The 144,179-nt window shown below is 40.2% G+C and overlaps 2 protein-coding genes across 6 annotated transcripts; both read right to left on the bottom strand.

Moving 5' to 3' along the window:
• Window positions 1-25,539: 25,539 nt before the first annotated feature.
• On the bottom strand, window positions 25,540-73,070 carry klhl4 (kelch-like family member 4). 4 transcript variants are annotated; one of them, XM_010906043.4, is made up of 13 exons: window positions 72,855-73,070; window positions 60,610-60,859; window positions 60,005-60,477; window positions 52,057-52,224; window positions 48,930-49,066; window positions 48,050-48,246; window positions 45,645-45,857; window positions 45,290-45,476; window positions 41,401-41,625; window positions 36,851-37,013; window positions 35,655-35,867; window positions 34,863-35,034; window positions 25,540-30,599 (listed from the first exon to the last, which is right to left on the bottom strand). In XM_010906043.4, exons 3-13 carry the CDS (start codon window positions 60,466-60,468, stop codon window positions 30,540-30,542), a joined length of 2,199 nt encoding a protein of 732 aa, XP_010904345.1. In that variant the 5' UTR covers window positions 60,469-60,477; window positions 60,610-60,859; window positions 72,855-73,070; the 3' UTR covers window positions 25,540-30,539. The 4 variants fall into 4 exon arrangements, with proteins under 4 accessions (XP_010904345.1, XP_019900786.1, XP_019900787.1 ...); XM_020045227.3 differs by having other exon boundaries at window positions 60,005-60,859; XM_020045228.3 differs by lacking the exon at window positions 72,855-73,070 and adding an exon at window positions 61,009-61,366 and having other exon boundaries at window positions 60,005-60,859.
• A 5,372-nt stretch (window positions 73,071-78,442) lies between these two features.
• ahnak (AHNAK nucleoprotein) lies at window positions 78,443-121,464 on the bottom strand. Of its 2 annotated transcripts, none has more exons than XM_029119304.2 (6): window positions 121,150-121,464; window positions 110,653-110,716; window positions 101,631-101,696; window positions 101,224-101,381; window positions 100,769-100,998; window positions 78,443-100,414 (listed from the first exon to the last, which is right to left on the bottom strand). In XM_029119304.2, exons 4-6 carry the CDS (start codon window positions 101,378-101,380, stop codon window positions 79,640-79,642), a joined length of 21,162 nt encoding a protein of 7,053 aa, XP_028975137.2. In that variant the 5' UTR covers window position 101,381; window positions 101,631-101,696; window positions 110,653-110,716; window positions 121,150-121,464; the 3' UTR covers window positions 78,443-79,639. The 2 variants fall into 2 exon arrangements, with proteins under 2 accessions (XP_028975137.2, XP_028975136.2); XM_029119303.2 differs by having other exon boundaries at window positions 110,657-110,716.
• Window positions 121,465-144,179: the final 22,715 nt, after the last annotated feature.

Here is a 144,179-nt window from a genome sequence, read left to right as displayed (position 1 = left end):
ACTTTCCAGCACCCCTCCCAGAGACTCCAAGAAGGTTGGGTACTCTGCACTGCCGTTCGGCCCGTAGGCACAAACAACAGTGAGAGACCTATCCCCGACCCGTAGGCGCAGGGAAACTACCCTCTCGTTCACCGGGGTAAACTCCAACACATGGCGGCAGAGCTGGGGGGCTATAAGCAAACCCACACCAGCCCGCCGCCTCTCACCATGGGCAACTCCAGAGTGTGAAGAGTCCATCCTCTCTCAAGGAGTGTCGTTCCAGAGCCCAAGCCATGCGTAGAGGTGATCCCGACTAGAGATATCTCTAGTCGGAACCTCTCAACCTCACGCACAATCTCAGGCTCCTTCCCCGCCAGCGAGGTGACATTCCACGTCCCTAGAACTAGTTTCCGTGTCCAGGGATCAGGTTGTCGAGGCCCCCGCCTTCGACTGCCGCCCAATCCTCTACGCACCAACATCTTATGGTCTCTCCTGCAGGTGGTGAGCCCACGGGAATGCGGCCCCACGTCGCTCCTTCAGGCTGAGCCCGGCCGGACCCCGTGGGGAAAGGCGCTCCACCAGGCGCTCGCATACGAGCATAAGAAAATAGCCATCAATCTAAACACTATACCCCATAGTGACAAAGCAAAAACCATTTTTTAATTAAATATTGTCCATTTATTAATATATATATATATATATATATATATATATATAATGGCTGTAAGTATTCAGACCCTTTGACATGACAATCAGTATTGAGTTCAGATGCATTCTGTGTCCTTTGATCATCCATGAGATGTCTCTAGAATTTGAATGGAGTCCACCTGTTAGATATTCAATGGATTGGACTTGATTTTTGAAAGGCACACACGTCTACATGATTTAGAAAGGCACACACCCGTCTCTGAGATAGAATTGTGTAGAGGCATAAAACTAAATAGTTAAAGCATGTATAGTTACCAGGAGTTCAGTGGGATCCATCAATGTGAAATTCTACATCTGGAAACACAACGACTCCTCCTGTCACATCCTGAATCTTCGGTGTGATCCAACACCCTCTCCCTCATTTGGAGCATGGGCACCTGTTTGTTTTTATTACCCTCACCTGTGGCCCATATCTCCGTACCTATTTAACCCTATTTAAATCCCTAATTTCCTCATCTGTCTTGTTTGTCATATAGATTCCATTCCTTTGTAACGGCTCACAACGTGGTTTCTTTTTTTTTTCTTCAGTTCAGTTCCGTTTTAGTATTTTTAAAGTCCTCTGTGTCCTGCCACCTGCTTTTATGGAAGTTGCTCCTGAGTAAAAGACAAATGACATGCTACCTGAAGGACTTGAAAACATGCCGAAAAATAACCTGACACCAAATTCGAACAATTAGGCCTGGTGTCCTGCAAAAATAAGGTACCAGATATCATCTTGTTTACACCAACCCTATAGTGAGAAAGCATGTTATGGGCATGCTTTTCGGGCAGCAGGGACTAGGAGACTGGTCATTATTGAGGGAGGGATGAATTTAACCAAATACAGAGGGCTCTTATGAAAAAACAAAGTACATTTTAAGTTTAGTCTATAGTAAACCAAAACAGGCAGAAAGTGTTAGGGGTCTAAATACTTTCAGAAGACAATGTAAGTTAGTTTTGGAAGCAGATCTGCCCTGACAATGGTAATTTTGTGATTGGTTGAATTAACAAATTGTGGTGAGGCTTCAGTAAAAAGTACTTTGTGCTTTTGGGATACGGGAATCTAATATATGGCCATATACATTAAAAGGCTTAACATATATTTTAAAATACATGCTCATATATGTTAATTACATATTTCAATCTGACATATTAAAACGGGCAATACTTGTATATTTTGACATATATGTACATATATGTACTCTACATATGTGTTCATTTAACCAAATATATGTTTACAACATGTATGCTCATGTAAGACATAAGATACATATATATTGTCATATATTACATTTCCATATGGGTATTTACTCATATTAACAAAATGTGTCAATATATTTGTTATTTTGTCTGAAAAGTAAAACGAGTCATACTTTCTTTCATTCCATATTACCATGTTTTGCAGGTAAGTTCTATAGTGCTGGCTTATTGAAAAATGTAGATGGGTAACTTTAGAATAAGCGTCTCTTCTGTTTTGAATTGCAAAAGGGTAAGAGACATTCATTTGTCTACATGATGTGCATAATTTCTGGTTGTCGCTTACGATTATTATTATACGATTATTTGCGGATAAGTTATAAAATAATTAATTATAGACACTGTATCCTTACTGCAAAAACAATGAATAAAAGGGAAAGAGCATATTTCCAGGTTCATGGTCATTTTACCAGTGACATGATTTCTTTAGCAGGTGATCTGATAGTTAGGCCGGGTGAAAATGTCCCTATTTGAACGTGAAAATCACGATCTGACATAACACTTGTATATCTGGAGATTTAAAAATGTTTCATGGTTCCTTGTTACTTAATGTTTAATATTTAACAGAGACGTTTAGGACCCAAATGAGACATTTTGTTTACGTGAACAGAGCCACATGAGCCATCACTAGTGAAAAACAGAAGTTCTACCTAGTAATATGAATATTGATTATTCCTCTGGTCATTTCCTGCAGATTTCCTAGTGTCCACGTACCCAAGTTTAAAACCACGGACCTCACCTATTTAAACTGGAACAATGTAAATGGTGTAAAAGTTCTGTCAAATTTTTGTACATTTTATAGTATAATATAAATCAATCAGTGTGGATGATGAAACAGTTAATATACTTTAACATTTCTACCTGCAGAAAAGCCTGCTCTGATTATAATCATGAGGCCTCCTCCCAGATATTTTCCAATCGGGGAAATATCTGAAAGGAACTCAAATGTCCTCTCAACAGAAAAATAACGATGGGAAAGTACTGTAAACACACTTGTGTTAAACAGATGTTGTCCTGATTGGAAACTGCCTGGAGAAAGCTTCTAATTATATTTTGTATTCTAAATGTCTTAGTGTAAGATATTACATTCATTGCAATATCAAAATGCCTGATGTTTACATTTCAAACACCTCACGTTTAAGTAATAAACATGCCCCTTGATTTGTCGTTTGAGTGCACCATCCGTTTCCACTGTATCTCTGCCTACACTCCCCTATAACGTCTTTTCAAAATCTACAAGATTGACATTATAATTCCGGGGGTGGCAAGTTGCTCTCATAGGATCTTCCACTCCTAAACCAACCTGTTTTCCCGCAGTTTTTCATTCACAGCTTTCTAAAGTCTCTCTTGGAGAATACTGTTGAACACCTTCCCTCATGTTGAAAGCAACATTGTTCCTCTATAGTTTTTATACTCCCCGAGGTCTCCTTTCCTGGGTATTTTCACAATGTACCCGTCTCTCCAATCAGACGGAACATATTCTTCCTTTCATATTTCTTGCATATTGCATAGCATGATAGTGGAGGATTCATTTTCTTTCCTGCTTTTGCTGGTATCTGCCTTGCCTACTCAAGGCCTTTATTATTTAGGTTTTGGTGTGTGTGTGGGGGTGGGGGGTGTTGCAGATGACCTCCAGCTTGTTTGGAGTTGGTGGGATTTATGCAATCTAGTTTCCTGAGCAACTCAAAAGTGTCCATCTCAATTGCTGTTCTTTTTTTGGTAGTAAGAACTGTGCCTTTGTTTGTGCTTGTTTGAATTTGCCCTTGATCATCTTTGTAGTTAAAAAAAAGTTCTGTCAGATAGTTATTTCCTGTTGTTTCTTCTGCTTGATGTTCTTCACTTCACTTCCTTGTTCACTGCGTCATGTGCATTCTGGGGCTGTTGCCTTTTTACGTGGCTCCAGCTTCACATCTGTTTAGTGCTTCATTTATATTCCTCCTCTCACTCACTTTCCTGAGTGTTTCCTTACATAGTCAGAGTTTATTGTTTGTTTTCCTCCTCTTGGCACTGTCCTTCCAGATTATTTTAACATTTGTCCACCACTGTCCTGGTGATGATATTGATGTTATTTCTTGATCTGCTTGGATCCTGTTGTGTGATGTGGTTTTGTGTATATATATTTTCTCTATAATTCGAATAGCTGCAGTTTCGTTAGTATCCATGCTGTTAGTAGGGAATGGTTCACGCAGCGTCCACTCCTCCTTTCACTTGAATGACCAGCAGTGGGTGCCTATAAGTTCAGACAGATGGCTTCTCTTAGGTGCCATGCATGTGGATTTGTGTAACACTGTGTAGGGAAAATAATCTTACTAGTGCCAAGTTGTCATATTCATATTCGAATTCATGCTTCCAAGCTCTTCTTTTCACGTAATTATTTTATTGACATCCATAGTTGTTTTGTCCTGTTTCCAATTTATATCATCCATTTCAATTATGACATCTTTCACTATTTTGGACTTGATTTTATGCTGTATTGTTTGTCGAAGTACTTTATTCTTCCTTGTTGTTGGTGGGGGCGTAGCATTGTATTACGTATTTATTTTGTTATGAGGATGGTTGCTGTTATGAACCTTGAGTTAAAAATAGTTATTTTTTCAAGCATGTATACAGTACGGATGGTGGAAAAGACAGGAAAAAGTTTTTGCTGAGAGAGCTGTGGGCCACCAAGTTATACAGATGATAGGCTCTCATTTCATGAGGGCACTGTGCTTCTTTGAATAAAAGGAAATTGTCTCCCTCTGTATGTGCCACTTGGTTGTCTGGATGTCAAGAGCACAATATCAACTCTCTTTAGGACAGTTTAACGTCCTTTGCCTGGAGCCTTCTTGTTTTACTCAGCCTGAGAATAGATATCTGGTACCTCCTCTAGCACAGGTATCTTTTTCCCTGAATACATGGACCTGACATTCTATGTTGCTGTGCTGGGGGATCGCCTACAGGTAAGAGGATTGGAGTCATCTCCTTGGTTTTTTTCTGGGTACATTTTTCTTTTGTCTGAAAGACTGAAAAATATTTTTTTCCAAACATCGAAGGGTTTTGGGGGATTTCATCTGTGTCTGTAGCATTAGATTTTTGTTTAGAGAATGAGGTTGCTAGCCCCATGCTTAACCTTCTGCCATTTTGGAGTTCTGGAGTTTTTGTTTTTTAGGCTCCTCCCCTAGCTTTTTTCCTTAATGGTAATGGATTCCAGCAGGGCAGTTTTACTCTGTTTTTACAAGACTATATTTGAAAAAAGGTAATTTACACTACAAGGGAGTCAGACGTGTTCTACATTGAATTGCTCCACCTTAAAACCACAACAAAAAAATCACCAACACAATTATAATCTTCCATTGGCGAATGAGTGTGAATTTCTTTCCCTCAGCATTAGATCTCTGCTGTCTTTTACTAGATTATTTCAATGAATGTTAAGAATTTATTAGTGAGGCCATTGTAAATGAATAAACATACCTGATCTGGTAAAAGGGCTGCCAGTTGAATTGCCCTGGATTACAGCATCATGGCCCAGATTGGCATTGGGTTGGTTACAAGCTTTACCAGCCCCCCAATTTTACATGTTTAAGAGGGGCTGTTGTGTTGTTGTTTTTTAACCCCATTGGCTTGAATAAAATGTTTTTGGTTTTACCGTTGCTTATGAATATTCAAAGCTATCAACACAAACTGGAACGGGTACTCGAACAAGAGATTCTTACAATCTTTATACCTTTCTGTATATAATAGAAAAATCCCTATTTACTTCTAAAAATTGCATCCCTAAAATAGCTCCCTAAAATATTATTGCTGGATCCTTGTACACACCTAGCTTACAAGAATTGAATTGGATAAACAGTGCACACTGTTTATGACATTGCATTTAGCAGTGTGTACAATGCATGCTTCATTTAACGTATGAAGTTAAGCCGTGACCAAGTCCTTTCTCAAACATTGCTCTCTTACAATTAAGGTTTCACAAGGGGAACCTTCTTACCTTCCATCCATGGCAGAACGCATTAAACTGAGGGAACACATTTCTTGTTTCTTAAAACCTTCCATCCATGCACGGAGCACATTATCGTTTGATTTCGGTCCAGAAAATTTCCGTCTCAATTAAAATTGTACAGGGGTTGCGTTTCATTACCTGCGCTTGGGGCAATGTACGAGCCATTAAGCCTCTACCTGCATTAGTATCAGTGGAGACGATGTAGAGGTGAACATCCAGAGGTTAGGAGAAGGAGCATGAAATGAAGTGCCTCTGGCTCCCTTGGCTGGCTTTTGTCTGAAAGGCCAAGGGTAATGAAACACTGTGCATAGAAAAGGGGATGTAAACAGGGATCTGCAACAAATTGACTTCCTATCATAGTCGTACTGAATCAAAAAGAACTATGTGTATCCCAAATGGCAGCCCTGTTTCCCATACAGGGCACTGCTTTTGTACTGTTCCAAATATGAAACGGGGTGTAATTTGGAACTGGTGTCAAAGTATAGATTTGAATACATGTACCACTGATGGCAATTTGGCTTCCCCATAACAGTGGAAGATTATTGTAGATATTAAACCAGGCTGGTGGGGGGGAATGGAATTGTAAAATCATGAGTTTTTAAAGAGTTGTTGCTTTACTCCAGGTCTGTATTGTGTGGTGATGAGTATTTAGTGATTCAATATGTTTTCCTTCTCAATATGATTCTTCCATTTCCTGATGAAATCTGGAAACATGCTGCTATTTGTTTAAATTATTTGTGTTCATTTACTGTATGCCTAAATGTTCCTCTCCTCTAGATTCCACTGACCCAGTTCAAAGCTAGCCTCAGGCTCAGTTTGTTCATCAATATAGGTTTTTAAGGGCCACTTTATATTTTAGGAACTGAGAATTTACAGCTGAAACTGAAAACACTTGAGGCCAAAAAATTCAATAAATACAATTTAATGGGGTCGATCTTCAAATGTTGCTGGCTTCTCTCTTTCTTGAAAGATAAAAAAAGAACCATATAGTTTAATATCTCTCCCAGAACATAGACAAGTGATAGAAGTAAAACACACATTGTGTGAATGACTCCAGCCAGCAATGTTGTTCTTCATTGCTGAGGGTTACAGGTTCTTGATTCAAGGTATTCCAAATTTGTTTTGCTTTTGACAGACTGAATTAGTTTTCAGTTTGTTAAATAACTATTAGAGTGTTTGGGTATTACTGCTAGCACAAATTATCAGTGATAACTTGAAGAGCTACTGTGAGTCCGTTAACAACTTCATAAACCAGCTCTTCATTCTGTTATCTTGCTCAAACAATATTTTGAATCTCATTGGAGTTTTGTGTGGTACTTGTATTTTGGATGATATGCAGTAATCGCCCCCTTTGAGCCTCCTCTTCCTGGTCTCGCCTAAGCTGGAAAGCAACTTGCTGTGTCTTCCTGTTACATCACTCTCCACATCGCACAATATTAAGCTTTGGGGATTCTGGAAAAAGCTGAGCCTTCAAATTTGTCATTCCAAAGAGCTGCATTGTAGCGAGAGGCACATGAATTGACGCGCCTACGACACAAATCAACATAAGCTGGAGGGAAATAATTGATGTGGCGTTTTTGAAGTACAGAGCACGTTCCTACATAGCATTGACAAGACTCTCACTAGCTGTGATCTGGTCCCTTGGTGAACAATGTGTATTACACATGTTTATTTTGTTGGAGGGCATGGTCTGACTCCAACCTTAACAGAAAAGAGATGGGAAACATGAATGGTTGTTTCCACAAAGGTTTCACCACAGACAACTGAATGAACACATAGCATACTACTTCTGACCATTAACCAACAGTCACCTCTATTGACCGTGCTTAAAAGTAGTACACTATGTAGGGGATAGGGTGCCGTTTGGGACGGAGTCAGTTGTGGTGAAACCTTCAAAGCAACAAGCATTCCTGTCTGCCTCCTCTTGTCTTTTTTGTTGTGCTGTGTTTTGTTATTTGATGTGTTTTGTTTCGGTGGACCCCAGGAAGAGTAGATTCTGTTAAGGCATAGGGATGCGTCCCCACGTCTAGACCATATGATATTCCAAGGGTCTCCAACAGGTCGATTGTGAGCTACCAGTAGCTAGGCACCCATTTGTGAGTAGCTTGCCAAGTAATTCTAAAGCAATGTGCACATTTTAAATGTTCTTTCCGGAAACTACTATCTTAAACACATTTCAAAATTCAGATGCCACAGGCTTGCATCAAATATCTAATCAATGCTACATTAATAATAGCCTATCCCTGTTCAGCCATTACAAGCTAACATAATGTGGGAATTCATTTTTAGGAATGTTCCCCCCGTCTGGCCATGTAGTGTGTTCATCAATCTATTTGTACAGAGTTGCTCGCTAATGATAACTGACCAGTTCAGAAACAAAAGAAATCCTACAAGAAAATATAAAAATGCATTGTTGTACTTCTTCTTGTACACTAAGGACCTAGGTAAAAGTTGCAGGGGAAAAAAGAGAAGAACGTGCCTCTTTGAAAGCTAAAAATAAATAAATGAGTAGCTCCCTATATTTCTTTTTTTATAGAAGCTCTCATGCCCAAAGGGTTGAGACCCTTGTAAGATATTATATTCAGGTGCGATGCCATAGTGATACTTAGTTATTTTTTTGTCTACATTGCAACAGAGAGATTACCATTGCTTTACAGCAGATGCTGCATAGGATACTTAAAGAGGCAATAACACAGCACTGGGCATGGGGTGAATAGATTGTGATGTTCTGACTGGGAAAGAAGCACTCTAAACATGCTTTCACTCTGAGGCATTAGACAGTCATGGAAAAGTTGTCGGTTCGAATCCTCAAGGTGACAATGTGAGAATTATTGTTGTTGTGCCCTTACATAAGGCATTTAACTCTGATTGCTCCGCTTACTCAATCTGGACTGTCTGATAAAGTACTAACATGTAAATGTAAGGAGATTCTAAATGCAGAGGGATGCTGCTTCCAACCATGATTCAGTCACTATTGCTTATAGTGTCATCCATATACCGATTGGACAATGTTGCCTGACTGCCGATGGGTTTAAATCAAGGTATCCCATATTCAAACAAAAGTCATTTGAATTTGCTGCACGCCTAGCTGGAGCTTGTGAGTGAAATTATTCGCAGCCCACTAGCTACATCTTTCAAAATGCATATGCTTCTTAAATGATGTAAAGTTTATGTAAGCCAAAACGGAGCCTGCAGCCTCAAGGATGAATTTGAAGGGAAACCGCTTCCCCCAAGCTGAAGGCTATGCGATATGCAGGAGATACACCACCATGTAGAAGCGTGGCTAGTCATTCACCTGCAAAACATGTAGTAACATCAAAATTATACTTTGAAGTTGCTAACAACCGAGGTTATGCTTTCTACCAGACTCAGACAGAAGCTGTCAGGATAGGGAGGAGGGTTCAGGTTTACTCTGCCGTGGGCAGGCCTTCTGGCGCCCACCAACTCTTCGTCCCAAATGGCACCCTATTCCCTACATACCGCATTATGTACTCGAAAGTGATGCACTACAAAGGGCAGAGGCTGCCGTTTGGGACCAGTGCCACGTCTGCAGTGTGGGTTCTGTCCGTGAGGTGCAGTTAGCCCGAGGTGTACCAAGAAACAAAATGATCCCAAAAAAATTGATTAAGTCAATCCGGTGTGCTGCTGTTCAGATCCTGTCTCTGTACTGTAGGTAGTTTTACACAAATAGCCTGAAGCCAGAACACTGTAACTGAGCTCTGTTCAGTTTTGCGTCACTACACCGCTTCACATTCTTGTGGTTGTAGCTCTGGAATATGCGTCTTTTCTCATTTTGAATACAATCCTTCCTGCATCAGATTGTGACTGGCTGAAAACTATTTCTGAGCGAAGTGACTCTCCTGCTTTGATAGCTTTGATATTTATAACGTGATCATTACCGGGGCACTCTAGTGTATATTTTAAAATATCTTAAATCTTGTATACGAGTACACCATGTGTTGAAAACATACTGTTGAACTTCCAGAATGTTCTTTAGCAGGGCCTATCAAGGCCTTATTTGAACTTTACACAGTAACTATCCTTGCTGCAGAGTTTTAAGTGTTTCACCCATCAATTGTAAGCCTGTCTATTATGATATGGACAACTAATCCATCTAGATGGCGTTGTCCTGTAGAGCTTTTCTTTTCTTCGGCTGTTGAGACATGAGGCCTAACCTTCCGTTCAGGGGAAGTAATGGCTCCCAGATTTATTTGCCATGACTCGTTCATCTTCACTAACAAAAGCAGTACATTGTATCCCAAATGGCATGCTTCATACAGTCTATCAAGACCCACAGTGTAGCCTGGTCCTAATGCCCAAAGAGATGCCCTATAAAGAAAACGGGGTCCCATTTGGGACTCAGTGGTAAGCAATGGGTCTGAAAAGAAAGCCAACCACTCTGACAAAGGAAGTGATTAAGTTCTTGGCATTTCTGTAACAGATTTGTTGCAGAGTTGGGCCACAGATAGATACTGTAGTGTGAGGGAAAGGGGCACATATGAGTAAGGAACCACACCTATAAAACACAATTGTGTTAGAAACTAACAATGGTCTTTCTTAGTCAACGCTCAAAGGAGAGAAATAGATAGAATATTGGATAATTTGTCCCTGGAAGGAATGAAAACGTATTCAAACAGAAATATGTATTATGTGATTTGTATGGGGGATGTTATTGAGCGGTAAGATAAGGCCTCTGTACGAGGAAGTTGGTGAACAAACTAATAGAAACAGAATCTTTGTAAATCAATGTATGGAATAAACAACACAATTTCATTACTACAGTAGTATATTTCCTTCAAACTTGATTTTCAAGTAGGAAAAAGAAGCCCAGTTTTCAGCCCAGTTTTCAAAGAGACTAGACATTTCCTTTAGACAAAATGTATCATTGATGTCTTGGTGGTTTACTGTTGGAATTAGACACATAAAACAGCAAAGCGCCATGTAGCCACCAAATTACTGAATGTCCCTCAGGAAAGTTGAGGCCCATTAAAATGATAGATTGCACTGCGTCATGGTTTATGCAAAGGGACGTTTTATACCCACAAAGCAGTCTAATTGCATTCATTCCTGTGAGAAGTCCACAAATGTTGAATTTAAAGGTTCTCAGGCGTATTGGCAGCAAGCTGCTTGACAGAGGCTGACTTGAGGCTTCAAGGGAAAAGGAAGGGAAATGTAAATCTTGACAAACAGAGAGCCAGTGTCCATATTATCATCTATTGCCCTCACAGGCCTCTTCCCATGCATAAATTCAAACCCTCCCAGAATGGTTGCATGATAAAACGGGCATTCATTCTCATTTGACATCCATCATGTGGATCAAGGCTGTAGTTTCAGTGTAGATAAGCTTGCTAGCCTGCCATAGCTACCATTGTTTGGCAATCAGCCCTGACAGACAATAATATTGTAAAGATCCAATCCAAAACCACTAGACTGTATGATTTGTAGCAGAAGAGGGGCGAATAAAATATGACATGATATGCAGAAGAAGAGAACAGAACAGAAGACTATAGTATGCTTTGAAAACAGTGTGTTAATGTTCAAAGGTATATATTGTATACATACAGTGGATATAAAAAGTCTACACACCCCTGTTAAAATGCCAGGTTCTTGTGTTATAAAAGAATGAGACAAAAATAAATAATGTCAGAACTTTTTCCACCTTTAATGTGACCTAAAACATGAACAATTAAATGTAAATAACCTGGTTGCATAAGTGTGCACACCCATAAACGAATACTTTGTTGAAACACCTTTGGATTTTATTACAGCACTCAGTATTTTGGGGTAGGAGTCTATTAGCATGGCACATCTTGACATAGCAATATTTGCCCACTCTTCTTTGCAAAAGCGCTCCAAATCTGTCAGATTGCTGTACACATCTCCTGTACACAGCCCTCTTCTGATCACCCCACAGATGTTCAGATTCAGGTCTGGGCTCTGGCTGGGCCATTCCAAAAAATTAATCTTCTTCTGGTGAAGCCATGATTTTGTGGATTTGGATGTGTGCTTCGGGTCGTTGTCGTGCTGAAAGGTGAACTTTCTCTTCATCTTCAGCTTTCTAACGAACGCCTGAAGGTTTTGTGCTTTTGTCCTGGAATTTGGAACTGTTCATAATTCCCTCTACCATGATTAAGGCCCCAGTTCCAATTGAAGAAAAACAGCCCCAAAGCATGATGCAGCCACCACCATGCTTCACTGTGGGTGATGTGCAGTGTTGTTTTTGCGCCAAACATACCTTTTGGAATTATGGGCAAAATTTTCAACCTTGGTTTCATCAGACCATAACACATTTTCCCACATGCTTTTTGCAAACTTTAGCTGGGCTAGGATGTTTTTCTATCCCATTTTTCTACACCCTACCCCATAGCCCATTAATATGAAGAATACGGGAGATTGTTGTCACATGTAGCACACAGCCAGTACTTGCCAGAAATTCCTGCAGTCCCTTTAATGTTGCTGTAGGCCTCTTGGAAGCCTCCCTGACCAGTTTTCTTCTCGTGTTTTCATAAATTTTTGATGGACGTCCAGTTCTTGGTAATGCCTCTTTTGTGCCATATTTTCTCCACTTGATGATGACTATCTACACTGTGTTCCATGGTATAACAAATGCTTTGGAAATTATTTTGTATCCTTTTCCTGACTGATATCTTTCAACAATGAGATCCCTCTGATGCTTTGGAAGCTCTCTGCAGACCATGGCTTTTGCTCTGAGATGCAACTAAGAAAATGTCAGGAAAATCCTTCAAGAACAGCTGGACTTTTTTGTGATTAATCAGAGTCACTTAAATGATGGCAGGTGTGTAATGATTTCTATTTAACATGAGTTTAAATGTGATTGGTTCATTCTGAACACAGCCACATCCCCAGTTATAAGAGGGTGTACCCAGTTATGCAACCAGGTTATTTTTCCCCCACGAAGATTTTCGTTTATTTTTCAATTGAATTGTTCACGTTATAGGTCTGAAAGCGGAAAACGTTCTGACATGATTTATTTTTGTCTCATTCTTTTACATCACGAAAACCTGGCAACCTGGGTGTGTAGACTTTTTATATCCACTGGACATAACATTCACAGAGGCTTGTGGACTAAGATGTTCCAGTGTTCTGGGCTGCTGCCGCCAGTGCAAATGTATTGCTGCTGCATTTATAAAATGTTTATATACTGAATAAGTACAGAGGCTTATTTGATTTTAACCATTGCTAATGAATGGTTCATATTTGTACTCACGAGTCATTGAGGGGTTCTCAGAGGAAGATTTCATTGTTCAAGTATAGAAACAGGTTTCTGAAATGAAGGCATGGCTTATATTATATAAATATTATTATATCAGTCCATGGTGCTGGTTTGAAACTTTTCTCAGATGTTTCATTTTGGTGGGGTTCCTTGAGAAGCCTTAATGAACTGGATAAATTCAGAGAGTGGGGTTAATTTCATAATCCCAAAAAGTCCTCATACTGAGCCCTAGTCAAAGGTAACATATTACATATATTGCATGGGGTATTCAACTTTTACCCTACAATGCCCGGATATAGCTGCTTCCCTGTATACCAAATAATTAATTACAACCACCTGGTGTCCTAGGCCTAAATTAATCTGCGATCAGAGGGTTACAACGAAAAGAAAATACAGTAGAACTGGCTTTTAAGGTCCTGAATTGAGTTTGAGCGAAATAGGAGATGGTTTACTATATTTTCTACACTACAGGATACAGAGTATGAAGTGTGTAAGATATTAACCAGATGAGTTGCAAATTATATTGTATCGTTCAGCCAGTCCAGGATAATGAGAGTGGAATGTACTCGGCCAATCTACCCGGCTCATTTTTATGGTGAGAGACATTGCTCCTATTTAGACTGGGAGATCCTTTTTTTTCTTTTCAAAGATAATGAGATGACAATGTATTCACCAACCGTAGAAAGAAAGAAGGGAGGGGGGGGGCATTCTACAGCACTTATCCACAGTCTTTGATCAGATATCCAGCTGTCTCTCTGGGCGTCTGTGGAGTGTGAAAGCTGCCTGTTTTATCACAACTGTTGTCATCAATATTGTTTTACTGTATGTCAACCTTGTCAATTTGTCAAGTTCTAACGGATAGGTTTTTGTTTGGTTCAAGAAAAGAAAATCGCATACAATGTAAGATGGTTGTTGATTAGGTAGTCATACTCACACCTTTGGGTAGGCTACTCGGTTACCCTTCATATTTAGCAGAGTATTTGAAAGTTGCCATATTTAGTGGAAGATACTAGATAAAATCCCCAAAAGATACCACAATCCCAGTTTACCAGTGTTATGTCTGGGAGTTATGTATTGCATTTTACTAGTTATGGCCATTTCATGTGTATTTCTATGTATACAACATTTCTGCTAATTGAATAAAATCAAAATGTAATTTGCAAATATTAGTGCATGAGATTGATTTGCTATATTCTGACCAATATTCAGTTAGATTTTATGCTGTGTTGGTATCTATTTAAGCTATGCAAATAACAGAATCCATGGTATCTAGACCTCTTCCAATCCTCTTCATCAGATGTGATTTTCTTCTAGCCCTTAGTCATGAATATGAAGATCTCCATCACATCACAGAGACCATGAATATAGATGGATCCTCCATCTGCTCCATCTGACGTGATGCCAACATGATCACCCAGCAAAAAAACTGTACTTACCCCTAATTTGGTCTTCTTCACACTCCCCTTTTCTTCGATAAGTGAACATGTGGTGTTAGATTGGATTTTTAACATGGTAATCTGACAGTATGTCAATATCAAAAGGGGTGGTAGAGTTATTGTACTAAGAAATCAGTCTGTGTGAATGTCAATGTGTCAGTGATTTCGAAGTGCAGCATTCACATGTTTTTCTACACATCAGACCACACTACTGAACAGCTTTTTGTACCAAGAAAACTAGATCTAGAACATCTTGTACATATTATTGATTTTTCCATAAAAAAAAAGATCACCTACTTCAAATAATTTTTGGTGAAGTTCTAGCAAAGCTAGAAACTGGAAACCTGCTCAAATTACCTCAATAAAAGCTTTACAGTGTCATATCTGTTTAGGATCTCAGCAATACAAAATGTGCGAGATCCTTCTAGTTCAAATTGAACTTGGCTTTGAGTTATACTTCTTATAACTCAGTAAGTGTCTCATTAAGAACATAAAAAAACGTAGCATCCAATTTCCAAATATTTCATCATCGTGCCTCAATAATTATGCATGGTTATTAGATACATTTTTTGTATTTGGTTTACTTAATTCAGGTTGACGTTTCTTGCTAACAGTGGTGGTATACTGGGGTCTGTAATTCACCCAGTCTCTGCTGGGTGGGTAAAAGCAAGTCCTCTGCAATACGACAGTGCCCTCTTTCGCTCACTTGTTGTATAGCACCAACATCTGCAGAACATTTGGAGCGCAAATGTAATGTGAACATTACAGAGAACCACTCAATATCACAGAAAAAGGCGTGTGTTTAAAGACAACAGAGGCATCAAAATAAACACTATCCCTCAAACCAAAAACAGTTTCTTTCAAAGAGAAGGAGCAGATAAATGGATGCCTCCCTGCCTGTTTAGAAGTGTCAGTTGGAGTGCAATGGATTGTTCAAAGGGATGAATACTTAAGGAATGTTTACTGAGGCTCTTTCATACGCAAAAATAAGTGAAGTGAAGTAGACAAATATTCTAGAACAAACCTTGCATACATAAATGTTGTCTGGATTCTCTGCCAAACACACAAAAAAGTGACATTCGCACAAATGCAATAGTCACACAAAAAGGACAATTGCTTCATATTCCAAATATTCTCATTCCGCTTTTTGGGATGGGCAGGTTCAAATAACAGCAAATGATGCAGCCAGGCATCCATTCATGAAGGTCATCCAGTGATCTAACAGTGCAGTGGAATTATGTACCCAAAACCTTCCTTTGGTTCCTTCAATTAATTGTGGTTGTCTTTCTCAGCCTTAACCACCAGGAAAACAATTGTGTCGGATAACAATCCAATAAAATTTGTTATAATATGATTTTATTGCTTCCCTGAATTAGCCATTTTGGATTGTGGTGATCAGATGCCTGTCTCCATTTCCTTAAAAGAAAAGTGAGGTGTCGCCCTCTAGCATCTACAAAGGAAATAGCAGAAACAATGCATTTACAACTCCAGATAGCCTGAGCAGCTTAACAACTAATAACTGATTTCTATAGCCTATCCTGCCATTGATATAGTGAGCAAACAAATCATTTTTTGTACAGTAGCAATGTGTCCTAAGGTAGTGCCCCAGAAATAAACAGAGCTTCCTATGTTCAGCATATAGGGGCCAACTAAGTCCCATTGACATTGTATCTAACATTATACATTTCCCAATTCCCAAACCACACATTGTAAACTACAACTCAGTAAACTATAACTCATCTCTTTTTGTATACTTTACCCAGGCCAGAAATATATGGGTAGATTTTTACTAGGTAGTTAGCTTGTTAAATGGAGAGCTTACTTAGTGGAGAATTATGGCACAGACTGTATGAGACTGAATACACAGATAATAACAAACTATTTGTAAATTACTTCATTTCAAATAACATCTTCCCCCAATACCCTTTATAATATAATTATAATTTTTCTTTGCTTCTAAGGTGGTTGTCTAATGGTTAGAGACTCTGCCCAGTAATGACAATGTTGCCAGATGGAATCCCTGAGCCAGCAAGCCTTCTTAATGTTCTTGAGCAAGTTATTTAACCCTAATTGCTCCCAGGTTACTGTGGTAAACAGCAATGTCTTTTCAGTCAACTTGTCTGGTAAAAAGAGCAGTAAAAAAATTAAAAAGAATAGAGATTGCTAGAACATGTACACACTTAATGTTATGAGCATGTGATGCATGTAGAAAAATCTGGAATGACTGAAAATTGAAGGTGTATTGATTGTGTATAGTCTGTGATTGTTACGAAGTAGAAGATTTAAAGGCTTTCATCTCATCGCTAAAAAAATATTTTTTAGTCGCAGGAGTATGAGTCTGGTTGTGATTATGGATAGCTGACCACCTGTAAATTGTGAAAGAACATTTAATATTGGACTATAACATTGAAAATACAATGGGTTATGGGGTTTTCTAAGTCCTTAAATTGGACATCAACTGGACATGACCTACAGCAACCTTGTCCTTGTTCAAATGAATTCAGACCAAAAAGCAGGGGGGGATTTGCTTTATGAAGGGTAACATCAACTGGCCTTTATACATTTGCAAATAAAATGTTAATCACTATGTCGACTGATTCCTTTCAGTCAGTCATTTGAAATGAACTGGTCTAGGTTGCCTTGGCAGCATGTGTTGCACACCTGGTAGGTCAGGAGTGGAATGTTCACATTAGTTTTTTTGTTGTCTGTAGTCATCCAGAAAACCTTTTTCCAGGTATTACCTATATCTTTTCTGAGTCCTATAGTGGCAGAAGAGGAGAAAAAGTGGGAGGTTGATAAAATGTACAGGCCGTGCTGGGAGTCATAACACCTGTGTTGAATGGCAAATTAATAGCAAAACCTTTCTCCAGAGCAATTTACAGTTAGTGTATTCATCTTGAGAGGTGGGCAGGAAAACTATACAACCTAGTAATTATTACTAAACAACCCAGTGATTATTACTATACAACCTAGTAATTATTACTATACAACCCTGTGATTATTGATTCAATGTAGTTACTTCCATTTAAGTCACAATGTAAAGCAGTTGTATTGGTAAAATTCTAGACATTTTTGAAAAGTCCTAGCTTCAGGGGAAGCTAGATCCACCATCAGGGTGTCAGGGTGGACAAGAACTTTGACTGGACTAAAAGGTAGGACGGCCAAGAGACCAGAGGTGACAGCTTGAGTCGAGATGTAGCCTTTGAGCATTGCTTGAAGGTAGAGTTGGACCAGTTACCCTTGCTGCTCAGTAGGCAAGCACAATGTTTCTGTAGCGGACGAGAGCCTCAAGTGAAAGCCAGGGTAGTGTGTTGGGGAGTGAGGTGACATTGTAGGCCTTGGGAAGGTTAAACACCAGGTGGGCTGCTGTGCATCACAGCACAAGCAGTGAATTCTTTCAGCAGTGAGTTGCAGAGTTCTACTGATCTTTTTTTTTTTTTTTTTATACGAGATAATCTGCCTGAAATAGTAGCTAGGCCATGTCCTGGGTGAGGTAAGGGTGTTCACTATGAATGTTATACAGAAAGAACTCGCAGGTGGTGCTGACGGTTCACTGTGTCAAAGACACATATATCTAGGAGAATGAGAACAAAGTAGACAGTCAGCTTGAACACTGAAAAGAGCCTCTGTAATACAGATGAGAGGAGAGTTAGAGTGCCTAACACTCCTAATCTACCACAGCAGATTCGACAGGGCTATAAGCCATTCTAAAGTTCAACTTTTCAACATGGCTCCTCTTGCTTAACAACGACTGGTTTTGTAATATGAATCACTTCATCGTGGCAGACCCAAGTTAGTTCATGTTGAGTACATTCAGTTTTATTTACAAACATATAATGCAGATCCCACCCCTGTGTAAACAACAAAACTCTCTCCAGTGCAAAAACCGAGAAGTCCTTGCCATGTTTGCCCAGTTTGAGACATCAGGAAAAATATTTCATTCAGAATAATACAATGACTACGGCATTTGATTTATAGTCAAAAGTAGTAAAAGGTGCTTGACCCTCTGATCCATAAGCTTATTTTCCTGTATTGTATAGTGGACCCATGTTATGAATGTCTCTTTGTTGAATTTGAATGGTCAGATCTATTAAAACACTGATTTCTAGAGGGTCTGCTTTTTGAAAAGGCAGATTTTTGAAAGTTAACGCAACCCCTGCTCTTGGCTGCCTGTTCCTGATCTTTTGAGAATATTATTTGAGAAGTTGCCTGAGGCGTGAGATGAATAGGAACATATCAGTGCTGAGGAAGAGGGCTGGCATTGATGACAACTGGCTACTATTCTGAGGTTTGTGGTGAGCTTTGACACCCAGAGCTGCTGAGGCATCTCCCAAGTGGGAGCCACACAGAATCCGAAGTCCAGGAGCTATAAGACCATGTTTTCACAGACTTGCCCTCTAAAAGATCATCAGCAGACTTGATTATTTACAATCCTCTTACCACTTCTGTCCATTCAAACCATGGCTTGAACCTTTGCATCTTTGGATGGTGCAGCAGTGAAACACTTGGCCTATCATATTGTTTTTCACACTTATTAGACTGAAACAATACCAGTTAAAAGTATTCAAAGATAAAATATATTTTTGTATTACAAGTTTTATTTATTTAAAGAATAAAATATTCCAATAAGTCAAAACATCCTTAAATATCGACTATTTTGCATATTACAAGATTGCATTTTTCAGCACATTACTTAAGGGAGAATGTTCCTTTTTTTCTTTTGTGATGAGACACCCAATGGCCAGACATATACAGAACAGATTAACAAACTTTAGTTATTTCATTAATTAATTTAAAAAATATATATTCCTAGGTATGATGGATGCATATTTTGCCTATATTTATGGATGTGTATGGACTACTTAACGATATGCCTTGGAAAATAAGCTTTTCAATGATATATGAATCAACATGTAGCATAGCATCATCATCTTCCGCTTATCCGGGGCCGGGTCGCGGGGGCAGCAGTCTAAGCAGGGATGCCCAGACTTCCCTCTCCCCAGACACTTCCTCCAGCTCTTCCGGGGGGACACCGAGGCGTTCCCAGGCCAGCCGGGAGACATAGTCCCTCCAGCGTGTCCTAAGTCTTCCCCGGGGTCTCTTCCCGGTGGGACGGGACCGGAACACCTTCCCAGGAAGGCGTTCCGGAGGCATCCGAAACAGATGCCCAAGCCACCTCAGCTGACCCCTCTCGATGTGGAGGAGCAGCGGCTCTACTCTGAGCTCCTCCCGGGTGACCGAGCTTCTCACCCTATCTCTAAGGGATCGCCCAGCCACCCTGCGGAGAAAGCTCATTTCGGCCGCCTGTATCCGGGATCTTGTCCTTTCGGTCATGACCCAAAGCTCATGACCATAGGTGAGAGTAGGAACGTAGATTGACCGGTAAATCGAGAGCTTCGCCTTGCGGCTCAGCTCTTTCTTCACCACGACAGACCGATACATCGACCGCATTACTGCAGAAGCTGCACCGATCCGTCTGTCAATCTCCCGTTCCATCCTTCCCTCACTCGTGAACAGGACCCCTAGGTACTTAAACTCCTCCACTTGAGGCAGGCACTCTCCACCAACCTGAAGTGGGCAAGCCACCCTTTTCCGACTGAGGACCATGGCCTCGGATTTGGAGGTACTGATTTTCATCCCCACCGCTTCACACTCAAACCGTCCAAGTGCATGCTGAAGGTCCTGGCTTGAAGGGGCCAACACGACAACATCATCCGCAAAGAGCAGAGACGAAATCGTGTGGTCCCCAAACCTGACACCCTCCGGCCCCTGGCTGCGCCTAGAAATTCTGTCCATAAAAATTACGAACAGAACCGGTGACAAAGGGCAGCCCTGCCGGAGTCCAACATGCACAGGGAACAAGTCTGACTTACTGCCGGCAATGCGGACCAAGCTCCTGCTTCGGTCGTACAGGGACCTGACAGCCCTTAGCAAAGGACCCAGGACCCCATATTCCCGAAGCACTCTCCACAGGATGCCGCGTGGGACACAGTCGAATGCCTTCTCCAAATCCACAAAACACATGTGGACTGGTTGGGCAAACTCCCATGAACCCTCCATCACCCTGTAGAGGGTATAGAGCTGGTCCAGTGTTCCACGGCCTGGACGAAAACCACACTGTTCCTCCTGAATCCGAGGTTCTACTATCGGCCGTATTCTCCTCTCCAGAACCCTGGCATAGACTTTCCCGGGGAGGCTGAGAAGTGTGATCCCCCTATAGTTGGAACACACCCTCCGGTCCCCCTTCTTAAAAAGAGGGACCACCACCCCGGTCTGCCATCCCAGAGGCACTGTCCCCGACTGCCACGCGATGTTGCACAGGCGTGTCAACCAAGACAGCCCCACAACATCCAGAGACTTGAGGTACTCAGGGCGGATCTCATCCACCCCCGGTGCCTTGCCACCGAGGAGTTTCTTAACCACCTCGTTGACTTCAGCCCGGGTGATGGACGAGTCCACCTCTGAGCCCTCATCCTCTGCTTCCTCAATGGAAGACGTGACAGCGGGATTGAGGAGATCCTCGAAGTACTCCTTCCACCGCCCGACGACATCCCCAGTTGAGGTCAACAGCTGCCCACCTCTACTGTAAACAGCGTTGGTAGGGCACTGTTTCCCTCTCCTGAGGCGCCGGATGGTTTGCCAGAATCTCTTCGAGGCCAGCCGATAGTCCTTCTCCATGGCCTCACCGAACTCCTCCCAGGCCCGAGTTTTTGCCTCCACAACCACCCGGGCTGCAGTCCGCTTGGCCTGTCGGTACCCGTCAGCTGCCTCAGGAGTCCCACAAGCCAACCAGGCCTGATAGGACTCCTTCTTCAGCTTGACAGCATCCCTTACTTCCGGTGTCCACCACCGGGTTCGGGGATTGCCCACTCCACAGGCACCGGAGACCTTACGGCCACAGCTCCGAGCGGCCGCTTCGACAATGGCGGTGGAGAACATGGTCCACTCGGACTCAATATCTCCAGCCTCCCTCGGGATCCAGTCAAAGCTCTGCCGGAGGTGGGAGTTAAAGATCTCTCTGACAGGAGACTCGGCCAGACGTTCCCAGCAGACCCTTACAGTACGCTTGGGCCTGCCGAGTCTGTCCAGCTTCCTCCCCCGCCATCGGATCCAACTCACAACCAGGTGGTGATCAGTTGACAGTTCCGCCCCTCTCTTCACCCGAGTGTCCAAGACATGTGGCCGCAGGTCAGATGAAACGACAACAAAGTCGATCATCGACCTGCGGCCTAGGGTGTCCTGGTGCCACGTGCACTGATGGACACCCTTATGCTTGAACATGGTGTTCGTTATGGACAAACTGTGACTAGCACAGAAGTCCAATAACTGAACACCGCTCGGGTTCAGATCAGGGGGGCCGTTCCTCCCAATCACGCCCCTCCAGGTGTCACTGTCGTTGCCCACGTGGGCGTTGAAGTCCCCCAGTAGAACGATAGAGTCCCCAGTCGGAGCACTTTCCAACATGTAAAGTAATAAAAATTGTGGTTTAATTTCTACATGAAACATGCTAACAATAATGACATTTATGCTAGGTGTAGTTGATTGAGGTGGGATAAAATTATATAGATAGAAAGAATAATTTATATAAAATATTTTCCAGTTATTTGTACATTCTGTGATAGTATGGAAGTTATAGATTCAAAATATTCCAATATCAAAAAATTGGCTGGCCATAAGAAATAGTTCATGTGTGTTATGTTTATACATTTTTTATTTGTTTTCCAAAGGCATATATTGGCCCGAATGATTTAGACTAAATTATCTTCAATGCTAATATTCTGCTAATTTAGCAACTGCTAACTTAAAACTTTCTGTGTTTATTTTTGTCAAAATCCCCTTTAAGTAACATCAATTTAGTAATTATTTGTTTTAGTTGCAAGAAAAGTTTGTGTATTCTTTATCAGTGCATTAAATCATATTATTTGCACTGATAGCTTTGTTTTGGGTTCTCTGGAGGTTTACATTTGAAATTTGAATAGCAACACAGCAGTTGAATGATACTGTATGATTTTTCATAGTCACGGTAAAAGTTTTGATGTGCTGATAATGATTGACTGTATGGTGGTATTGAAAAGATGTCAAATGGATGGATGACGCATGCCCATCATCATGTCTCAACCAACCAGCAAATGGAGTTAGAATGCGCATCATTGGTGAACTGAAACTTACGGTGTATTTACACTACAAGAGAGAGAATGAACATTACATTTGTCTTCTCTGTGCAAGTCGACGAATCTGGATCCAGCAAAAGAGCCTAAGACCATAATGTCTCCTCCATGTTTGGCAGTTTGTCGCAGACACTGAGGAACCATCCTTTTGCCTACTCCACAGTGTGCAAAACCCATGTGTGATGACCTGAAGATTTCAGATTTATCTGTTCATAAGAACTTCCGTTATTCAGTAGTCCACTGGCGGTGCTTAATGGCCCAGACAAGCCTCTAGTTTTATATTGCCATTGAACAATGGCTTTCTTATAGCCACTCAACCTTTCAGACCTGCAGCTCGAAGTCTTCCACCAGTGTTGAGCTGTGCTTGAAGCTGTTGTCCTGTGGGCAGTCTATCATGCAAGCTGTTGACTCTCAGAAACTGGTCTTCTGATTCTGTTGTGGCTTTGGGTCTGACAGACCCCTTCCGGTCAGTTTTCAAAAGTGCCTTTTGATGGTGTAGGAAACTGTACTCACTAACACCTTGGCTTTCTTTGCAATTTCTCTTAATTTACTTACATTGAGGCAAAACAGCTGTAAGTTGTTTTACCTATTATGTGTTCCCTGAAAAAGGGAATAACCTTGGTACCATTTCAGGTTATACACTGGACATGATCTGCTTACATTTCAGTAAAAACTGGAAACATTTATGAGTTTTAAATGTTTTGACCAGTAGTGTACATAAGATATATAATGTCACTATGTCAACGAGGTTACCTGGATGTCAACATGCCTACAGGCAGTGAGTAGGCACAGTTAGTTAGCAATCTAGCAGTACACTATGAATACAGTAGATAGCTAATGTTTTTAATGTTAGCTATACAGTAATAGCAGAAAAAGGATCTGCTTTCTTATCCATATTAGCACATAAACAAACACTCACAAACCACCTGGGCTAAGCTCCCTGTCATCAAATAATCATTACATGTTTAGAACATACAGTGAGGAGAACAAGTATTTGATACACTGCCGACTTTTGCAGGTTCTCCTATTTACAAAGCATGTAGAGGTCTGTAATTATTTATGATAGGTACACTTCAACTGTGAGAGACCGAATCTAAAACAAAAATCCAGAAAATCACATTGTATGATTTTTTAATAATTAATTTGCATTTTATTGCATGACATAAGTATTTGATCACCTACCAACCAGTAAGAATTCCAGCTCTCAGACGTGTTAGTTCTTCTTTAAGAAGCCCTCCTGTTCTCCACTCATTACCTGTATTAACTGCACCTGTTTGAACTTGTTACCTGTATAAAAGACACCTGACCACACACACAATCAAACAGACTCCAACCTCTCCACAATGGCCAAGAACAGAGAGCTGTGTAAGGACATCAGGGATAAAATTGCAGACGTGCACAAGGCTGGAATGGGCTACAGGACAATAGGCAAGCAGCTTGGTGAGAAGGCAACAACTGTTGGCGCAATTATTAGAAAATGGAAGAAGTTCAAGATGATGGTCAATCTCCCTTGGTCTGGGGCTCCATGCAAGATCTCACCTCGTGGGGCATCAATGAAAATGAGGAAGGTGAGGGATCAGCCCAGAACTACATGGCAGGACCTGGTCAATGACCTGAAGAGAGCTGGGACCACAGTCTCAAAGAAAACCATTAGTAACACATTACGCCATCATGGATTAATATCCTGCAGCGCATGCAAGGTCCCCTGCTCAAGCCAGCGCATGTCCAGGCCCGTCTGAAGTTTGCCAATGACCATCTGGATGATCCAGAGGAGGAATGGAATAAGGTCATGTGGTCTAATGAGACAAAAATAGAGCTTTTTGGTCTAAACTCCACTCGTCGTGTTTGGAGGAAGAAGAAGGATGAGTACAACCCCAAGAATACCATCCCAACTGTGAAGCATGGAGGGGGAAACATCATTCTTTGGGGATGCTTTTCTGCAAAGGGGACAGGATGACTGCACCGTATTGAGGGGAGGATGGATGGGGCCATTTATCGTGAGATCTTGGTCAACAACCTCCTTCACTCAGTAAGAGCATTGAAGATGGGTGGTTGCTGGGTCTTCCAGCATGACAACGACCCGAAACACACCGCCAGGGCAACTAAGGAGTGGCTCCGTAAGAAGCATCTCAAGGTCCTGGAGTGGCCTAGTCAGTCTCCAGACCTGAACTCAATAGAAAATCTTTGGAGGGAGATGAAAGTCTGTATTGCCCAGCGACAGCCCCGAAACCTGAAGGATCTGGAGAAGGTCTGTATGGAGGAGTGGGCCAAAATCCCTGCTGCAGTGTGTGCAAACCTGGTCAAGAACTACAGGAAACGTATGATCTCTGTAATTACCAACAAAGGTTTCTGTACCAAATATTAAGTTCTGCTTTTCTGATGTATCAAAAATGTATGTCATGCAATAAAATGCTAATTAATTACTTATAAATCATACAATGTGATTTTCTGGATTTTTGTTTTAGATTCCGTCACTCACAGTTGAAGAGTAGTGTATGAAGTAGCTTGAAGAGCAGTGTATCAAATACTTGTTCTCCCCATTGTGCCCACAACAACATCTATATAAGTCTAAAATGCATAAATGCTACAGCGAAAATGGGTACTCATACAAATATATGTTTTCAGAACTACTGACCACACCCAAAATAGCATGGTCTTGCTCTTGTAATGTATGGCATTACTGGCGAGTCTAGGGTGCTTTTATACCTTTGTACCAGTTAACCACTAATTATGACTTCTAGGAAACAAGTTGCAAATACAAGTTGCAAGTTGCAAATATATAAAAGATACCACTGGGAGAGTGAAATTATTTTATTTTTTAGATCGGCATGCAGTAGAAAATCATAATAAAAAAATTGACATTTGGCCATACAGCATGTCAAAACAAATGGAGTATTCCATGGTTACAAGCTTAGTGGTCATCAGTGTAAGCTAAGCAATCCTACGCTGTCAAATTCCAGATTAATGTAGCACTACGACAAGCCACATTCAGAGATTTTACACCCGGTAATAACGTAGTAAGTTAAGTATTTATACTTTATCTATAAAGTATCTATAAAGTATTACATTCTTAAAGGGGCAATCAGTTGATAAAACATCCATATTTGGAATTTTGCTTATTGCTGTCTACCCATGGTTTCTTGAAGAATATATCTCATATTACTTAAAATGTCATACCCTTCAGAACCCAAAATATACAGTGAGTTAGTTTTACTCAACAAAGTACATTTAAACATACATTATATAGCTCAAAAACATGGATGTGATTAAAATAATCTGGGACAGGTGCTAGGGTCCCTATGTGCCTGTTTTGATGCCATTCGTTTCAGACCAGGGCTGTATTCTTGTGAGCCAAGTGTCCCTTTCAATTCACAGAGTCAAAGTTGGGTTGAAACAAAAGTAACACAAATTAACCTTGAATTAATAGGTAGTACAATGTGATTTCCCGTGTCAAAATGATTGCTATTGATGAACAATGTTGATCTTCCATCCCAATTAGAACAAGTTTGAAAATTCCAACATACAGACAATGCAGTATGCTGCCATGTTGACAACATGATGGACAACACTATTTGACAACATTGTCACCAGATGACCAGATGATGCATAGCCGTAAACATACTTATTGGAGCATAAGAATATAGAATAAGTTCAAATAACTTCATTGGAGACAGCCTACTTGGATGACCAAACAGAAAGATAAATTATATGAATTCAACAGCCAACAAGGTGAAACTTTTTTAATTGCTCCTGTAAGTGGTTCTGGATAAGAGCGCCTTCTGACTAAACAGTTATTGCCTACATTTTAATTTTGAACAATACAGATGATGAAAATGATAATTAAGTTAATATAGTTATACATTTTCAACATGGCGTCATGGGAGTGTTGTAAGAAACAAACACATTTTACAACAGTTATTTTGTTCTGGATTACATGAATTGGAAAAATATAAAAGGTGCATTCATAAAATATTTTTCTCATTAGAGCTGTCTTAGAAATTAGAAAATACATAATATTTCAATTGAACATGATGATTGTGATATATGTAATTTTGTCGTGATAACTCCAACTAGAGAGCAACAATCAACACTAAAATACATCTTTGACATCTGCATTAGAAACTGATAAATCACCACTTAACTGTGGGATGCAATTATGATCAGCTGTGGAGTAATTTTAGCATGTACAGATAATTTAAAGAGATGTCAGTTTAACCTAGTGGCCATCCATAGTTGCAATCATTTTGATAAAAGGTTGCTTTCATAACTCTATATATTTGAGATTTGACATTTCTCCATCTCCATCCCACAGCTTTTTAACAAAATACATTTTTATTTATTAGTATCTACTACTGATTGCCGCTTTAACATAAACTAAATAGCATACATATTCTCCAATAAAAACACTTTCAGTCCATGAATTTATCTAATCGGTGTGTGAAACTGTCCAAAAGAGTATGAAATCAACCATAAAGAATATTTGTAATTACAAATAACTTTCTGCTAACATGCCAATATAAAAAAGAACACTCTGGCAAAAAATTAACTGGTTTAAGATCGGTATGAAGTTATAAAGATGACATTTTGGCAAGCTTGCACTATTCTTTGCAGTAATGTGAAATATCAATATGATATATTTGTATTTTAACAACTGTGTAAACATATTTTCTTTAAACATTTAAAATATATTTAATAAACAAGTTAATGACTTTGGTGTAATTGAGCTACAGCTTTCATGGAGAAAAAATTATTTCTGTTTGAAAAGTTTGAAATGTATCTGTTCTATTTATTTCATTTCTAGAAATGATATATAGCCAGGAGTGTTTTTTCATGAGTGACTTTTAAATTGGGTTTAGCAAGGAATCTTGTCAAGCACTTAGCAAACTCATCATTTTCAGTATTATTTAGTGTTCCTTCTTTTAAAACCAAGAGTTGAATCTTAATAAGGAGTACCCCCATGGGTTAAACCATTTAGCAACAGAGACACGTTATTAAAGGAGAACAATGGAAAATGTTGTAAAACCTCTCTAACTCAGTGTTAGACTGTCTATCACTGTGCACCACTCTCACTCCAGGAGAGCGAGGCTGAGCTAGTGCTATTTCTCTTTACTGCACCGCTTTATATTATGTAGTGGAACAATGCAGATCTATGCAGATTATAGTGTTCTGTCACAGTGAACCTACATTGTTTGTGAAGCCCAATTGACTGGGAGATCCAGCATATACATCCTCAAATATATTGGTGACACACGTTCATAATCTAATATTTTTCTCTGGGATCTCTGCCAAGCAATGATAAGCATGGTGTCTAACTGTAAAAGCCACTAGACAGAAAATCATATTTAATTTACTGTACATACACAGTATATCTATTTAAAACACTGTGTATATGTTCCATCCCACATCTGCCTGGGCTTCCTGATATTCAATGCGACAAAAGGATATTTACTTCAAAGACCTGCGATTCCATATATTATATATTTTTTAAAGTAAAACATATCTATTCATAGTGTTGCAGTGAAGGGGAGGGAACCATAACGTTGTGACATACTAGCTCTATCCCTCCCTTGCTCTCTCTGAGTGACTGAGGTGACAACTATGACAGACAGTCCAACACTAAGTCACACAGGATTATGTATTTCAACAAATATTTGTCATTTTTTTGTTTCCCTATGTTTCCCTTTTCAAGAACATTTGATTTTCAATTGGCTTAAAGACAGGAATGCACTAGTATAAAACTTGAAAATATGAATGCTGTTGTGTTCATACAATACATACAATTCAGGGATTCTTGAAAGTCAGGACAATTCCTGTCAGGCAGGAAAACATTCGCTGATTTGGTTATTTTTACAATTACTTGAGTCCACATTTGAAAGTTAGAGGTATTGCATTTTAGCAAAGATTTGTTTTGGACATTTTTTGTAATACTTTCTATATTAAACATTTTAAAACATGCCGTTTTCTGAAGCAAATAATCCTAATATCCAAAGACCTTATGTTGTAAGGTCAACATTTCTCTGAAAACTGTGATTTCTAAAAAATTATTTGATAAACTGTCAAAAAGAATAAACACCTCTCTTTCCTGTTCTCATTAGGGACAGTGCAGCAAGATCCCTCAGGTTATTTAACATTCTTTTTGAAGGTTTTAAACCAACAATATTAAAATCACCATTGACATTCTACATTTGAGTTAGTGTAAGATGCATTAACTGTGCACTGACAGTGTTAATGCATTTAAAAATACAAGCTAGATGGAACAACCACACAATCCATTAATAGTAAGTACACCTTACTCAATGATTTACCTATCAGCAAAGTCAGTGCTTAAAAGGAAGAGGGAAAAACATGGTCAAAACTATAAACTCTTAACTCTGCCTGATAGCATACACATATTGGTTTAAATATATTCATTTTACTAGTGCTTAAAACCAAATTGTCCACTTTGTATACCATTAGAATGAGTAAGTAAATATATTTTTTTATTCAACTTTGTATAAAGCATTCATCAGAGTTTGTCTAATTTCATATCAATAAGATTTCCAAAGAATCAGATAGAATGGATACATTTCTTATAATTGTTAAGTATAGAAAAATATTGTTATTTGCTAATTTAAAATATGTTTATTTTCAGCCTTTGTAGTCATCTCAGTCAGTTGTTTGTGAATGCTGTCACTGATGGCTAAGACACATTTTGTTCAAATATTCTGGAAACAAATATTTTAATCTCTGCAAAATATTGGTAAACTACATTTTCTGTACTAGACTAAATTAATAGGGGTTGTTTCATGTCATTAATCTGGAAAAAATGTACATGCCAAAAGGCTAACTGAATTAGTCATGGAGCAACATGTAGCAACTTGACATCAAATAGATTTAATTTTAGATATTTGTATAACATCTTCCAATAAATGATTTGTGTAACATCTTCCAATAAAGTAAAGGAATAGCCTCTTGGACAGTAACAAATGGTTTAGTGATGGTAGAGATTGTCCGATCTTTCAAGAATCTCTAAATAAAATATAATGTTTTTACTTACTATCACATAGCGTATATTTTCAGACATTTCTCAAAGGGCATTTTATGCAACCATATAAACCAGGGAGGCAGAGTTTCCTACTTTCCTATAACTATGCAAATTCTTGATCTGCAGATCTTGTAAAGTACATTGATAATCAAAGAGAACCTCCTTTCAAGTGCTTATGAAAAGAAATATTAATAGAGATCATGGTTTTTAAGAATGCAGAATAGGTTTTTTTCCACTGTAGAAAAATGTAGGAAAGCAGAGGCCCGCGTTCGAGAAGATATAAACCGCAATGTATCGTGGTTAAATTGTGACTGACTGATCTATAAATAACAAAGGTAAACTTGTCGCCCCCCACAAATGATGCACTGCCTCCCTTGGCAAAAATGACTTCATGTCAAATTGGGTGACAGGCATTATATTGCAAAATTTGAATATACATTTGCTTGTTTTAGCACCATTGAAAATGTGCGTATCTCTGCAGTTTAATCTGATCGTATTGATTGATATATTTCTCATAATCTACACACAAATATACATATGCACAAACCAGACATGGACAAACATCAATCCATAGTCCCTTTCCCAATTGTATTGTGGGGGACAACAATGACCGGTTATTTAGGATGCATGTTTATTTGTAGATCAGTCATTTGACAGACGCCCGCAATTTAAGGGGCAGTGTCTAAGAGAACCATATCCTCAGTGAAATTAGTGGTGACATCATGACCTGAGTGTTTACTGTCTGACACAAGGGGTTTGAAGGAATTTGTAGTCCTCAAGCTATTCGAACAACTACAACACAGGCTCCAGCCCTTCCAATGTTTAGATTGACCTCCTGTTGAGAACAAAGACAGTTAAACAATGTTTACAGTCAAACTCACAATGTTTCTTATACTTCACAAATACTAAGCGTTTTGGGTGATCTGTCTAATTTCTCGCAAAAAGATGCACTTGCCATTGGTAAATATTCCAGCAGTACTTTATGCTCCCTAATGTCCCAAAAGTGTGTAAAACAGGTGAATGGTTAAACAATAAACATACTAGACAGGATGTTAAAGGAAATACTGTCTATAGAACCTCTACATGCTGGCAGTGATTCAGTCTATTTATATATTACATTATACATTACCCCTCCAAGAACTGCCACCTTAACGTGGTGGAGGGGTTTGAGTACCCGAGTGACCCTAGGAGCTATGTTGTCTGGGGCTATATGCCCCTGGTAGGGTCTCCCAAGGCAAACAGGTCTTAGGCGACGGGTCAGACTAAGAGCGGTTCAAACCCCCCTTAATGATGAATAAAATTATGAGTACCGTGACGTCGCCCGGTATGGCGCAGCCGGGGCCCCACCCTGGAGCCAGGCCCGGGGTTGGGGCTCGTATGCGAGTGCCTGGTGGCCGGGCCTTCCCCCATGGGGCCCGGCCGGGCTCAGCCCAAACGGGCGACGTGGGGCCGCCCTCCCGTGGGCTCACCACCCACAGGAGGGACCATAAGGGGCCGGTGCGAAGAGGATCGGGCGGCAGTTGAAGGCAGGGGCCTAGACAACCCGATCTCTGGACACGGAAACTAGCTCTAGGGACGTGGAATGTCACCTCGCTGGCGGGGAAGGAGCCTGAGTTAGTGCGTGAGGTTGAGAGGTTCCGATTAGAGGTAGTCGGGATCACCTCTACACACGGCTTGGGCTCTGGAACCACACTCCTTGAGAGAGGATGGACTCTTCACCACTCTGGAGTTGCCCATGGTGAGAGGCGGCGGGCTGGTGTGGGTTTGCTCATAGCTCCCCAGCTCTGCCGCCATGTGTTGGAGTTTACCCCGGTGAACGAGAGGGTCGTTTCCCTGCGCCTACGGGTCGGGGATAGGTCTCTCACTGTTGTTTGTGCCTACGGGCCGAACGGCAGTGCAGAGTACCCGACCTTCTTGGAGTCTCTGGGAGGGGTGCTGGAAAGTGCTCCAACTGGGGACTCTATTGTTCTACTGGGGGACTTCAACGCCCACGTGGGCAACGACAGTGACACCTGGAGGGGCGTGATTGGGAGGAACGGCCCCCCTGATCTGAACCCGAGTGGTGTTCAGTTATTGGACTTCTGTGCTAGTCACAGTTTGTCCATAACGAACACCATGTTCAAGCATAAGGGTGTCCATCAGTGCACGTGGCACCAGGACACCCTAGGCCGCAGGTCGATGATCGACTTTGTTGTCGTCTCATCTGACCTGCGGTCGTATGTCTTGGACACTCGGGTGAAGAGAGGGGCGGAGCTGTCAACTGATCACCACCTGGTGGTGAGTTGGATCCGATGGCGGGGGAGAAAGCTGGACAGACTCGGCAGGCCCAAGCGTACTGTAAGGGTCTGCTGGGAACGTCTGGCCGAGTCTCCTGTCAGAGAGATCTTTAACTCCCACCTCCGGCAGAGCTTCGACTGGATCCCGAGGGAGGCTGGAGATATTGAGTCCGAGTGGACCATGTTCTCCACCGCCATTGTCGAAGCAGCCGCTCGGAGCTGTGGCCGTAAGGTCTCCGGTGCCTGTCGAGGCGGCAATCCCCGAACCCGGTGGTGGACACCGGAAGTAAGGGATGCCGTCAAGCTGAAGAAGGAGTCCTATCAGGCCTGGTTGGCTTGTGGGACTCCTGACGCAGCTGACGGGTACCGACAGGCCAAGCGGGCTGCAGCCCGGGTGGTTGTGGAGGCAAAAACTCGGGCCTGGGAGGAGTTCGGTGAGGCCATGGAGAAGGACTATCGGCTGGCCTCGAAGAGATTCTGGCAAACCATCCGGCGCCTCAGGAGAGGGAAACAGTGCCCTACCAACGCTGTTTACAGTAGAGGTGGGCAGCTGTTGACCTCAACTGAGGATGTCGTCGGGCGGTGGAAGGAGTACTTTGAGGATCTCCTCAATCCCGCTGTCACTTCTTCCATTGAGGAAGCAGAGGATGAGGGCTCAGAGGTGGACTCGTCCATCACCCGGGCTGAAGTCACTGAGGTGGTCAAGAAACTCCTCAGTGGCAAGGCACCGGGGGTGGATGAGATCCGCCCTGAGTACCTCAAGTCTCTGGATGTTGTGGGGCTGTCTTGGTTGACACGCCTGTGCAACATCGCGTGGCGGTCGGGGACAGTGCCTCTGGGATGGCAGACCGGGGTGGTGGTCCCTCTTTTTAAGAAGGGGGACCGGAGGGTGTGTTCCAACTATAGGGGGATCACACTTCTCAGCCTCCCCGGGAAAGTCTATGCCAGGGTTCTGGAGAGGAGAATACGGCCGATAGTAGAACCTCGGATTCAGGAGGAACAGTGTGGTTTTCGTCCGGGCCGTGGAACACTGGACCAGCTCTATACCCTCTACGGGGTGTTGGAGGGTTCATGGGAGTTTGCCCAACCAATCCACATGTGTTTTGTGGATTTGGAGAAGGCATTCGACTGTGTCCCTCGCGGCATCTTGTGGAGGGTGCTTGGGGAATATGGGGTCCTGGGTCCTTTGCTAAGGGCTGTCAGGTCCCTGTACAACCGAAGCAGGAGCTTGGTCCGCATTGCCGGCAGTAAGTCAGACTTGTTCCCAGTGCATGTTGGACTCCGGCAGGGCTGCCCTTTGTCACCGGTTCTGTTCATAATTTTTTTGGACAGAATTTCTAGGCGCAGCCAGGGGCCGGAGGGTGTCAGGTTTGGGGACCACACAATTTCGTCTCTGCTCTTTGCAGATGATGTTGTCGTGTTGGCCCCTTCTAACCAGGACCTTCAGCATGCGCTGGGACGGTTTGCAGCCGAGTGTGAAGCGGTGGGGATGAAAATCAGTACCTCCAAATCCGAGGCCATGGTCCTCAGTCGGAAAAGGGTGGCTTGCCCACTTCAGGTTGGTGGAGAGTGCCTGCCTCAAGTGGAGGAGTTTAAGTATCTAGGGGTCTTGTTCACGAGTGAGGGAAGGATGGAACGGGAGATTGACAGATGGATCGGTGCAGCTTCTGCAGTAATGCAGTCGATGTATCGGTCTGTCGTGGTGAAGAAAGAGCTGAGCCGCAAGGCGAAGCTCTCGATTTACCAGTCAATCTACGTTCCTACTCTCACCTATGGTCATGAGCTTTGGGTCATGACCGAAAGGACAAGATCCCGGATACAGGCGGCCGAAATGAGCTTTCTCCGCAGGGTGGCCGGGCGATCCCTTAGAGATAGGGTGAGAAGCTCGGTCACCCGGGAGGAGCTCAGAGAATTCAACAGGCCTTAAAAGGTAGCTACTCATAAAATTAAATTAGATAGTTCATAAAAATAGTCTATTTTACTTGTTTTTACCCCGTAATCTAGGTTTTATGGACTGCTGTTATTCAGTTATAGACAGAGTGCAAACTGCATGATTTGTGTAAACCAGACAGACTAGGGGCAGTTTTTGATGGTAAATTATGGGGAGCATGGTTCCCATGTTTTTTGATGGTAAATTATGGGGAGCATGGTTCCCATGTTTTTTGATGGTAAATTATGGGGAGCATGGTTCCCATGTTTCAATTTTTGATGGTAAATTAAGGGGAGCATAGTTCCCATGTTTCAGTTTTTGATGGTAAATTATGGGGAGCATAGTTCCCATGTTTCAGTATTTGTCACTGATTATTTGGAAATATCAGCGTTCAGAAAGGTGGCTTTTATGACTCCTATAGTGGAATTAGTAGAAAGGGGATGGCGTGTATATCCTAAGACTTTCCTTTTATAGAGATAGAAACTGTAACTCCCAATATCACATCAATAACTTAATCACACAGCTTTACAAATTACACAATATTTGAGTTATGAGTTAATAGCAATAATACTACTTTAAGGTATGATTGCAATCCAAACTTTGTTGTTGGTTGATAAGTTACTGCCAAGTTATTTTACATTGTAGTGACAAATTCCACTATTAAAATAGTGTGACCACTTCGCAATTACCTGTTCAATATATATTTTCTCATCCTCTGGATCTGTCTCCTTACTGTTCACTGATATGGTCTACGTTGCATCTTGAGACTTTAAGGAGCTGTGATACTGTTTCATCAAAACTGCATTATGGGATTCATGTCTACCAATGTCACGTCCATGTTTTGTAAGAAATGTCAGACAAAAAAGTAATTGAAACGATAAGAATCAGTTACCTCAGTCCACTCATTTTTCTGTGCATCATAGGATTCAACACTGTTCAGGTAAGATGTCCCATCATATCCCCCGACAGCGTAGAGCCTGTCTCCTAGCAAACACACACCTACAGCATCCCTTGGGACGCTCAGAGGGGACACGGTGGTCCACGTGTCGGTCTTGGGATCATATCTGGAGCGAGATAATAAGAGGAAAAAATGAAAAACAAATGAAAAATGGATATACAACAATATAGTGAAGGAGTACAGGTGTTTAAGATATGCAGATAGTGCTTGTTAATTCACAGATTCAAGAATTTATTGTTTGCGCAAAATTTTTTATGTTTTAAATGAAACAGACAAAATAGTTTTTATGATCTGTCTTTATGGTATTGTGTTCATTGCATAGGCTATTCATGCAGTGTGTATCACATCCAGGTTGATGTTTACAGAATAACCAGGAGAGGGTGTCAGAAGACAGATAATCACACAGCAAAAGCCAGCGCCAATGGAAAAAATGACGTCTCTATTGAGTAACAGTTATGGGGTGTTGAGAAAATGCAGAAGAAAACTCTCAGCTCTCATTCTAGTTACAGCTATACATTTTCTTTTCATAAAATACATATCAAGACACTTGAATGTATTGCTGTAGTACATACAAATACTATTTTCCCTTCATTGTCCACATCCATACTCTGTTTTTAATGCAAAATGTGCGAATACCAACTATTAAAATAAAAAAAAATAAAAAGGTCTGGAATCAAGATACGGCCATACTGTAGTTACTGGTAGATCATGGTTAGGGTTGTTCACCTCTCTACGCAGTCCGAGAGCCTGGAACAGTGGTTGGACGCTGGGGCATCATGGCCACCAACAGCATAGAGGAAGCTGTTGTACGTGGCCACACCTACACCTCCTCTACGTTTCGACATGGGGGCGCACATACTCCACTTGTTGGTGTGTGGATCGAAGCATTCCATGGAACGCAGACATGAGCTCCCATCTCGACCGCCAACCGCAAACAATCTGCCAGGACAATAAAAATGTTACAGATGACTGTTTCGCTGCTTCTGCGTGATAGGACATGTTGGCCGAACGCTGCATCTGGGTTTTCTGAGAACATATGATATTGTCAGGGAGAGAGAATTCATTGCTTCCTTTACAGAGAAGGGAAGGTTGTAGACAGGGTTCCTTACTGGCTTTCTAGTTTTCAGAAAGAAAAAAAGTGAAAATGTTTTGCAAAAACCGTATTGTAAGGCAGTGTTATATAATGTGGAGCAGGGCTGTGGTTGCTATGGACCTCAGCCAACACACAAAAAGGCATTCACATTTTTATTGGAGATCAGGTGGTCAAATGCCAAAATATGTTACATAAAATGACAAAGGATTGTTATGATATTGTGGGGGTTAGATCATTGACTGATCTAACCCCATACCCTACGCTCAGTGGATACTTACACTGGGTGCTTACACTAGGCTTACACTAAGTATTCACATCCCTAGGACATCACCCTTGAATTGGGTTACAAAGGGGGATTGAAAGGGATTTAACTGGGATGTTTGTCATCTACATAGACTGTGTACAGGCACTGTACACAAATGGTTCTGAAACCTAACCTTGGGTATCCCCCCCAGCCATTCCATGTATTTGATCTAATCCAGGACCAGTGCACCTGATTCAACTGGTGAACTCATCATCAAGCCTATGAACAGTGGAATCAGATGAGCTAGGTCAGAGCCACATCAGCATTGTGAAACATCTGGGGTTCCCTTAAGGAGAGGTTTTATAACAACTGCTGTACTTAAAATAAGATGCAATTCCCAAAGAACAATGGATAGTCATCGTATACTGTTGTTTTTACACGCTGGTAGAGGTGAGTAAAACTTGAGCGTAAAACGTACGGACTTCTCTGACCGGGAGCAGCTTCAGGTGGCTAAATGGTGAGTCTAGATGAGTCTAGATGTTTCTGCATGCTGGCCGTATATAACACTGCATGCTAGCCACTCACTTTCCGTTGAGTGCGGTGACTCCCACAGTGCTTCGCGGTGTGGACATGCTGGCCACATAATTCCACTGTCGGGCCTGGGGGTCCCACCTCTCCACTGTGTTCAGGTAGCTCCACCCATCATGCCCTCCCACCGCGTACATGGGGCCTTCCAAAACAGCTATGCCTTATAAAAAAAAAAAAAGAAGAAAAACAATCCTGTAATCTCCTGCTGCGTACGTCAGGGTATTCCTGCAATGTTTAGAAGTCAAGAAAACCGCACAGAAGAAAGATATAGTATCTCCTAGTGCATACTTGGGGCATTCCGACATGCATACAACTACAGTCAAGTCAAGGAAACCACCCAAAAAAGACACTGTAATCTCCTACGGCATACTTGTGGCTGTACCTGCACTGTACCTGCACTGTTTGAAAGTAAAGAAAACCAGAAAACATAAACAATACTGTTATCTCGTACCGTGTGCATGGAGACTTCCAACATTGCATAGATATATCTGGGAAGAAACCACAAACTGGCCCCAGTCCCAAAACTACTATCAACACAGTGTTTTTGTGATAGACATCCAATGCTACATTTGCACAAGTAAGGAAGAGGACAACCAACCTACTGCAGACATAGTGCCTTTCAACACAGCGATGATCTCCACAGTTAAAATGGTTTCATCACACACAGGGCCTTCCAACACAGCGATGTCACCACACTTGAAAGGATTTTATCATACAGTGGGGAGAACAAGTATTTGATACACTGTCGATTATGCAGGTGTTCCCACTTACAAAGCATGTAGATGTCTGTAATTTTTTATCATAGGTACTCTTCAATTGTGAGTGACGGAATCTAAAACAAAAATCCAGAAAATCACATTGTATCATTTTTAAATAAATAATTTGCATTTTATTTATTGACATAAGAATTTGATACATCAGAAAAGCAGAACTTAATATTTGGTACAGAAACCTTTGTTTGCAATTACAGAGATCATACATTTCCTGTAGTTCTTGACCAGATATGCACACACTGCAGCAGGGATTTTAGCCCACTCCTCCATACAGACGTTCTCCAGATCCTTCAGGTTTCGGAGCTGTCGCGGGGCAATACAAACTTTCAGCTCCCTCCAAAGATTTTCTATTGAGTTCAGGTCTGGAGACTGGCTAGGCCACTCCAGGACCTTGAGATGCTTCTTACGGAGCCACTCCTTAGTTGCCCTGGCTGTGTGTTTAGGGTTGTTGTCATGCTGGAAAACCCAGCCACGACCCATCTTCAATGCTCTTACTGAGGGAAGGAGGTTGTTGGCCAAGATCTCGCCATACATGGCCCCATCCATCCTCCCCTCAATACGGTGCAGTCGTCCTGTCCCCTTTGCAGAAAAGCATCCCCAAAGAATGATGTTTCCACCTCCATGCTTAACAGGGTTGTACTCATGCTTCTTCTTCCTCCAAACACGACGAGTGGAGTTTAGACCAAAAAGCTCCTCTGGATCATCCAGATGGTCACTGGCAAACTTCAGACGGGCCTGGACATGCGCTGGCTTGAGCAGGGGGACCTTGCGTGCGCTGCAGGATTTTAGTCCATGATGGCATAGTGTGTTACTAATGGTTTTCATTGAGACAGTGGTCCCAGCCGTGTAGTTCTGGGCTGATCCCTCACCTTCCTCATGATCATTGATGCCCCACGAGGTGAGATCTTGCATGGAGCCCCAGACCGAGGGAGACTGACAGTCATCTTGAACTTCTTCCATTTTCTATTAATTGCGCCAATAGTTGTTGCCTTCTCACCAAGCTGTTTGCCTATTGTCCTGTAGCCCATCCCAGCCTTGTGCAGGTCTACAATTTTATCCCTGATGCTCTCTGGTGTAAGGACATCTCTTGGCCATTGTGGAGAGGTTGGAGTCTGTTTGTGTGTGTGGACAAGTGTCGTTTATACAGGTAACGAGTTCAAACAGGTGCAGTTAATACAGGTAATGAGCGGAGAACAGGAGGGCTTCTTAAAGAAAAACAGGTCTGTGAAAGCCGGAATTCTTACTGGTTGGTAGGTGATCAAATACTTATGTCATGCAATAAAATGCAAATTAATTATAAAAAATTATACAATGTGATTTTCTGGATTATTGTTTAAAAAGTAGGAAAACCTGCAAAAGTTGGCAGTGTATCAAATACTTGTTCTCCCCACTGTACATGGGTCCTTCCAAAAATATCATACCTCTACAGTTAAAGAGATTTTATTGTAAATGGGTCTTTCCCATATAGCTATAGCTCCACAGTCAAACTGATGTTATGATGCATGGGGCTTTCAAACAAAGCTAACTGTAGGTCTCCAATATGGCTATACCTTACAAATAACAGGGCCATCGAACCTGCACAGTTGAAACACATGGAAATAATCTGATGGTGAAGATGATCTTGTCAATCAGTAAGTATTACTAATAAATATGTATGTACTCATTTATTTAATTTAAACTTGTATAGGACTGGGTCATGGCACTGCGAGCGTTGCTGGACATATTTATTTTATTTGTTTGCCTTTGTAAAAAATATATTGTATGCGGGCTGGCTGTTTGCAGAGTGCTGTATCAAAGCATATTCATGGAAAGTTGAATGGAAGGGAAAAGTGTGGTAGGAGAAGGTGCAAAAGCAACAGGGATGATCGCAGCTTTGAGAGGATTGTCAAGCAAAGCCGATTCAAGAAATTGGAGGAGCTTAACAAGGAGTGGACTGAGGCTGGAGTCAGTGCATCAAGAGCCACCATGCACAGACGTGTCCAGGAAATGGACTACAAGTGTTGCATTCCTGGTGTCAAGCCACTTCTGAACCAGAGACAATGTCAGAAGCATCTTACCTAGGCGAAGATCCAAAGTCCTCTCTTCAGATGAAAATAAATGTTGCATTTCATTTGAAAATCAAGGTCCCAGAGTCTGGAGGAAGAGTGGAGAGGCACAGAATCCAAGTTGCTTGAAGTCCAGTGTGAGGTTTACACAGTCATTGATGATTTGGGGTGCCATGTCATCTGCTGGCGTTGGTTCACTATGTTTTATGAAGTCCAGAGTCAATGCAGCCGTCGACCAAGAGATTTAGAGCACGTCATGCTTCTATCTGATGACAAGCTTTATGGAGATGCTGGTTTCCTTGCCCACTTGTTTGCTGCCCATGGTATTACTGTGCTTGACTGGCCAGCCAACTCGCTAGACCTGAACCTTGTCAAGAGGAAAATGAGATACACCCAACAACACAAACGAGCGGAAGGCAGCTATCAAAGCAACCTGGGCTTCCATTACACCTCAGCAAAGCCACAGGCTGATTGTCTCCATGACACGCCGCATTGATGCAGTAATTTGTGCAAAAGAAGCCTTGACCAAGTATTGAGTGGGTAAATTAACATACTTATGAAACCTTTGCAGGTTTTTTGAGTTAATTAGCTGATTAGAGCTCTTCTCAGTTTGACATTTGTGCATTATAAATGTTTTGTTCTAATATTTTTGAGATACCAGATTTTTGATTTCCATAAGCTGTAAGCCGTAATCATCAAGATTGAAACAAAAAAGGCTTGAAATATTTCACTTCATGTGTAATTAACTTTTTGATGTGATTTTTTTTTTCTTTTCCACAATATTCTAATTATTTGAGAATCACCTGTACATGTGGAAATGATCAAAGGTAGGGAATTCTATTCTCCAAGCAGTCCTTTGTTTGAAAAACTATCCAAAATAAGTCAAACATTTGTCCTTGGTTGGTTTAAGTATTCTGGTTTATTTGACCAACAGAATAGTCCCAGTTTAGGTAATTCGCAATAGTTGTTAACCCAGGTTAAGTTCTCCAAACAGCATAGATATTAATAAACACAATGTTATTTCTACAGTTGCCTGGATAACAGAGGAAAGTGGTTTTTCCGACACCAACAAATTGGATGTTACTCTTCAACACAATAGATGTATTCATAGCCGCCTGGTCATATGTTCTGTATTAGAAGACTATAAAGTAAAATTGGAAAAACATTCCACTTTCTCTAAGTATTATCAATAAGACTCAACTTTAATAGCCATTTAAAGAATAACATTTTTAAAAATTGACATGATGAAAGTAGTTATTTCCCTTATTTCCCTGAATCCACACAGGGAGTGCATGCTGCTGTTTCCATCTTCAGCTCACCACAGGCAGTAGTAGGATAGAAGTAGGATAGATAGCTGCTGTGGCCTGGATTAAAGGCGAGTAGGTGATACTATTCACTGTAATCTCTGGGGCAAACATGTTCAGGATATCTGAGAGAAGCCATCTACATATCTCACCTAGGAGTAAAATGAATACTTGACTAGACCTCTGTTCTCGGGAAAGGCCTATTTCAACTGTAAATCAAAGTATAAAGTAATTCCTGATATGATTTTTTTGTAGAAAAAACAATGCAGGGGTTTAATAGCCTGCCATATATGAATATAAACAGGATGTATACACAGTGGGGAGATCAAATACATGTTCTCCCCACGGTACAGTTTACATATATTTAACTCACATATAATGTTATGACTATCAAATATGTTGTACACATAAAACAGGATACCTACCAAGTCCATGTCTGTGTGTTGACATCGGAGGCATAGTGGACCACACTTTGTTGAAGGGGTTGTAACACTCCACCATGTTTGATGTCTTCAGCCCATCCCGGCCCCCCACAACATACAGCTTGTTGTCAATCACAGCCACACCAAACTGTAGCCTCCTGCCATTCATCACCCCCACCTGGATCCATGTATTCGTTCGTAGGTCGTACTTCTCTATGGTTGTAGATCCTACAGACACATGGACACGACTGAAGAATTCAGGTGACTGTTTTAGAGATTTTACATAAAATATGTGTAGGTTCAAATAGTTTTTCTTATACACGCATTTAGTATGTTATCTATGGAATATTTGAGATTAATTAGAAATGGTGTCAATTTGGTATAGAATCAATTAATAGTGGAAGGGAATCCTTACTCTGCTGGGATAAGCTGAACAAGTATACTGCACAAATACTGCACAAGTAACTAGACCTTAAAACTGGTAACCTTACTGTTCTGTTGACAGACCCTAGCTGTGCTGAAGATGACGCAACGTTTGCAAAATGTCTAAGATTCAATCAATCAATCAATCAAATTTATTTATAAAGCCCTTTTTACAACAGCAGTTGTCACAAAGTGCTTTTACAGAGACACTTGCAGGGTCTGGTTCAGAATAGAGAGTACAATTCCTAGGGGGCACCTCGCAAGAAGTCTAAGGTCAATGGTCACAGACAGAATGACATTACTCGTTTTATATATGCTGTATCTTTGATTGCAGTGACCATATGAAGTGTAATGTCCCATCATATTTTCTAAATCTTCACTTCCTTTCTAAGGAGTCACCATGGATTACCTTGACAATGTACTGGCAAATCATTTTCAAAAGTGTCATATCAGGAGAAATTGGAGATAAAATGTCTCAGTGCTCATCTGCCAAAGGATGTAAACAGAATGCAACAATTTGGAGGAAGAAATATCAAATTAAATAACAGGTTTGGTATTCTGCTTCCCCTACCTTCTTTTCAGCAGTAAGTAGTAGCCTTATGTGTCCAACCCTAATAATTTGGTCCCTCTCTCCCAGAAGTCTACTGTTCTTTCTTGGTTAAATTGCTTCTTCCCGTTCCTGACAAGCACTCACCTATTAGGAAACTGACTGTGATAACTGGCAAATCCCAGTGGATAAATGAGTAATTTATAAAATCTTGTCAGAGAGGGATGGCGCTAAATGAATTGCAAATAAGTCTGGCTGCAAAGAAAAAAGGTGCTGTAACATGAAAAATCAAAAAATTTTACAGTAAGAAAACAGTACCACAAAAGTTTTAATTATATATGGAATAATCTGTCCCTGTAGTATCTTGATGCTTATTGAGGTGAAAAAATAGCATAAATGGACATTTCACCATGGGGAACTTTAGGTGGTTTGTATCAAGGTTGCGAGATGTCTAGGTCAGTGAGATTTGTTTCACAAATAAGAGTGCGGGAATGAGAATTATATGCTAACCAACACACTCTAGTATGTCAGAGCACGTATTAAAGGGTGCGTGACACCTTAAAAACAAATGTAGTCATGTTTTAATTTCACAAAGCCTCCATGTTACACACACTTCAAGTCAATTTATGTTAAGTCGCAGTTGTCCTGTTTTGATGGAGCCATGGACTTTTTTCAGTGTTGTTCCTATCAGCAGATTTATTGGTAAATGTACAAGTTTCCATATTTTTACCATAATCTAAAAGTCTACAATGATTCCTGCTTTACTGAATTTCTTTGTTTTACCATCGGCAGATCCCTAGCTAACTAACTTTATGCAACACAAAACTTCATGAAAACTGAAATCAGATGAATAATTTCTATTAATTAACCAAATATTTTTGAACCGGGTAGGCTAACAAAGAGGATTAGACTGACTTTTGGGTAGATTTAGAATCTACAGTAATTGTTGAGATCTGTGGCTAGCAATTAGTATGCTAACCTGCATTTACTACAACATTGGAGCCTCACAGTACTTGATCAGTTTGCCTTTGTACTGCATATTGTACATTAGCAGAAGTGTTTTATTTGGTCTTAAAACAGCTTAAACAAATGGAAATGAGGTAACTTTACTGTTATTATGGCTACTGAACATTTAGTATAATAAATAGTGTCATCGTACATAGAAGTAACAACCAGACTTATTCAAAAGTCAAAAGGAAACTATCACGAGAAAAAAAAAATCTACTGTTAATGTTTTTTTCCACTGTGTGTTAATATTATTGTTTGGTGGCATTGTATAAGCAAGATAAACACATTCATAGTATCCAGATTGTGCTGTTTACCTTTGATTTGGTGGTACAAATATGGGTACTTGTGTATTGGCAGCAGGCAAACAAAAAGCGAAATACCTTTTCGGTCTTTAATTTTGCTATTAACTTTAGGCTCTGTAGCGAGTCTTCTTACCATTCACATTGCTATGTTGACTTTTTGAACACTCGTAATGAACTTTGGTTAAATTCTTAATGACTGACAAGCCATGCCACCAGAACCTGATACTGCACAACTATGGATGTAACCGCTTACATTTTCAGAGCTGATGCTTTGCATTTAGTAAAACAAGATAATCAAATCAGAACTTTATACCATTATTGTACCAGGTAGGTATTAAATAAGACCGCATTCTTATTTACTGCAGCACCCTGGGAACAACAATGATTAACTTGTTCATGGACGGAAACATTGGTTCTTCACCTTGTCAGCTCAAGAATTAGAACCAGCATCCTTCTGTTTACAGGCCTGATCCTCTTGACCAGTAAAATACCCTGCCACCTCAAGGGAACTTAGGCCATCTCTCTAGATTATATCAGCTCGGTTGGTCCTGATTACAAAAAAAATATATATATTTGGGATAAATTGTTCGCTTGAGACTTTAAACATGTATTACTGAAAATGTGGTGATTAAGCAAGTCGAGGAGTCTAAACTGCTGTGTGTAGAACATTAACAGCAAACTGAGTGTCTGAAACCCAGGAAATGTAGCTACTGCCTCAGCAGTGCTAATGGGGACCTGAATTAAATGCAAAAATGTGAAGCAGATAGTTCAAGGGAAATGTGATCATTGAGTATTGTAAAAGCTTTCATTGTATGCTTCTATACAGGGAGACATTAATTCAGAATGGCTGTATTGTAAATGGTGTCGCTTTCTATTTCAAAATTGCTTAACAATTTGGCATATGGGTCCCCATTTCAGCTCACTCATATCTTAATGAAAATTATGACTCTTATCTGGGTCTTTCTCATCGTTTTAGACAGTGTTCGAATAATGCATAACATTTTTGGGGTATAATGTGTTTTTCTTTGTGGATAGGATACAATATATTATTGAAGTCCATGAGGAATAGGGAGCAATTTCTGTTACAGGGTAGAAATAACCTTGGACAGAGTCCATGCCTCTATAATGCATTACCTAATGGGGTCCATAGGGGACTTGTCAAATTGTGCACTTTGCCAAGTTTCCACCTCAGAACTACCCAGGTGTTACACCTAGAATGCTCAGATTTAACTTTACCCCTTTGTACTCACCCCAAGTATTTAGTGTTACACTCATAAATGTCAAAAGAGCTTACGTTAACACAAACATTAGCAACACATGGAGCTGTCTCAGGTACCATATGAACTTTATATAGAGAACTGGGTCTTGTGTCCCATATGACTCAGTTGCTACAGCATGGCTCTTGCAACGCCAGAGGTTGTAGGTTCAAATCCCACGGGGGAAATCTATTCACTCACTACTCTAAATCGCTCTGAATAAGGGCATCAGCTGAATTACTAAAATGTAAATTTTTCATCAATTTTTTTTAAATGTATTTGCTCTGTGTATACATCATTCTTTTAAATGGTATGCCAAATCTAGAAATCTATTGCAAATGTAGTATAGGCCTAACCTTTGGTAGCATCCATGCCTCCCACAGCATAGAGCGCTCCTACAGTGGATTTTCTGGGTTTAGTCCTGGGGCTCTGGAACATGGGCCGGCGTTCCGGCAATAGGTGGTACTTCATGGCTTCCATTAGAAGCTTCTGGCATTCCAGATCGTCTGAAAACATCTTGTTGTTCTCCAAGTCGGCAAGAAGCTGGAATTAAAAGAGAGTTCCTTTCAGCGCAAAGATTTTAGAGGATCAAATTGAATTGCAGTGTAAACTCACAACAACAAAAAACTGTGATAGTGTAGTCAAAGTCCTGAGTAGAACCCTTTTTTCCACGCAGCGTGCACTACAACAGACACCGTACTGACTTCTTACCTGTGGGGGTAGAAGAGGCAGGCGTATGTAAGCTAAAAGCACTCCTAAATCCTGCTGGCGATGCTGGACATCGTACCGCACCCACATCATCAGCGCCTGAAATATAGTCTCCTCGTCTGGTACGTTAATATCATCGCTGGCCAGGAGTTTGACGATTTCCGATGTAGGAAGCAGGAGAAACTCCTGGTTCTGAATCACCTCCAGGAAATGCTCCTTAAAAATAAATCACACGAATTGTGTAGGAGTTAATCGAAAAGGGAGAAATACTGCAACCTCCGATTACGCTGGATTGCAAAATAATTATTGTATATCCAATTGTCAAGTGCTGCCAGGGCAAAAGAGAAAATAAATAAAATAAATAATACATTACTATGTGCATGTAGGAGTATAGGTATTTCTTAATTTGGTAAATCAGCTAGGTTGATCTAGTGTGAACGTCTTGCAAGTAAGAAAGTTGAAGTTGTCTTTGACCAACATTAACTATATTTATACAAAAACACACCTGATAAATAACATGATGAAGAAATGGCCAGAGCTGTTATTCTTGTTAACTAAATATAAAAGATCTAAACATTTGAAAAGCAACACTGTTGATGGATTCTCAAAAAACGGCCTAAGAAATGCCTGAAATCTAATAAATAATACATTTGGAGACTGCAGAGCAAGTTATTCATTGTGGTCTAAAATACAAACAATACAGTAAAATGAAAAGTACACTAACAGTCACATTGGCGCTAACTGAAAAGAACAGAATGTTCTAAAGCTTGCCATACATCGTTATACAGATGAATCCTCAATTTGTTTTGGCTGTTATCAGAGGGAATATACTGTACATTGATTTACGTGATTGCCTCTTCAAGGACATAGTATCTGGATAGTATCATTAGAGATGATGCTATATAAAAGCCCTACTTTATACTGCTTTGTAATGTCCAACATAAATGAGATTTAAAGGAGTGCAAAAAAATACATTGACCTTTTGTCTCACTATAGGAACAGGTCCCTGAGGTGTTATTTATTGCACAGGCCAGAATAACTTTAACTTATTTAACCCTCCTTTAATGCGAGTGCCTAACAATTAAGAAAAACAAGCATGCTATTGAACATTAATCAATTATATAATATAGTCAGCTTCACAAAATCTGTCGTAAGGCTGGGGCTTTAGGAGGTTAGCAGAGACAAGCTTAATTGAATGAGCCTCCATTGATCTGTTCTGGTAATTCAGAGGGAGAGATACTACATCACACGGTAATTTGACATTGGTTTATATTCATTATTTGTAATTTCCAGCAGAATGCTGACAACAAATTTAACACATGATTCTGCACTGCAGACACTTCTGGTCACAACAATTTGAAGACGTGGGGCATCCAAAATAGCACCACATTCACTATATATAACTTTTAAAATGAGCCTGACACACTCTGAGTAAGGAATAGATAGGGTGCCTTTACACCCACACATCTGTGGTAAGAAGTAGTTTGTTACACAAGGGCACTGAAAAATAAAGGTTTTAAAAGGTTTGAACAGGAACATATGGATATTGTTTGTTGAGTTGATAAAGAAATTCTAGCAAGGAAATAAAATGGCACTGGTTTTTAGGAACTTGTTCATTTTAAAACAGGCCAATTGTGGAGAAATCGTACTGGAATATAACACAAGGACATCCAGGGCCAGGGTTCATTAAATGCAGGAAAAGGATACGATCCAGTGCGTTTTAGAGCACTCTGAAAAAATATCGACACTTCACGATAGAACAGGATGTCATGAAAAATCTGATATTCAGTAAAAACTAGTGACAAAAACATCCTTATCAAAATAAGAAACAGATGATTAGGAACCCAGAGGACAGTTGATTCAGGATGCTCTGAATGGTGATCTCTGAGATTGTCCAGCTCTTGTGTCCCAAAAAGCACCCTAATGCCTTACTCACAGTATACAATGCACCACTGACTCTTGCAAAAGTAGGCTAGTGCATTAGAAAAAAGGGTGCCATTTGGAACATTTGTTCATTTTTGGAGGGATTGAACAGGAAATGGTCGTGCAAGTGTTCTGAGATTAGATTAACCTCTGTCCTGGACAGAGCTCTATGGAAACAGACAGGAGCAGATGTCCTTCAGGAGATAACAGATAGAGCAGCATCTCCGCAAGTTGTTTCTTCCTGTGCAGCAAACAGCTGGGGGTAGGCATGGATAGACAGTACCCATCAAAAATGTGCACTGGGTCTTCGGAAAATGCATGTAATGAATATTCCAGTTGTGTTTTGACAAAACAACCAATGTTTTTAAACAACACTAATAATCAAAAAATGTGTTAAGTCTGATCTGAAAAGAAGATGGCCGCAGTCAAAAGGAATGCACCATGAAAGGGAGAACATTTGAAACACACTCTGTTTAAATGCCTACCATGGTGTAGTTGTGGGCCACGTTTAGCAGATCCATGCATCCCTGGGCATCAGCGAATGAACGTATCCCCAGGCAATTAGACGGATGGAGTTGTTTCATGAGAAAGTTACAGCAAACCTCAATGACTTGTGAGAGCTGCAATAGGCAGGCTGCCGCCAGTAAACTCTCTATTGTCTCCTCCTTCAGTTCCAGGACACCTGTAACATTGACAAAGATTTCAGAACAGGGTCAAAGTATCCATCAGAAAATAGAGGTTAGGTTTGACATATGATGCGCTCAATCTATTGCGGTTAAAGTGCAGATGGAAGTTCATTCATGTCAGATTTTTTTTTTAAATGGATTTCCTGCAACCAAGCAGTAAAGGCTAATTTTCTGTTATTTCAAATAAACATATGTGTATGCCTATATAGGTCTTGAAACTAAAAAGACACTTGCTAATTGGTTCATCAATTTCATATGTTAGATTAGTAGAAATCACAAATTAAGGGCAAAAATAGGTGCATTGAGTGAATGAGAATTATTAAAAGCTTTGTGCCAGTAACTGAAAAATCTGCTCAACAGCTGACTGACTTAGTGAGTGAGTGACTGACTTAGTGAATGAGTTAGTGACTTAGTGAATGAGTGAGTGACTGACTTAGTGAATGAGTGAGTGACTGACTTAGTGAATGAGTGAGTGAGTGACTGACTGACTTAGTGAATGAGTGAGTGAGTGACTGACTTACTGAATAAGTGAGTGACTGACTGACTTAATGAATAAGTGAGTCAGTGACTGACTTAGTGAATGAGTGAGTTACAGACTTAGTGAATGAGTTAGTGAATGACCTAGTGAATGAGTTAGTGAGTGACTTAGTGAATGAGTGAGTGGGTACAGAGCACTCACCAGTGTATGCAAAGTGAACCAACGAGCCCAAGGCTTCTGGATCTACACCCTCCATCTTGATCTCCTCCTGATTGGCCTCTCTAACATCACTGGTGAACATGGCAGCAAAGTAGTCTGACACTGCACTCAAGACCAGTCTGTATTAGAACAAAAACAACAACAAGGTAGGCTCAATGCAAAACAGTTGTAATTGCTGTTTCTCATCATAAAGATCTGTGTGTGTAAGCTACAAAACGTATTCCCTATTTAATGTCTTACTTTTGAAATTACCTTTACGATAGCGGTGGGTCCATTTGCAAATAAACCTCTCCATATTAACGGCAACTTTGGGTCAACGGCATAAACAGATAAAGCTCCTTGATTTGCATATTGTATTAAGCTCAAAAGTGATTATATGCGCATAAGTTACAAAATTATTCATTATTGATGGTTTTTATTCACTTCAGCAATATTAAATAGTAAATTCAATAACCACATCATTCTGCCCCACACAAATCTTTCCAGACAAAATAATGTTTTAATAGTTTAGGCCAAGCATAAGTGTTGCCTTTTTTAACATGAATTCCATGAGCTGACAAAATGTTAGCCTGCTTATGGGCTTTTGGTTTAGACACAGACATTTTTCTGTCATTTCTAAGCATTTTGATTGAAGAGAGGTTTGGGAGCCGCATTGAGAGTTTGGAAATTTGGTTGGTTTTTTTTGGTAGACAAAACAATATGAGCTAGCTCACTAAAAGTACAGAAATCCTTACTTTGGAAATTGGGTGGAATTTGGGATACGGATGTTTCGTTTGCAACCAGAACGCAACCAACCTCACAGTATTCATGAATGCCTTCATTGGCATTGATTATCCCTTACATAATGAAATGCTGATGGAGCTGTGAAACTTCTGTCGTATACAAACCTGCAGAATGCTATCTGCGACCAGATAAAATGCTTTTAATTTAAGTAGCAATTTTTATTGTTGTACTAGTACAGTCTGTATTTTTTCTCCAAAGGCTGCTGCGTGACAGACAGTGGTATTTCATATCAGTAACACAGACTGTGTGAGCAATTACTGTGCCATGTTTTGAAATATAGCCCTGTATCTCACTTTGATTTACGGGTAGAAATGGCTAGCTAGTTGGGAGTTTCAGATGATATTGGGATACTCAGCTCAGTGGTTCTCTAACAGCTTCCCCTTTTGTTCTAAGTGAGTACATCCAATTTGTTGAAGAAGCAAAAGAAAAGAAAAAAACAATTGAATGCAATGATCTCATAAACAACATTTTAAATGATTTCCAACAGATAAGACTCTGCCCTCTAATTGTGTTTATTCTTCATCCGGTTTGCTTCAGTTCCACTAATGTAAGAACCAATGTGGGGAGTGATCAAACGCTGCTGTCATAACTAAATTAGTTTGCTTTGAGATATGTGTAATAAAAAATGAGTAGATTATTGTCTACATAAAAAATACAACTTTGTGTGTTTAAAGATTGTGTCATTTTCTGGTTGTGCTAACTTATATACAGAGTTGTAGCAAAGGGTCTTAACAAGTTTTTAATTTCACCATGTACAGTGAATATAAAAAGTCTACACACCCCTGTGAAAATGCCAGGTTTTTTGTAAGATAAATCATGTCAGAACTTTTCCACTTTTAATGTGAACTATAATGTGAACAATTCAATTGAAAAACAAACTGAAATCTTCAAGAGGGAAAATGAAAAATAAAAACCTTACACGTGATTTATCTTTGTCTCATTCTTTTACATCACAAAAACCTGGCATTTTAACAGGGGTGTGTAGACTTTTTATATCCACTGTATGCCCTGCAACACCTTTCAATTTTAATATATGGGGGCCATACGGAAACCCCTGGACTAAGTGGATATATGGTAATATATTTTTGCATAATGCTTGACCTAAAGAAAATCAAGAGGGTTTTCCCAAAAAAAAAAAATTTTTTGCTCATCCATTTAACACACCTCCATGACCTTTAATCGAGCAAAAGTAGGAGGATTATGTAACATGAAACTTTCCTCAGCCAAGTCAAAGGCAATGACTCTTATAGGTGTTATGAATTAGCAATCAAAACCTACTGCTTCTAAACCTGGGATGTTGCAAGATACACTGCAGCACAGATGTCTGGAGCAATGCAATGTCCATGCAAACACAGGATAATATTAAAGCTCTAGTTTTTGACTTTGTGTTTTTAACATGAAGAATGTATAGAGCTAAAGGGTCTACAGCATGAAAGGATTTATTCAATTTGTGGAAACTGAATCATCGTATTTGGCCTTGTTAGTGTAGACTGTAGAAATAAATTGTCTTATCACCTAATTAAAATAATTTTTAATCTTAATTTTCAAGGTGATGAATGCTTCAGTTTCAACATGATATGACAATGAATGTCAAAGACCAAATGTCAAAGGAAAGATAATTATCCCACAGGGATGGAAGTTTACACCAGTGGTGTAAAGTGGTGAGAAAACATCAATGCTTCTTATTTTTAAAACTAATTATCCTTACATGTTTCTACTGGTGATTAAATAAATGTGATCAGAACACACTTCTGAACTTGTGGTAAGGATGCTTTAGTAAAAACAGTTGGATCACGTCCAACCACATCAATCATTTTAGTTGGCTGATAAGCATTAGCCTATGAGAATAGCTAGCAGCTAGTCATTTAAGACCAATCATTGAAATTAAAGGTTTTAGAAAAAGGAGTATTTGTGTTTTATACCTACACCCTCTCAGAAACAGTCAAGGCTCCTCTCTTTTATGGCTACTTCAATTGTATCAATATGTTATGCTGGCCTTCTTAAATGTATTCCAGCTAATAGCACTATTGACTGTAGAATCTAAGATGGAGACGAGTGGAAATACTCCCACAGGTGCCTATCTCAATCCTATTGATCCTGATTAATCATTTTATGCACCTCAAATGGCACCCAATTCCATACAAAGTGAATTACTTTTGATGATACATTATGGGCTGTAGACTGAAGTACTGTACTACATAGGGAATAAGCCCTGATTAAAAGTAGTGCTTTATAAAGGGAACAGGGTGAAACACATGGCACAGTCAAGTGTTTGCAGTATCTCCATAAAGCACAGTGCTGGTGCAAATCAATTAGTAGAACTGACCTGTGAGCTGGGATCTTGTGATCTCCTGCTATCAAAAGAACATCACACAGCTGCTTGTGCTGGAGATATGTCTCCATCTTGCGAAAGGTCTGTTCAGCATGGTTTGTGGCCTGGAAAAACTCATCCGAGCGGTTGGAGCTCATCCTGGAGCAGTTGCTCAGAGCCAACCTAGGAGGAGGAGGATGAAAACAATGAACAAGAAGAAGAACAGGAAGAAGAATCTGTGTAAGACTAAATAATCAGCTAGAGCTCTGATAAAGAGATTCCTGCTTTTTCAAGAGTGTATTTAAGCAAACTGGTCCTGTAGTTTTGTGGTTCTCTCCTCGAGCTGTTCTAGTTCTAATTATCTCTATTATGTTATGTTTTGTGTTTACAGTATCGTAGGAGGAGCATCAGCTGCAATTGCAACACCTAATGGGGATCATATTAATAAACTGAACGAGCCCTGTAAGGAACATTTTAAATACTTATAATGCTACAGATACCAAAAATGTTTAGGGCACAAATGGACCGTGAATAGTAAATGTTACTTAATAAAATATTACTAAAAGTTTGAATAATGCAATCAGCCCCATTTGCTAGATTTCCAACCACCACATGTACAAAAACTGACAATGTCAAATCACTTTTCTTTATCAAATATTATGATCTGGACACCTATCTGGTATCAAGCATACCTATCTTTTCGGTTGTATCACATGAAATAAATTAAGTTATACATGAACCAAATTAATATAATGAAACCTAAATTGCTTTGTGCCAGTCAAAACCATTTAACCAGAAGCCTTCTTCACCAGTCTAAGCCAAAACTAAGGCCGTAACTACTGAACTATATACATAAGAGGATAAAGAAAGCGATCTCTCTGATGGGACAGGGAGCATTCCAAACAAATTATTATTCTTATTTTTGATAGACATGGGCTAAACAAACAGGCTGGCTCCCCGTTCGCTGTAGTGTGTTGATGCTATACGCTGAGCACTTCTCCCCGAAGACTGGTAGATTACATGCTGTTTTACAGTCTAAATAATCCTTTAGACTCATGGCAGATAATTCAGGCCAGTTACTTTGGTGTCCTTCACGCAGGGAAATCCAGTTTCTGAAGCAGTTTGTTACACTGTACGAACATTCCCAGCTATCAGGGGGAATTAACTGGTTCTGAAGGCTTCGGAGGGGTAGATTAATAGTTTTAAAACTTTTTTGAAGCACACTGTACATAGAGAAGTAAAGAAATATCAACCTCCATAAGTCTGTGCTATTAGTCAACAGCAATATAATAATATTCTTATAAAATAATAATGAAAGCATTCTAAAGTACAGGAGAATGTGTGGCTTTTCTCCTTTCAGAAACAATCTTTAAAACTTTCTTAAAAGGATTTTTACATAAAGCAGACTTGGTTTACTAACAGCCTATAGAATAAACATGTTTTGGGATACTTAATGCTAAATACAACTGTAATTTATTGCCCTGTCACCGTTAACTTCATCTGACGCATGGAACCATGGGACCCGTCCCAAATGACATCATATAATTTCATGGTGCACTACCTTAGTCCAGGGCACATGAAGCTCTGGTCCGAAACAGTAGGGCACTACATCGACAATAAAGTAGAATTTGGGACGCAACACTAAACAAGACTGTATAAGGAATGGGGCTGTAAAATCTGGATGCATTACCTTTGTATGGGCTCTGAAGCACGTTGTAAGGATTTTTCATGCCTACCAATCTCCAGGACACTAATTGCCTTGGTATAGCATTCTTGGGAGCTGTAAATTTCTTTGAGGTGTTTATTTCCTTTTCAGAACCCGGGTTGTTCATTGGGTACACACTGAGCCATTAAATGGGTCTTTAAAACCAGAGCATCTTTTGGAAATTCTTAACAAGAGTCCTTTATGCAACATTGCCCAGGCATTTGTTCAAGGTTAAGTTAAGGTAACATACTGTGTAAAGGCAGATTCTGAGTTTGAGGGCTTAATGTGGAAGGCGAGCACACAGTGTGAAATGTGAGAGCTAAATGGGGGTACAGAAGGTGACTGAAAGGTAGGTGCGAATTGTGAGTTAGCGTATCTTTCTGAGTGTTTCATCTTTCAGTCCCACAGATCTGGTGTGTGCGGGTTACTTCGTAGTAAAAATACCAGTTGTTCCTTGTAACCCTAAAGCAGTTGTCAAGAGACTTTTGGGGGGCAGCACTGTAAGTTCAAAGGGTTGAAACATTGCATCTGTCAGCTAAAACACAAGTAGTCAGTGCTGTGTATTAATTAGAGCATTATTGAATTGTTATAAATGTTGAATGCCAAGCCCTTCATCCTCACACCGCAAGCAAAAGCTACGTTTCCTTCCAGAGAACGGTGAAATAAGGTTCCTCTTGTACAATTATGCCTCAGCCCCAGGTGGCATCCTATTCGCCAAACAGCACACTGTTCACAAGTAGGGTCATAGATCCAGCCTTCTCCCACTCTACTAAACACTGAGGTGATCGGCTTAAAGTTAACTCAAAATAAATACTTAATCACATTGATTCAACAATGTCAAATCTCGCAAGATAGCAAAGGGTGCGGCCGGAATTCAACCCGTAACAGCACCAGAATTTCTTTCTATTTCAAACCATGTTTTGTGTGCTTACCACTATTACCTGCGAAAGTAAATTTCTGAGTAAATTTGGCGTATATGCGTATATACACACGCATATACATTTAATGTCTGTCGCATGACTGTTTTGCAGGCCTATGCTACAGCATATCTTAGGATTGCTTATGTAAAGCCCTGATTTGATATTTGCACGTCTTCTGGGACTCATTCCACCGGAATGTAAAGGTCATGCTCTAAGGCCCAGTGTGATACATCTTATTATAACTAATGTCAACTCCATGCTTTTACAAAGAGGGGGGAGAAAACAGATTCAGATGGAAGTCAACTACTGTAGACTGCACGTTCAGAACGGATTAATGCAGTCCACTGCCCCTCAATGCATTGGATTGATAGAGAAAGTACTTACACAAAGACACACAAGGCATGCCAAGGCAGTCCACATAGTGCTTGGTCCATGAGATCCCACTGTCTCTCTGCCTTTTATATTCACTATCCAGTACGCAAGCATTCGGATTTGTACAGTCATATTCTTTCATTCACTGCTATCACTCAACCCAGCAGTGAGGCAGGAGACTAGCAGCTTGCGCTGTAGATAATTATTTCCTCCCACCATACTCACCACACAGAAAAATAGATAACGCTTTACATCTTGTGTTCCATTTGTTGTCACAAATGTACTTGAATATTGGCATGTTTTTGTAGCCTAAACGGTAGCAGTCTTTTTTAACAGCATGCCGTCTTTATATCTGAATCCCCAAAGGATATCTGGGGTTCGCTAAACGACCGCGGGTCTCTTTGTGTCTGGGAGCACACGGAGGAAAATTGCTACCGATATTAATGGAGACGAGTTATTGCACCAATATATCTCTCCCTGACTGCTGTTATGACCCCCCACACCCACACCTCTGGGTGAGTCCCGCACAGCATCCTATCCCATACAGTGCACCACACTTTTGACCAGGGTTCATACTGTCCCATACGGAACCCTATTCTTTGTTGTTTTTTTTAAACAGGTTACTACTGGTGTATTTGAGATTCTGTGTGTTGAAAATCGTATCAGTTGAGCTGTAACATCTTGTCGGAGCAATTTCTCCCCGGCCATAATGGATAGTGTAAGATATAGCCAGTAAGATATGTATTGATGTATTTTTTGTTAATAATGAATCATGTGTCACGGTAGGGAGGAAACCTCAGAAACTAGGAAACCTGAACAGACAGGCTTCAGTCTCACTGGCTTTACTGAACATTCAACCATTCACATTTACAGGGTGTGTGAGTATTTCTGGCTCATGTGTATTACATACGTTTGATATTGGGCGCACATTCTATATTTATTTATTTTCTGCTGAAAATGTATTACGTGCAGAAATGTAGTATTTGCAGTAGTAAGGACTACTATATTCAATTCCTTAGTGTGATTTGGTGTTCCGCTTCCATAGATTACCGTACCTGTAAGATTACTCTGCTGAGGCCTGGGGGATTTCAGGAGAGTGGAAATGTATATTTAAGTGAAAAATTTGCAGATGTTAGCGCTTACACTAGAATGCTGATGGCAGTTTAAGACATCATTACTATGTTCTCCACTATTTAAGGCCGCTCGTACAGATATATATTTGCCTATGTCCCTAGTTAGACATTTAAAGGATATTGAAAAGAATAATTAATTGCAAAGGGGGTTGTTAGAATGATTTCTATCTTGCATGTTACGTAGCAATTTATTTCCCAAAAGGTTATACATCCTCCTACTGTTCTCTTATTCCACATGTTTAATGGAACGTCAGTCTGGGTGTCAACCGCCAACTGAGACCCAATAAGCTGAATGGGTGGAGGAGACAGGATGCGACATCAAGGAAACAACTGAGTTACTGCCGGTGACAGGGAGAAGCTGGTGGTATTTCTCTTCCAAGGCGATTGAGGGGGAATTGAGGTATCATTCATGGGTTACAGCTGCTGACTCAAATCTCTGCTACTGTTTTATAAGCAGGGGTCAGGGTTTCTATTTCATTCAGGTTACACTGTGTGATATACTTAGAGGAAAGCCGGTTGAGGTGTTGTTTCTTGGGAAGCAATTAAAGGTTGCCTGGATGTCAGGGATGAACATGTAGGACATATTCAAGGTGGCTAGCTGCCCAATTATGTGAAATATTATGTTGGTATGGTGTGCATCCCAAAAAACTGTCAGGGTAATTTGAAGGAATCTGGCTGCAATAAATAAACATGACTGACATTTGCGGTTTGCAGGAGGCTGAAACGCAGGTTTTCCTAACCTTACAGATTCTGATTTGTTTAGATTAATGAGATTCTGAGAAATTGTGTCAACTAATTTAGAAAGCAAAAGGTAATTGATGACCACCCAGATGGTAGAGGGAATTACGGTGAATATCTTTTTCAAGTACTAAACACATCTGGTTAGCATACAGCTAATGATTTACAGTAATTTAGTAGGTAAATGCCAACCTGTAGAGACATAAATTCCCAACCAAATGTTTACCCCTCAATTCTGTCTCTATGCTGAGACTTTCTTCAATACAAACACAAAGATATTAATGAAAAGCTATTGCTATGCTATCTGATATCCTTCTTGGATAGTGAGTTCTTTTCTGAGAAGTTACACTACAGCCCCAGTATTTTGAGACACTGAAAGAGCTCATGGAATTGCATGACAGCCTTGAAACGAGAGGCTCATAATGACGGGGTCTAATGGTAAAAAGCAGCTAAAGATACACAAATCCACAGAGTTTGATCCTGCTTGCACTCTGACTCTGGGTCCAGATTATTGGCATAACAATGAGTTTGGTGAACAATAAGAGTTCAAGAGCATTGCCTACCCACCGTCTTCAAAACAAAGACCTTGTCATACTAGATATATTTCACTTAATATGAACTCTTACAACTCTCCATCCACCTTAACAGAATGTAAGGAATGTTCCCTCAGATCTTTCCGGTCTTGTTGAATCTTAGGAGGACCTTAGGACTACCTGGCCCGTCGACTTCTGGTTGTCTTTGTCCTTGTTCACCTAGTTTTGCATCTGATCTGGATTTTGCATAAAGACTCTGGACACCGCCTTCCTTATTGACCTGCTGGTCATCTGAACATGAAAAAACATAGAATTGGCCCAAAAAAGTCAGGTAGTCCCTTAATCATCATTCAGCCAGAAGAGGAAAGGTTGCTTTCTATGTATTTTCCTAGGTTAAAAACCTACTAGACAGATTTCCTTGCTGCTATGCATCAATTCCTTGTTGTTGCTCTTTTGAGTTTTAGGCTGGGTGACTGTAAAAGCACTTTGTGACAGCTGCTGATGTAAAAGGGCTTTATGAAATACATTGGAGTAATATGAACAGAAAATAAGCTGGTATTTTCTTGGTGATCATATTTTTACATAAAATACATGACTTTATGTTTACATCCAATTTAATTTAACATTTTCATTCAGTACAGCCTATCCTACAATAAACTCTTCCAATAAGTGCTGTGACGATGAATCATTACAAAATGTAACTCCCCCAATTCAATAATTATGGAAAGCAGATGCTGACAGAGTAATTAATAAATTTGTAAGGGAGGCGAAGAGGAGGTAGAATAGTGATTTAACCATCTGTCTTTGTACTGTGGGAACGATATCACAGCTCAAAGATACTGTAGGCATGCAGTGTAGTGTCAGCACTAGGAAACGTGTTTTGGCAATAGATGGCTATACTGTATATGATATGATTTAAGTAGCATGAGGTATGGGTATGTGATATGGTCTGTGTGCCGAATGGCACCCTATTCCCTAAACAGTGCTCTATTGACTAAGATCTATAGTGCTCTAGTCAAACGTCGAGCAAGAGAATAGTGTTTGATTTGGAACTCAGAGATTGGAGTCTTGTGAAATCTTCGGCCCCTGAACAGATCTTGCAATATTTTACACATTTACTTGAAAGCAGTATGTTTAATGAATGTAGAATGCACGTAATGTATTATTCATCCATAAAATGTTCCGTTGGCAATCCTCCCATAAGCAGAGCATGAACTATTTTAAAATGAGTTTGTATTCATTCCAAATAATTCATGTTTGTTCACCGATTTTCCAGAGCTGCAGGAGTGTCTGGGATGTATGTTGAAAACATTCCATATATCTGCTATATAGTAATACTGAAGATGTAACTTCTCATCTGTGAAAATAGGTTTGAAGTCTCTAAATAACAGAGGAACAGGATCCTATGATTTTTTTTAATTCATTGACATCTTCATGTTCATGAAGCGCTCATCATCACTTTGCCACAGAGGGGAATGAATGGAGATGGATTCGTTTCATCTCAGATTTGCTCCTAGACCTCCACCTTTCAACAACAACAGCAACAGCTGTTAAACTCTTGTAACAACACAACAAGAAAAAGATAGCTCCCTGGAATATCATATTCAAAAGACGTATTTGAATATGATATTTCTGAGGTTGCTTTATTAACATTCGCCAGATATAAACCAACCAATGAGCGGTCAAGTGGGTATACTATTAAAAGAAACATATGGGGGCATAAGTTTAAAGTTAGAATTGTAATCCGTCTCAAAAATCTTCCCTTTCGCCGGAACCAAAATGTCCTCTAGTGTGGATAATTCATATTCATGCGTTTGCCCTTTTTATAAGGCAAGTCTGTCTGCCTGTGTTCACACTCTCTATAGCTCTGTCTGTCTCTCTGTCTCTCTCTTTCTCAATGTTTCTCTCTTTCTCTGATATAATGGGTGTTCTTCCTCTAGCCACTTTTATCTCCTGGGAGGAATACATTAATGTGTGCCAACATCTCTGCTCTGTTGCTGTCTGAGCTGTGGACAACATGGTTCAGACTGAACATCCACCTCTTCTTTTTCAATGACCAAAACAAAGGATGTGTTATCTGCACAATGACAGAAAATTGTCTGGGATAACATGCCTAATGACTTTAAATGAATTTGACAAATATATTATGAAAGTAAAATACCCACCAGGTGAGCTATGAGGGCTGCTGCAACACTAGGAGTTATTTTAAAAACAGTAAGAGCAAATTTGCAGTCTATAGTCTAACAGTCTGTAGAACGCATAACATTACAAGTGAAAAAAAACACACTTGATGACTCCATTTCACTGACAAAAGTATAGTTTGGGCACAGACAAAATTGACACAAAATATTCCAGCTCAATTTAAGTGGAATATCTAAGGCATTCCCCCACTTAATATAATAGCATTTCAACATATTGAAATGTTTCTGCAAAACTGTGTTATCTGCTTGGGCATATAGTTTAAGAAACCAAGATGCTAAAGCGATTATCTTTTGGAATGGAAAACTGCTTCAGGCACCTTTTAATAAGACTGTGATCGTTTTGAGTCACTTCCATCCATACCTGTCTCTTGCTTCTGCCTCTAAGGACTCCTCTACACTCTTCTCATTCTCCAGGCTGCTCTTGAAGCCATCCTCCTTCCTGGTGTTGTTAGGTGAGCTGCTGTTTTTAGGCAGTTCCCCGTCGCTCTGCTGCTGCAGGTTCTGAATAATGTTTGGCTGGTGGCACGGTTGATTACTGGCTCTGACATAGACAGGTGTTGGTCCAGGTGGGGGCACCAGAATACTATGGACCGGACTGTTGCTGTTCTGCTTCCGGAGTCCCCCTCCACTGCCACCTCTGTCCCGAGAGTGACTCTTTAGTCTGGCCTGGACAGGCGTCCCTCTGTGATCGAAGCTCTCTTGAAGGTATCCTACGCCTCCACCTCCTCCTCCACCAGCAGAACTCTGGGAGGAATGGCTGAACCAGCGCCAACGAAGCCTTAGTATCTGTTTCACATCAAACTCCTTCTTCCCTGACACTGACATCCTTTCTTTCTATTCAGAAAAAAAAAAAAAAAGGCTGTCAAATGGACTAGTGTAGAATCCCCCTCCAAAACATGGAGGTGGATGAGGAAAGGGGAGTCTGGTATTCCGGTTCTAGTATGTTCAGTACTGCATGCCTCCCACCTCCTTTTGTTTTCCTTGTTCTTTTAGTGGAGGGCAAGAACCTTCTGCAGCTTTTGTCAGCCTGCGCCTGAGCTTATTTTTCTCCTCCCTCCAACTCCCTCTCTCTCAGCTGCTGCTGTTGCTCCTGCTTCTGCCGGGTAGCTGAGTTAATACACATGCATGATACACTGTCGCTCCCCTCTCTCAGTCTCTCCTCTTCTGTCTCGTTCACTCGTTCCGTGTCCTCACAGCACACACGCGCGCGCACACACTAGAGAACGAAATAGAAATGAGAAACCTTTCAGAAGCCCGGCCCAGTATCCTGTAAGCGGATGGTGTTGGACTAGGGACCACTTCGCCAAATGGAGCGAGCAAAGGAGAAAGGGGTAGGTATCATACACATGGAAGATGAGGTCACACCTTTTCGGAGGAAGTGAAGAAGGCGACAGTACTATCTCCCCAGTCTTCGTCGGTCTTTGTAGCAGGGTAGCGCTGCACCGCTGCACTCATGCTACGCTATCACACATGGCGCGCACACACTCAAACGCATGAACAAACGCACGGACGCTTTTACACAGACATGTATAAACACACACACACACACACTAAATTTGCCTCCACCGCTGTCCCCCCACGTCTCACGGCCTCCCAAGGGAAAATAGGCTCTATCTCTCAATGCAGGTAACCAACCATGCAGACGAATTATTCTCTCCTCTCTTCATCCCACTTACACCAGCGAAAACTCAACATTAGTAATGAGCCTTCAAGGTTGGTAAAATGCTGCTGCTGCTGATCAGTTTCTCAAAGACGTGAAATCGATTTGGTTTTAAATATAGGCTTTTTAAAATATAGGCTATATATATGCTCCTAGACCTCATATTTCAACTACAATATATATATATATATATATATATATATATATATATATATGTAATGTTTTGTATTTATATATAAAACACTACATCCTCTTCAGTTTCTTCTGCTTTTGCCGTACATCTGGTATGCAAATACCATAGGGTTTTCCCAGGGAAAACGTCTCATCCTGTAAATAGACTCTAGCTTTCGGATTAAGTGGATCGTTTGATAGGCTATAGTTAGTGTGGAAGGTAATCTGAGGACAATACAATCTAGGTTGACGGCATCCACAGTTTATTTTTTTTATTTTTTAAACGTGCTGGTTAGGAGCAAAGTCTGCTTTTGCATCTCTACTTTTCTACCCTCAAATTATCTTCATCCACTGAATAATTATTCAAGTTTCACTCATTGTTGAGCATGTTCACATATACAAATACATGTACTGTTAATCCACTGAAGCTCTGCTTCAAATCGTCACCAACATTTTGCTCACCTGCTTTATTTCCCCACCCCTTTTATATGTTATGGAGTTTGGAGATGCAACCTAAACAATTGATATTCTTGAAAAGAAGTATGCCTAAAGACGTATTGCATGTGACGATATGCATGACGATATGCATTTCAGTCGCAAAGTGTCAAAAAACTGTCAGCAGTAAAACCGGACTAAGATGGTCTAAAATGTGTAAAGATGTTTAACAGGGAGATAAGTTACCCCATAAACATTTTGTAAAATCAGAGTATGCTTTCCCAAATATATATTCTAGGTACCGCAAGTTTCCAAATGTTACCCTCAGTAATGTATTTTGGGTAATCACATGATTCTTTTTTTTTTTTTAACTTCAACAAGCATTATGATGGAGTGAGGTTTACTTCCTTATCTCATAACTAATTTGTTTTTTGACTCTGAACATTAGATAGCTGTTGGGTGCAATTTGGTAGCATGCCAAATAGAAGGCATATAAATAGTGTGAACATAGCAAGTAAATATTGTAAGCATAACATATTTTACAAAGGCTAGCCTACCTAAAATTACCTTGACATAGGCCTAATGTTCTTTTTCTCTTGCTTGCGGACGGAAGATTGCTGTCCGTATGCAGTTCTCTTTGGAGCCGGCGTTTTAGTATTGACAAAAGCATCGGGCTTCAAAACCCATTGTCTTGTTGATAAATCGATAGCTATCAGTTCGGTCTGTATATCCCTTTTGTAGTCTTCCACTGTGAAATGCTGAATACACTCACAGACATTCTGCTATTCCGGAAGTGTGTTCAAGTCGTAGTTGGGGTTTCTGTTGCCGCCAACAACATTTATTTTTATATTGTGCACCTGCTAAGATTGTTTTTGTTCTCGTACAGGCTAACAGCCTTCAATACTTCTATTCCAGCAATGATCAATACATGTTTGAACCGACACACATTGTTCATGAGTCTATGTAGAAGATTCCATATTCTCTTAAAAAAATTGTTTTTCATTAAGATGTCCAGGGAACATAAATGTAGCATCAATGTTGTAGCCTATCTGCTGGAGCTCCTCTGTTGGGGTATTAATCCGTGTAATTTTTTACCCAATAGCAGAGGTGACTTGACTCGAGTCTGACTCGAGTCACAATTTTAAGGACTTGTGACTTGCTTGATTAAAATATGAAAATTACTTGACTTGACTTTGACTTGAGGACAAGTTACTTGAGACTTGACTTGAAGTGGAAGACTCGACAATGATTTGAACTAATAATAAACAAACAGCAATACAATTATTTTATATGTTGTGACATCAGCACCACTAATCAGCGTATGTGCCTTTAACGCTGCACAATTCAAACCGCGCCAAACATGGCAGACACAAACGTTAGTCGAGCTCCACAAATAGTATCGTTTGGATACAAGGACTTTGAACTGGACCGTGTGAATAAAAAAAGATATGCCAGATGCAAAATATGCAACAACGTCAAATTTCATTCGTTATTTTAAGAACCACAAGGAAAGGTAAGAAAGTAATCTCTTTATATTCAGTTGAATATGAGCGGGCATGTATATTATTACACGTAGGCTATAATGTCTGTATTAAATGTGGGCATTTTCAAGTGTTTGTGGACTGCGTGTGGAAACTAAAAAGCATTGTGCTTACACCATAACAGTTCACTTTACTGCATGAAAGGCTAACATGGAGGCGCCGATGTACTAGCACCTAAACATTTCGAAGAGGGTTTTTTTTTTACTCATACAGTGTAATTACATATTAGGCAGTTTTTCAGTCACAATAATTAGTTTATAAGGTTGTTATTATTAGCCCTTATTACATGGATTGGCTGAATTCCAGTGCAGAATGCGTGTTATTTCTTGATAACAGACCGTTGCCATGAAAAACAGCGCGTTGCTATGGACGCAGCAGGATTCTAACCAGAGACGGAACGGACTATTTTCTTTAGAGGAAGCAATACAATCGTTTTTAAATCAATGAATTCCTTTTGAAATCAATCTTTTGTGTCAAATTATAGATTTATTTGGTAGGTAGCCATGTAATAAGCGGGATAAGGTATAGCGAGGCGGTTGTTATAGCGAATACAACCCCTTCAGGCTGATTCAAGATCCCTCCGCTTCGTCCCCCCAAAAAATTGTACCGCGGAGGAGAAAAATATTTGATTTTGAAATCGAGCTTCGCACCGAGCACATGTCAGAAACAGAGTACAGTGTTTGTGTGTGTTCATCTCTTTAGTACTGTGACTTGACTTGACTTGAAACTTATAAGGACTCGACTTGACTTGCTTAGTGTGAACCCTTGATTTGACTTGACTTGCTTGATTTATCTGAACTGTGACTTGAGACTTGACTCGAGACTTGATGGTTAAGACTTGAGACTTGCTTGGACTTGACCATGTGTGACTTGTCCCCATCTCTGCCCAATAGTATAACACTGAACCTTTAGAAGTAACACCCTACTGCCACTGAGAGGATAAAATAGCATGCCAACTAGTGAAAGTTGATTCAAATATGCTGCAGACGTGTAGCTCATCTGTCTCCTAGCGTCTTGATGTAAATAAGGTACAGTGGATATAAAAGAAATCTACATACCCCCGTTAAAATGCCAGGTTTTTTAATGTAAAAGAATGAGACAAAGATAAATCATGTCAGAACTTTTTCCACTTTTAATGTGACCTATAATGTGAACAATTAAATTGAAAAACAAACTGACATTTTCGAGGGGGAAAAATGAAAAAGAAAAACCTGTTGCATAAGTGTGCACACCCTCTTATAACTGGGGATGTGGCTGTGTTCAGAATTAACCAATCACATTCAAACTCATGTTAAATAGAAGTCATTACTCACCTACCATCATTTAAAGTGGTAGTGGTAGTGACTAAAGTGACTGATTAATCACAAATAAAGTTCAGCTGTTCTATTTTCCTGACCTTTTCTTAGTTGCATCTCAGAGCAAAAGCCGTGGTCCGCAGAGAGCTTCCAAAGCATCAGAGGGGTCTCATTGTTGAAAGATATTAGCCAGGAGAAGGGTACAAAATAATTGCCAAAGCATTAGATATACCATGGAACACAGTGGAGACAGTCATCATCAAGTGGAGAAAATATGGCAAAACAGAGACATTATCAAGAAGTGTACGTCCCTCCAAAATTGATGAAAAGACGAGAAGGAAACTGATCAGGGAGGCTTCTAAGAGACCTACAGCAACGTTAAAAGAATTGCAGAAATTTCTGGCAAGTACTGGCTGTGTGCTACATGTGACAACAATCTCCCGTGTTCTTCATATGAATGGGCTATGGGGTAGGGTGGCAAGACGGAAGCCTTTTCTTACAAAGAAAAACATCCAAGCACAAGTTTGCTAAAACGAACATCAAATCTCCCAAAAACACGTGGGAAAATGTGTCATGGTCTGATGAAACAAAGGTTGAACTTTTTGGCCATAATTCCAAAAGGTATGTTTGGCGCAAAAACAACACTGCACATCACCCAAAGAACACCATACCCACAGTGAAGCATGGTGGTGGCAGCATCATGCTTTGGGGCTGTTTTTCTTCAGCTGGAACCGGGGCCTTAGTCAGGGTGGAGGGAATTATGAACAGTTCCAAATACCAGGTAATTGTGGCACAAAATCTTCAGGCATCCATTAGAATGCTGAAGATGAAGTTCACCTTTTAACACGACAACGACCCGAAACACAAATCCAAATCCACAAAAGCAAATCCAAATCCACAAAAATCTGCTTCACCAGAAGAAGATTAATTTTTTGGAATGGCCCAGCCAGAACCCAGACCTGAACTCAATTGAACATCTGTGGGATGACCTGAAGAGGGCTGTGCACAGGAGATGTCCTCGCAACCTGACAGATTTGGAGCGGTTTTGCAAAGAAGAGTGGGCAAATATTGCCATGTCAAGATGTGCCATGCTAATAGACTCCTAACCAATAAGACTGAGTCCTGTAATAAAATCAAAAGGTTCTTCAACAAAGTATTAGTTTAAGGGTTGTGCACACTTGTGCAACATGTTATTGTGAGTTTTACATTTTTATTTTTCCCCCTCAAAGATTTCAGTTTGTTTTTCAATTGAATTTTTCACGTTATAGGTCACATTAAAGTTGGAAAAGGTTCTGACATGATTTATCTTTGTGTCATTCTTTTACATCACAAGAACCTGTCATTTTAACAGGTTAAAATGACAGTGGATATTTTTTATATCCACTGTAAATAAGGTGCGCAAATGGCACCCGACATAGTGCACTACCTTTGACTGCTATTGGCCTTTGTTAAAAATGTTGCATTAAATAGGGAATATAGTGCCATTTGGGACAGATAAGGGGAATGTTCCTGAACCAACTGCATTCAATTATTTATTCATAGGCTGTGTGCCTTTAGTTGGCTGTTATACTGTTGAGCCAAGAAAATATTTAACAGTTAGCTAACTGCTAAGATTCACATCCCTTTCTTTTCCTTGGTCTTGAAAAACAACAGAGAGTCCTCCACAACACATGTAGGCCTTTATTGACCACATTTCAATCCATTCATTGTCTTGGTAATGGTAGTTGCATAGATTTTGAGGGTTACGGGTAATTATTTTGGTGTGGATAATGATGCTGAGTTTTGATTGCACATGATTTGTGCAGATTAATTGTGAAAATGTTGTAAATTAAGTAAGACTTGAGTGGGGGTGTTGTATATCTAGGACATCCATGTTTATTAGTTTTTTACACCACCGTTCAAAAGTTTGGGTTCACTTGTTTTCAAAAGAAAAGCACATTTCTGTCAATTGAATTATCATCAAGTTGATCCGAAATACACAGCTGAAAACTGTTGTGCTGTTTAATAAAGCCATGAGACTGGCCTTCTTTAGACTTGTTCAGTATCTTCAGCATGAGAAATAATGGGTTTGATTACAGGCTCAAAATGTCTTCTGGAACTTGATTCTTGTTCTGAGAGGCTTTTCCTTGCGAGAAATTGCCAAGTAACTGAAGATCTCGTATAATGTTGTGTTCTTCTCCCTTCACTGAACAGTGCACACTGACTGAAGGCCAGCATCCCGGAATCACCTCTTCACTATTGACTTTGAGACTGGGGTTCTCCGGGTACTATTTAATGAAGCTGCCAGTTGAGAACCTATGAGTCATCTGTTTCCTCAAACTAGACACTAATGTATTTGTTGTCTTCCTCAGTTGTGCAACGGGGCCTTCCACTCCTCCTTTCTATTCTGTTTACAGCCAGTTTGCGCTAATCTGTGAAGGGAGTAGTACACATCGTTGAAATCTTCAGTTTCTTGACAATTTCTCACATAGAATAGCCTTCATTTCTCAGAACAAGAACAGACTGATGAGTTTCAGAAGAAAGTTCCTTGTTTCTGGCCATTTTGAGCCTGTAATCGAACCCACAATTGCTGAAGATACTAAACTAGTCTAAAGCAGGTCAGTTTTATTGCTTCTTTAATCAGCACAGCAGTTTTCAGCGGTGCTAACATAAGTGTTTTCTAATGATGAATCTGCCTTTTAAAATGATAAACTTGGAATAGCAAACACAACATGCAATTGGCACACAGGAGTGATGAGCCTCTGTACACCTATGTAGGTATTGCATTGCAAATCAGCCGTTTCCAGCTACAATAGTCATTTACCACATTAACTATGTCTACACAGTATTTCTGATCATTTTGATGTTATTTTAATGGACAGAAAATGAGCTTTTCTTTCGGAAACAAGGACATTTCTAAGCAACCCTAAACTTTGAACGGTAGTGTGACTTCCTTATTTAATGTGACTTCCTTATTTGTCAACAAACATTTTGTTTGATTTCTGAACAGCACTGTGTACCACCCTATTTAAATGTATTGGAAGTTGAAATTTAAACAGAGGGTTAATAACAACCGTGAAATCAGTCCTTATATTTCTGAAACATGCACTCTCTCTTACTTTCTGAGAAGAACAGAGACCGGCACAGTAAATGTATGCTGATTTATCAGCTTTATTGCACACTTTTAAGTCCAACACAGATCTTTGTCATTATTCTATCTTTTTCTCTTTACCAAAATGGTAATGAATCAAAGCTAAAGAACACATTATAACTCAGTCCAAGATGCAAGTATTTTATTAAAACAAAAATCAAATATAAAATACTACATAAAAGGGAGTATGTTTGTTATTTGACTGTTGAACATTTTGGGTGTTTCATGCCAGCAAATAGATTTGGGATTAGCTGCCCCAGATTTGATGCCACTATTAGTATGTCTATCACCAGGGCCATGCACAGACATTTCGAGGGGCATCGGCCAAAATTACAAAAAAAGTCTCTTTGGACATATGCAGGCAGCGCAACCCATGTTGGACAGCGTGTGCCCGTCAGCTTCCTCATGACTGGCAGCTTCAGCGGTTAGGCAGAGGGGCAACTCATGCCCGTCTACTTGAGTAGTGCATGTCACACAGATGGACATCGCATGCCCGTCTGAGGTAATGACGCAGATAAGAACGCGATGGGCAAAAAGGCACTTTGACTCTGAGGTCCCCCCAGTCTATCTATGCACTTGCCAGTCTATCACGCAGTACCAGAGGCAGAGCTTTAATCGCAGCCAATCACAGGGGCCCCCAATAACTTTGTCTTATTGAAAGAATTATAGCAAGCAGAATAAAATAATATGATTAATTTGCTAAATACTGTTTAATTGACAGTGAAGTGATAAAAATCTATATTTTTTATGATTCCATAATGCATTGTATGATCGACCAATCTGTGAATGTAGCCAGCGTTGCCAGATGGGCCAGTTTCCTGATTAATTGGGCTATTTTTAATGACAGTGTGTGGTTTTTATGTGGAGTCTGCGGGCGATTGGGCCTATATTGTCAGTGAATCTGGCAACTCTGGGGAATAGCGTTGGATTTTGTCGGTTCGTTTGCTAAGAATCTGAACAGTGGAAAATTAAGTAACAAAACATAAAAATGGAAGGTAGATTATGTCTGCCACTCAGAGGAAAGAAAAGCAATACATTATAAAAATATAAATTAATGATATGTGCCCTTGAGAAACGTCTAGTAAAGAACCACGAGAAAATGGATAGATCTGACGTTACAATAACATGAGCCATGCTTCATATCTGTGACCGGAGCAGCTTTGCAGCTTATAGCGAAAGGGGATTACAGTTATGATCCAGGTCCAAAAGCAGCTAGCAGTGAAGTTTAGTAACTACAGGTACGTTTTGTTGTAACCTAACAAGCTTCTGTTCATCATGGCACGTGAAACGTACATACATTTTTGGGAGTAGTATTCAATATTTATATTATCTGCCTATACTTTTGTTGGGAAATCAGGTAGCAAGACATTTGCGATGGGTTTGTGGTGGTATGGGGGGCCACCGCAGCTAAGGTTCGCACCCTTGGGAGAGAATGCTAAGCTCCGCCACTGCGCAATATGATTTCATGAACTGTTAATCACAAATTAAATAGTGGTGTTCTGTACTTAAAAGCTCTGAAAGATGTTTGGCATGTTTTCTCTATAAACTATTTATGTTAAACATATGGGAGCAGCAGCAGGGAATCCAAGTCACTAGTGGTGTGCATGGATAATCCTTTGTTTTCACGTGCACGTAATGCTTAGGAACTAATGAGAATTATGTTTCTGCATTATCCAAGCGAACATAGGGATTATATTACTAAACAGGAATTCTTCCTCTGTAAGATATACATTAATTTAATAATTGTACATCATAAGCTTCATGTTTAGAGGCACAGTACTGTAAATACAATAATCAAAATCAATAAGATAAAGGTTCCACTGACATAGCTTCCACTTCACGAAAGGTCATCCACTTAATAAATCAATAAATAACACATTTACATGGCTGTAGTGTAAATTAAAGGGTAGCTATAAAATATTTTTCATTACTCACCAAAGTAACAAAATGTGTGGTGAAAGAATGTATTTGTTTTTAGTCAAAATCTGGTTACATATAACAAAAAAAGTAAAAAGCAATGTTGTCATCATAAAGAGAACCCACTGAACTGAGCACTACTGTACAGTTGTGTGCTCAGTTTCAGATACCATGAGCCATCGTTGATTTTCGTCAATATATCATTTGGAATTTTCAGACATGTGACAGGCTTGTTAGCTGCAGTAGCTACCTGGATTCTACTCTCTCAAAGTTGGAGTTAACTTGCTTATTGAGTGTTTCCTTTGTCCTGCGGCCTTTACCATTGGCAACAGCATTGGACTTGGGACAGCAGAGTAGATGTTTTTGAAGAATTTGGAACTGTTCATAATTCCCTCCACCCTGACTAAGGCCCCGGTTCCAGCTGAAGAAAAACAGCCCCAAAGCATGATGCTGCCACCACCATGCTTTACTGTAGGTATGGTGTTCTTTGGGTGATGTGCAGTATTGATTTTGCGCCAAACATACCATTTGGAATTATGGCCAAAAAGTTCAACCTTGGTTTCATCAGTCCATTATACATTTTCCCACGTGCTTTTGGGGGACTTGATGTTTTGTTTTTTTCTTTGTAAGAAAAGGCTTCCGTCTTGCCACCCTACCCCATAGCCCATTCTAATGCTTTGGAAATTATTTTGCACCCTTCTCCTGACTGATATCTTTCAACATTGAGATCCCTCTGATGCTTTGGAAGCTCTCTGCAGACCATAGCTTTTTTCTGAGATGTAACTAAGAAAATATCAGGATAATCCTACTAGAACAGCTAAACTTTATTTGTGATTAATCAGAGTCACTTTAAATGATGAGTGTAATGGTGTGTAATGACTTCTATTTAATGAGTTTTAATGTGATTGGTTCATTCTGAACACAGCCACATCCCCAGTTATAAGAGGGTGTGCACACTTATGCAACCAGGTTATTGTAAGGTTTTTATTTTTCATTTCCCCCCCTCGAAAATCTCAGTTTGTTTTTCAATTGAATTGTTCACATTATAGGTCACATTAAAAGTGGAAAGAGTTCTGACATGATTTATCTTGTCTCATTCTTTTACATCACAAAAACCTGGCATTTTAACAGGGGTGTGTAGACTTTTTACATCCACTTTACATTCCTCCCAGTTATGTTTATGTTGCCATTACTTTAAGGGTCTACTTTTCTAATAAGAATGTTTTTAGTAAGTCATTAATCAGAGACCATAAAATGTAGTGACACATTCTTATTATTACCCCAGGTGGTCTTTTAACTGCAACACTAGTTCATAGACTGGGGTATCACAATTTAAACAGAACTAGACTACACATCTAGTCTCCCTGAAAATAAGTACGAATTGAACTATTCAAAAATTATGTTTTTGAAATGTTCTTTTCTGCACTGATTTGTATTTGTCCTTAGTTTCTGGTATGTCAGTAGAGACAATTTTTGATTATTTAAAATGAAAATCTGCTACTGTATTTAACATTAGGGACAAAACAGTACTATAGTCATCTATGACAATGTACTACATGTAGATGAAGCTAAATCAATTCCTAAATGTAGGTAGGAATAGACCCTACGCAGATGCAGATAGATCTGAAAACCTAAACTGTAAATACAATATGAGCCATTTGGTATATCTTCATTCAACATGGTACAATGCCAAATATAGGCAATCCAACTCTGAATCATATCATACGACATTATTAACTGTTAAACTGTCATTAAAGGTAAGCAATCCAAGTATTTTTACTACAATTAATTGAAACAACCTAGTGCATTCCTCATATCCCAATTATATTTCTCAAGAACACCATCAGCAGTAACTCCCCATGCAAGCAGTTAAAATTTGGGGAAGCTAACCAGATTAACATCTGGCTTGATGGGTGACAGACTGGCTAGTGTGTCCTCTAGTGTGCTCCCTCACCTGTGGTCATTTTTCCTGGCTACAATATGCACTAGAAATTACAATGTATGATAATAAAACACCTTATAATGTGTGTGTGAAAATTCAGGTTGGGATTTAATCCAATTAGCGGTAAATCTCCATTATGTTGTGTTTGACATTTAATCATTTAAAGATAATTTTGGATTATGCAGACATGCAGCATTACAGTGAATTCTTCTCTGCAAAAATTAGTATAATCGCCAAAGGATTTCAAATTTTCTTTACAGAAATTTTAAACTTAAAAGAAACACACTTTTGTTATTATAGTAGCCTAACTCATTATTTGAAACAAGGCAACATATGCATGGCCCAACATACAATGCTATGCTCACCAGTAACATTTGGAATGTAATTAAAATGCAACACTTTTATGTTTCACACACACATTCTCCCTATTTATCCCTACCTATATCTCTTATCCAATTAACAAAGCAAAAATGTGTTACATGGTGATCTAAAACAGCATAGTTTCAATACAAATGCAACAATCAGCGTATAGTCATTTGTTATCCAAAACAACTACTGAGTCTCAGTGAAGAATGGGAATTGTATACAAGCAATGTCCACACTCCTTAACTCTGAAACACTCCTTAACTTTGCTAAGACTTCTGACCTGCGTCCATGACCATGATGACATCAGGGAAAATTAAATGCAATGTCCCATATCTGTCTGAGGCTGCAGATTAAGTTACTTCATGACTCAATAGAGTGATATTTAGTACATTTTATGGATGTTAAAGCTAAGGCAAGGACATAGAGTGAAAGGGCAATTGGAGTTACGTTCCAGCTCCAGTCAAAGACTCCTGTGTCATAAGTAGCATGAGTATCCTCAGGTACAAATGCTCAGGTACATTTAGATCTTTCTTCTAACTTGCTCCAATAGAAAACACAACAGGCAAATAAAATGTGCAAAACACCAAAGGCCTTCAATTTGTCATTTCTAGTGTATACCTATAGATAAGGCAAAAGGATGAATATAACAAATCAAGAGTATCTCGAATCAAAGAATATCTTTATCTAGACGTTTACAGCAACCACTCAAGCCTGCAAGACAAGTTGCTAGCTTTACACAGAAAATGTTTCTTACCCGTCAAAGGAATCCTGTATACTATGGTTGTGCCTTTGAACCGTTCTTATAATCCTCTCGCTAGACTATTTGATATCTGTAATACCTAAGAAAAACCTTGTAAACACTAACTGCTGCAAACTTTTTTTTAGCAGTTAGTGTTTTTTTCTTTGAATTTGGTTCCCCATGTACCTCCCTCTCCTAAGCTGACAAATATTTTGCCTACACAAAGGAAAAGAGCACTTTCCTCATTTAAAGGAATTTCCTGAAGAGTTCCTTCCTTTACGCTACCTCAACAACAATTTCATTTAAACAACCAAGAACACAGAGGAACACATTTCCTGTGTTCTTGGCAAAACACTGCTTGGACAATGGTAGGTTACAGCTACACCACATACAGGATGTGAGCCAAATGACACTCTATCTCCTCCATAGTTCTTTTCTTTTGACGAAGGCCAATAGGGCTCTGATAAAAAAATATATTGGAAATAGGGGGTTAGGCCTTATAGCTCCTACTCAAATGTAATCACGTCTCTGAATAATCAAAGTATTTCCTTATATAGGGATATTGATCCTTTTACATAATCTAACATCATTATTGTTAGCTAAGCTGATCATATTATTACACACAGACACTCAGTGGCCACAAAATACACCATATGCCTTACATACTGCTACTATAGAACAATTCCCATTATTTTGTGACCTGTGGTTCTTCAGTGTTATTGCCTGACAGCTTTCTTTGCATGAAATTCTCTGTATTTTGAAATAGTTCTAAAATTGCTTATGTTATAGCATACACTGGGCCTATATGAATCCTACACATTTTTTGAGAACATGAAGATATCCCATTTACTTTGTTTCTCGGCTGAAGTTACCAGGTTGTTTGGGTGCCTGGTAAAAATAATTACCATTTTATTCAAATGTTGACTTGTCCAGGATCATTTACAGTGTTGGAATTCAAGTTTTAGTGTCCTTCTAAACTGATTTAACATATGCATCAATACATAATTAGGGAGTTTTCGTAGCCACTGTACTTCAACACTGTTGTTGCTAACTCCTTGTTGTTTCAGGCTGGGTGTTTTGTAAAAGTCCTTTGTTTCAATTGCTGATGTAAAAAGGGCTATATAAATAAATTAGATTTTGATTGAAATTTCTTCAATAGACTTCAACAGATAGACACATAAAAGCTGTTTTAATAAAGCAATTGCAGTTAAAATAGCAAATGCAGTGTTTGGTAAAAAATTTCACAACCCTTATTGGTTATGGTCAAGCTATGCCATTAAATGAGAGCAGCATTCCTGTTTTCAAAACAATGAGTCCCATAATAATAAGAGAAGTACCACAATGTAGGATAAAATAATTAGTTTTGGGTTATATTGAGGTAAAAGTAGTTTATTTCCTCAATTCTTGAAGATCACAGATTTTTAATCTGTAATAAAAAAGAAATCTGTCTCTTAAAAGTAAATTAAAGTAATCAGACTACATTACAGAGTTTGTTAGTTATGTTACAGATACATATTTTGGACAGGTGACTAGTAACATTTGAAAAATCACCTACTCAACCCTGTGTATATTTATACTTTCTTTTAATTGTTATTACTGTTTGTGTCATAAAAAGCTAGAAAACCCATGTTGATATGCTCAGGAAGGTACAAAAATATACCATCATAATGGAGTACAGTGTTACGTCTGTGAAGGAGCAAGTTGCAAGACATCTCTAAACTATGAAAATGTCAAGACGTCTATAAGATAGAATACCTTCAACCAACCTTTTTTTTTACATATTTTTGTAACATGTTTCCTTTTCTTGTTTCATTTCAAATTCTAAATCAGATAAAGTTGTAATATGCTGATTGTCTTCACTGCATACCTGACCCCTCACATTATGCTTCAAGCAGGTAATTAAGCCCCAAATCATCTCTGATCAGGTCTTTCATAACAATATACCCTATTATAACATTTTTATCAGTAATTAATAAAAACAGTGGGGACATTATACTATTTGTTCTATGTCTGTATGTGAATTATGAAATTACCACTTTATGCAAATCTGCAAGCAATGTGACATGTAACAATGTTACCATTTCATCATCAATTTCCAATGTAAGCATATCTTGCTGATTGTAGCTTTATTTAGTGCTTATAGAAACAATGTTTTACAGTAAGCTGTAAACTGTAGCAGTTTGATGAGCTCTGACTAGTACATGAATAGTACAAATTAGGACTGAGGCAACAAACGCTAAAAAACTAAACCTGGTGAATTATCAGACAATTTATTAGGTCAATTGGCAACAGGTCAGTGACATGATTGGGTATTAAAAGATAATTCCAGAGAGGATGGTTCTGTCAGAAGTGAGAATGGGGATGCAAAAAAGAAACCATATACAAGCAAGATCCAGAACCACCACCGCCTTCTCTGGGCCCAAGCTAATTTAAAATGGACTGAGGCAGTGTCGAAAACTGTCCTGTGGTCTGACAAATCAAAATGTTAAATTATTTTAGGGGATTATTGACGCTGCGTCCTCCAGACTAAAGAAGAGAGGGAGCATCCGGCTTGTTATCAGCACAGTTCAAAAGCCAGCATCCATGATGGTATGGGGTTGCATTGGTGCACATGACATAGGTGACTTGTACATGTGTGAAGGCAGCATTAATGCTGAACAACATATACAGGTTTTGGGAAAACATATGCTGCCATCCAGACAATGTCTTTTTCAGGGAAGGCCTTGCTTATTTCAGCAAGACATTGCCAAACAACATTCTGCATGTATCACAACAGCATGGCTCCATAGTAAAAGAGTCTGGGTGCTTAACTGGCCTGCATGCAGTCCAGACCTGTCCCCTACTGAAAACATTTGGTGTATTATGAAACGAAAAATATGACGAGTCCCCAAATTGTTGAGCAGCTGCAATCTTATATCAAGCAAGAATGGGAATACATTTAACTTTCAAATTAAAGCAATTGGTCTCCTAAGTTCCCAAATACTTACAGACTATTCGGAAAAGAAGACGTGATGCCCCTATTCCAACTTTTTAAACATGTTGCTGACATCAAATTCCAAATGAGCATGTATTTCAACAAGCAATAAAATGTCTCAGTTTCAACATTTGGTATGTTGCCTTCATTGCCGTTTTTAGGCCTAGGGGTATTGTCCCAGATCTTTTATGAATAGCCCCAGATCTCAAATTATTTATATATATTTTATTTTATATAAATAATTTATTTTATATCAATATTAAAAAAAATAGCCCCTGATCTATCCATCTGTAATTCTGATCATGCATTAAAGCGCAAATGTTTTGGGTCCTTGTGTGTCATTCAAACAGCAGATCTACTTCCCACTATATGGAATTAGTGTGAGCCTGTTGAGAGAAAGAGAGTGATTGCACAGGTTACAGGGCTAGTAATTTTGCCATCTGATTCTGGCGGAATATATATATAACAATATATACGATAATATTTTCGTAAATCACATTGTATGATTTTTAAGTAATTCATTTGCATTTTATTGCATGACATAAGTTTTTGATACATCAGAAAAGCAGAACTTAATATTTGGTACAGAAACCTTAGTTTGCAATTGCAGAGATCATACGTTTCCTGTAGTTCTTGACCAGGTTTGCACACACTGCAGCAGGGATTTTGGCCCACTTCTCCATACAGACCTTCTCCAGATCCTTCAGGTTTCGGGGCTGTCGCTGGGCAATACAGACTTTCAGCTCCCTCCAAAGATTTTCTATTGAGTTCAGGTCTGGAGACTGGCCACTCCAGGACCTTGAGATGCTTCTTACGGAGGGAGGGAGGTTGTTGGCCAAGATCTCGCGATACCTGACCCCATCCATCCTCCCCTCAATACGGTGCAGTTGTCCTGTCCCCTTTGCAGAAAAGCATCCCCAAATAATGTTTCCACCTCCATGCTTCATGGTTGGGATGGTGTTCTTGGGGTTGTACTCATCCTTCTTCTTTCTCCAAACACGGCGAGTGGAGTTTAGACCAAAAAGCTCTATTTTTGTCTCTTCAGACCACATGACCTTCTCCCATTCCTCCTCTGGATCATCCAGATGATCATTGGAAAAACTTCAGATGGGCCTGGACATGCGCTGGCTTGAGCAGGGGGACCTTGCGTGTGCTGCTGGATTTTAATCCATGACGGCGTAGTGTGTTTCTAATGGTTCTTTGAGACTGTGGTCCCAGCTCTCTTCAGGTCATTGACCTGGTCTTGCCGTGTAGTTCTGGGCTGATCCCTCACCTTCCTCATGAACATTGATGCCCCATGAGGTGAGATCTTGCATGGAGCCCCAGACCGAGGGAGATTGACCGTCATCTTGAACTTCTTCCATTTTCTAATAATTGCACCAACAGTTGTTGCCTTCTCACCAAGCTACTTACCAATTGTCCTGTAGCCCATCCCAGCCTTGTGCAGGTCTACAGTTTTATCCCTGATGTCCTTACACAGCTCTCTGGTCTTGGCCATTGAGTGTGTGGACAGGTGTCTTTTATACAGGTAACAAGTTCAACCAGGTGCAGTTAATACAGGTAAAGTGTGGAGAACAGGTGGGCTTCTTAAAGAAAAACGAACATGTCTGTGAGATCCGGAATTCTTTCTGGTTGGTAGGTAATCAAATACTTATGTCATGCAATAAAAAGCAAATTAATTATTTAAAAATCATACATTTTCTGGATTTTCTTTTTTTACAGACCTCTACATGCTTTGTAAGTGGGAAAACCTGCAAAATCGGCAGTGTATCAAATACTTGTTCTCCCCACTGTATCACTAAGAGCATTATAAGAATTGCAGCTGAAGGTAGGGCTGCACGATTAATCAAAACCATATTTAAATTGCAATTTGAACATGTGCAGTTTGTAAACCACAGAATGCTGCAATTTTGGCTTTTTACTTTATTTTGACACTCAATCAAAAATTATTTTTACTGGTATGTCATCAATGCTATAATCATATTCATATTTGTATACAGTTGATTAAGAGTTAATTTTAGAATCCGTTCACCTACTTAAAAATAATAAGTCAGATTATTAGTATAAAGGTTGGAGTCTGGCAAACGGCACAATCGTGTCAGTCAACACATATCTTCAATATTGAGAATTCAAATGTCCAGCTGTATGTCTTAAATCGGTCAATCAAACTATACAATACATTTTTCTGATCATGGTGAGTGAGTTAAAGCAAGTCTTCTTAAAATATCCCAATTCCATGATGTCTCTATAACTAACAAAGTAATAGGCACAACCCAATAAAGTAACAACACGTGCCGATCGGGGAAATTATATTAGCTGTGCAGGCACTCTGACCAGCAAATTCTAACCAGATTCTAAGTCAGAAACATTGAAGATGTGGCATAGAGAGAATTCTGTGTTTATTTGCATTTTTTGCAGTGTCCAAACTTTTCTGGAAACGGGGTTGTACGTAATGTCACATAATACAGTGATCAGAATAATGGTGAGATAGTGGTCACAGTTATGAAATTAATTACGAACTGGTTGTATCGTGACCAGAAAATACATAATATTCAGTCAGTAAAATATGTAAAAAAGAACTTTGTTTTAGTACCAGTTTGACAACAATAGATCATAATAAATGAGACAATTAGAAGCTCAACTGTTTATTTGATTTATTTAGCAGAATGCACACATAAAACATAATAGGCTCAGAAAATCTCCAACTACATCAAATAAAAGCAAGGACATGTTCAGCTCTGTTATTAACATTTCAGATATTTGTTAACCTATACAAGTACAAATATAGAGCAACTCTTTATTGAAGATAGTCACCTAAATATAAAGAGTGCAACAAGTGTTGCATTAAGTGAAAGAATATGTGTGAGAATGAGAGAGGGGGAGAGACATACCCACCTGAACGCAATACAATGCCAACATTAATAATTAATAATTTGCAATACTTCTTTAATTTCTTTACAAAATCCCCTATATTTGAATTCATTCATCACCATATACTGTACCATTTTACAATTTGCACTGTCCTTTTGGTCATTTGATTTGAATTCAAATGAAGCGTTGAACCACTTTGATACTAGAAATGTCTAGTAGCAATGTGGATGTAGAAACAAAGAAAAGAAATAAATGTGTCTCCAAAATTAATAACAGCAGTTAATAGGGTTTACAGTTTACAGAAACATTGTTTTTAGTTGCAAGTATGGTCTTTAACAGCATTGTCACTCTTGATAGAATGTTATACAGGGTTGGCTTTATGTTGAGTAAATAGGTTCTGCAATGATTATATATCCAAAGCTTCAAAATCCAAGTAAACATTTCATACATAAAAAGAAAAAGGTGTTGTTTTTGCTGTATGTATTTGTATATAAACATAACAATCTTTAAAATAAAAATGTATTCCATATTATTTTGTGCAATTGACCCCCTGGATACAAAAATACCACACCAAGTCTTAACAATATGCAATTTAACAGAATTCAATGAGACACTTGGACTAAATATGTGAGTTTGGTATTGGTATGAATTTGGTGAGATGGTAATATGTTCAATAAATTTTGACTATGTACAAAGACAATACTTAATATTACAATACAGATTCATCTTATTTACAGTTCAATGGTATTCTAAACAATCTCATGTACCCCATTTTAATTAGCAAGAATTTGATGGAAAAGTCCAAAGTGAATTAACAGTTATTGTTGTATGTGCACATGTGCACAACTTAATGAGATGAGATAGAATATTCTGGCAAGTTTGAAATGCTTGAGCAGATAGGGATGTTGTGATTCAGAGCACAGGTTTGTACATGAGAGAGTTTATAATTCAAAATTTATTTCTTTGGTGACACAGACAACTCGAGTTTGGGAAAATGGAAACCACCTCTAGTCCCACTGTCGCTGCTGGATGATGAAGAGATTCTGGACTTTTTAGAGGGTAAAGATACACCCCCCATTCCCTCTATTCTTGCTTCACTATCCTCACCCAGAGCCACTTCATACGAGCCCTTTGTCTTTGAGCCAAAACCACCAAAGGTGCCAAACTTTAACTTGCCCTTCTTTCCTTTCACCTTGCCTCCACCAACATCTACAGAGATGTCACCACCTTCAGCACTTAAGTGACTTGATGGGGAAGAGGCAGCCAGACCTCCCTCATCACTTGCAACAGAGGAAGACCGATGCCTTGATTTCTTAAACAGATCCAGGGAGGCTGACTTGCTCTTAGGGGACACACTAATTCCAGATCCTCCCTCAACTGACATCTTCCCACTTACCAACTCCCCATGACTTAAACTCAACTCTTTGGAGCCTTTAACACCACTGCTACCACTGGCCCTTAGTTCTGTGTCCGGCCCCTGGAGGCTAAGATCAGCTGCGCTACCTCCCTTTGCTTTTGACTTGCCAAAACCGAACCTTGGCATCTTGACCTTTACTTTCCCACCGCTGTGCTTCACATCTGGGCTTTGCAGCTCCAGACTCTGACAACTTACACTACCACTAACTGCAGAAGGCTGCCCCTCTATCTTTCCACCCCCCACTGCTGTCTGTCCTCCTGATTCTGCATGAACATCTATTCCCATTTCTGGTCCTTCCAATTTAGGCAAAGCAATGCCAAACTTTGGAACTTTGGTTTTTTGGAATGATACTTGGAACTCTGGGAATTGTAGTCCACCAGACCCTGAAACATTTGAGTCCACTTCTGCTCCTCCTACTCCTCCAATATCTATCTTAGGACCTGTTATACCTCCTGAGAGGTTTGCATCTCCTTTTAGATTTTGTACATTTACATTTATGTCAGCATCATGAACATTTCCCTGTGTTCCTTTGATATTCATCCCTTGAATTTTCATTTTTGATGTTTTTAAATCTGGGACTTCCACATTTACACCCGTACCTTCTATATTGCCATGTAGACTCCCGGAAGGCACTTTTCCAGAGGCTAAGCTATCACTTTTAACTTTAGGAGATTTTACATCAAATTCCACATCAGGGAAATTAAGTTTGCCAAAGAAGGGTTTCTTTACCTTTGCTCCTTTCAGGTGAAGCTCAGGCGAATCAACTTCCAATTCAGCTCCTGATGTTTCAACATCAATATCTATATCAGGTTTCTTAGCTTTTCCTTTCATTTTGGGTAGTTTGAATTTTCCTTTCCTTCCTTTCACATTAATGTCATCACCAACATCAAGACTACTGTCAACCTCTGGCAACTGAACATCTACTTTGGGGTTCTTGCCTCCCATGTGGAACTTTTGTGCCTTGAATTTAGGTCCTTTGATATTTGGATCCCCTAGGTTTAGGTCGACACCAGGGGTGTTTACATCCAACTTTCCACCAGAAATGTCCAGTTCAGGCCCTTCAGCTTCTGCAGATTTAATTCCAAATGTGGGACCTTTAAACTTTGGAAACTTGATATTTGGTTTTTCAATGCTGACACTGGGACTTCCCATATCAACGGACCCACCTGACAATTTTCCTTCAGGCCGTCTGACGTTCAGATCTGGGGGCGAAATGTCAACACTAGGTCCCTTAATGTCAATGTCAGCTTTATGCAGGTTAATATCAGCATCAGGACTCCCCAGTGTAGGTCCCTTGAATCCAAAGGAAGGCATCTTCATCTTTGGCATTTTTAATCCTCCTGAGCCTTCAATGTCAACATCTGGTCCCTCAATGTTTACTTTTGGTGTTTTCAGATCTCCTTCAATCTTTGGGACTGACACATCAAAATCTCCCTTCACCTTAGGACCTTTCAAGTTGAAGTCCATATCAGGCATGGATATCTTTGGTCCAGATATTGATGGCATCTTGAATTTGGGCCCTTTGATTTTACCATCAGGGCCTTCAATGTCAAATTCGGCACCTTTGATGTTGAATTCAGGTCCCTCAATCTTAACGTCACCTTTGGGTAGGTTGAGATCGACATCTGGACCCTCTAGTTTAGGTCCTTTCAATCCAAAGGAAGGCATCTTCATCTTTGGCATTTTTAATCCTCCTGAGCCTTCAATGTCAACATCTGGTCCCTCAATGTTTACTTTTGGTGTTTTCAGATCTCCTTCAATCTTTGGGACTGACACATCAAAATCTCCCTTCACCTTAGGACCTTTCAAGTTGAAGTCCATATCAGGCATGGATATCTTTGGTCCAGATATTGATGGCATCTTGAATTTGGGCCCTTTGATTTTACCATCAGGGCCTTCAATGTCAAATTCGGCACCTTTGATGTTGAATTCAGGTCCCTCAATGTTAACGTCACCTTTGGGTAGGTTGAGATCGACATCTGGACCCTCTAGTTTAGGTCCTTTCAATCCAAAGGAAGGCATCTTCATCTTTGGCATTTTTAATCCTCCTCCTGAGCCTTCAATGTCAACATCTGGTCCCTCAATGTTTACTTTTGGTGTTTTCAGATCTCCTTCAATCTTTGGGACTGACACATCAAAATCTCCCTTCACCTTAGGACCTTTCAAGTTGAAGTCCATATCAGGCATGGATATCTTTGGTCCAGATATTGATGGCATCTTGAATTTGGGCCCTTTGATTTTACCATCAGGGCCTTCAATGTCAAATTCGGCACCTTTGATGTTGAATTCAGGTCCCTCAATGTTAACGTCACCTTTGGGTAGGTTGAGATCGACATCTGGACCCTCTAGTTTAGGTCCTTTCAATCCAAAGGAAGGCATCTTCATCTTTGGCATCTTAAAACCTCCTGAACCTTCAATGTCAACATCTGGTCCCTCAATGTTTACATTGGGTGCTTTCAGATCTCCTTCAATCTTGGGGACTGACACATCTAAATCTCCCTTCACCTTAGGACCTTTCAAGTTGAAGTCCATATCAGGCATGGATATCTTTGGTCCGGATATTGATGGCATCTTGAATTTGGGCCCTTTGATTTTACCATCTGGACCTTCAATGTTCAGTTCTGGACCTTTAATGTCAACATCAGGACCCTCAATATTAAGGCCAGCTTTGGGAAGGTTGACATCCACGTCTGGACCCTCCATTTTAGGTCCCTTGAAGCCAAATGATGGCATCTTCATCTTTGGCATCTTAAATCCTCCTGAACCTTCTATGTCAACATCTGGGCCTTCAATGTCTACTTTGGGGACTTTGACGTCTCCTGACATATCAAAATCTCCCTTCACCTTTGGACCTTTCAGATTAAAGTCTACATCAGGCATTGAGATGTTTGGACCTGATATTGATGGCATTTTGAATTTTGGTCCTTTGATTTTACCATCAGCTCCATCAATGTCTAATTCTGGACTTTCAATATCTACTTTTGGTGCTTTGAGGTCTACTTTCGGTGCTTTAATGTCTCCTTCTACCTTGGGCCCTGACAAATCTAAATCTCCCTTTAACTTAGGAGTTTTCATATGAAAGCCAACATCAGGCATCTTGAATTTTGAACCTTTGATTTTACCATGAGGGACTTCAATGTCAAGTTCTGGACTTTTGATGTCAACATTTGGTCCCTTTATGTCAATGTCAGCTTTAGGAAGGTCAACGTCAACATCAGGACCATCAATTTTGTGTCCTTTGAATCCAAAGGATGGCATCTTCATCTTTGGCATCTTAAATCCTCCTGAGCCTTCAATGTCAACATCTGGTCCTTCAATGTCTACTTTGGGTGCTTTCAGATCTCCTTCAATCTTGGGGACTGACACGTCTAAATCTCCCTTCACCTTGGGACCTTTCAAGTTGAAGTCAATATCAGGCATGGAGATCTTTGGTCCAGATATTGATGGCATCTTGAATTTGGGTCCTTTGATTTTACCATCTGGACCTTCAATGTCTAATTCTGGACCTTTGATGTCAACATCAGGACCCTCAATATTGATGTCAGCTTTGGGAAGGTTGACATCAACATCTGGACCCTCCAATTTAGGTCCTTTGAATCCAAAGGATGGCATCTTCATCTTTGGCATCTTAAATCCTCCTGAACTTTCTATGTCAACATCTGGAACTTCAACATCCATTTTGGGTGCTTTCAGGTCTCCTGACATGTCAACACCACCCTTCACCTTTGGACCTTTCAAATTGAAGTCCATATCAGGCATGGAGATCTTTGGTCCAGATATTGTTGGCATTTTGAATTTGGGACCTTTGATTTTACCATCTGGACCTTCAATGTCCAGTTCTGGACCTTTGATATCAAGATCAGGTCCCTGAATATTAAAATCAGCTTTGGGAACATTGACATCAACATCTGGACCTTCCAGTTTAGGTCCTTTCATTCCAAATGATGGCATTTTCATCTTTGGCATTTTAAATCCTCCTGAACCTTCAATGTCAACATCTGGACCTTCAATGTCTAATTTTGGTGCTTTGACGTCTCCTGAAATGTCAACACCTCCCTTCACCTTAGGACCTTTCAAGTTGAAGTCCATATCAGGCATGGAGATGTGTGGTCCGGATATGGATGGCATCTTGAATTTAGGTCCTTTGATTTTTCCATCTGGACCTTCAATGTCTAGTTCTGGACCTTTGAGTTTAACATCAGGACCCTCAATATTAATGTCACCTTTGTGAAGATTGACATCAACATCTGGACCCTCCAGTTTAGGTCCTTTGAATCCGAAAGAAGGCATCTTCATCTTTGGCATCTTAAATCCTCCTGAACCTTCAATGTCAACATCTGGACCTTCAATGTCCATTTTTGGTGCTTTGAGGTCTCCTGACATGTCAACACCTCCCTTCACCTTAGGACCTTTCAAGTTGAAGTCCATATCAGGCATGGAGATTTGTGGTCCGGATAGTGATGGCATCTTAAATTTGGGTCCTTTGATTTTACCATCCGGGCCTTCAATGTCAAGCTCTGGACCTTTCAGTTTAACATCAGGACCCTCAATATCAATGTCAGCTTTGGGAAGGTTGACATCAACATCTGGACCCTCCAGCTTAGGTCCTTTGAATCCAAATGATGGCATCTTCATCTTTGGCATCTTAAATCCTCCTGAACCTTCAATGTCAACGTCTGGAACTTCAATGTCTAATTTTGGTGCTTTGAGATCTCCTGAAATGTCAACACCTCCCTTCACCTTAGGACCTTTCAAGTTGAAGTCCATATCAGGCATGGAGATGTGTGGTCCGGATATGGATGGCATCTTGAATTTAGGTCCTTTGATTTTTCCATCTGGACCTTCAATGTCAAGCTCTGGACCTTTGAGTTTAACATCAGGACCCTCAATATTAATGTCACCTTTGTGAAGATTGACATCAACATCTGGACCCTCCAGTTTAGGTCCTTTTAATCCGAAAGAAGGCATCTTCATCTTTGGCATCTTAAATCCTCCTGAACCTTCAATGTCAACATCTGGACCTTCAATGTCCATTTTTGGTGCTTTGAGGTCTCCTGACATGTCAACACCTCCTTTCACCTTAGGACCTTTCAGGTTGAAGTCCATATCAGGCATGGAGATTTGTGGTCCGGATAGTGATGGCATCTTAAATTTGGGTCCTTTGATTTTACCATCCGGGCCTTCAATGTCAAGCTCTGGACCTTTCAGTTTAACATCAGGACCCTCAATATCAATGTCAGCTTTGGGAAGGTTGACATCAACATCTGGACCCTCCAGCTTAGGTCCTTTGAATCCAAATGATGGCATCTTCATCTTTGGCATCTTAAATCCTCCTGAACCTTCAATGTCAACGTCTGGAACTTCAATGTCTAATTTTGGTGCTTTGAGGTCTCCTGAAATGTCAACACCTCCCTTCAACTTAGGACCTTTCAAGTTGAAGTCCATATCAGGCATGGAGATGTGTGGTCCAGATATGGATGGCATCTTGAATTTAGGTCCTTTAATTTTTCCATCTGGACCTTCAATGTCTAGTTCTGGACCTTTGAGTTTAACATCAGGACCCTCAATATCAATGTCAGCTTTGGGAAGATTGACATCAACATCTGGACCCTCCAGTTTAGGTCCTTTGAATCCGAAAGAAGGCATCTTCATCTTTGGCATCTTAAATCCTCCTGAACCTTCAATGTCAACATCTGGACCTTCAATGTCCATTTTTGGTGCTTTGAGGTCTCCTGACATGTCAACACCTCCCTTCACCTTAGGACCTTTCAGGTTGAAGTCCATATCAGGCATGGAGATTTGTGGTCCGGATAGTGATGGCATCTTAAATTTGGGTCCTTTGATTTTACCATCCGGGCCTTCAATATCTAATCCTGGACTTTTGATGTCAACATCAGGACCATGAATATTAAAGTCAGCTTTGGGAAGGTTGACATTGACATCTGGACCCTCAAGTTTTGGTCCTTTGACTCCAAATGATGGCATTTTCATTTTTGGCATCTTGAACCCTCCTGAACCTTCTATGTCAACATCAGGACTTTCAATGTTTACTTTGGGGGTTTTCAGATCTCCTTCCATTTTGGGGACTGACATATCAAAGTCTCCCTTCACCTTAGGGCCTTTCAGGTTGAAATCCACATCGGGCATAGAGATCTTTGGTCCAGATATTGATGGCATTTTGAATTTGGGTCCTTTGATTTTACCGTCTGGGCCTTCAATGTCTAATTCTGGACCTTTGATCTCAAAATTAGGGCCTTCAACATTAATGTCAGCTTTAGGAAGGTTGACATCAACATCTGGACCCTCAAGTTTTGGTCCTTTGAATCCAAATGATGGCATTTTCATCTTTGGCATCTTAAATCCTCCTGAAACTTCCATATCAACATCTGGACCTTCCATGTCTAGTTGTGGCGTTTTGAGGTCTCCTTCAATCTTGGGTATGGACACATCGAAATCTCCTTTCACCTTTGGACCTTTTAGATTAACATCCATATCAGGCATGGAGATCTTTGGTCCAGATATTGATGGCATCTTGAATTTGGGCCCTTTGATTTTACCGTCTGGGCCTTCAATGTCCAATTCTGGGCTTTTAATGTTAATGTCTGAACCCTCAATATTAATGTCAGGTTTGGGAATGTTGACATCGAAATCCGGACCTTCCAGTTTAGGTCCTTTGAATCCAAATGATGGCATCTTCATTTTTGGCATCTTAAACCCTCCTGAACCTTCAATATCAACATCTGGACCTTCAATGTTTATTTTGGGGGATTTCAGATCTCCTTCAATCTTGGGGACTGACATATCAAAATCTCCCTTTACCTTAGGACCTTTCAGGTTAAAATCCACATCAGGCATTGACATCTTTGGTCCTGACATGGATGGCATCTTGAATTTTGGTCCTTTTATTTTGCCATCAGGGCTTTCAATGTCCAGTTCGGGACTTTTAATGTCGATGTCTGGTGTCTTGATATCAATTTCTGTTTTAGGAAGGTTAATATCAACATCTGGTATCTCTACTTTTGGGCCTTTGAATCCAAATTTAGGCATTTTAAACTTGGATCCTTTGACTTTAGGGCTTGTAGCGCCAATGTCAACCTCAAGATCGGGAGAAGTAACTTTAGGTCCTTTGATATTTATATCTGGTTTCGCAAGTTTTACATCAATTTCAGGAGTTTTGACTTTAGGCCCTTTGAATCCAAACTTGGGCATTTTGAACTTTGATTTCTTAGGTGAAATCTCAGGACTATCCACTGATATATCAACACCATCAATTTCTGCTTTGGGTAAACTCATATCTCCCTCAACTCCACCCTTCAATGTTGGCGCTTTGAGATTGAAATCAACATCAGGCATTGATATTTTGGGGCCAGACATTGAGGGGATTTTCATCTTTGGCATTTTAAATCCTCCTGAAAGACCTTCAATGTCAACATCTGGACCTTCAATGTCAATTTTGGGTGCATTGATGTCTCCTTCTATCTTTGGCACTGACACGTCAACATCTCCCTTCACCTTTGGCCCTTTCAGGTTGAAATCGACATCTGGCATTGAGATCTTGGGCCCTGAAATTGATGGCATCTTGAAATGTGGCCCCTTGATTTTACCGTCAGGCCCTTCAATGTCTAGTTCGGGTCCTTGGATGTTCACTTTGGGTGCCTTGATGTCAATGTCAGCTTTTGGAAGTTTTACATCAACATCTGGACCCTCCACTTTAGGTCCCTTGAATCCAAATGATGGCATCTTCATCTTTGGCATTTTAAACCCTCCTGAAAGACCTTCAACGTCCACATCTGGACCTTCAATGTCAACTTTCGGTGCTTTGATATCTCCTTCTATCTTTGGCACTGACACATCAAAATCTCCCTTCATCTTTGGACCTTTCAGGTTAAAATCAACATCTGGCATTGAGATCTTGGGCCCTGAAATGGAAGGCATCTTGAAATGTGGCCCTTTGATTTTACCGTCAGGCCCTTCAATGTCTAGTTCAGGACCTTGGATGTCCACCTTGGGAGCCTTGATGTCAATGTCTGCTTTTGGTAGTTTAACATCAACATCTGTACCCTCCACTTTAGCTCCCTTGATTCCAAATGTTGGCATCTTCATCTTTGGCATCTTAAATCCTCCGGAAGGACCCTCAATGTCAACATCTGGACCTTCAATGTCTACTTTAGGTGCTTTGATGTCTCCTTCTATTTTTGGAACAGACACTTCAATGTCTCCTTTCATCTTTGGACCTTTCAGGTTGAAATCAACATCTGGCATTGAGATCTTGGGCCCTGACATGGATGGCATCTTGAAATGTGGCCCTTTGATTTTACCATCAGGCCCTTCAATGTCTAGTTCAGGACCTTGGATGTCCACCTTGGGTGCCTTGATGTCAATGTCTGCTTTTGGTAGTTTAACATCAATATCTGGACCCTCCACTTTAGGTCCTTTGAATCCAAATGATGGCATCTTCATCTTTGGCATCTTAAAACCTCCTGAAGGACCCTCAATGTCAATATCTGGACCTTCAATGTCTACTTTGGGTGCTTTGAAGTCTCCTTCTATCGTTGGTACTGACACATCAAGATCTCCCTTCACCTTTGGCCCTTTCAGGTTGAAATCAACATCTGGCATTGAGATCTTGGGCCCTGACATGGATGGCATCTTGAAATGTGGCCCTTTGATTTTACCATCAGGCCCTTCAATGTCTAGTTCAGGACCTTGGATGTCCACCTTGGGTGCCTTGATGTCAATGTCTGCTTTTGGTAGTTTAACATCAATATCTGGACCCTCCACTTTAGGTCCCTTGAATCCAAATGATGGCATCTTCATCTTTGGCATTTTAAACCCTCCTGAAAGACCTTCAACGTCCACATCTGGACCTTCAATGTCAACTTTCGGTGCTTTGATATCTCCTTCTATCTTTGGCACTGACACATCAAAATCTCCCTTCATCTTTGGACCTTTCAGGTTGAAATCAACATCTGGCATTGAGATCTTGGGCCCTGACATGGATGGCATCTTGAAATGTGGCCCTTTGATTTTACCATCAGGCCCTTCAATGTCTAGTTCAGGACCTTGGATGTCCACCTTGGGTGCCTTGATGTCAATGTCTGCTTTTGGTAGTTTAACATCAATATCTGGACCCTCCACTTTAGGTCCTTTGAATCCAAATGATGGCATCTTCATCTTTGGCATCTTAAAACCTCCTGAAGGACCCTCAATGTCAATATCTGGACCTTCAATGTCTACTTTGGGTGCTTTGAAGTCTCCTTCTATCTTTGGTACTGACACATCAAGATCTCCCTTCACCTTTGGCCCTTTCAGGTTGAAATCAACATCTGGCATTGAGATCTTGGGCCCTGACATGGATGGCATCTTGAAATGTGGCCCTTTGATTTTACCATCAGGCCCTTCAATGTCTAGTTCAGGACCTTGGATGTCCACCTTGGGTGCCTTGATGTCAATGTCTGCTTTTGGTAGTTTAACATCAATATCTGGACCCTCCACTTTAGGTCCCTTGAATCCAAATGAGGGCATCTTCATTTTTGGCATTTTAAACCCTCCTGAAAGACCTTCAACGTCCACATCTGGACCCTCAATGTCAACTTTCGGTGCTTTGATATCTCCTTCTATCTTTGGCACTGACACATCAAAATCTCCCTTCATCTTTGGACCTTTCAGGTTGAAATCAACATCTGGCATTGAGATCTTGGGCCCTGACATGGATGGCATCTTGAAATGTGGCCCTTTGATTTTACCATCAGGCCCTTCAATGTCTAGTTCAGGACCTTGGATGTCCACCTTGGGTGCCTTGATGTCAATGTCTGCTTTTGGTAGTTTAACATCAATATCTGGACCCTCCACTTTAGGTCCTTTGAATCCAAATGATGGCATCTTCATCTTTGGCATTTTAAAACCTCCTGAAGGACCCTCAATGTCAATATCTGGACCTTCAATGTCTACTTTGGGTGCTTTTAAGTCTCCTTCTATCTTTGGTACTGACACATCAAGATCTCCCTTCACCTTTGGCCCTTTCAGGTTGAAATCAACATCTGGCATTGAGATCTTGGGCCCTGACATGGATGGCATCTTGAAATGTGGCCCTTTGATTTTACCATCAGGCCCTTCAATGTCTAGTTCAGGACCTTGGATGTCCACCTTGGGTGCCTTGATGTCAATGTCTGCTTTTGGTAGTTTAACATCAATATCTGGACCCTCCACTTTAGGTCCCTTGAATCCAAATGATGGCATCTTCATCTTTGGCATTTTAAACCCTCCTGAAAGACCTTCAACGTCCACATCTGGACCCTCAATGTCAACTTTCGGTGCTTTGATATCTCCTTCTATCTTTGGCACTGACACATCAAAATCTCCCTTCATCTTTGGACCTTTCAGGTTGAAATCAACATCTGGCATTGAGATCTTGGGCCCTGACATGGATGGCATCTTGAAATGTGGCCCTTTGATTTTACCATCAGGCCCTTCAATGTCTAGTTCAGGACCTTGGATGTCCACCTTGGGTGCCTTGATGTCAATGTCTGCTTTTGGTAGTTTAACATCAATATCTGGACCCTCCACTTTAGGTCCTTTGAATCCAAATGATGGCATCTTCATCTTTGGCATTTTAAAACCTCCTGAAGGACCCTCAATGTCAATATCTGGACCTTCAATGTCTACTTTGGGTGCTTTTAAGTCTCCTTCTATCTTTGGTACTGACACATCAACATCTCCCTTCACCTTTGGCCCTTTCAGGTTGAAATCAACATCTGGCATTGAGATCTTGGGCCCTGATATTGATGGCATCTTGAAATGTGGCCCTTTGATTTTACCATCAGGCCCTTCAACGTCTAGTTCAGGACCTTGGATGTCCACCTTGGGTGCCTTGATGTCAATGTCTGCTTTTGGTAGTTTAACATCAATATCTGGACCCTCCACTTTAGGTCCTTTGAATCCAAATGATGGCATCTTCATCTTTGGCATTTTAAAACCTCCTGAAGGACCCTCAATGTCAATATCTGGACCTTCAATGTCTACTTTGGGTGCTTTTAAGTCTCCTTCTATCTTTGGTACTGACACATCAACATCTCCCTTCACCTTTGGCCCTTTCAGGTTGAAATCAACATCTGGCATTGAGATCTTGGGCCCTGATATTGATGGCATCTTGAAATGTGGCCCTTTGATTTTACCATCAGGCCCTTCAACGTCTAGTTCAGGACCTTGGATGTCCACCTTGGGTGCTTTTATGTCAATGTCTGCTTTTGGTAGTTTAACATCAACATCTGGACCCTCCACTTTAGGTCCTTTGAATCCAAATGATGGCATCTTCATCTTTGGCATCTTAAAACCTCCTGAAGGACCCTCAATGTCAATATCTGGACCTTCAATGTCTACTTTGGGTGCTTTGAAGTCTCCTTCTATCTTTGGTACTGACACATCAACATCTCCCTTCACCTTTGGCCCTTTCAGGTTGAAATCAACATCTGGCATTGAGATCTTGGGCCCTGATATTGATGGCATCTTGAAATGTGGCCCTTTGATTTTACCATCAGGCCCTTCAACGTCTAGTTCAGGACCTTGTATGTCCACCTTGGGTGCTTTTATGTCAATGTCTGCTTTTGGTAGTTTAACATCAACATCTGGACCCTCCACTTTAGGTCCTTTGAATCCAAATGATGGCATCTTCATCTTTGGCATCTTAAAACCTCCTGAAGGACCCTCAATGTCAATATCTGGACCTTCAATGTCTACTTTGGGTGCTTTGAAGTCTCCTTCTATCTTTGGTACTGACACATCAAGATCTCCCTTCACCTTTGGCCCTTTCAGGTTGAAATCAACATCGGGCATTGAGATCTTGGGCCCTGATATTGATGGCATCTTGAAATGTGGCCCTTTGATTTTACCATCAGGCCCTTCAACGTCTAGTTCAGGACCTTGGATGTCCACCTTGGGTGCTTTTATGTCAATGTCTGCTTTTGGTAGTTTAACATCAACATCTGGACCCTCCACTTTAGGTCCTTTGAATCCAAATGATGGCATCTTCATCTTTGGCATCTTAAATCCCCCTGACGGACTGTCAATGTCAACATCTGGACCTTCAAAGTCTACTTTAGGTGCTTTGATGTCTCCTTCTATTTTTGGCACTGACACATCAATATCTCCTTTCATCTTTGGTCCTTTCAGGTTGAAATCCACATCTGGCATTGAGATCTTGGGCCCTGAAATTGATGGCATCTTGAAATGTGGCCCTTTGACTTTACCGTCAGGCCCTTCAATGTCTAGTTCAGGACCTTGGATGTCAACCTTGGGTGCCTTGATGTCAATGTCTGCTTTTGGTAGTTTAACATCAATATCTGGACCCTCCACTTTAGGTCCTTTAAATCCAAATGATGGCATCTTCATCTTTGGCATCTGAAATCCTCCTGAAGTACCCTCAATTTCAACATCTGGTCCTTCAATGTCTACTTTCGGTGCTTTGATATCTCCTTCTATCTTTGGTACAGACACTTCAACATCTCCCTTCACCTTTGGCCCTTTCAGGTTGAAATCAACATCTGGCATTGAGATCTTGGGCCCTGAAATTGATGGCATCTTGAAATGTGGCCCTTTGATTTTACCGTCAGGCCCTTCAATGTCTAGTTCGGGACCTTGGATGTCAACCTTGGGTGCCTTGATGTCAATGTCTGCTTTTGGTAGTTTAACATCAACATCTGGACCTTCCACTTTAGGTCCTTTGAATCCAAATGATGGCATCTTCATTTTTGGCATCTTAAATCCTCCTGAAGGACCCTCAATTTCAACATCTGGACCTTCAATGTCCACTTTCGGTGCTTTGATATCTCCTTCTATCTTTGGTAGTGACACGTCAACATCTCCCTTCATCTTTGGACCTTTAAGGTTGAAATCAACATCTGGCATTGAGATCTTGGGCCCTGAAATTGATGGCATCTTGAAATGTGGCCCTTTGATTTTACCATCAGGCCCTTCAATGTCTAGTTCAGGACCTTGGATGTCCACCTTGGGTGCCTTAATGTCAATGTCTGCTTTTGATAGTTTAACATCAACATTTGGACCCTCCACTTTAGGTCCTTTAAATCCGAGTGATGGCATCTTCATTTTTGGCATCTTAAATCCTCCTGAAGGACCCTCAATGTCAACATCTGGACCTTCAATATCTACTTTGGGTGCTTTGATGTCTCCTTCTATCTTTGGTATTGACACATCAACATCTCCCTTCACCTTTGGCCCTTTCAGGTTGAAATCAACATCTGGCATTGAGATCTTGGGCCCTGAAATTGATGGCATCTTGAAATGTGGCCCTTTGACTTTACCGTCAGGCCCTTCAATGTTTAGTTCGGGACCTTGGATGTCAACCTTGGGTGCCTTGATGTCAATGTCTGCTTTTGGTAGTTTAACATCAACATCTGGACCCTCTACTTTAGGTCCCTTAAATCCAAATGAGGGCATCTTCATTTTTGGCATCTTAAATCCTCCTGAAGGACCCTCAATGTCAATATCTGGACCTTCAATGTCTACTTTGGGTGCTTTTAAGTCTCCTTCTATCTTTGGTACTGACACATCAACATCTCCTTTCACTTTTGGCCCTTTCAAGTTGAAATCAACATCTGGCATTGAGATCTTGGGCCCTGATATTGATGGCATCTTGAAATGTGGCCCTTTGATTTTCCCATCAGGCCCTTCAACGTCTAGTTCAGGACCTTGAATGTCCACCTTGGGTGCTTTGATGTCAATGTCTGCTTTTGGTAGTTTAACATCAACATCTGGACCCTCTACTTTAGGTCCTTTGAATCCAAATGATGGCATCTTCATCTTTGGCATCTTAAATCCCCCTGACGGACTGTCAATGTCAATATCTGGACCTTCAAAGTCTACTTTAGGTGCTTTGATTTCTCCTTCTATCTTTGGTACTGACACATCAAAATCTCCCTTCATCTTTGGACCTTTCAGGTTAAAATCAACATCTGGCATTGAGATCTTGGGCCCTGAAATTGATGGCATCTTGAAATGTGGCCCTTTGACTTTACCGTCAGGCCCTTCAATGTCTAGTTCGGGACCTTGGATGTCAACCTTGGGTGCCTTGATGTCAATGTCTGCTTTTGGTAGTTTGACATCAACATCTGGACCCTCCACTTTAGGTCCTTTGAATCCAAATGATGGCATCTTCATCTTTGGCATCTTAAATCCTCCTGAAGGACCCTCAATTTCAACATCTGGACCTTCAATGTCCACTTTCGGTGCTTTGATATCTCCTATCTTTGGTACTGACAAGTCAACATCTCCCTTCATCTTTGGACCTTTAAGATTGAAATCAACATCTGGCATTGAGATCTTGGGCCCTGAAATTGATGGCATCTTAAAATGTGGCCCTTTGATTTTACCATCAGGCCCTTCGATGTCTAGTTCAGGACCTTGGATGTCCACCTTGGGTGACTTGATGTCAATGTCTGCTTTTGGTAGTTTAACATCAACATCTGGACCCTCTACTTTAGGTCCCTTGAATCCAAATGAGGGCATCTTCATCTTTGGCATCTTAAATCCTCCTGAAGGACCCTCAATGTCAATATCTGGACCTTCAATGTCTACTTTCGGTGCTTTGATATCTCCTTCTATCTTTGGTAGTGACACGTCAACATCTCCCTTCATCTTTGGTCCTTTCAGGTTGAAATCAACATCTGGCATTGAGATCTTGGGCCCTGAAATAGATGGCATCTTGAAATGTGGCCCTTTGACTTTGCCGTCAGGCCCTTCAATGTCTAGTTCGGGACCTTGGATGTCCACCTTGGGTCCCTTGATGTCAATGTCTGCTTTTGGTAGTTTAACATCAACATCTGGACCCTCCACTTTAGGTCCTTTGAATCCAAATGAGGGCATCTTCATTTTTGGCATCTTAAATCCTCCCGAAGGACCCTCAATGTCAATATCTGGTCCTTCAATGTCTACTTTCGGTGCTTTGATGTCTCCTTCTATCTTTGGTACAGACACGTCAACATCTCCCTTCACCTTTGGCCCTTTAAGGTTGAAATCAACATCTGGCATTGAGATCTTGGGCCCAGACATGGATGGCATCTTGAAATGTGGCCCTTTGATTTTACCATCAGGCCCTTCAACGTCTAGTTCAGGACCTTGGATGTCCACCTTGGGTGACTTGATGTCAATGTCTGCTTTTGGTAATTTAACATCAACCTCTGGACCCTCTACCTTAGGTCCCTTGAATCCAAATGAGGGCATCTTCATTTTTGGCATCTTAAATCCTCCTGAAGGACCCTCAATGTCAATATCTGGTCCTTCAATGTCTACTTTCGGTGCTTTGATGTCTCCTTCTATCTTTGGTACAGACACGTCAACATCTCCCTTCACCTTTGGCCCTTTCAGGTTGAAATCAACATCAGGCATTGAGATCTTGGGCCCAGACATGGATGGCATCTTGAAATGTGGCCCTTTGATTTTACCATCAGGCCCTTCAACGTCTAGTTCTGGACCTTGGATGTCCACCTTGGGTGCCTTGATGTCAATGTCTGCTTTTGGTAGTTTAACATCAACATCTGGACCCTCCACTTTAGGTCCCTTGAATCCAAATGTTGGCATCTTCATCTTTGGCATCTTAAATCCTCCTGAAGGACCCTCAATGTCAATGTCTGGACCTTCAATATCTACTCTAGGTGCTTTGATGTCTCCTTCTATCTTTGGTACTGACACATCAACATCTCCCTTCACCTTTGGCCCTTTCAGGTTGAAATCAACATCTGGCATTGAGATCTTGGGCCCAGACATGGATGGCATCTTGAAATGTGGCCCTTTGATTTTACCATCAGGCCCTTCAACGTCTAGTTCAGGACCTTGGATGTCCACCTTGGGTGCCTTGATGTCAATGTCAGCTTTTGGTAATTTAACATCAACCTCTGGACCCTCTACCTTAGGTCCCTTGAATCCAAATGAGGGCATCTTCATTTTTGGCATCTTAAATCCTCCTGAAGGACCCTCAATATCAATATCTGGTCCTTCAATGTCTACTTTCGGTGCTTTGATGTCTCCTTCTATCTTTGGTACAGACACGTCAACATCTCCCTTCACCTTTGGCCCTTTAAGGTTGAAATCAACATCTGGCATTGAGATCTTGGGCCCAGACATGGATGGCATCTTGAAATGTGGCCCTTTGATTTTACCATCAGGCCCTTCAACGTCTAGTTCCGGACCTTGGATGTCCACCTTGGGTGACTTGATGTCAATGTCTGCTTTTGGTAGTTTAACATCAACCTCTGGACCCTCTACTTTAGGTCCCTTGAATCCAAATGAGGGCATCTTCATTTTTGGCATCTTAAATCCTCCTGAAGGACCCTCAATGTCAATATCTGGTCCTTCAATGTCTACTTTCGGTGCTTTGATGTCTCCTTCTATCTTTGGTGCTGACACATCAACATCTCCCTTAAACTTTGGCCCTTTAAGGTTGATATCAACATCTGGCACTGAGATCTTGGGCCCCTGAATTGATGGCGTTTTGAATTGTGGCCCTTTGACTTTACCTTCAGTCCCTTCGATACTTAGTTCTGGACCTTTAATGTCCACTTTGGGTGCCTTAATATCAACGTCTGCTTTTGGGAGATTAATGTCAACATCTGGACCCTCAACTTTAGTTCCCTTGAGACCAAATGATGGCATCTTCATCTTTGGCATTTTAAATCCTCCTGAAGGACCCTCAATGCCAACATCTGGACCTTCAATGTCTACTTTAGGTGCTTTGATGTCTCCTTCTATCTTTGGTACTGACACGTCAACATCTCCCTTCACCTTTGGCCCTTTAAGGTTGAAATCAACATCTGGCATTGAGATCTTGGGCCCTGAAATTGATGGCATCTTGATATGTGGCCCTTTGATTTTACCATCAGGCCCTTCAACGTCTATTTCAGGACCTTGGATGTCCACCTTGGGTGCCTTGATGTCAATGTCTGCTTTTGGTAGTTTAACATCAACATCTGGACCCTCCACTTTAGGTCCTTTGAATCCAAATGTTGGCATCTTCATCTTCGGCATCTTAAATCCTCCTGAAGGACCCTCAATGTCAATATCTGGACCTTCAATGTCTACTTTAGGTGCTTTGATGTCTCCTTCTATCTTTGGTACTGACACGTCAACATCTCCCTTCACCTTTGGCCCTTTAAGGTTGAAATCAACATCTGGCATTGAGATCTTGGGCCCTGAAATTGATGGCATTTTGATATGTGGCCCTTTGATTTTACCATCAGGCCCTTCAACATCTATTTCAGGACCTTGGATGTCCACCTTGGGTGCCTTGATGTCAATGTCTGCTTTTGGTAGTTTAACATCAACATCTGTACCCTCCACTTTAGGTCCTTTGAATCCAAATGTTGGCATCTTCATCTTTGGCATCTTAAATCCTCCTGAAGGACCCTCAATGTCAATATCTGGACCTTCAATGTCTACTTTAGGTGCTTTGATGTCTCCTTCTATCTTTGGTACTGACACGTCAACATCTCCCTTAATCTTTGGCCCTTTAAGGTTGAAATCAACATCTGGCATTGAGATCTTGGGCCCTGAAATTGATGGCATCTTGATATGTGGCCCTTTGATTTTACCATCAGGCCCTTCAACGTCTATTTCAGGACCTTGGATGTCCACCTTGGGTGCCTTGATGTCAATGTCTGCTTTTGGTAGTTTAACATCAACATCTGGACCCTCCACTTTAGGTCCTTTGAATCCAAATGTTGGCATCTTCATCTTCGGCATCTTAAATCCTCCTGAAGGACCCTCAATGTCAATATCTGGACCTTCAATGTCTACTTTAGGTGCTTTGATGTCTCCTTCTATCTTTGGTACTGACACGTCAACATCTCCCTTCACCTTTGGCCCTTTCAGGTTGAAATCAACATCTGGCATTGAGATCTTGGGCCCTGAAATTGATGGCATCTTGATATGTGGCCCTTTGATTTTACCATCAGGCCCTTCAACGTCTATTTCAGGACCTTTGATGTCCACCTTGGGTGCCTTGATGTCAATGTCTGCTTTTGGTAGTTTAACATCAACATCTGGAACCTCCACTTTAGGTCCTTTGAATCCAAATGTTGGCATCTTCATCTTTGGCATCTTAAATCCTCCTGAAGGACCCTCAATGTCAACATCTGGACCTTCAATGTCTACTTTGGGTGCTTTGATGTCTCCTTCTATCTTTGGGACTGATACATCAATATCTCCCTTCACCTTTGGCCCTTTCATGTTGATATCAATATCTTGCATTGAGATCTTGGTTCCAGATATTGATGGACCTTTGATGTCAACTTTAGGATCCTTGATGTCTATATTTGTTTTTGGTATGTTGACATCAACATTAGGACCCTCAAGTCCAGATCCTTTGATTCCAAATGAGGCCGTCTTTACTTTGGGCAACTTGAAACCACCTTCAGGGCCTTCAATGTCAAGACTTGAACCCTTAATGTCTACTTTGGGGGCTTTGATACCACCTTCTATCTTTGGCACTGACACATTCACATCTCCCTTAACCTTTGAACCTTTCAGATTCATGTCCACGTCAGGCATTGAGATCTTTGGTCCAGATATTGATGGCCCTTTAATGTCAACTTTGGGAGCCTTGATGTCTATTTCAGCTTTTGGTATGTTGACATCAACATTAGGACCCTCAAGCCCAGCTCCTTTGATTCCAAATGATGGCTTCTTTACTTTTGGCATCTTGAACCCACCTTCTGGGCCTTCAATATCAACACCTGAACCTTTAATGTCTAATTTAGGTGCCTTGATGTCTCTTTCTACCTTTGGCACTGACACATTCACATCTCCCTGAACCTTTGAACCTTTCAGATTTACATCCACATCAGGCATTGAGATCTTTGCTCCAGATATTGATGGACCTTTAATGTCAACTTTGGGAGCCTTGATGTCTATCTCTCCTTTTGGTATGTTGACATCAACATGAGAACTTTCAAGGCTGACTCCTTTAACTCCAAAAGAGGGCATCTTCTCTTTGGGCATCTTGAAACCACCTTCTGGACCTTTCACATCAATACTTGTACATTTAATGTCTACATTTGGTGCTTTGATGTCCATACCACCTATCTGCTTTCCTTCCACATTCATAGATGGGCCTGACACATCTACCCCAGGAACAGAAATGTCTACTGTACCTTTCACCTTCGGTAGTTTTACATTTAAATCCTGCTCTGCACCTCCAGTGTTCAGTCCAAAGGATGGCATTTTGATGCCACTTTTGAGTTTGCTTTCACTTTCATTTGTACTTCCTTTTACTGAGGGTCCTTTTATGTACATATCCACTGAGCCAGACTCCTTTATGCCTGAGATATTGACATCAAGAGATGGCACTCTTGTGTCTGTTGATGGCTTTCCTCCCTTTAACTCCATATCTATGTCAGGCACATTGGGTGAGGAAAACTCACCCTGGTTGCCCCCGTAGACACCTATTTTCCCAGACTCTCTTATCTGTTGATCACTAATGGTTATCCCAGGCACTGGACCTCCAACCCTACCCTGCCATTCTGCACTACTTCTCCCAGGCAAATTAAAGTCTACTCCTCTGATCTCTCCTTTACCCAATGATATGGAGCTGGAGGATATATTGGTTGTTCTTCCAGGGACCGTGACACTCACTGATCCTGCTTGGTAATCAGCTGAGGGCATGTCAAACTCTCCTGCACTGCCACCTTGACTGCTACCAAAGCTCTCTCTTACGGTCACATTTGAGCCACCTGACACCTGAAAACTTTGGTCTCCTTGTTTAACCATTCTTGAGGGTCCAAACTCTCCCTGACTCTTTGATGCAGATGTCCCAAAGCTAGGTCCTTTGAATCGGATACCTGTTGCTCCACCATCTCCCCCCTCAATCTCCCTTGAAATAATTGTGGTCTTAACCCCTCCTGAGCTCCAGTGTTTCTCAGAGGTGCTAGTTAACCGTGGCCCAGTCAGGGAAACACCATCCCCACCTACTTCAAAAGCACCCCCCTCCATACCAACTCCTCTAATACCTGAAGGGTTTTCACTTCCATGTGGAACTCTGATCTGAGCAGAGCTGCCTCCTCCTGACTGCTCATATCGTATCCCCTTGAACTCTGGACCTGTTACTTCAAGCTGCTCATCGACGCCCCCTGGCATGTCCACAGTGTAGGTAGTGATGCGACGGGTAATGGTTGTGATCGTACTGCCATCACTGCTTGTGCTACTGTGACGCTCGGTACGAACATCCACGCCCTCAGCCAGGTCCTCAGACTTCAGACGTGGCTTAATCTTCTTGGAATATATTCTCTTGTAATCTTCATCATCTCCGCTCTGTTATCGTTAAAAGAGGGTAAAATAATTAGTGAATGAATGTGCTACATGACTTAGTACTATTGTTGAATTGATCATAAACAATATGAATATTTGACATGACAGTAAGTCTGTGTGACAATATTTATGGATAATTTCAATTAAAGTCTGTGTTCATCAGGATAAGAATCAATCCCATATCAGTTACAGTCAATACAGATAGTGTACCAAATTGCAATAAACACGTCAAGTGTATGTACTCCCTGAATTGACTGTTATCCAAATAGAATTGGCCCTATCCCTGGTGTTCACATAAAAAATATATCAAACTAAATACATTAAGATTTTGTTTTAGAAGTTAACATAGCCACATACTAGGATGATGTCCGGGCTGGAGCCTCCAAACCTTCCCCTCCCTTCATAAGTCAAGGTTCCAAGTGGAGAGCGGCATGGCGACAGAGTGCCCATCGGGGAACGACATGGTGACTTGTCCTTGTTTTGTAGTTTCAGTCCAACCTTGTGTTTGTGTAGGGTCTTGAGAAGCTCTGCTGTCTCCTCTGAACTCATGTTGTCAAAATAGATCGTAGCGCCCACAATTTGATCACCTTAATGAGAGGACAACAGAGAACATTAAAATGTTTTAAATCCAGGGCTGTTACATGGACATCATAAAAAAAAAGTAGAGCTTTTTTTCATGAAACATACTCTGAATCGACTCATAGATGTAGTATATTATGTAAAGATCTGGTGCTTCATTAAAAGTAAATAAATAATTCAAGGTTATTTATTATAGAAGGGAGAATGTTAAAAAGAAGGAAAAAAATACAAACCCTCATGTACTCTTCCTGTGCGCCCAGCAGGTGATTCCATTTTCACCTCTTTGACGTAAATCTCTCCAAGACCGGACTGCTCAATGGTCAGTCCCTGTGTCTCTGGACCCGACCAATCAGGGAAAAGCACCTCCCTCGTTTCCTCCTCCTCAGCCATTCTATAATGACAGCAATTTTTTAACAATATAAGTTATGATAACAATAATGCTTTTTAATATTGCATTTTCCATTACAAGATTAATCTGAAAGATGAAGTTATTGTTCGTCAGTTGAATCTAAAAAATCTGTCCTTGATTTTATGTTTGTTCCAAAACAATTTGGAACGTGCATTATGAAATCACATAATGAAAGAAAGTTATGATCAAGTGAAAAAGAAGAGTTGTTTTTCTTAAGGAACAGGGAAATACCTGTGTCTTTTCTTGTACTGTCTCTGCCCTGGTTTATTTCTTTGAAGAGTTTCTGCCTTTGTTTTCCTGAAAAACAAAATATGGCATAACATAAATACTCTTGACTCATACCATCGACAAACAATTCAAATCTGTAACAAAAAAAAATTAAGTTAAAAAGGCATCTGATATAGCTGAATAAGTACTGTATGACACACATCCTGATTCACAAGAATGTGCTAACTGCAATTAGATTACCATGACATTCGCAAAATTGCCACTAGATGGGGATACAAATCTGGATAGGAGATCCCCACCCATTTCCCTCCCTCCCTCCCTCCTGTGCTGTGTTGTGGAAATCTGTTTGGAGTTACAGACCACACCCTGCCCTGAGGAAATCTGCCTGATCCTCCAGCCTACACCTCGACTCCAAAGTCAACACAGAAAACAATGATGGCTGTAGATTCCATTATTCAGACACGCAAACATACAGGCACATGCATGTAGGCCTAGAGAACAAGAACACACACTCAATCATGAATACACACACAGGTACATGTATTATCCAAAACCCTTGTTTTTCACAACCAGTATCTAATAGAGTAAAGGAAAACATCTGACTAAAGGACAGATAAAACTCCTGTCATTTGCATTGTGTAATGTAGTGCTCTGGTGTATTTTTCAATTTGTTGTGAAATTGAAAAATATCATTGCATTGTTGGGCATGCTCATGGTTGTGAAACCACATATCATATGACTTATCCAAAGATTCAAATTGGTATGAGGTATCACTTAATGAGAGTCAAGAGTGGCAATGTTTTTGCTGGACCACGAAAGCGGAGCCGGCCAAGGAGAGCGAATGTCTCTTACTGAGTGACTGACTGACTGACTACCGCTTGTTAAATAGCATAGTGGTTAGAGATGTGGACTGCCAATCAAGAGGTCCTGCGTTTGAATCTTGTCACAGTCTAAACAAATTATGCATTAGGATTTGTTCTGGATAGCCAAAAACTTTGCTGGCTACAACCTTCAGTAGCTATGTTATAGTAAGCCTACTTTTTGGGGTAATATAGGCTAGATCACAACCCTTTGGGCAGTAAAAGAGTTGGGGTTTCCACGATTCTTTTATCTTTTCACTTGACAAAAAAGTCAGTTATCGTCACCTATATTGATAGTTATTGTATCAATGTCATTCACGAATGAAAGAAAAACGAACATTGTTGTGCCATGAAATTTAATAGCTTTGGCAGGGTAAAGTTCATTTTCAGTCTCGCTGGAAATTGCTCAATTCTTATGACTATTCCAAGTAGTAAGTTAGTAGATACTAGTAAGCCTATTACTGGCTAATAAGCTGTTAAAACGACCAGTGGCAAAAGCCATACAATTCATATATGCTATTTTTGGTGGAGGTAAACTTAATTAGAAACGTTAGTCATTTTAACACAATGCTTACTGGTGTCTAGTAAAATATTCAAATGTGGAGTTTTTAAAGACACAGTCTCTCATGTGGAGGATCCAGGTTTGAATCCAGGGAGTGCAACAACATTCCTCACTTCTAATTGCGGGCCGGCTGAACTAGGCCTGCTTGGTTCCTTCTCCATTTATTTTTTTCACAGCGTTTGCTAATTTTAGGAAAAGTGAAAGTGCCAGCTAAAAGTTGTGATGCAAAAGAAATAAATACAAAAAAATACACAACATAATTTCAGTTCATAACAAAAACTTGATATTGATAAGACATTCTAAACGTAGAATAAACTAGCTACATTTCTTTTTACTATTGCTGCAACAACAGGATGTTCTAATTAAGAAACATCTATGAAACCGTTTAAAATGTCAAGCATTGGCATACAAAAAGACAACTTCTTCAAAATAATTTTACAGTGTTCAAAACAACCAATAAGTGTAGTACAAACCGCATGAACAAAGCAGCAGGCCAACAAGTACAACACAACAACAGAAATGATCTGTTTACATCGTCTGCTTGCCATGGAGACTGTCTGTCTTGTCCAACCCACAAACAGACAAGACCTGGCTTACACTCCACAGTCCACACACATTGGGGAACAGACAACCCATTGTTTCATTAATGTCAACTCCTCAAAATCCCACCCCGGCAATTACACAAGACATGTCTGCCATGCATCATCCACCTCCACCTACACAGACATTTTGGGCCAATTTTGCGCCGTGCTGGAATCTGACAGACAAATGAGTCCTTTTTCAAAGGCACCCTAGATCGTCGGGCTGTGTTTGTTGCATCTCAAATGGCACCCGATCCTTTACATGCTCTACGTTTGACCACTGTCCAGCGTGCCTTATGGGACACAGATTATAAAGATGAACTATCAACTGTTCAATGTTCATAGCTGACCTTTATGGAAAGAATGTTCAGATTAATACTGTGGAGTGAGTCAAAGTAATTACGGCTTTTTTTTCTCAAGTTTTGATTAAGCTGCTTCTAGGTGGGTACAATGTGTGCATCCATCATTTATTCAATATAGATTTGAATTATATGGGGGATGGGAGCTGCATACATTTGGGTTTAATCAACCAAAGAAATATACATGTAAAGCATATCAACTCAGGATAGAAAAATTACCTAACTGAACTGAATCAGGGTAATTGGTTTTTGAAACATGGCAATCGATTTCCTTCATTTCTAACATTTTCTAACGAATGCTGACTTAAATCTGAACTGGATATATAATGTAGGCTTATCTATTTGGGGCTTCCCAACCTACACAGTACAAAGTGGAAAACATATCAAAAGTATATGTAATAAATAAAATAATAAAATATAAGTAATAAAAACACATTGAATATATGTAAATATATATATACAATTTATTTTGTCCCTCACCCAGACATAACTGCAAAAGTCTAAGGCACCTAAAAGTCAAACAAAGGCCATTTATGTGGGTGTTATTTATATATATATATATATATATATATATATATATAAATATTATATATAACAATATACATAAATATAATAGATTATAATTTTTTTTTATAAATAAACACTTACTATACAAATAATTTCCTTTAGTTCAACTTTCAGGGGCCCAAGACTTTTGCACAGTGAAATCAATATAAATAAAGTGAAATTAAAAGTAAGAAAACAGCAGAAAATAAAAACATCGTATTTATATAGATGGCTTTTAATATACCCTATATAACAAAAGAAACAGGATATGAGTCATGCCACCATGTGATTGTCTCTGTTTTGACTGATTTTCAATGACGATCACTGAGCAGACAGGGAGAATGTAGAAAAACGCTCAAACTTTATCTTAACATCTCTTAACATCTCCTATCTAACATCTCCTAAGAGAATGTCGTAAAATATATTTTGGGCAAATCATACTTTGTGCTATTACCAATAGTATCAAGTTGCCTCAATCCTTTTCACTTTACCAATGTGATCACAATGAAGAAAACCCACAGACCACTGTTAAGTGTTTTCTTTCCATATTTATTATTTTCTGCATCTCCAATTAATCAAATTGACTACTCAAAGCCTAACTGTCCAATTCTCAGAGGCAATGGGTTCTGTTAGGTGTTGCTGGTCATCACGCAGTTGCTTCAGATTTGACGGTGATACAGTCTTGCCGCGAAGGCCACCAAAGTAAACTGAACACACTTTCGTTTTGCTGGAATCATTCTGAGACAATAAGTGCTTTGTGACATGGGACATTATCCCGAAGAAGTCATGTGAAAAAGGTCAGCTGTAACGGTAACAATGCTTAGATCTGCTGTGATATTTGAACGTTGCTAAATTGCTTTCAAGGGACCTAAAGTGTGCAAACACCATTACACCATCACCACCATCAGCCAATTACTGTTAACACTACACAGAATTGGTCAATGGACTTGTTGGTTACGCCAAATCCTTAGTCGGCCATTTGTGTACTACAACAGGACCCAGGATTTGAAGTACTATGGAAGGTTTGTGAGTGCGTCGTTGTTGGCGTCACAGTGCCCGTTTGTGGTCCACTTTTCTGGGTACCGTTTCTGATGTACCTGAATATCAGGGACCAACAATATTACACAGGTCACTTGTTTTGTCCATCCTAATGTTCAGTCTAAACAAATTTCTCAATGCCTGTCTTTCTGCTTTATATAGCATGCCACGTGACACATAAAAAACTGGGAATTTATAGAAAGTTCCTGGAATTTTGCAACCCTAGTGTACCCCAGACAAGGCAAAATGCCGATATGCCTCTGAGAGGGAGAGAGAGAGAGAAGGAGAGAGAGACCATACTCATTCACACCAAACACGCACCCACTGTCAGATTCCTGTGGTGTTCGCGTCAGCCACTGAGATCAGCCACACAAATTAAAATGTCTGCCGTCTGTCTAAGTCTCTCTACAAAGATCTCTCTAAAGCCTCATTCATACCTGATTCTAACATGCGTCCTTCAGCGTCTTTGAATCATCCGCATATCAAAAATGCATCAAAATGTGGACAAGATCACGCCAAAAGGACACAGGTATATAAGCGGTATATGACTGGGTCATTGTTGACTGACAAGGCATCATGCTTGTCGTTATAAGTAACATTTCCCTTTCGTTTCAGCATTAGACTATGTGTGTTTGACTTACAGCTAGTTCAAGGCAAAGTCAATGGTTCAAACATGGCACAGTAATTTTAGCCCTGTTTTGGCCCCTGGTCAGAAGGATAGTGAACAGTGTCCGATTGCACAAAAAACCCTTCAACTGTAATGGATACATGTAATCTCTGCTTAGCTCAGAAAACACTTGCAAACAACAAATCATCCCATACTGTAACTCACTATATAGACATACTATAGACATACTATATATTTGCAAAAATGTCATACTCTTTGAACTACTATACTGTAAACACCACCATTGGAAATTAAACTGGTATCCTCCATTAACATGAGCAGGGAGCTATAGCTCCATATTCACTGATAAAGTTAAACTGTTCATTGCTATAATGGTTTCAGACCACACTATGCGCTGGCCTGCTTCACGAGATAACTCCCTGCTTAGAGAAAACAAGAGTAACCCCCGGAAGAGATAAAGAAATAGCTGTTTGAGACGGGGCCCAAAATGGTAACATTCCCTTTATAGTACATTTATTTGCCTTCCCTGCCTTTGCCTTTCCCTGTTCAGAGAATAGGTTATTATCTCGTACGCAAGCTAAGTTTGGACGTAACACGTACCACTGTCCCTAACCACCAATGCATGCTCATTCAATGCACCTCTCTTATCTTCTACAAACAAGGAGAGGTGTTAAAAGATGCAACCTCTAAGACCTGGAGAATTTGAAACAAAAAGTCTCTCAGTGTGAAACTGTACAAAGCCTCCGGTCAGAAACAGGCATTGGAATGTTGTTCTACCTATATATTTTTTACCTATGCAACTGCCTTCCATAGCACAAACTGCATTTGGATAATGTTAGATCTAGGTAAGAATTCCCACTTGGACAACATCCAGATCATCTGCGTATGTAGTACCAACCTGTCATTAAATATAACTACTCTACTGCTGTAGGCTTGCAAAACATTGGTTAGGTAACTACGATTCCACAACCATGGGGAAGGATTCATGGTCGGACAAGAGTTGAACTATAGCCTACACTGTGGCTGCTCGAGACCCCACATCAAGCACCACTACCACTGTAAGAATAGGGATATGCCTTGATTCCCAGATGGCATCCTATGTTGGCCCCCTATTACCTGTATAATGCACTATATAAAGTATAGGGTATGATTTACGACTCACTCTTATTAAATTATGCTAACGCTCCTAGCTGGCTATACTGAAATGAGAAGAGGCATAGGATAATTCACAACAAACATTAGCATCCCCCTTCAAAGAAGTTTAAACAGAAACAGGAGACCCCCCAGGTAAACACAAAGTGCACTTCAGTCCTCGATCCCTCGTGATAAAATGCTGTGGAATTTTCCATTACAGCTTTTCAAGATATTTTACATTGTTACATTGACGGTGCTGCTGTACATTACCCTAACAGAATATGGCTGACAAGTTTGTTGTCTTTACTCTGAACAAATAGCTGTACAATTTTGCCTAATTCCCTATATACTTGACTATTTTACCCGCATCTATAGGCCCTGGGCAAAATCAGTGCACTTTCCAGGAATTAGGATGTCATTGCAGATGTGGCCACTGAGCAAGCTACTCTACTGTACCAGAAGCAATCAAATCATCTAAAATAAAATGATTCAGCTCGATGACTCTGCAGACATGAAATCAAATTCCAAGCCCATTTCTAGCAGTTTCCAATTCCAAAGAGTATATGGCGATACAATCCTATGGTTACCCAGACAGTTAGACAACTTACAGAGATCAGCGATCCAACAATTAGCAGACACTGTGGAATGCAGTATAAATAGCAATTGGTCTCTCCAGCTTTGAACAATGTTCAAAGACAGTTTATGAGCCCTGCTGTCCAATTAAAACTGGTCAATAAATAGACCTTGGTATGCATCACAAATGTAAACCTATTCCCTATGTAGGAAACGGCGTGCCCTTTGGGAGTCAGACCTTGGTATCGTGTGATTTAGGATATTCCAGAATGCATAAAATGCCATGAAGTAATTTAAAGGTACATATATATACACACACCAATATACTTGGGTACTACATTTATTTGGCACTCTACATTTGATTTTTGTTGTACTTTTTTCCAACAATCTAAAGTTATCTACAGTTAAAGTTACTTTGAGAAGGGTGACTACACCAACCAAATGGCCCCGGTTCAAAAGATTGCACACCATAGATAACAGTGTGCCCGGTCAAAAGCAGCGTACTACATAGAGAATACGGTATCATTCAGTTTGCTCTATTATGTAGTTAACTTGTTATAAAGAACAAATTCTACTCGGGTCAACTGACTCTGCATGCTAGCTAGTAACACAATCTAAATGAAGAAAAAAGTGCATTAAAAGTAAATAACAAAACGTGTGTGTCTGTGTTTCTCAATGCCAACACCCCGTGTGATATCCCAAACGCCGCATGTGACAAGCCTGGACATCTGCGCTAAATTCATCAGAGGAATTAAACAAAATCAAAAGAGCCATTCAAAAAACAAGCTCATTGCGTCATGTCCAATTTCATGCTTTTTGCTCTGCAAGGCCTGTTGGTCATTTGACTGCTTCCCATGCTTTTCAGAGCTTATCTTCGTCAGCGTAGTGACATTCAGGATATGGGAGACTCATGAAAACTATGGTACTCGAACTCTCAAACAAGCCCCGTTATTATTGTTGGCACTCGCAGGTATTTACAAAAGCAGGAGTCTCGCGGAGGGGAGCGCTAACAGTAGTGTGTTCTTAACAACTCCCGGCTCCGAGGATAAACCTCTCGTTATTCTTCTCCGTGACCCTCCCTCATCTAGTCTCTTACATAAATAAATAAATGACCAATGGCCACGCCACGCCCTACACTCACTCCCGTCAAGACTTTAATCGTCCACCATGTTTCATACTTCACATCACCAAACTGAACTTTTCCTATACCCTCCTCTGCCTTTCTGGATGTAATGTTATGAACTACAGGAACATTTGGACAGTTTTTTGTCATGTTCCTGGCAGGAGGCACTGGGAGGGGCTGATAACTGCTGGGAGGGATGGATGGGTGACAGAGGACAGAACATAGCAGGGAGAAGTTCCTGTGGAATGTCAGTGCAGAAGTGAACGACCACAGCCAGTGGAAAGGGAAAAAGTACAGTTGTCCGTCACAGAATTCTTTGTCTCTGTTACTTACAGTTTATGTTCCACCAAACTAGTTCCCCATAATAACAGGCCATATGAAATGCATCTGAAAATCACACAAATGTGCAATGAAGCAAAGAAAACATACCGAACATAAAACCATATCATATGAACATAAAGAATAAATAGAACATAGAAGGTTATCACTTTAAACACACAATTCACAATGGAGATAGAATTAACCGCAATTCGAGAAAGACTAAATCTCTTTTAAGTATGGGAATTAAGACCTGATTGAGATCCTGATATCGCCTACTACAGCAGATCTCAGGACAGAAACCTGGGTTGGCACTATCGCGATAATGCAAAATCCTATGACCAGTTAAGGTTGAGGTCTTCACGGAATCAGTAGTCAACATAAAGCGACAACAACAATCAAACCACCTCCTTTTTCTGATCCCTCCCTCGGCTCCTTGAGTGCATGAAATGAACTCGCATTGGGCCAACGTCGCCCTTTAATCAAATCACTGAGCTCATCCGATTGTGCTCAAGGAGACATGAAAGCAAAAATGTCAGCACCAAAGTGACAAAGAGGAAACTTGGTGGGACAGAATGGGCACGGGAACAGAAGGAGATGAAAGATGAACGCCATGCATCATCACCGCAGTTTGGCATGCACGGCCGCTGCGGTATAAGAAAAGCCTGCGGGGCACACGAAAACAGACCACTGCACTTCTCATGGCTTCTGACAATAGCAGCTCCTAACCATCTTCCGCCTCTGACCACTGAGCATTTATATAGATGCCTCTTTCCTTTATCCCTTTATGGCTACATTGTCTGCACATGGTACCGACGGTTTCGCGGTTTTAATAATTCCTCAGACTCGCTACACTGACTCCCCAGTCGAAAAATAAATCTCACTGCAGCTGCTACTACTGCCAGCGACTGTTATGCAACGTGAATGGGCAGGGCTTGACAGGCCATTTCATATTAAAGGCTGGACTGAACAGGTGGTCACGCAAAAGCAGGGGGTACAGAAGAGGCATGTTAATGGAGTCAGATTTCTCCAAGGCAGGCCTTGAGCAGCCGTGTGGAAGCGTGACCTTGCAGGTTCTGTGACAAACATTCCAAAAGTCGTTCTAGAGTTTGGCTTAAGAATCGCCAATGTTTTGTTCAACGACATTAGAACTGTCGTCGAACGAAACAAGATTGCATCAACAAATCTGTCGTATTCATGGAGATATTGGGTTTAGGGTAACGCATTCATCCTGTGTCCTGTTTAGCCTGTGTGTTTTCGTCAACATTTTGAAGGTGTGTATATTTGGATAGAGGACACTTACGTACTTTGGATTGCTCAAGCAAGGCCGAAGGCTCTTTGTTTCTTCTCTTTATTTTCTTGTTTATCTGTCAATAGGAAAAGAGGAAAAAAAGGAGAAAGAAGAGGATTATGAGTTGAACACAAAAATGAATTGAGTAAATGGGTCTTTTGTATGGTGCTGTGCATACAGACCTGGCAAAATTAACTTTTAGAAGTTGCTGTTATCATATGTCAGATAAACAAAACAAGATATCAGTTCATTTGTGAAGAGCCAGTGTGTTTTCAACAGTGCTTAAAACAAACATGTAGGTGATAAAATAAATGGTACTGTTTGTACTGTAAATCTGAAATATGATAACGCATATTCCCGTAATGTGAACTACAGCATGTGGCACTGCATTCTATTGCTACCAACCATACCATTTTAAGTACGCACTACAGATCAGTCATCGCAATACGAAAGGTGTATGCCAGGCATTTGAGTTTCCCAACTTATCGCAATACTAGCACATTCAAAACCAAACATGAACACATCGCTGGGATATCAAATGCTAACAAAACAGTCACGAACAAAAGCAATGTTTTCCCCTCAGGGGTCAACACCTTGACTTGTGCAACGAAATCACATATCCCGCTGCTATCTGCCTTAGGCCAGGTTCATTAGGTGTCTGCATATCTGCTAATAACAATATTTCCCAATTTGCCTCATTAGTTAAAGTCATATCAAGAGAAATATCCTTCCAAAGGAGGCACTCGAGAGTCTATGCAAAAGTGCAGGGACAATTCTCTGGCAGCTCAGGGTAGCTTGTTTTTTATTTTGAAAGATACCTGTACATTATATACCCTAACTCAAAATAACCCTTTGGCATTGACAAGCAGTTAACATTGTATTTCTACATTAACGACCACCATATATATTCCAAACTATATGTTGAGGCTTATACAAGCAAATGCCAGAAGGTGAATAAATACCAGATGTATGATTCCAGATTTGTACTGGAAATTATTTGGAGAATTTTGTTTTCCTGAAAGTCATTTCCTGACAGCAATTTACTATAAGATAATTATTTTTAACACACAGCTCTGGAAAAAATGAAGAGACCACTGCACCTTCTTCTATGCTTTCGGAAAAAGTTGAAAAAGAAGGTTTTGAGTGAGGAACAGAAGGGTTAAAATTAACAGACCACTGCAAATTGAACGCTTCTGCTCCTCGCTTCAAAACTTTCCTTATCAACATTTTGGAAAGGGAAGAAAAAGGTCCGGAGCTGTATACTTGAATTAGGTTATGCTAGCCATCTAGTTTGGAATTCATATAGCTGTTTTTTTAAACTGTCACTCAGGAAGACAGTGAAAGCTAGTTTTTTAAGTTCGACATAAATTCCTTGGTATCGGGTTCTCCTGCATGTAGATGTCTGCTTTGACTGAACAGGGTATTGTGGAAAACAATTGTTTTTCCTCTTGTGCAGAAACACTGTCAGAAAGAAACAGCAAATGGTGGACTGGATTCCTCACAGAGGGTCATCGACCAGTGTCAACCTGCCCTACAGATGCATTCTTTAAAGACAAGTTGTCTTTTTTCAACAACTGTCAATAGCCCATTGCTTCCTCCCCCGTTGGTTTGTGCAGCTGAACTGTTCATTATCTCAGAGAGAATTACAGCAAATAACAGTAATAAGAGACTATAGGAATGCGGTCCCTCTGTCAACCTAAGCACAATATTTGTGAGAGCCACTTTCACTGGCAGTTGAAGAACAGCAACAGAAACAAATAATAGAAATAGTAAACACAGGTTTTGACTGATTACATGGAATGATTAGTTGAAAGTGCAAACACAGAATAATATATTCTTCTATACTAACTCAAGCATACTTCATTACCATGGTAATAAGTGGTCAAGTTGCAGCGGGAAAATACAAAGGTAAGCACTGTTTAGCGTGCACTTGCTTACCTGTTGAAGTTGCAGAGCACACGCCAAGCTTTTCAAAGCTTAATGTCTATAGCGATAGCCATTGGTTAGCTAGAAGTAAACAAAGCACAGTGAAGGATCCAACAAGTGTTCTTCTCTTCTGACCAACCATTCACCAGTTATTTCATCTGTCCATTACACCCTCCCATGACCGCACCACCAGCTAGAAACAATTATACTGCTTTATTGTCGGTGTAGCTATCTGGTTGGGGTTTTTCTGCCTGTTACTGAAATAGATAGGACACAGTGGTGATAAATGCCAAGCGATACGTGTTTGGGTTGTCACTGTGTTTGCATAGAGAGACCCAGAGTGTGGCAGCTGTGTACACTAGCAGACATGAGAGGAGGGTAGCCCACTCTTGGTGTGTCGTAGTCTTATGCCTCATGTCACAAGGGGGATATAAACAGATAATTCTCTACTTCCAAAAATGGGGTCTCTGCATTAAAGATATTCTGGTACAATTAAGATGATCTCATTGTTTTGGCAGATAAATGGTGTCTCGCCAGATAAATGGTGTTATTAATAGGTAGGAAGATATCGCCCTTGACTGGTATTGACTTGTTAAATGGACTTCACATGTCCAAAATACTGTGTACTACTGGTGGCACATATCTGTTAAAGCTACAACCATTAGTCAAAGCAAGGTGACTGGAATTTGAATTAAAGGAGGAATATTAGAACTGTTGGGAAACTACCCCCACCTCACAGTGCAGAAAAGGAGATCAAGTACCCTGCAAAACACAGTCACTTATCTAATCTCAGATTAGGTTTAATCCAAAAAGTAAACACTGTGGCCCCAGACTTGTGTTTTGACCATCACAATCACAGCAGTAGAGACGGATCACAGCAGTGGTCTGCGTTAGCTTGCATGCCAATGAGTGTATTAGGTTGGGCTGTCACATTTTCGTCATCTGATGGGATTTTCCCGTTCTAGTCAGTTAAACAAATATATCCGTTATTTGTGTCCAATCACAGCCTCCGGCGTTTGTATCTCAGCACTAGCTTTCTATCTAAATGATTGAGTCAACAAGCTTTTATATGGATCCCTAAAGCAGTACTAGTTTGCTTAAAGAGCAACAGGCTAAAGGGCGCTGCTCTCCTCAGAGGCCTCACCCTTGGGCCTGGAGTCAGCTTGCTAAGGTGGAAGTAATGGATTTGGCCCCACCTAAGGCAGCACTAGTTTGCTAAGGATCTAACAGGATAGCTTGCTGGAGTACAATCAGCAACAGGGTGTTATGCTCTGCTATAGAGCGGGAAGAGCCCCGCCCTGGTCTCCAGTTTCACAGTGCTTTAACAGCTAGCATGCTGAGGGACATAATGCAGCCACACCTCATGAAGCACTAGCATGCTAAGGACTAAATAAGCTAGCTTGCTTTGGGAGAGGCAGCAACTGGGCTGGGTAATATGTTCTGCTACGTAGCAGGAAGAGTCCCACCCATGTCTCAAGTTTCACAGTGCTCCACCAGCTATCTTGCTAAGGGAGATAATACAGCTCTATCTCAAGAAGTGCTAGCTTGCTAATGATCCAACATCAGCCAGCTTGCCTTAGGACAGGGAACAACAAGGCTGAGTCCTAAACTCTGCTACAGAGCTGGAAGAGCCCCACCCTAATCTCCAATTTCAGAGCACACAAACAGTTTGCCTGGGACAGAAAGAAGTACCAATTCAGGCAGTAAGAGTTTGCAAAAGAAAAGCTAAAATGTCTGTGGCGACGCATTTGTTAAATGGTTAGAAATTACTTTTTCTGTTTTTCCACAATATACAGAGGAACTGTTCAAGCAATTAATTTTATCTTTTGAATTAATGGTTCACTGCAGAGATACTTTTTTACTTATTCAAGGTTTGGAAGCAAAACAACCTGCGAGTGTGCGTACGCAAAGAAATCTGTGCCCTAGAGGCTAACTTCCTAAACGACTGGAAGCAACAAGTAGTAGTAGGAGATATGCTGTGCTCAATGGGGCTCAGTGGGCCCCACCCTCCCCTCTAGTCTCACACATTCCTTGATAGAGCTGTCAGGCCAGCTGGAACTGGGCCCAGCCTCCCCTCTCTCCACCCTCTCTCTCTCTTAGGCAGTGACTAACTCCTGAAAAATGTCCTCAACTCACTCTTCCCAGCCTCTCTGGGAGCTGTCCGCCGCCCAGAGCATGTCGGCACAGGGTCCAGCAATCAAACAGGCAAACATGTTTATTATTAATTTAGTTGGGATGTGTTAGACAATTACAATTAATATCATATACTGCATGTCAGCAACAGATTCTGATGGAACCAGTGTAAGGGATTGCAAATGGAGATCAAAGGACCTCGCAGAGTCAATCAAGTTGATAAATCGAAGGAAACACTAAATGAACACATAGATGGGATTGTAATGAGAACTCTTTAAAAGAGTATCTAAAGTAACTTCACAGCTCAGTGTTATCCTCCTCTCGATTGTGGGTTTAAGCAACTGGAATGAAACCAGCTACGTGCTGAGCGAGGAAATAACGAACCGCACAGTCACAGTGAATCATTTTACAGAACAGCTTTGAAAAGCCCTTCACGTGGTCCAGGCTGGTCCAGTGGCTTAGCCACCGCCTCCAGGGCAGATACCCCGCTGTAGCATTTGGTTAAACCCGGCCCACTGCACTTTCAGCCTCCCTCTCCCATTTCCCCACTATCTCTAACAAAAAAGCATAAAAGTGCCTGGGAAAAAAAATCATGACACACATGAAATGTGTCAAAAGTAAATGGCATGTTAATAAAGGCCTCGCTAAAGAGCATTCCTGGGTCCCAAATGTCATCCTACTCTCCATAGGCACTGGTCAAAATGTAATTAACTTCACAGAATGCATTGAGCCATTTGGGATTCATCACATACCACCAACGCCAAGACTGTGCCTGATGTTGATTACACTGTTGTGACTTTGGCAAAAGAGCAGTCAGCCCACAAAAATGGAAAATTTCAAGGAAAATGCTGAACTCCTTATTTACAAGGACAAAATAACTCCCATTTTCTGTTTGAGTACTTTTGTCTTCCATTACGTCAGACGCAGTGTTTGCTTGGATGGCTTTTTATTGGGGATTCTGTCAGTGACCTATTTATTTGTCAAATTAAGTGCTGTAGTTAAATCCATGCAGATAAATAATCATCAAAGCAGAACGCTTCATTGCTGCTAGCAGTATCCAAAAGAAATCACTAACAATGTTTTCATCCACAGCTTTATGCTTTAAGTTAAATCATGTTGTATATTTTAAAAATCTGGTGGGATGAAAACCAGTTTATAGACTACAGGTGACATAAGTAATAATTCATTATTACATGCAGGTACAAGCTTTGTGCTTCTTTATAAATTGCCTAGGGTCTCATTCTGGTGACATGGTGATTTACATGTAACTGAAATTCAAATATTCTTCCACATATCCATTTTAGTCTTATCATGTAGTTTACGATAGAGCCTACATGGCCACACTGTGTAACCTCACTAGACCAGGCATGTTACATGTGCATGCATTGCAAAATAAATGTACACTTCCTGTACATTTTATTGAATCGTTTCATCATTTCAGATGTTCATCGCCCTGCAAGTCCTACCTCTCCCTTCAACTCATTGGTTTTCTAACCCACATTTGTCATAGAAAGATGAACTAGGAGAGACTTTAAATGTACTTGGTTTATAATTTAATCGGTGGATTAATCCTCGGGGGGTTTGGAGAAAACACAACTGCTGAAACAATATGCATCTTAACTATTTGCCGATTTTAAAATATTGGCATGAAAATCTGGTGCCAAGTTAATGGAAACCTAACTAATGAACAGTAATATCTTCATAGAAACCATCAAAAAGTCTGAATAAAACTATTGGAGAATGATCATTTTACAGTCACATCATATTTCATTGAATGGTTTGTTGGTTGCCTCATTGATAGATTGATTAGTAGAAAGATTGTTTGGATGACAGATGTATTGACCTGGGTGTGGTAAGAGAAAGCATTGCAGGATAGTTTAAGACTTTTCTTGAAATGTGTCTTTGTGCATAGGCAAAGAAATTCTGAAGTGTTTAGATACTTACGGGAAAGGGAGAGTACAGAGGCATTTAAAAGGTGGCGGAAACATTTGCTGGTGCATGATTTGCTACATTAACTGGTCTGACTGGTAACCTGTTCAGAGACCAGAATGAAATGGAAGGGAGAGATGAGAGGGAGAGAGGCAAACTGAAAGTGTGTGAAGGGGAATGAGACGGGTTTGCATAGCCAGCAGAATGTTTCATATGATCTTATATGATCCTCAGAAATAATATATTACATTGATTGCAGAAAAAAATTATTTATATGTTGTTTGTTGTTTGACTTTTCATTTGCTTTGAGAGTTTGTGAAAATAATTGTACAAGTTAAATACGTTATGTTTTACATCCTGTTTCCAAAACGTTTTACAATAATCCAAAAGCTAAAAACTGCACTAATTCAGTATTGTTTAAGATATCTACAATAACAAAGCAAAGCAATATCCACGGAGTAATCTCAGGACCAAAGGGTTGATTTCTGTGAATGTCATTTACTAACACTGCTAACGATAACAGTGTGATGATAATTACAGGGCAATGTTACACCTCCATTTTGTGCAAATCGCCACTCATTCAACAAACCACTGGCTTTATTTTAGTGCGGAAGAACAGCTGTAGCTGTAAACAAATGAATTTTAACAAGTGCTGAGAGTGGTGGTAAAGACATTGTGCTGTATGCTAGACTCACTTCTGTTGGCAGGTAGTCTACACAGTGTCCCACACATATCCCCTGTGGTACATTGCTTATATAATAAAGGAGTAAATGGAAGCAGTAGTAGTAAATGTAGTAAAGGTGTCATTGAGGTTAGCATCAATTGCAAGCCAGAAGACTTCATCAGCGTAGCAAAATATCTGGGTAAGGGATTGTTTACATTAGCAAGAAAGAATAAAACGATGAATAGGCTTATCTTGGTTAGCGTAATAATTTCCATAGCGTTTGAATTTATACCTGCATATTCAGGACATACTGCGCACTGTGTTCTTAAATCACTGGAAAATGTTGTGATATGTGTGCACATAAACTTGATACAGTTCAGACACAATTGTCTCCACACTTGCAAAACTCGGGGGGGGGGGCTATCGAAAATGTGGCGCGTGCTACCTCGGAAGCTGGCGTATCGAGCCATTGATATCTGCATGTTTACACAACAAAACAATCTAGTCTTCTTCGATACATCTCGGAAAATGTAGTATAACGTAAACTAGCTCTAACTGTACATTCCTCAGGCTGACATTAGGCTGTACTTTCGTAACTGTGTTCATATAGATCACATTTCAGTGTGAACTCTAGTCGGCAGAATATAAAGGGAGTTGTAGGGTGTGTATACGGGCGGTTCTGGCTGCAAAGTTACTCATATAGGATTGCGCAAGGTTTACGGTCGGTACACTGTAGGCTTTTCCTGTTTTATTTTTCTTGTGACCATAAAACCAGCATTGCTTCAGAGGGTGCCTACTGACACATACTAGATTATATTATGCCACCATTAAAGTGATAATGAGGCACAAAGTTTAATTGTGACCGTCAATTAAGGTTCTCACCATCTTCCCTGTGGCTATGAAATAAAACATGCCAGACATGATCATGCATTTAAGATCTCTAAATAACAATTGTGGTTGACTACAGAAAGTAGAGTAGAATCCAGTCAATTCTTGAGGTGTGCTTCCACAGAGATATTGCCTGCGAGAATAATGCAACATAACTTGGGAAGATTTCTCAATAGCAAAACAGGTTATGGCAAATGGCCCAAATGGCGCCCTATTCCATAGTCAACTACTTTTGACCACAGCCCTATGCTATTTGGGACACACAAACAATGATATCTTCTCAAGGGAAAATTCTAGAGCAGTGGTTCCCAAACATTTTTGGTTACTGTCCCATCAACTGTATTTTGTGGAATACCCTTGAAGTATCCCCTTGTGTTAATTTTACCAGTAAGCCTATGGTCTCATGGACCTTCTGAAGTACCCCCTGTGAACAGATCAAGTACCCACAGAGGTCCTAACACCCCTTTATTGGGAAACACTGTTCTAGAGTTCAGATGAAACATTCCAGCACACTAAAATGGAGCATAGTGAGCAGGAGTGAGGAGGGAGTGGCTCGTATGTGAAAACTGTGTACAATTGCTCCATCTGAAAGAGCTATTTTGCAACAATTTATACTATGAAGATGGCTAAATGTCATGTAGAGAGGCAAGTCCTTGATTCACAAAGAACAAAAGATATTACGGAGATACTTGACAGATAAAAACACTATTGATACTTCAGATAACAATTTCCCTGATTAGGAATAAATAACATACCACTCTAGTTTGCTATATTCTATTAATAGAATTCTTGATATACACTTTATAAGGAAATTGTTTATTTTGGCCTGCCTAGCTACCCTAAGATTAATGCTTTCTGGATAAGGGCACTCTGGAAAATGCGGTCTGGATTTTGTTGTTATTACTTGCAGACAATTATTCCTGAGAGATTGACAGTATTGAGTGCTTATTTTTCTGTACTTTTTTTTTACTGGTCCCCCACATATAGGTAAATATAAACTATGTTTTCTAAAGCAAAACATATAGCAGGACTCCCTCCCTCTAACAGATTTTTGCCAAGAATGAATGCGCCTGAGAGAAGGAAATGACTGAGGAAGTATGCTTGAGTTTGGGTTCCTTCCGTTTCACACTGGCACAGAGAAAATGCCAGTGCTCTCCTCTGCTATCAGAACTTGCCAAAGGAAAGCTGCGGTGGCATATTTGATGGAGTACAATGATGAATGTTCTGAGACATGTATGTATGTCCACTGGATTGTTGGTAAACACTAACTTTGTGAAATAATAATAAATAAAAATTCTAATTTATTGCTGAAGGATTGTCAAGGCTATCTGAATCTAAAGTCAACACACAATATTACGGTTGTTGTAAATTGGTTCTGATACTCCTTACTTTGCTCATTCTGATACTACTCACATTGAAAAACGTAATTATATGGCACTGGAGCTCCAATCAACCCACTAGTTGGCGCTAAACCCCATTGTGAAAAGTGGAGTTGCATTAGGTTATACTTTTACCTACTATCATGACAGTGAACATAAAACACAGCTTGATCTACGATGTGGCCCATTGCCCCTAGCCCCTGTCACTATCCATCTCCTAGACAGGAACAATTTCAGAAGCGGTAGACTTTTACATTCTTTGAGCCTGCAGACAGCAGCCGGTGACTAGTCTTCAATAGGAAAAAGTCGCTGCCTTTTCCTTGCTGCTCCAAGAAGAAAATATAGGGTGTGGCGGGGGGGGGGGCCTAGAAATGTGAATTTCCACTCAACTGTACAAAGCATAGCTTCTCTGGATCTAACTCTCAACATCTATACGCCTATATATGTCTAATCGCATGAACAGACATAAACAGGCTGTTTACTTTTATAATCACTTTGAGGTTAAAAACAAGTCCACAATCACCACCGCTTTGTTTTTATATTCAAGCCCTTTTTGTATCTTCATTTTAACAAGTTCTGCACTTCATAAAACATCCCTTTCTATGAACACTGAATGCAGACGTCTTGCTTTTTCCTCTCTTTTCCTTAAACCTGGTTTCAATTAGCTAGTATTTCCAAACCACTACATTCCATTACCACACCCCGCCCCCACTCATCCCCACTCCCTCCTTCCACTCCCTCTCTGCTCCACCCTGGCCAGAATCCCAGGTTAGAATGAACAGAGGTAAAACGGCATCTAAGTCTCTAAAACTCCACCCAAGGAAATTGTAAAGTAGGGTTTGATATATCACACATGCTGTATACTTTGAACAATAATTTACACAAAAATGTTCTATGAAGATGGGTTGCTTTAAAAAGTGCTGTGGAATATTTTTCTCGCCCCCCTGGGTGCACCCCTCAGAGGAAAGCAGGAAGGAGAGATGCACGGAGGGAGGGTGAAAAGAGCTGAAGGTCTACTGTAGTAAGAAAGTAAAATCCTACAATCCACACCCAAAGCCTGCAGGATATCCTTATAGCTTTTATCGGGCAATGCCTTTACTGATAGCTGTTGCAAATCCCTATACAAACGCTAGATTTGGTAGATTAGAAGCAACCAAACCGTATTAATACTGGTCAGCTTGAAGGGAATTTCCTAAAATGTGATGTTTGGCAGTTTTCTTTGTTCAACTTCTTTTTCCCCAGGCTGCTTCACTCAATGCCCCATAAAAAGGAGAGAAAGTAAGTGTAACCGAAGTCCCGGTTCATGTGGGTGGGGACGCACACCCACTTATTCTCGTGTTTTAAATTATAGAACTAAGAACGAGAAAACAAGTAACAACATAGACGGCCATCCTATCTTTCAGTCAGTGTGTTGTAACACTATAATTATTTTTTCTTTTTAAAGGTTTCGTAAACGAATATTTAACAATACGGTTGCCACGTCACTTAATATGCATTACTACTTTGGGAGGCAATTTTAAACACATACCATAACCACTGTCCCATTAACAAAATGACGCCTCAACATATCATATAAGTAAATATCCTTACCTTAATGAGCAGTCCGCGCTGCAAGAACTTCAACACATCAGCTTGAGCATCCTTGGCAGTCGCCTCTTCCCTTCCCCGCCTCTTGTCTTAGTCGATAAAAGCACTTCTCAAACCAAACTTTCTTCTCTTAAATACGTTTGTTTCTTTATCAGCCCGAGTGTCCCCTCGGTGTCCAGGGCCTTTTTTCTCTCTCCTCACGCTCTCCGTTCGGAGTGCGTTTCACCTTCTTTCTAGCGTGCGTGGCTGTTACTCCGGGCGATGCAGAATGGGTGGTTGGACATGCAACAGGGTAGGGCTACTGGTCGTGGGGAACGAGAGGGAAGAAGGGATAGAGGGAGGGAGGTAACGGGAGGTGGAGAAGGGAGTGGCCGTAGTCTCTCTGTGGCTGGGCCCACCCAATGCTATAGTCAAAGCTCCAGTGAAATGTAATAGCAAAGTTTCTACCTCAACATTTTCTGTTAAGAGACCTTCATGGTCGAGTTATAGAACATAATACATTTGTAACGTTCCTGAGATCAGATAAAATCACATTTGTTACAAATGTAAAACGTGTTTGACATGTTTTCATTTTCTCTATGAACATTCGTAGTACTTTTTTGTTAGAATCCAGCGGGAATAATTAGCCGATTCAAAATCTGAATCAATAATTATTTTCTTATAAAATAATGTATTTATCGCAAATGGTACAGCCTTCCTTATAGGCTACACGCATTTGCTGGTTAATTAGGTACGAAGTTGGCCTTCGTGTGAGTTGCTATCGGAGTGACGTATGAATACCACCGTCCAATCTCGTGTAATTGATATCATACCAAAATCCCAGAGAAACGTTTCTGACGCCTTGTTGAATCCAATCCAGACCCAGAAGGATTTTGGGAAGAAAATGGTTATGACCCAAATGGGTGTACCTAATGAACTTGATACTGAGTGTATAGTGCACAGCTTTTAACCAGGACCCTATGGTCCAAAGTAGTGCACAACATACTGTACATTAAGTAATACAGTTCCATTCCAGACTGACTGCCTATTTGACTTAATTGCTAGTAACACAAATGTGATGTAGCTTACTGTATAATGCTATTTAGGGATGTGCATAGACAAAGTCAGGCTGGATGCAGTTGAAAGAGCTTTGAGAGTCTTAAGTGGCCACCCACAATTGTTGAGTTAGTCTTGCTGACGTGAGACTAGGGCAGATAATGAGCTAGCAATACAGCTACCCACAATGAGGATGAGATTATATGGTGTAGCATTTACTGCAATATGAATAACAGTATTGGGTGACTGTGCTTGAAAATTATGGAGCTGATGTCAATAACAATGTAGATACAGTGTATCCGTCCTCAATGGCACCTTTTTCCCTAAGAAGTGCACTACTTTGGCCAAAGCTCTGGCCGAATGTAATGTGGTACATTCGGAAGAGTTCCCTGTGGGATGTAGATAGTGGGTTGCTTAACTTGGTTCCAGGTTAGCAACTCTAAGTAGTTATTGTCTTACCCCAAATACACAGAACCAGATGGCATGGTGAGTAGCATCTATTCAAATACTTTGCTCTTCACATGAAGGGAAAGAAGTACTGCCGCTAAATCACTCTCCAAAAAATTTGTTGAGGCGCCAACTGGGGTAAATAAGACATTCAGCATTGTTGGATGTAATTATTTAATTGTAATTATTTGTTGTTGCAAGTTAGTCAACATGTTATAGCTTTTGGCCTTCTACAGCACTTGTTCAGAAGTAAAATATAATGTTAATGGTCACTGGGAGCGAGAAGGAAGAAAGGATAGAGAGAGGTAGAGACTGAGGGAGGGAGGGAATGAGGGAGGGAATGGGAGGTGGAGAAGGGAGTGGCTTTTAAACGTTTCAAAATTACCTATGTTTTTTTTTTATTAACACTTTTTTTATGTAAAGCAAAAAATATCAAGAGAAAAAGAATGTATATCAGTTTTCGAATTCTGAGAAGTTATGGTTCTGAGTATCAGTGAAGATGATTTCAGATAAGCTAGCAATGCATGAAGTGACAATATGCTACCCAGATAATGGTCTTGTGTACTAGGACCACAAGTCACACCAAATTAATCAGGACGTTTCTATCTATTCCTCAACATTAAACCTTCCCTTACAAAATTTACCATAGCACTACTTTGGTGCTTTCATTTACATGGCACAATTATAGTACTTCCACATTTACCAGAGTGGTGAATATGTTTGGCTCAAGGGCCTCAGTTGCCTTTCTTTAAATAGATTTGTGAGCTGTTATAGAAGCTGTTATATATATATTTTTTTTTCAAAGTCTGTTTAAATGTCTACATGCTTTCAATATAGTTTTAGATGTTCAAGAGTTTGGCCCAGGAGTATATTTTTAACCCATCCAAACAAATACTGAAGGCCTGAACCGATTTAATCTAGCCTGTGTGCCCTAGATTGCCATGGTATTGTCTGAATCATTAAAATGAACACAAATTCTAGCTTTGAAGTAGGATGTTTCTAGATTGTTTCAGTTGAACCTAAAGAAAATGTAATCCTAATCACAGAATATTTTTCAAACTGAAGTGCAACCTTAGTACTGCAATCGTACCTAAAAAATTAACTGTTTCATCAAACTTGGTATATCCTGTATAGATCTGAATCAGATAATTTGTGCCATGGTTTTAGCCATGAAGTACAAGAGTACTGCAAACATAAGGACATTCTATTGTATTGTACTAGTGGCAGGTGGCCTAGCGGTTCAGAGCATGGGGCCAGTAAGAATAGGAATGTTTCCTATTTGGTTTTGTGCATGTTGGTGGATACTTTCATGCAGGCAATTATTGCTAATGGTGCTCATGTATGCACACAAGGGTCTGCTGTATTTATAAGTGTCAGCAAACATGACTACTAGCATGTAGGTGTGTGTGTGTGTTTGTAGGTGTGTGTGTGTGTGTGTGTTTGTGTGTGTGTGTGTGTGCAGGAGTGCACATGTAGTCATCGTACTTGTGTGTTTAACAACAATGTATCTTTGAGCCACCCTTCTCATATCCACAGCCATGTTACACCCATGTTAACTGTAAGGAAAGAACAAACAGCCAGATGAAGACAGAAGTGGCATTTTGGAAACAAATTGCACCCTATTTGTTGTGTAGCACACTACTATTGACCAGGGCAGGCTACAGCCCTTATCAAAAGTAGCGCATTAGGCATTGAATAGGGGTCCATTTGGAACACAGACAGAAAGCAAACAGAGGAAGTGGCTGCTTGGCTATGCGTGTTAGCATAGGGGAGAACAGGGAGTGGCATCACACTACTATGAGTCAAGACCAACTCAGATTTGGAGTGCCAAATGGATACCCTATTCTTTACATAGTGTCCAACTTTTGACCAAAGCCTATCAAAACTAGTGTGGGATGTTTCTATGGTCTGAAGATATTGTTGAAGTGCAGCTGTATGAAAGACACAGGCTGTTTTGTTTCAAGTCTAGCCTGCCTTTTCATGTGGAGATGAAATTGCAGAGATAATCATAAACGTATGTAGCTATATAAGGAAGTCCTTCTTAAAAGTAACACATATTCTCTGGGGAGAAAGTAATCCTCAAAAATGCATTGCATATCAATTGTAATCTTACATGGGCAGATGAAAGATTTTTGCAAAGGGCCTTTACTGTAACCATGATAACATCATGTACAATGTTATGTTTGAAAGTGGCCATCTCTGTATGTCCTGCTCACGCATTGTTTCATATGAAATTGCTATCAACTATAACTATGTATAAGTAATTTTGTTAATTATTATAAAATTGATAATATATTATTATTAACAAAATATATACACTACCAGTCAAAAGTTTGGACACAACTACTCATTCACGGGTATTTCTTAATTTTTATTATTTTCTACATTATAGAATAATAGCAAAGACATCAAACCTATGAAATAACAAACACAAAGTGTTACACAGATCAAAAGGCATTTCATTTTGTAGATTCTTCCAAGTAGTCACCCTTTGCCTTGACAGCTTTGCTCACTCTTAGCATTAGATTATTTTAACACTTTACTACACGATTCCAAATGATATTATTCTACAATGCGAAAAATGGTAAAAATAAAGAAATACCTGTGTGTAACTGTGTCCAAACAAATGGCTGTTCTTGCATAAACATATATACAGTGGGGAGAACAAGTATTTGATACACTGCTTTTGCAGGTTTTCCTACTTACATAGCATGTAGAGGTCTGTCATTTTTATCATTGGTACACTTCAACTTTGATAGATGGAATCTAAAAATATAATCTCGAAAATCACATTGTATGATTTTTAAATAATTAATTTGCATTTTATTGCATGACATAAGTATTTGATCACCTACCAACCAGTAAGAATTCCGGCTCTCACAGACCTGTTAGTTTTTCTTTAAGAAGCCCTCCTGTTCTCCACTCATTACCTGTATTAACTGCACCAGTTTGAACTCGTTACCTGTATAAAAGACACCTGTCCAAACACTCAATCAAACAGACTCCAACCTCTCCACAATGGCCAAGACCAGAGAGCTGTGTAAGGACATTAGGGATAAAATTGTTGACCTGCACAAGGCTGGGATGGGCTACAGGATAATAGGCAAACAGCTTGGTGAGAAGGCAACAACTGTTGGCGCAATTATAAAAAAATGGAAGAAGTTCAAGATGACTGTCAATCTCCCTTGGTCTGGAGCTCCATGCAAGATCTCACCTCGTGGGGATCAATGATCATGAGGAAGGTGAGGGATCAGCCCAGAACTACACGGCAGGACCTGGTTAATGACCTGAAGAGAGCTGGGACCACAGTCTCAAAGAAAACCATTAGTAACACACAACGCCGTCATGGATTAAAATCCTGTAGCGCATGCAAGGTCCCCCTGCTCAAGCCAGCGCATGTCCAGGCCCGTCTGAAGTTTGACAATGACCATCTGGATGATCCAGAGGAAGAATGGGGGATGGTCATGTGGTCCACTCGCCGTGTTTGGAGGAAGAAGAAGGATGAGTAAAACCCCAAGAACACCATCCCAACCGTGAAGCATGGAGGTGGAAACATCATTCTTTGGGGATGCTTTTCTGCAAAGGGGACGGGACAACTGCACCGTATTTAGGGGACGATAGATGGGGCCATGTATTGCGAGATCTTGGCCAACAACCTCCTTCCCTCAGTAAAAGCATTGAAGATGGGTCGTGGCTGGGTCTTCCAGCATGACAACGACCCAAAAACACACAGCCAGGGCAACTAAGGAGTGTCTCCTTAAGAAGCATCTCAAGCATCTCAAGGATGTCGTCATTTGGATGTCGTCAGTGTATGCTTTGTACGTTCTGGTGGGACGCAAAATGTTGCCACATTGGCACCTGAATACCTGTTTGACTCAGTGCCATTTAGGCGTTGTCCACTTTGAAGATCAGTTGCATACATTTTACTCACAGTCTGCTGACTGCTTGGCTCATACGTGCAATGCCACACATTCAATAAATCCTTGTGCAATAAAATGCCGCCACACTCTTTACTATTTCCAAATACCTCCGCATCTGCGTCTACTTTTCAGTTTCCCAACCATTCCTCTGGCATTCTTTGCCAAACATGAGGAATGTGTCCGTTTTCGAATGGTCGGATATGTGAGACTCATGGGTGTGTCTCCTGGTGAGTGTTACTTTGCTGTAGGTGTGTCTGCCTGTGTGAACCGGCACAAATAGCTGGCGCTGCACTCACTGGTGCGTCCTAAATGGCTCTGTACTGGCTACACAGTGCACTTCTTTTAAGCCGATTTCTCTTGTCAAAAATACTGAACGAGGTGTCATTTGTGACGCATCCAGATGCCCTCAAGACTACAATACAATCACAGCTTGAAGCGTAGAGGAGGAGGGAAAGTCGTATTAAGGTTAGAAGAGAGGGATACATGTGTTTGGGAGAGAGAGGGGATAAGAAGACTTGCATTTCGTTTGGTTTGAGTCTTATCATACCAGATCACATAAAGACGAGGATGGATCTACGAACACATCTGCAAACAGCCTTAATCCGTCCAAAATGCAATCAGACCTGGTTGAACATCTTTAACACTGTTGTCCAGATGCTTTTGATCAGATCAAACAAGGTTCACGTGACAAAACACTGCGACTCAAATGCAGATAATCAACTGGAATTCCATTCCTATGATTGAACAATGCAAGCAGTGTGTTTAGTAGAGAATAGTCAGTGTCTTGTCTGTGTTATTAGTTGTTGAGATCAGTTGATACATCATGGGGCAGCATTCATGATATGCTTTAGCCTTCTCCTCAGTTAAACTTGGCTGTGCTGTTTGTTGCACTTAACATGTTTTTGGAAAGTATGTGTAATAGACTGCACTTTTTAGGCCATCTCTACACACAAAGTACACCATAAAGGCACAACATGTTTCTAGAAATGTTTGTCAGTTTATTGAAAATATATATTTTTTATATATCTCCCGAACATAAGTATTCAGACCCTTTATTCAGTACTTTGTAAAATCACATTTGGCAGTGATCACAGCTTTGAGTCTTCTTGGGTATTCCTTCAATAGAGTCATCAGTGAACTTCAATGTGCAGGTCTCTTCCCAGATGTTCAATGGGTTCAAGTCCAGTGTTTGACTGAGCCACTTGAGGACATTCACAGACTTCTGAAGCCACTCAAGCATTTTCTTGGTTATGTGCTTCAGGTTATCGGGCTAAAAGTCTTTGCCCCAGTCTGAGGTCCAGTGAACTCTGTACCAGATCTCTCTTGAATTTGGTGCCGTTCAAGCTTCCGTCAGTCGTGAACATTCTCATAGTGCTGCCGTTGGGAAGTATCTCCACAGCATGATTCTCCCGTCACCATGCTTCACAGTAGGGGTGGTATTAGGTGATGAGTGGTACCTTGTTTTTGTCAGACATAGTGCTTGGCATTCAGGACAGAAATTTTGATTTTATACTTTCATTGTGCTTACAACTTTCAGTTCTTTATGAATTGTATTATAATCTTCCCAGATTGATGCCTCAACACAATTCTATCGTGTATGGAGATTTCCTTGGACTTCTTGGCTCAGTTTCTGCTCTGACATGCACAGGGAAGTGTAAGGTCTTTTATCGACACGTGTGCCTTTCTAACTCATGATCAATCAATTGAATTTGCCACAGGTGAACTCCAATCAACTTCTAGAGACATCTCCAGGACAATCAAAGACACAGGATGCTTTGAACAACATTTGGAGTAGCTTGGCAAAGGGTCTAAATACTTATATGTTCATTAAATATGTCTGGTTTTGACTATTGATAAAATAACCCAAATATCTAAAAACATTTTTTTTTTTGTTTTGTCATAATGGGGAATTGTGTGTAGATTAATGGCAGCATCTTTTTAGTCAATAAAAAAATTTACAACACAAAAGGCACCAAATGTATTTAGAATAAGGAGCTACTTCAGCAAATAGGCAGATTTTTTTTTTTAATATGCATGGACTTGTTCTTCTTTTAGTGTTCTCTTCTTCTTTCAGTATGCCTGATATACCAAGGCTACTTATTTCAGTTTAACCTTAGTATGTGAGGTATAGTTGCTTGGGCCCTAGGCCCAAACAATTATCTTCATTGAATTATCTTCAAAGTCTACTGAAGTTGAAATATGTAGTATCCTACAGTCACAGGCGTAGCGTGGTGACGCCAGGCCGAGGTGCAAGCTGGCCTTACACACACACCGCCCCCCCAACCCACAGCCAACCTCTGACTGCTATAGCCTCATAGAACAACACAAGATGAAGTAAAACTGTTAGAACAATTTTATTTGGCCATGTTGATTAATTCTATTCATAGATTATGTATTTGTATATTTTTTCTAAAAAGAATTGGGTTTCAATCCTGACTTTCATCGTAAATAGAAAGAACAAATCCAAAAAACGTTGTGTGAGTCATTAATACATAGGACTTACTACGATAAGCCTAACAAACACAATAAAATCATGCCATGGAAAAACATTTGCTATTATTTTAAAAGCCACCCAATACAGAATGAAAACTATCAAGACATCGTGCTGTCATTGAAACTGGGCTCTACATGTGTGCCTCTTTTGTGGTCGCTTGCAAATGTCATTAACGGAAATTGTATTTTTCTTGGGTTTACAATTCAATATACTGGGAGACATATATGGCATTGTACTCGTATTGAGTGTGGATTTCAGAAAAACTGTTTACTCTTTGTCCTACCCGCTCGATCCGCTAAAGGCAACATAACTGGCCTATTTTGTCATCTAACAAAAGAAATGTAAGATCCACAGGACTGTCAGCGACCTTTCCCTTCAATATATATGTGTTTGCAGTCACACACAAAAAGCGTAATACTGATTAATCACCTTTTTGATTCAAGTTCTAACCATTGTTGTCCATAATGTGTGTATGTGTCGTTGTCAAAGAAAGTTTATCTTCTGGTCAATAATCATGGAGAATGACTTTCTTCCGTATGGAATTCAATTATTTTAATAGTGAAATATTATTACATAGAGCACTATGGGGGAGAAGGTGCAATTCAGGAACATCCTCAAGTAGCACAGCGCCAAGTAGGCATCTAGTGTAAAAAAAGTTAACAACGTTAAACAAACCCAACTTTCAACAAGGGCATGGCATAGATAACATAGCAACAGCTTGATTTCCATTGTTGCCATAGTTACTTAGTCATTTGATGTGCTGTTATGGGGATTTCCCCACAGCCCTCACATGATTCAGATCCTCCCCAGCCCTATCCCTTCTTCTGGTAAGCTACAGAAAAGAGGAAGAATGAAAAAAGTGCAGGGAATGGGAGACAGATTGAATTGCGGTTTCCACTGCGAGATGTGAGTCACGAACACGAGGAAGGGACTGAGGGAGGTTTTAAAAAAAAGACTATTCTGGGATGGTCGCTGCTATAGTAACATAATAAGCAAGGGGGCAGATTCTTGCAGAGATGTTTCCATAGCAATGCCCTGTGTATATAAATATCAAACGCGGGAAAGTGATTGTAAGCGCTGTAGAAACAGTGAATGTATGAATTTGTAGAATACAGTCGATAAAGTTATGTACACAGCATTATGTGCCACCCACAAAACTGAACAATTTAACACCCTCAATTAATAGAGTTGACGCAACTCTTTGCTCACGCTGAGTAATGCTCAACTCCACCTAAAATTTTACTAGTCAGCTGAAAGGTGTCCATAATGCTCTTTATTTGCTACTTAAATGTAAAAGACAAGAGGCCCTGCTATCGTTATCGCAGGTGTCAGTCCGAAAACACAATGGCGACCTTGTATCTAGTGCCTCACTGATTACCGTTTCTTTCTCAGTTTGTGCCACCCGACTCCTTGTTCTTTGAATGAGAGCTTGTCACTGTTGACCCAGTGTGTGATAAAATCCTTTTGCAACAGTTTTGTGTGGCTCTTGTCCATCCTTTGTTTTGTTTTTTTTACTCAGAGATACCTTCCTGTGAGCTCCACATTCCTCTAATATTTGGAAGTGTTCCAGCAGAGCAATCCATACAGTGGGTGGGATTGAACATCATTTGGAAAATCTCACCCTCTCACGGAGGTCTCGAGTGCGCAACATTTAAACAGATTTAGTGCCCTGTTATATAGGCTACAGTTTGCAATTGAAGCACACCCTGCATTCAAGTCATGACATGAAGCCTGTCAGAAGTGGGTTCTGTAATCTGTCTGTGTAATTGAGACAGTGTGTGCTGAATCCTCACGCCTCCAACCAGTAGACACACACAGACACCCAGACGGCCCACTTCTTATTTGTATATTGTCCATTTTTGCCACTTTGTTCTCTCAGACCGCCCCACACGGGATGCAAAGCAGCAGCCCTCTGCACCGCAACTCCTGCAACCTCCTGGCTTGACAGTGTTCTAACCGCATGAGCTAAACAGAATTGCTATTAGACAACCCCTTCGATCACATTCCCATTTAGCTACAGGGGGATAGGTTAGGTTCTTTACTCTGTTGCACTCATCCCTTCAAAAGTTGAGCTAAGCCCAATTGCAGAATCTGGGTAACAGCACATGTTAAAGCTGGCGCCAACTCGCTGCTGCTAGCAAGATTGCTGTGGAGAAAGCTTACGATACTTTCAACTCCATTAGCCCCACTAAACTTGTTTTTCACTTATTGTTGTTGACATTTCAATTGATTGCCAACATTTTTATATTTCTAGTATTATTGGTTACTCTACTGCCTTATTGAGGGAATTAAATCATGATCAATTTGCTGCACCATTAATACCTGTTGAGAACTCTCTGACAAATATAATTGGATAATTTGTACAAAACCAGACTAACTGCTCTTTCCTCTAAGGGACTGAAACATTTTTCAAAGGAATCATTCAGAAATGCATGATGAAAACCCATGAGGGTAAAGTATTGCAAAACTGCTACTACACATACTAAAGGCTTGATTCGCTAAACTGACTGATCCCACAAGATAACATGAATGTAGCATTATTGGATCAGAACTTAATCTTTCATGCCCACAAGAGTGAGGGTGGAGAAAAGTGGGGTTAAGTATGATCTGTCAATAAACATTTTACAAACATTCATCCTCACTCGCTAAACTACAGCAACACTACACTCTTAGACAATTGGGTACACCTAAGGTACTGTAGCGTTCTTGGGGTACACATTTGAACTTCTATTATTTTGTTTAGTATGTTTTAACATACACAGACGAACAATCTAGTTAAATAGAATCTCTAAAATAATCTCTGTACAACTACCACAGTTGAGCTCGCAGTCATTGGATCACCACAAGGAATAGCTAGTGAAACATAAGGAGTAGTTAGCCCACCATGATGAGTAGCTAGTCATACATAAGAAGTAGTTAGCCCACCTTGATGAGTAGCTAGTGAAACACAAGGAGTAGTTAGACCACCATGATGAGTAGCTAGATTCCGACAAAGTAAGGAAAACTTCCCAGGAACTCTGGACTGTCCTTAGCCAAGTTACACCAACTTCTACGAGAATCCTAGACAATGCATACCATGGCCAAAAATACATTTTGTAACGTCAGGTGTGAAGAAATTATTCCTGATGATACTGTACTTACTTAAATAAATAAAAGCAAATCTCCAATATTATTTGAAAACTACCAAAATCAATTATTGATGATAATTTGGTTTGAACCACTTGTGTTGTACACTAAATGGTTTTAGAATAGTATTTAAACACTATTTAAATAGTAATAAGTATACTTCAGTGTGTTAAAACTGACCTATTGAACTATGAGCTTGGGTTATTATGGAGATTTATGAATGATTTCACTGCTAAAATCAAAGCTCTTAATAACTGAACTATTGCTTCAATATAATGATAGCTTCTGCAAAAGAACACAAGCAAAGCTTTGCTTTGCAAATTAGATACTTTATTAGACTCTCGCTGTTCCTTTCAAACCTTGCAACATTCACAAATTCCAGTGTACATCATGAGATTAGAGTGAAATCTCTCAGATATAAAGGCTCAAACAACTGGAATAGATTGTCTTCGATTCATCTTTCAGAGGACGGAATATTGACATATATTTTTTTTACATTTACATATTTTTCCATTCTTAAAACCTGATCTGACATCTGGATATACTTTGAGATAATGTTGATGATGTACACTCACCTAAAGGATTATTCGGAACACCTGTTCAATTTCTCATTAATGCAATTATCTAATCAACCAATCACATGGCAGTTGCTTCAATGCATTTAGGGGTGTGGTCCTGGTCAAGACAATCTTCTGAACTCCAAACTGAATGTCAGAATGGGAAAGAAAGGTGATTTAAGCAATTTTGAGCGTAGCATGGTTGTTGGTGCCAGACGGGCCGGTCTGAGTATTTCACAATCTGCTCAGTCACTGGGATTTTCACGCACAACCATTTCTAGGGTTTACAAAGAATGGTGTGAAAAGGGAAAAACATCCAGTATACGGCAGTCCTGTGGGCGAAAATGCCTTGTTGATGCTAGAGGTCAGAGGAGAATGGGCCGACTAATTCAAGCTGATAGAAGAGCAACTTTGACTGAAATAACCACTCGTTACAACCGAGGTATGCAGCAAAGCATTTGTGAAGCCACAACACGCACAACCTTGAGGCGGATGGGCTACAACAGCAGAAGACCCCACCGGGTACCACTCATCTCCACTACAAATAGGAAAAAGAGGCTAAATTTGTGCAGGCTGCTGGTGGTGGTGTAATGGTGTGGGGGATGTTTTCTTGGCACACTTTAGGCCCCTTAGTGCCAATTGGACATCGTTTAAATGCCATGGCCTACCTGAGCATTGTTTCTGACCATATCCATCCCTTTATGACCACCATGTACCCATCCTCTGATTGCTACTTCCAGCAGGATAATGCACCATGTCACAAAGCTGGAATCATTTCAAATTGGTTTCTTGAACATGACAATGAGTTCACTGTACTGAAATGGCCCCCACAGTCACCAGATCTCAACCCAATAGAGCATCTTTGGGATGTGGTGGAACGGGAGCTTCGTGCCCTGGATGTGCATCCCACAAATCTCCATAAACTGCAAGATGCTATCCTATCAATATGGGCCAACATTTCTAAAGAATGCTTTCAGCACCTTGTTGAATCAATGCCATGTAGAATTAAGGCAGTTCTGAAGGCAAAAGGGGGTCAAACACAGTATTAGTTTGGTGTTCCTAATAATCCTTTAGGTGAGTGTATATAGTATATGTACTTTATTAGGTGTATTAGATTTAGTATTTGCCATACTCTTCTGGTCAGAAAGTATTGTTAGTTTATCAATTCATCTGACATTTCAAGAGATTTCATCCTGGGGCATAAAAAAAGGCTCAATGATCATTTTCATTGACTGAAATTGAAATTGACTGGCCTATCCACACTCCGTGCCCATCCATTCTAGAACCATTTTGTACAGTGGACTGTGAACTGAGGAACTCTTCTACTCGCACAGAAAAAAACAAGACCCAAAAACACCAAAGAAGGTACCGCAGTCTTACTTGAGTCTTTATATTTAGGACAAATAGTGTGAAGACTATAACTCGCCCAGCCTACATTTGACCCCTCCAGAGAAACCTGTCTTGAAAAGTATTTCAGTGATTCATTACCCTCTAAAGAATGTATGCTGGCACTTATCCAGCTATTTCAGAACAGATAAACATGCTATTTGCATATGGCATATGTACTTTTACTTTTTGTTTGATTGATATAAAATTAAAGATACATTGTACATTTCCTAGTGTCATTGATGAATACTTCTTGGCAGAGCCTGTGACTTTGGTAAGCATCGTAGAAGTGCTTTTGTAGCCTACATCAATTTCAACAGCCCACCTCACAACTTTGGTAATATGAGCCTGTGGATCTAAGGGGTCTCAAGTCTAAAAGTGCAGGGGCTGTCTGTCTGTTTTCCTTATCCATCCTGCTCTTCAAGCTCTTCTCCCTGTACTCTCCCTCTCTTGGTTTTCTGGTATGTAGCTACTGACATGCAGTGTTCGTTTTATTTCTCTTCTCCTACTGTTACACAGTCCTGCAGAATATCTAGAACATACACTGTATGCAGTACAGTACAACATGAAATGAACCATGATTTCTGTACTAAACATTTCTGACTATGTTGCCATGTATCCCTGCCTGGTGAGTGTCGAGTTCTCACGTCTTAGCATATGCATCCCAAATAGGGACACTGGCACAGTTTTCTATTTTCCCTCTACCACAGTCATGACCTTTGACCTTTACCATTCCAATCCAATACAAAATGACTCTGCTGCTGTGCTTTAGCATTACGTTGAAACACAAAAGTACACAACCCATTAACTGTAGAGATGATGAATGACTGAATGGATAAGTGTGCCCAAACCTTTTGACTTGGCTGTGGGACAGTCACTACAATGTGATTTATTTTGGTATAGTTTTAGTTAGGAAATTAAAGTTGGTCCTACATCAATTAATCATAATGTAATTACTTTAGAACACTGGCAAATATAGAGGGCAAAATAGAAAATCTGGGCTAGAGAGCAAAACACGGTGTATCCTTGCCACTGTTCCTCACGCCAAATAGTACATTTTGTAAGCTTTTTTTGGTACGTACTTTTACATATGTATTAAATTACTGGGTTGTTGTTACTGCTGGTGCAGTCTAAATCATGAACATTCATCAAAATGTCTGGTGTTGACACACAAACCACTATTTCTATCAGGAACGTGTCAAAAAGGAGAAGATTCAAATGTAGATACTCTGCGGCTAAACCCACTTCCTCTAAAGAGTTAGCCATCGACTTGGTCATTCAACCAATGACATGTAGCGTTTTGGACGTCCCAAAATAGAATGACGTAACTGTCACTTTAACATGTAACTATACCAACCAAATAACAAACAAAAAAAATACACAACAGTATTCTGAAAGGGTAAGAGGAAAGGGAAGAGGGACAGAGGTGAGGTTTTATTGTCTCTACTCTCTGTTAGTTCTCTGCAGCCCAAACCCTAACCATGCCTGCAACAACCTCACTCTTTCCAGATGTGTGGAGAGAAACAGATGCCAAGCACATGCATACCATGCCTAAGCCTTCACATGGGATTGACAGGGAAAAGAAAGAATGAACAATACAGGACTTTTCATAAGTAAAAATCTCAGGCTTGCAATTGCAAGATGAAGAGAACGTATCTCTAAAATTGAGCAAGGGAGAGGAAGAAATAAGAGCAATAGTGTTAGGCCAAGTAAGAAATAAAGCAGAGTGCTGGAATGTTGGTTGGCAGAGCTGGAGGAGAGTGTTGCTGTTGGCATAATATGCAGTATTGTGTTTGTGACTGCTTTGGTTTGACTTTTAACTCTTTCATTTCTGAGTCAACGCTGTACTGGGGAGGCTGAGGCTTTTTTTGGACTGCTGTTAATTTTAGCTGGGTCTGAAAATACTATGTGCTGCCTCAGAAAGCAATCTATTCCCTATTTATTTCACCACTTTGATAAGAAATGTATCTTTAAACAGGGAGAAAGGTGTCATTTTGTCACTTTGCCATGGCTCCAATATTCACTGGTTATAAGGAAACTCAAAAATAAACCTTTTCTATGAACTGTTTGTGTTTCTCCGCTATACCTTCCTGCAGGATATGTTCTACTTAAGCAATAAGGCATGGGGGGGTGTCTGGAGCTGTATGGACCGGTATACCACGACTTGGGGTACAATGCATAGTAGCCTACCTGGAGAGTAGCCCTTAGCTATAGTGTATTGGCCATGTCCCACATGCCCCGGACGTGCCTTAAGGCCTTCAAAAACTGGTTATCAGGGTAATTGTAGGTGTTGGCATATAGCCGGGATATGCGTTCTAATACACCACAGCTTTCAGCCAATCAGGAAATGAACCACCCAGTTTAAAATGATCATTTGCGTATTTATGAACAGATCCCTGTAGGTATATTCTCATGATCTCTTCTCATCCTGGGCTCAACCCAGGGACACTGCATATATCGGTAGCAGTCATCCACAGAAGCATTGTTAGCTATCATTGCAGATGACTGTTGAGGTTCATTGTGAGATCTCACCGAAATTCTTGGTAACACTTAATTTTAAGTCATCGTTTTTACAGTGTCGTTAATAATGCCGTAAGTATGACAACCCATTGTTAAAGTGTAATTACATCCTATTACTGGTATTCATTGCAGTATGTAACAACACATGAGTTAACAATAACTGCAAAACTACAAATAGACATATTTTCCACTAACATTGGTGATAAAATAATAGGATCCTTTGTGGATGCACAGGGCATGTGAGAAGTGATAGCCCTATCTCTAAAATTGAGCGAGAGAGAATAACTACAGTAAATTACTCAGTCTGTTAACTTGGCACACAATGTTTTTTCATAGCAAACAAATTATTTTCAATGTAATTACTTAATTATTATGTCAATAACATTTATTTTATTTTATTACAATCAAATCAATTATCCAATTCAGTGATACCTGAGGTAAAGCTAAATTAAAGCTACATTTCTCCAAAACAAAAATGTGTTTCACTGAAAACTAAAATACTATGCATCTGAAACCTCGACATTAGGCTTAAATAAAAGCATATTTTTGGATTGGCGTAACTTAACTAATTCAGTAAAGTTACTGGAATCCAAATATTAAGTAAAACCATCCAAAGTAAAGTATAACTAATTCCCAAACCAAAGTCCTAAAATTATAAAAATATTTAGAGCACATAGCACAGAGGAACACTAGTTTTTCTTTGTGTTTTGTAGTTTACAACACATACTGCACATTAGGAGACTTCTTGTGATGATCAAGATGTATTCGCATTCTCTGGAAAACTTCAAAAGGGAAACTGAGTGTCTTTAAGGAGCTGAAGTCAAGCGCATATATAAGAAGTATTGCACAAGTCAATGCAACTGCAACCAGCTTATTCAGTATCGGCACACCAATTGCCTCTGGTGAATGCTGGGGTTCCTCTTCTTTCTGAATAACAGATACTAACATGTTGAGCTGCTCAAGGTCCTTCACAGCCTTGTCAGCCTGGTTGTACTACAAAAGGCACCATAGCAAACACAAAGAGACAAAAAATAGGTAAATGGTAAGGCACTGTTCACTCAGTGTTTTTCTTATATTTAAGGTCCTTTATTGGACAAGAAAGTGGTCAAAGATAGAATAGAGTGTTTTCTAAATATAGAACAGCAGGCCGAATTCAAAACCATGCTGCAGAAGTACATGCACCAGGGAGGGAGTTGCTTAGCCCCTAGGCTACACCCAAGAAATGTAACAAAACAGGCCAGGCTGACATCAATGATTGAACGTTGAACCTTAGCAAGCATTCCCTGATCGTGTCCTTCACCTCTTCTCCCAGGTAGATGATAAGGGACTTCCGTGTACGTTGTTTTAAACACTGAAGTCTGCACAAAAACAACATTCATCAGTTCTCCCTCGCAATCTCTTTCCACATACACATTCCTTCAAGCTACCTTTTCTCTACCTCTCCCTTGCATGATGCCTGTATTTCACCCATCGCTCATTACTTCTGGACTCTATTTTTAACTTGTAAGAATTAGATGAATAGTTCTCTAGTGCATACGAACTCAATTGTGATTTGTTTATTTCCCCCCTGCAAAATATGCATGATGGTAGTGGTCTTTTCCAGTGTTTCTTTGGTTCGGAATACTTTGATCAGCTAACTTGAACTTTGCTTTCAGGGGAAGAGTTGATGCTCTGGAACTCTGCATTGATCTTATACACATAACATAGGGCTGGGAAATCAATATAGCAAAATCCAACTTGAAGTTCTACTTCTCACTATTCCACTGTGATGAAAAACAATTACTCATATATCCTGAGATTTTCATTTTACACATAGGACTACCCCTTTATTTTGGAACAGACCAGGCCATCTGGTATTAAGGTCTTCAATGTGGGTTGCTTGCGCACCAGTTCCTTGTGTCTGTAAGCAAAGTTTGGAGTCATATTGTCCCTGACAGTCTTCACATTATTCTGTTTCCTGACTGTCTTTCAGTCAGTCCCTCTATTTAAACATGAGACATTGTTGTGGACCACTGGGCAGGTTGATTTATTGACAGATGGCCTGGTAAAGCATTCCAAGTCTTGAGCATGGGAAATTTGAGTCAGTGCATAGGTATGTTTAAACATGTCCATCATGTCTCTGATCAAGTCTGTAATATTTAAGAAGTTCAGATCTTGTTCACTTTCATCACTGCACTGAAAAAAATAGAAGATAGAAAATACTTTCTTATCTCCCAATCAGGATGCCATAACGTGAAATATACGAGAAGACAATTTCATCCCATTAACACCTAATACAAATTATGGTTTGGGATAGGCTGTGACATGTTACTAGGCTATAGCAGCTAATATTAATGCACAAGGCCAAAATACCATTTGCTGACTTACATAATAAATTTAATTTGATACACCCGATCCATTTAAAATACTTTGTGAACCGCGATATTATTATTATACCAGTTGCTACTCTGACAGGACTTAGGATCAATTCGAGTAAAGGGAGTATATCCAACCATCCAACAGAAAATGAACAAAATGTTAGATTTCTGAGGTGAAGTTTTGGATTTAGGTAGCTATCTTGTAACATTGGTATAGAGTGTATATAGTGAAAACTAAGGAGATCCCATAGCAGAGTTTTGATTTTGGTACACATCCAGAGGATATAGAGCAATTTATTATCCAAAATGTGTGACCAAACAAAGGAAGTAGCACCTTAAGTGATTTGTTGGAATAGGGTCCAGTTGAGAGATAATAGGTTTAAAGCTCATTCCTGAGATACAAAACGGCAGATTAAAAAGTTCATATGTCCCTATTGATCCGGCAGTTCTGTGCAACAACTGAGTTTCGGAAAAGTATGTTTATTTAGGGGGGGGGTCCATTATTTGTTTTCTAATGATCACATTTAATGATACATATTTGATTGTTTTTCTGCTTTTGTGTTTTTGTTGGAAAAGTGGCTTATATCTTTCGATATTGCACTTTTTCCCCAAATGTTACTGTCTTTCCAGGCTAGTCTAAGCACTTTCTTAGTGGAACTCCATTTCCATTCAAATTTTCTGGGAGTTTGTTTCTAGGGCCATGGTATTTTCTGGATACCTGGGAGATACTTTGTTGTTGCATATTTGTTTCATTTTTTATTGGTGTGACAGAATCTAATGTAATACAGAGTTAAGTCTAAATCACCTGCTTTTAGATTAGTTAACAGATTCATTTACTCTAACATCCTGGGGTTGGTGGAATGAGTCTGTACAAGCATCCACAAATCTTTTGGTTGTCCAGAATTAATATAACAGCATTTCAAAGTTGAGTTAGGTCCAAATTAGTCCACAATATCTATCCCATGTAATAACACTAAAACCAAGATTATGGCAATACGCAGATCCTGAAAAATGTTGGATAAACCAATATTGTCAATATTGTCTCCAAAGGCCTCTTGGAGAGGGTCTTTGAACTTCTCTGAGTGAATACTGAAGTCTCCACAAATTAGATTACCTGCTGACTACGAGGTCTGATAAGAATTCTGGGATGTCATTGAGCACTGCTGTGTATGGCCCTGGGGCCTGTAAATAGTAGCAATGAAAAGTGATTGAGTAGGCTGCATAGCTTTTTATGACCAAAACGTCAAAAGACAGAAAGCCAAACATTTGTTTAAGTGTCAAGTAAATATTAGCAACACGTCTGCCTTTGCAGAATGCATGAGGATATTACCACTAGTGTATCCAGATGGGAAGGCCTCATTTAAGGTAGAAATACATTTTAAGCCAGGTTTCAAACAGGTCAATCACATACAGTTTGTGATATGTGATTAATTTGTTCACCGTAATTGCTTTTGAAGCAGTGGATTTAACATTAAGTAGTAAAATGAGTATTTATGAACAAAATGTAGCTGTATGCTAGTGTCTGACAACATGTCAGTTCAAATCAATCTGGACAATACCAGGCAGATATGGAATAAATCAGAGACATAGCCAAAACATTGTCTGTTTAATCTTCCTGTCGTGTTCTGGTCGATTTGGACCGATTTAAACCAGTTTTCTCTCTGAAAAATCTCGTTATTTTAATCGTTATTTTAATGGTGTTCCCAGTCAAAAATTACTGACTCTTTCCACTACAGGAACCACACCTGTTGGCATTCTCACAAACAACTGTAACATTGTTTCAATAATATATAGAACTTTTCTCACAGCTCTGGTATGTAAAAGCTTTTTTGAGGCCTTGCTCACATTTCATTCTGTGGCAGGCACAATGACCAAACAATACACTGTATGTGAGGCTCTTGATCATATCTTTAATCAGGACACTGTTGAGGAGGAGAGAGGTCAAGAAATTGACAGTGAAGATGCATTAGAGGTGGAAGTGTCAGAAGTTGAAGACAACACATTATAGGATCCAGACCAAGAGACAACCGATGATAAAGAAGAAGGTCCTTTGGTTGTTGTTTCATTCCGGTCAAAGGATGGGAATTTGTTCTGGTCTTCATCAACACCGGAGAGGAGAGGTCGGCTGGCGGCTAAAAATTTTATCAGGATGACCCCAGGGCAAACGAGATACGCCATATCACGGGTTGATTACATAAAATCCTGCTTGGAACTGATCCTGACAGAGTCAATCAAAACTATGGGGATAAACATGACCAACTTGGAGGGGACCAACAGGAAGGAGGTCGACAGGACAGATGGCAACACCTTCCTTGAACACCATCCTCTGCTGTATTGATGAGATATACAGGGGCCAGATGCAAGATCTGTGCCATAAAGACATTGCATATTTGCAAGCCACATTAAATTTTTTCATTTTTTGTGCCACTATTTAAAAATGTCTAATGGTTTTAAAACAAATGTCCCTGTTAAACTTTGACACAAAGTAGTCTGTGATAATATGTTTCATCTGAGTATTTGTTAAAGTAAAAAGAATCAAGACACTGTGCTTTCTTTTACTCAACAAAGAGTTACATGAGTTCAGGTCAATGAGGCCTACAGGCCATAGATAGCAAAAATAAGTTAAAGAACTTAACTAGACAAAAAGATCTAACACAACATTAGGTGATAATATATGTATTACTATTGTTTTATTATCAGCTATAATGGGGCAGCCATTTAGGACTGGGAACACAGAATTAATTATCATGAAACAAACACAACATTAAAATGGTTTCAAAACAAATGTCCTTGTTAAACTTTGACACAAAGTAGTCTGTTATAAATAGCATAATATGTTTCATCTGAGTATTTGTTAAAGTCAAAAGAATCAAGACACTGTGCTTTCTTTTACTGAAAAACGAGTTACGTGAGTTCAGGTCAATGAGGCCTATACCCCATACAGTGGGGAGAATAAGTATCTGATACACTGCCGATTTTGCAGGTTTTCCTACTTACAAAGCATGTAGAGGTCTGTAATTTTTATCATAGGTAAATTTCAACTGTGAGAGACGGAATCTAAAACAAAAATCCAGAAAATCACATTGTATGATTTTTAAATAATTAATTTGCATTTTATTGCATACCAACCAGTAGGAATTTCGGCTCGTTTTTCTTTTAGAAGCCCCCCTGTTCTCAACTCATTACCTGTATTAACTGTACCTGTTTGAACTCGTTACCTGTATAAAAGACACCTGTCCAAACACTCAATCAAACAGACTCCAACCTCTCCACAATGGCTGTGTAACTGTGTAAGGACATCAGGGATAAAATTGTAAAAAGCCTGGAATGGGCTACAGGACAATAGGCAAGCAGCTTGGTGAGAAGGCAACAACTGTTGGTGCAATTATTAGAAAATGGAAGAAGTTCAAGATGAAGGTCAATCTCCCTCGGTCTGGGGCTCCATGCAAGATCTCACCTCGTGGGGCATCAATGATCATGAGGAAGGTGAGGGATCAGCCCAGAACTACATGGCTGGGACCACAGTCTCAAAGAAAACCATTAGTAACACACTACGCCGTCATGGATTAAAATCCTGCAGTGCACGCAAGGTCCCCCTGCTCAAGCCAGCGCATGTCCAGGCCCATCTGAAGTTTGACAATGACCATCTGGATGATCCAGAGGAGGAATGGGAGAAGGTCATGTGGTCCGATGAGACATAAATAGAGCTTTTTGGTCTAAACTCCACTCGCCGTGTTTGGAGGAAGAAGAAGGATGAGTACAACCCCAAAAACACCATCCCAACCGTGAAGCATGGAGGTGGAAACATAATTCTTTGGGGATGCTTTTCTGCAAAGGAGACAGGATGACTGCACCATATTGAGGGGAGGATGGATAGGGCCATGTATTGCGAGATCTTGGCCAACAACCTCCTTCCCTCAGTAAAAGCATTGAAGATGGGTCGTGGCTGGGTCTTCCAGCATGACAACGACCTGAAACACACAGCCAGGGCAACTAAGGAGTGGCTCCGTAAGAAGCATCTCAAGGTCCTGGAATGGCCTAGCCAGTCTCCAGACCTGAACCCAATAGAAAACCTTGGGAGGGAGCTGAAAGTCCATATTGCCCAGCAACAGACCCGAAACCTGAAGAATCTGGAGAAGGTCTGTATGGAGGAGTGGGCCAAAATCCCTGCTGCAGTGTGTGCAAACCTGGTCAAGACCTACAGGAAACATATGATCTCTGTAATCTCTTCTTTGCAAAAGCACTCCAAAGCTTCAGATTGTGAGGACATCTCCTGTGCACAGGTCTCTTCAGATCACCCCACAGATGTTCAATTGGATTCAGGTCTTTGGCTGGGCCACACCAAAACGTTAATCTTCTTCTGGTGAAGCCATGCTTTTGTGGATTTGGATGTGTGCTTTGGGTCATTGTCGTGCTGAAAGGTGAACTTCCAATTCATCTTCAGCTTTCTAACCTGAAGGTTTTGTGTCAAAATTCTTTGTAAGAAAAAGCTTCCGTCTTGCCACCCTTCTCCATAGCCCATTCATATGAAGAATACAGGAGATTGTTGTCACATGTAGCACACAACCAATACTTTCCAAAAATTCCTGCAATTCCTTTAATGTTGCTGTAGGCCTCTTGGAAGCCTCCCTGACTTTATTTGTGATTAATCAGAGTCACTTTAAATGATGGCAGGTGTGTAATGACTTTAACATGAGTTTGAATGCGATTGGTTAATTTTGAACACAGCCACATCCCCAGGTATAAGAGGTTGTGCACACTCATGCAAGCAGGTTATTGTAAGGTTTTTATTCTTAATTTTTCCCCCTCGAAAATGTCAGTTATTTTTTCAATTTAATTGTTCACTTTGTAGGTCACATAAAAAGTGGAAAAAGTTCTGACATGATTTATCTTTGTCTCATTCTTTTACATCACAAAAACTTGGCATTTTAACAGGGGTGTGTAGACCTTTTATATCCACTGTATGTGTTACTATGGTTTTATTATCAGCTATAATGGGGCAGACAGGAGGGTGAAATCAACTGTTTTATACAGGAAGAAAAAAGAAAACATCGGTCAGCTCAGCAATGACAAAAATACTTGTGGAAAAAAATTATGCTACAGTGAAAATAACTCTTTGCACATCAGAAACAATCTCCAGGAAGTAGATATGTATCAGCCACTATCAACCACAGAAGACGACCCCAGTCGA

Source organism: Esox lucius, chromosome 4, assembly GCF_011004845.1.
Source record: "Esox lucius isolate fEsoLuc1 chromosome 4, fEsoLuc1.pri, whole genome shotgun sequence".
Classification (NCBI taxonomy): Eukaryota; Metazoa; Chordata; class Actinopteri; order Esociformes; family Esocidae; genus Esox; species Esox lucius.
This window is presented reverse-complemented; position numbering and strand designations above follow the sequence as displayed.

Bases quoted from the DNA above. Each gene is read 5' to 3' on its own strand.
- klhl4 (XM_020045227.3), bottom strand. From the start codon at position 60,468: ATGTCAGTGTCAGGGAAGAAGGAGTTTGATGTGAAACAGATACTAAGG. The intron at 45,477-45,644 runs GTAAGAAGTCAG...TTTTAATTCCAG, and splicing joins TGCCTCTTCTACCCCCACAG to CTTCTTGCCGACTTGGAGAA. The intron at 41,626-45,289 runs GTTAGGCCTATA...ATGTGTCTGTAG, and splicing joins AGGCATGGATGCTACCAAAG to GATCTACAACCATAGAGAAG.
- ahnak (XM_029119304.2), bottom strand. From the start codon at position 101,380: ATGGCTGAGGAGGAGGAAACGAGGGAGGTGCTTTTCCCTGATTGGTCG. The intron at 100,999-101,223 runs GTTTGTATTTTT...CCTCTCATTAAG, and splicing joins CACAGGAAGAGTACATGAGG to GTGATCAAATTGTGGGCGCT. The intron at 100,415-100,768 runs GTATGTGGCTAT...TAACGATAACAG, and splicing joins CCAGCCCGGACATCATCCTA to AGCGGAGATGATGAAGATTA.